Source organism: Martes martes (genome assembly GCF_963455335.1).
Source record: "Martes martes genome assembly, chromosome: 18".
Lineage (NCBI taxonomy): Eukaryota > Metazoa > Chordata > Mammalia > Carnivora > Mustelidae > Martes > Martes martes.
In genome coordinates, this window is record NC_137906.1 from 20430685 (window position 1) to 20554804 (window position 124120).

At 41.2% G+C, this 124120-nt stretch overlaps 1 protein-coding gene and 1 pseudogene across 2 annotated transcripts; one reads left to right on the plus strand and one right to left on the minus strand.

Annotated features, from left to right (window-relative positions):
- Positions 1-14000: 14000 nt before the first annotated feature.
- Positions 14001-93689, minus strand: LOC308359215 (integrin alpha-D-like; the record flags this gene model as incomplete). Its single annotated transcript, XM_080830028.1, has 30 exons — positions 14001-14397; positions 15491-15601; positions 15865-15966; positions 16110-16223; positions 16413-16490; positions 16598-16705; positions 16864-16942; positions 19895-19978; positions 20084-20163; positions 20277-20390; positions 48620-48761; positions 48997-49070; positions 49888-50019; positions 50276-50430; positions 51346-51530; positions 51622-51752; positions 52238-52447; positions 52541-52681; positions 52871-53013; positions 53119-53248; positions 54531-54604; positions 54805-54955; positions 55052-55205; positions 69095-69240; positions 69910-70040; positions 73438-73552; positions 73677-73747; positions 73881-73984; positions 76285-76390; positions 93659-93689. The coding sequence occupies 30 exons, from the start codon at positions 93687-93689 to the stop codon at positions 14299-14301; spliced, it is 3495 nt and encodes a 1164-aa protein (XP_080686154.1). The 3' UTR covers positions 14001-14298.
- Positions 64965-65379, plus strand: LOC308359216 (NADH dehydrogenase [ubiquinone] 1 alpha subcomplex subunit 12-like; annotated as a pseudogene). The gene has a single exon. The product of its transcript is annotated as an NADH dehydrogenase [ubiquinone] 1 alpha subcomplex subunit 12-like (transcript).
- Positions 93690-124120: the final 30431 nt, after the last annotated feature.

Genomic DNA, 124120 nt, shown 5'->3' on the forward strand with positions numbered 1-124120 from the left:
CAACCTCTTTGACCTCAACCGCAGCAACTTCTTCCTAGGAACATCGCCAAAGGCAACAGAAGCAAGGGCAAAAATGAACTATTGGGATTTCATCAAGATCAAAAGCTTTTGCACAGCAAAGGAAACAGTGAACAAAACCAAAAGACAACTGACAGAATGGGAGAAGATATTTGCAAACAACATATCAGATAAAGGGCTAGTATCCAAAATCTATAAAGAGCTTAGCAAACTCAACACCCAAAGAACAAATAAATCCAATCAAGAAATGTGCAGAGGACATGAACAGACATTTCTGCAAAGAAGACATCCAGATGGCCAACAGACACATGAAAAAATGCTCCACATCATTCGGCATCAGAGAAATACAAATCAAAACCACAATGAGATACCACCTCACACCAGTCAGAATGGCTAAAATTAACAAGACAGGAAATGACAGATGCTGGCGAGGATGCAGAGAGAGGGGAACCCTCCTACACTGTTGGTGGGAATGCAAGCTGGTGCAACCACTCTGGAAAACAGTGTGGAGGTTCCTCAAAAAACTGAAAATAGAGCTACCCTATGACCCAGCGATTGCACTACTGGGTATATATCCTAAAGATACAAACGTGGTGGTCTGAAGGGGCACGTGCACCCAAATGTTTATAGCAGCAATGTCCACAATAGCCAAACTATGGGAAGAACCTAGATGTCCATCAACAGATGAATGGATAAAGAAGAAGTGGTGTATATATATATACAATGGAATACTATGCAGCCATCAAAAGAAATGAAATCTTGGGGGCGCCTGGGTGGCTCAGTGGATTAAGCCACTGCCTTCGGCTCAGGTCCTGATCTCAGGGTCCTGGGATCGAGCCCCATATCGGGCTCTCTGCTCAGCGGGGAGCCTGCTTCTCCCTCTCTCTCTGCCTGCCTCTCTGCCTACTTGTGATCTCTCTCTCTGTCAAATAAATAAATAAAATCTTTAAAAAAAAAAAAAAGAAATGAAATCTTGCCATTTGCGATGACATGGATGGAACTAGAGGGTATTATGCTTAGCGAAATAAGTCAATCGGAGAAAGACAACTATCATATGATCTCCCTGATATGAGGAAGTGGAGATGCAATGTGGGGGTTGGGGGGGGTAGGAAAAGAAAAAATGAAAGAAGATTGGATCGGGAGGAAGACAAACCATAAAAGACTCAATCTCAAAAAACAGACTGAGGGTTGCTGGGGGGAGGGGGGACAGGAAAGGGTGGTGGGGATATGGACATTGGGAAGGATATGTGCTATAATGAGTGCTGTGAAATGTGTAAACCTGGCAATTCACAGACCTGTACTCCTGGGGATAAAAATACATTATATGTTTATTAAAAAATTTAAAAATTAAAAAAAAACCCTCTGTTAGTTCCTCAGAGTCCACAGTCTCTCATGGCTCATCTCCCCCTCCAATTTCCCCCAACTCCCTTCTGTCCATCTCCCCATGTCTTCCGTGTTATTACTTATGCTTGCTTTCATTTCTCTTGCCTTTGAAGATGTGTCTTGAAAGAAGCTGCTGTGGCTGATGTTGAAGAGGTTACTGCCTAGGTCCTCCTCTAAGATTTTGATGGATTCCTGCAACACATTGAGGTCTTTCATCCATTTAGAGTTCATCTTTGTGTATGGTGTCAGAATGTTCGAGTTTCATTCTTCTATACGTAGCTGTCCAATCTTCCCAGCACCATTTATTGAAGAGACTGTCTTTTTTTGACTGTATACTTTTTTCTGCTTTGTTGAAGATTATTTGACCATAGAGTTGAGGATCTGTATCCGGGCTCTCTACTCTGTTCCACTGGTCTATGTGTCTGTTTTTGTGCCAGTAACATGCTTTCTTGGTGATCACAGCTTTGTAGTAAAGCTTGAAATGAGGCAACTTGATGCCCCCAGCTTTGGCTTTCCTTTCCAACGTTTCTTTGGCGATTCGGGGTCTTTTCTGGTTCCATACAAATTTTAGGATTGTTTGTTCCAGCACTTTGTAAAATGCTATTGGTGTTTTGATTGGTATGGCATTGAAAGTATAGATTGCTCTGGGCAGTATAGACATTTTAACAATGTTTATTCTTCTGATCCATGAGCATGGAATGTTTTTCCATCTTTTTGTGTCTTCTTCAATTTCTTTCATGAGCGTTCTGTAGTTCCTCGAGTACAGATCCTTTACCTCTTTCATTAGGTTTATTCCAAGGTTTTTGATGGTTTTTGATGCTATTGTAAATGGAATCAATTCTCTAATTTTCCTTTATATATTTTTATTGTTAGTGTATAAGAAAGTAACGGATTTCTGTGCATTGATTTTTTTATCCTGCCATGTTACTGAATTGCTGTATCTGTTCTAGTAATTTGGGATGGAGACTTTTGGAATTTCCACACAAAGTATCATGTCATCTGCAAAGAGAGAGAGTTTGACTTCCTCTTTGCCAATTTGAATAGCTTTTATTTCTTTTTGTTTTCTGATTGCTGTTGCTAGGAATTCTAGTTGAATTAGTTAGACATAGTTGAACTATGTTGAACAGTAGTGTTGAGAGTGGGCATCCTTGTCGTGTTCCTGATCTCAATGGGAAGGCTTTTTCCCATTGAGAATGATAGTTACTGTATGTTTTTCATAGATGGATTTTATGAAATTGAGGAATGTTCTCTCTATCCTTATACTCTGAATAATTTTAATCAGGAAAGGACGCTGAATCTTGTCAAATGCTTTTTCTGCATCAATTGAGAGGACCATGTGGTTCTTCTCCCTTCTCTTATTGATTTGTTCTATCATTGATTGATTTGTGAATGTTGAACCACCCTTGCATCTCAGGGATAAATCCCACCTGGTCATAGTGGATAATCTTCTTTTTCATTAATTATTTTTATTAACATGTAATGTATTATTTGCACCAGGGGTACAGGTCTGTGAATTTTCAGATTTACACACTTCACAGCATTCACTATATCATATACACTTCCCAATGTCTGTAACCCAACCACCCTCTCCATAATCCCCCTCCCCCCAGCAACCCTCAGTTTGTTCTGTGAGATTAAGAGTCTTTTATGGTTTGTCTCCCTCCCAGTCCCACCTTGTTTCATTTATTCCTTCCCTACCCCCCAAGCCCCTCACATTGCCTCTCAAATTCCTCATATCAGGAAGATCATATAATAATTGTCTTTCTCTGATTGACTTATTTCCCTCAGAATAATAAACTCTAGTTCAATCCAAGTCATTGCAAATGGCAAGATTTCATTTCTTTTGATGGCTGCATAGTATTCCATTTATATATATATATATATATATATATATATATATATATATATATATACCACGACTTCCTTATCCATTCATCTGTTGATGGACATCTAGGTTCTTCCCATAGTTTGGCTATTGTGGACATTGCTGCTATAAACATTTGGGTGCACGTGCCCCTTTGGATCACTACTTTTGTATTGTTAGGGTAAATACTTAGTGCGATTGCTGGGTTGTAGGGTAGCTCTATTTTCAACTTTTTAAGGAACCTCCATGCTGCCTTTCAGAGTGGCTGCACCAGCTTGCATTCCTACCAACAGTGTAGGAGGGTTCCCCTTTCTCCACATCCTCTTCAACATCTGTCATTTCCAGACTTCTTAATTTTAACCATTCTGACTGGTGTGAGATGATATCTCATTGTGGTTTGACAGACAGGGTTTCTCTAATATCTCCTATGCCTTTTTCAATCCCAGTTAGCACCATGAGAATCATCATTCTGAACTCTAGATCTGACATATTACCAATGTCCAGGTGGATTAGGTCCCTAGCCATCAGTATTGCCTCTTGTTCTTTTTTTGTGGCGAGTTTTTCCGTCTTGTCATTTTATCCAGATAAGAATATATGAGTGAGAGAATAAAATACTAATAGGGTGACAAAGACTCCAAGAAACTGTACACTAATTAAATCAGAAGAGACCTTAAAACCGGGAGGAAAAGAAAGGGGGTTAAATATATATATATATATATATATATATATATATATATTTAGATTGGTGAATATAACAGAGCCACCCACTTGATTTGGGGTGTATTTTGGTCTCTAGAAGTAAATACCTCCTAAAATTGTAAAGAAAGAAAAACATATATATGTACAAAAATAAAAATAAGAGTAAACACGTTGAAGGGATGGAATATGAGTGTAAAGATGAAATTTTTAAAAAATTCTAAAAAAGGAATTGAGAAGATAATTTGGTAGGAAAAAGAAAGAAAAAAAAAGAGGAGAGAATGTGCTTAGGGTGGAGACTAGATCAAAGTCCTGTGCTAGGTTTAGGGTATATTTTGATCTATTAGAAGAAATTGTATCTTTAGAAAAAAAAACCCTATATGTACACAAAAATTAGGCTAAATACAATGAAGGATAAAATATGACTATAATAATGAAGGTTTAAAAGATTTTTTTCTACAAAGGTATGGTTAAGTAAACTAGTGGAAAAAAACGTTAAAAGAGGAGAAGTTTTAAAAAATTAGAATAAGAAGAAAAATAAAATTAAAAAAATTTAATTTAACTTTGCAAGACTAAAGGATCATGGGGAGAAAGCCAAGAATTCCATGCATTTCTTTCCCCTAGCTCTGGAGTTCCACTGTTCTCCTTGATTGGTGAGCTTGGTCTTGGCTGGATTTTCCTGCTGATCTTCTCGGGGAGCCGCCTGTTGTAGCAATTCTCAAATGTCTTTGCCTGAGGCAGAATTGCACTGCCCTTGCCAGGGGTCAGGCTAAGAAATCAACTTGGATTCGCTCTCAGGAGCTTTTGTTCCCTGACTGCTTCCATAGAGCTCTGAAGGATGGTAATGAAAATGGCGGCCTCCCAATCTCTGGCCTGGAGGAGCCAAGAGCTTGGGGCCCTACTCAGTGCACCCTCAGAGGAAAGCGGTCAATCACTCCCATCTCCTTGGTGTCTGGCCACCCTCCAAGCTCATCCTGCCTGTGGCTGAGTGTTTCTATCTCTGGCGCACAGCCCCCTTTGGAATCTCTAAAACCAACAGATTCCAGCCATGCTGCTCCTCCAGAGGAGGAAGGTGAGTCTCCTCAGATCTACCACTTGTGGGGTCCCTGCTCAAAGAGCCATGGTCTGACTGTGCCACGGATCATGGGTTAAGGTGATCCCCAGCTGAGAGCTCACTCCTCTCCTCTGTCTCTAGTAGGCTTCCCCACTCTGATACCTGGGAGCTCAGCCACACTCAGACACCCCCAATGTATCTGTGACCCCACAGGACCTGAGACCACACTGTCCCTGCGAGGCTCCATCCCTGCTTAGCCTCTGGAGCAATGTCCCTCAGTGGAGCAGACTTCTAAAAGTTCTGATTTTGTGCTTAGCTTCTGTCCTGCTTGCTGGGAGATGTCCCCTCCCCACCTCCCACGGTCTATCTTCCCGTCACTTCAGATTCACTTCTCCACGCATCCTACCTTTCAGAAAGAGGTTGATTTTCTGTTCCTAGAATTGCTGCCATTCTTCTTTTTGATCTCCTGTTGAAGTTGTAGGTTTTTGGAATGGTTTGATAACTATCTAGCTGAACTCCTGCGACCTGATGTCATTTCAGTCTGCTACTCCTCCGCCATCTTGCCTCTCCCCTGGTGAATGATCTTCTTAATGTACGGTTGGATCCTATTAGCTACGATCTTGTTGAGAATCTTGGCATCCATATTCATCAGAGATATTCGTCTGAAATTCTCCTTTTTGATGGGGTTTTTGCTGGTTTGGGGATCTGAGGAATACAGGCTTCATAGAAAGAGTCAGGAAGTTTTCTTTCTGCTTCTATTTTTTGAAACAGCTTCAGTTCTTCTTTGAATGTTCAGTAGAATTCTCCAGGGAATACATCAAGTCCTGGACTCTTTCTTTTGGGGGGTGGTTTGATCACTGTTTCAATCTTGTTACTAGATATTGGTCTATTCAGGTTGTCAATTTCTTTCTCTTTTAGTCTTGGTAGTTTATGGGTTTCCAGGAAGTCATCCATTTCTTCCAGGTTGTATAATTTATTAGCATATAGTTGTTGAAAATAATTTCTGATGATTGTTTCTATTTCTTTGGCATTAGTCATGATCTCTTCCCTTTCATTCATAATTTTATTAATCTTGGTCCTTTTCCTTTTCTTTTGGGTTAGTCTGGGCAGTGGTTATTGATCTTATTAATTCTTTCAAATAACCAGTTCTAGTTTTGTTGATGTGTCCTACTGTATCTCTAGTTTCTAATTCATTGATATCTCCTCTAATCTTAATTCTTTCCCTTCTCTTGCATGGGGTTGGCTTAATTTGTTGTTGATTCTCCAGTTCCTTAAGGTATAAAGAGAGTTTGTGTATTCGGGATTTTTCTATATTTTTAAGTGAGACTTGGATGGCTATGTATTTCCTCCTTAGTACTGTCTTTGCAATATCTCATAGGTTTTGGACTGATGTGTCTTCTTTCTCATGGTTTCCATGAATTTTTTAAGTTCTTTGATTTCCTGGTTGATCCAAACATTCTTGAGCAGGACAGTCTTTAGCTTCCAAGTGTTTGAATTTCTTTCAACGTTTTCTTGTGATTCAGTTCCAGTTTCAAAGCACTGTGGTCTGAGAATATGCAGGGAATAATCTCAATCTTTTGGTATCGGTTGAGCCCTGATTTGTGACCCAGTATATAATCTACTCTGGAGAAAGTTCCACATGCACTCAAGGAGAATGAGTATTCTGTTGTTTTAGGGTAGAATGTTCTGTATATATCTATGAGGTCCACCTGGTCCAATGTGTCATTCAAAGCTCTTGTTTATTGATTTTCTGCTTAGATGATCTGTCTATTGCTGAGAGTGGTGTATTAAGATCCCCTAAAATTATTGTATTCTTATCAATATGTCTCTTTACTTTGATTAACAGTTGGCTTATGTAGTTGGCTGCTCCCATGTTGGGGACATAAATATTTACAATTATTAGATCTTCTCAGGGTATAGACCCTTTAAGAATGATGTAATGTCCTTCTGTATCTCTGACTACACTCTTTAGGTTAAAATCCAATCTGTCTGATATGAGAATCACTACTCCAGCTTTCTTTTGAGACCTGTTGGAATGAAGGATGGTTCTCCATTCCTTCACTTTCAGTGTGGATGTATCTTTAGGTTCAAAATGAGTCTTCTTGAACCATGAGAGACTGTGGACTCTGAGAAACAAATGAAGGGTTTTGGAGGGTAGGGAGTGGGGGTTGAGAGTGCCTGGTGGTGGGTATTAAGGAGGGCACATATTGCATGGAGCACTGGTTGTGGTGCATAAGCAATGAATCTTGGAACACTGAAAAAGTAAAATAAAATTTTTTTTTAAAAATGAGTCTCTTGTAGACAGGATGGGTCCTGTCTTTTATCCAATCTGCAACCCTGTGATGTTTTGGAGCATTTAGGCTGTTCACATTGAGAGTAGTTATTGTAAGATGTGTTTTTATTGTCATCATGTTGCCTGTGAGGACCTTGTTTCTGTAGATTGTCTCTGTAAATTTTTGTTCTATATCACTCTTGAGGTCTTTCATCTTTCATAGAACCCCCCCCCCCTTAATATTTCTTGTAGTGCTAGTCTTGGAAGCTCTTTATCTCTCCATCCATTCTGAACGTCAACCTTACCAGATAAAGTATTCTTGGTGGCATGTTCTTCTCTTTTAGTGCCCTAAATATCTCTTGCCAGCTCTTTCAGGCTTGCCAGGTTTCTGTGGACAAGTCTGATGTTATTCTGATGTTCCTCCCTCTGTACATAAGGAATCTTCCCCCACCCCTAGCTGCTCTTAAGACTATTTCTCTGAATTTACAACTTCCAAGTTTCACAATCACATGTCTGGAGGTCTTTCTATCCTCATTGATCTTGAGGGGTGTCCTTTCTGTCTCTAGGACACGAACACTTGTTCCATTCCCCAGATTAGGGAAATTTCCATTTAGGATTTGCTCAACTATATCTTCTAGTTCTCTCCCAATAATTCTGACATTGGAACGTTTCATGGCATCATTTATTTCTCTAATTCTGTTTTCATAGCTTCTAAGGTGTTTTCCCTGGCCTCCTCCTGATCCCTCTTTTCTATCAGTTTGTCTTCTAGATCACTAATTTGAGTCTCTGCCTTATTTACCCTAGCTGTTAGAGTGTTTGGATTAGATTGGATCTTATTGATAGCATTTTTAAGTTCTGCCAGATCAGCTCTCACTTGTATCCTTAGAGATTCTTTTTCCACTGATGGTTTTCTCTAACTTACCCATAGTCTGGATAAATGTTACCCTGATTTCTACTTGCAACAACTTGCTAAGTTCATATGCAGTAGTTCTGTGGCAGAGGTCACAGTGTCTGAATTTTTCCTCTCTTGGGGGTTCCTCCTCCTAGACATTCTGCTGTTAAAAGTTAACACATTCCACCTATGGAAAACCCACAGCAAATATCATCCTCAATGGGAAAAAGCTCACAGCCTTCCCTTTGAGATTGGGAACATGACAAGGATGCCCACTTCACCACTCTTGTTCAACACAGTATTAGAAGTCCTAACAACAACAATAAGACAACAAAGAGAAATAAAAAGTATTCAAATTGGCAATGAAGAAGTCAAACTCTCTGTCTTCATAGATGACATGATACTTTATATGGAAAACCCAAAAGACTCCACCCCCAAACTACTAGAACTCATCCAGCAATTCAGTAATGTGGCAGGATACAAAATAATGTACAGAAATGAGTTGCTTTCTTATACATTAACAATGGAAATACAGAAAGGGAAATTAGAGAATCAATTCCATTTAATATAGCACCAAGAACCATAAGATACCTAGGAATAAACCTAACCAAAGAGGTAAAGGTTCTGTACTCGAGGAACTACAGAGAACTCATGAAAGAAATTGAAGAAGACACAAAAAGATGGAAGACCATTCCATGCTCTTGGATCAGAAGAATAAACATTGTTAAAATGTCTATACTGCCTAGAGCAATCTATACTTTCAGTGGCATTCCGATCAAAATTCCATTGGCATTTTTTGAAGAACTGGAACAAACAATCCTAAAATTTGTATGGAATCAGAAGAGACCCTGAATTGCTAAGGAAATGTTGAAAAAGAAAAACAAAACTGGGAGCCTCACGTTGATTAATTTCAAGCTTTACTACAAAGCTGTGATCACCAAGACAGCATGGTACTGGCATAAAAAGAGACACGTAGACCAGTGGAACAGAGTAGAGAGCCCAGATATGGACCCGCAACTCTATGGTCAAATAATTATCAACAAAGCAGGAAAAAATATCCAGTGGAAAAAAGACAGTCTCTTCAATAAAAGGTGCTGGGAAAATTGGACAGCTATGTGTAGAAGAATGAAACTCAACTATTCTCTTACACCATACACAAAGATAAATACGAAATGGATAAAAGGCCTCAACATGAGGCAGGAATCCATCAGAATCCTAGAGGAGAACATAGGCAGGAACCTCTTCAATATCAGCCACAGCAACTTCTTTCAAGATATGTTTCCAAAGGCAAAGGAAACAAAAGCAAAAGTGAACTTTTGGGACTTCATCGAGATCAAAAGCTTCTGCATAGCAAAGGAAACAGTCTACAGAACAAAGAGGTAACCCATGGAATGGGAGAAGATATTTGCAAATGACAATACAGATAAAGGGCTGATATCCAAGATCTATAAAGAACTCCTCAAACTCAACATACACAAAACAGATAATCATGTCAAAAAATGGGAAGAAGACATGAACAGACACTTCTCCAATGAAGACATACAAATGGATACCAGACACATGAAAAAATATTCATCTTCACTAGCCATCAGGGAGATTCAAATCAAAATCACATTGAGATACCACCTGACACCTGTTAGAATGGCCAAAATCAGCAAGATAGGAAACAACGTGTGTTGGAGAGGATGTGGAGAAAGGGGAACCCTCTTACACTGTTGCGGGAATGCAAGTTGGTGCAGCCACTTGGGAGAACAGTGTGGAGATTCCTTAAGAAATTAAAAATAGAGCTTCCCTATGACCCTGCAATTGCACTATTGGTATTTACTGCAAAGATGAAGATGTAGTGAAAAGAAAGGCCATCTGTACCCCCAATGATCATAGCAGCAATGGTCACTACGTCAAACTGTGGAAAGAACCAAGATGCCCTTCAACGAACGAATGGATAAAGAAGATATGGTCCATATATACTATGGAGTATTATGCCTCCATCAGAAAGGATGAATACCCAACTTTTGTATCAACTTGGACAGGACTGGAAGAGATTATGCTGAGTGAAATAAGTCAAGCAGAGAGAGTCAATTATCATATGGTTTCACTTATTTGTGGAGCATAAGGAATAACACAGAGGACATGTGGAGATGGAGAGAAAGGAGTTGCGGGAAATTGGAAGGGGAGATGAACCATGAGAGACTATGGACTCTGAAAAACATTCTGAGGGTTTTGGAGGGGTGGGTGGTGGGAGACTGGGTTAGCCTGGTGGTGGGGACTATGGAGGGCACGTATTGCATGGAGCACTGGGTGTGGTGCATAAACAACGAATTCTGGAACATTGAAAAATTGTAAAAATAAATAAAAAAATAATAAATAAAAAAATAAAACTTAATTTAAAAAGTTAGTATGGAATATGTTGTTTTAAAAATCTAGTTGAAATGGTAAGTAGGTAAAAAATAATAATAATAAATAAAAGAACAAGAAACCTGAGAATTAATTTAAAAAAGAGAAAGAGAGGAAAGTTGTATCCGAGAAATATAAAGGCTGTGAGGCAATACCGGGAGCTTAATATATTCTTTTCCTCTGAAGTTGGGGTTTTACAGTTTTATGGGGACCTTGTGGTTGTTGTCCTCTTGTACTTTGGGCTTGTTCTGGGGGAGGGTCTTGCCACATTGTTTTTCAGTCAATCCTGCTTGGGCTGAGTTGCCCTTGCCCCCTCTCAAGGGGCTGGGCTCTATGGACTATGGTTTTTCAGGCATTTGTTCTCTGAGGGTTTTTGTTCTCTGGCAGTTTTTTGTGCCTTTTCAGAGGGTCAGAACAATGTAAGCTTTCTGCAACCAGACCTCCTCTTCAGAGAGAAGCCACAGTCTGCTCCCTTCTGAATGGTCTAGAATGCATAGACTCTCCCTATCTTCAAACTCTTTTGAACACTTCAGCCATCTACAGGCGGTGTGCACTCCTAGCCACACCATTTCCGTGGTTGCCTAAAGCCCCTCCTTGTCTCTGTGCTCCCATGCCACCAAAATCATGAGCGGTACTGGTCTGGATGAGACCAGTACCATTGGCTGTCATTCCCAGGACCACTGACTCAAGTCCACGTCAGGTGTGCTCAGCCCCTGCAAAAGTGGAGGCAGCAGAGGTGGCTGTGGTGGCCACGGTAACCACCAGCCCCAGGAACCACTGACTGAAGCCTGCACTGGACCCGCTCATGTCCAGGCAGATGCCAGCTGAGGAAGGGCACCAGCTGTGGCCGGCCATCCTGGGACCATTGCCTTAGGTCCACGCCTGCAGCCACCAGGTCCCAGAAATTGTCCCTTAATTCCCTTTGTTCTGTTTGAGTGCTGTTATCCATCCTTTCCTGACTTGCAGCCACTGATCTCCAAGTTATTACTGGTCCCCAAGTGCAGGGCACTTTTGCATTGGACATTACTTTCCAATGGCTTACTTCTGGTGGCTGCCTCCCTCTTCCGTTTATCCTACAATATCTGTCCGTGCACTCCCAACTCCTCTGTACTTCTCCACTGATGATCCTCTGTACTCGTAGAGATCCAGAAGTGTGTAATCTTACATCTTGGGTTGATTTCATGGGTGCTTAGAGTGCTCTGGTAGATATCTAGCTCAACTCAGGGGACCAGTTGAAATAGGGTCTCCTACTCCTCCACCATCTTGCACCTCCCCCTGTTACAGTCATTCTAAGAAATCTTTGTTGCCTTATCTGGAAGCTCATTATGCCATGTTTCAAAATGACACAAAAGCTTTGATAGCTTCATGCCATTATTGAACAAAGTTTCGTAATGGACAACAGCCTAGGAAAAAATACATATCTGACCCAATAAAATCCAGTTTCAACGGTACAATATTTTCTGGATGTATTTTAATTTTTGGATCAGGATCACTCATCCCAGCATTCACACTTCCCTATGCTAAATGTGGACTGGAGTCTCATTCAATATTGACTTTGATGAAATTATTCTAAGTTGCAACATTTTACTTCTTCATCTTAATTTTTATCCTTCGACCAAAATTTTTGAGTCATTATCCCACTTTTGTGATTCAGGGATATAGCGCAACACAATAGCACTTCTGAAAATATGCAAAGGGAAAAATGTGAAAAGAACACCTGTTATTTTCATTTTACGCAAGAGCCCACTGCAGCCCTTGGAGTCCATGGTCAACTGTTAGGAAGATAATATGAAGGATATAGCAAGATTTCTATGAAGGTCACCATTTCAAATGTGTGAGTTGTATGGGTTAAAAATTCTTTCTTGCTGTATTTTTTTTCCTCTAAAACTCAGCACTTAGGAGACGACATGGAACACATTTTGTTCTTTTTTTTTTTTTTTTAAGATTTTATTTATCCATTTGTCAGAGAGAGAGAGAGCAAGCGAGCACAGGCAGACAGAGTGGCAGAGGGAGAAGCAGGCTCCCTGCGGGGCAAGGAGCCCGATGCGGGACTCGATCCCAGGACGCTGGGATCATGACCTGAGCCGAAGGCAGCGGCTCAACCAACTGAGCCACCCAGGTGTCCCTGGAACACATTTTGAAAAACAACAATCCAAAGCTGGATTCTCTTAAAGTCTAATCTGGAGCCCTACTTAAACCTATTGCATAATATTCCATCCTTCTGGAGACTCCAAAGGGATTTGTGGACCCTGTGATGATGAACGAAGGAGACATTTTTCTGTGGCAGTAAAGAGTTTTTTTCTAGCTTCCCCTATAATCTCATGATCAACTGTCTCCCCTTTCTGTGTTTCTAATTAGAACATCCACATGGACCAAACACCTGGGAAGTGGCAGCAACAATGGGATCGCTCCAGGGCAGGGAATGACCTGAGATGTGTTGACACCTAGCTCACTAACAGACACCACTTTGAACTTTATGCTAAGATGGGTGGCATAATAGTAACTATGACCATACTGGGGGCAGCAGATCTCTGATCTAGGAGTTCAAAGTGCCTACCAATCACTAACCATATGCAAACAATATCCCCTTCCCTACCTTCTAGGATTTGTAAGAAACACCAGTGTATTGGTTCACTCAAATGACCTTTCCACAAGAGGCTTTTTTCTTGCCCCACTCCCACCTGCCACAGCTCCACTAGCTCCCCATCAGTGATAGCTTTGAGAACTGAGTGAGTAGAGTAAGAAGCCAGGTTACGCCAATATAGGGACATAATAACCTCCCCTCTGTTTAACTTTCTTGTCCTGGCCCCAGGATTCAGGGCTGGCCACCACCCAGTATTGGTTAAGGAACACCACGGGCATCGCTGTACAAGACCCATATCCCTAAAAGGCCTTAATTTAGATCTTTTTTTTTTTAATTTTTTATTTATTTTCAGCGTAACAGTATTCATTGTTTTTTCACCACACCCAGTGCTCCATGCAATCTGTGCCCTCCCTAATACCCACCACCTGGTTCCCCCACCCTCCCACCCCGCCCCTTCAAAACCCTCAGGTTGTTTTTCAGAGTCCATAGTCTCTTGACTTACTTCCCCAAAAAGGTACATACATTGGTTTTGTGTGATGTGTTAATTTGTTAAGGCCAACATTTAAATACACACTTTTTATAATTATGTCTCAGAATTTTTTCATTCACTATATCTGAAATCTCAAAAAATTGAAGTGTCCTGGGTTTCTTGATCACTGAGAGATGCTAGAGCGAGGTGAGCCAAAGTGGCATTGGGGCAATACTCCTGCTGGCATTCTATTCCTCCCTCCCATTTAGCAATGCTGACAAAGCCTTAAAACCAAGTTTATAAATTCCAATGTGTAGACATTTTGTTCCCAGTTCAGTTTGGGAAATCTGGACTGAGATTCCTGAGACAAAGCTGATACTGACATTATTTTACTAGGAATAAGGATGAAAGGGAAGCACAGAGCAAATCATGGTTTCTGCATCAAAGCCCACCCTCCAGAAATGGAATTGCAATCCTAACACCAACCTGGTCCCTCCCAGACAAGACACTTTGTGTGGACACACTGCATCCTCCCAAGGAGAGAAAGCAGCCTGGGCCTAGCCTCACTCACGTTGAACAGTTCTCCCCTGTAGGCCTAACTTAGGTGGGAATAAGAGAGCCAGGAAACTTCTCAGAGGATATCAGGTCCAAGGGACAATAGTAGGTAGTTTCTTATTGGGAAGCTTGAGGGTCTGAAGTCCCATTTTCTGGCACAGTCTGTCCATTTGCTTCCACCATCATTTCCTTATACTGACGCTTGAAGAAGCCAACCTGTGTGGGAGGAAGGAAAAGAAAATTAAGAAACCCAGTGGAAGAGAGGAAAAGAGATGGCTGGGGGGAGAGCGACCACTATTTCTAGAATACCTACTATGTTCAAGCACTGCACTAGAATATTTAGACATATTGTGACAGATTTTTTTTAGGATTTGTACATTTCGCTTTATGTAAAGTATTTCAACAGGAAAAAAAAGAAACCATAAGTAAATGTTGAACTCTAGTTAATCATTTGGTTGCTGAATTAGCTAGGGTTGGAAAGTACCGTTGCTTACAGCTTACTTTAATAGACATCCAAAAAAATAACAAGAATAACAAGAATTGCTAGATAGTTAATGGATGGATGCAGAGATACATGTGCACTTCAGGAAGGTTGGAAAACTATTTATACTGTAGTTTCTAGGTGGTGGTTACATGGATTTTCAATGTACAACTTAGTTGACTTTTCTGGATGGATGATGGGCTTTAAAAGAAAATATTAGGAAAAACTGAATCATACTGAGCATTTGTACCCTACTTTAATCCTCTTCAGTATAACTTGAAAATGCCTTTATATCATTTATATATCTGTATCATTTTATAGATCTTTTCAATGGAGCCAAATACTTGCGTTTTATAGGTGTTCTCATATTTCTGCCTTGTGGACAAATATACAAAACTAAAGTTGCTTTTAGATTTTACCAAGATTTGTGAACTGGATGGAATCACCTTCAGAATGAGAAATCAAGGCCTAGCATGGACAAGAGCCTGCCTATAGTCAGATAGAATCAGTGGTTGTGTCAACCACTGCTTTTATGTTGTAATTTGCTGTGAAGGGAAACATGTAGTGAGGAAGATGAGAGTAGAAGAGACAGGAAGAAAAGAGTGGAAAATACAGAGAGAGCAATTAAAGGAGGCCTGAAAATCAGATAGAAAAGCACAGATATGGGAGACAGTTGGGGACCAGTGATGTCATAGATGAAAGGGGATGTCTCACATGCAATGACTTGCTAAGACTGTGCGCCTATATCCAAGCTGAGCTCTTGCTTACATTATGGAAAGAATGGGATCAAATTGCTGGTGGTGTCAAGAGCGGGATGGAAACACTCACCTTGTACAGGATGGCTGTGATGAGAGCCAACAGCAGCAGTCCTCCCACAGAGCTGCCCACAATGATGGGGATAGGATTGTAGACCTCATACTTCTCCAGCACCGTCTCCATCTGGAGTGGAGATGACCTTCTCAGAAAGTATCAGAACTCTTCCTTTCCCAGACTTTAGGTTCACCAAACTTTAACTCCCTCCCCTCCTTCCCTTTCTCCAAAGGGGGGATATAGAAACACTCATGGGCCTAGGGACAACCTCCTGCTGATGGACCTTCATCCTTCCTCCCTCCAGGCTTCTGAGCCTCCCACACAGCACCATGGATTTAGCATTAGGAGCCCTCTTACTTAGAGCCTGGCCACTCCTACCACACAGTCACTACCTGAGTTCTCAAGAATGCCTCCTGTCCTGGAAGCTGGGAATACACGGATCTGTTGAGCAAGACTTCAGCCACAGTCATTACCAATACCTTCTTCTGCAATGTCTGAAATACACAGGGACAGAGCTGGGGAAATAGCCCAAGGAAAAGCCTCAGAGTTCGAGAACACTCCTGACTTGAGGATGGGCACAGACATATCTAGTACCACCCAAATCCAGGGGAGGGACTCTGCTGTTGGACCCACGCACCTGGCTGACCCAGCCAAAGTTGAGTTTGCCCTTCAGGATGAAGTCAAGTTCCTCCTGAATGCCAAAAGTGGGGAGGTCACAGTGGAACTTCAGGCAGTCAGCAATGGAGCAGTTCTAGGGACAGGAGAAGAATGAAGCTGAGGAGGCAAGAACCACCAGAAAAAGGAAATCTGTCAGGTTTGGGTTGGAGAATAGATGAACAAATATAGGACATCTATAAAGATCTCCAACCTAGCAATTGCATTTCCCTATATCCCCCATTAGGCAGCTGGTCCTGCAATGGGAATCCAGGGTCTTTCTCACCAGTACAAGACTCCCTGGAATCTGGGTCACGAAGTCAGGATGCTGGGGAGGTACCCTCTCCGACACACAGGAGAGATTCTGGTGTGAGAGAGAAACAGCCGCAGAATGATCAACATTTCACCGGTAAGAGGATGTGAGGCACTATAGGATCAGACTCTGGAGAGTTAGGAAAGGCAAGTAGACACCTGTGAAGGGGCCACCACAGCCTCATCCCACACAGCCATTCCATTCAGGAGGATAGGAATCCAGAAATTAATGCTGATGGTCACATCTCGCTGACTCAGGTTATTCACCTGCAGAAAATTGAGACAACCTTATTGTGCTCCCAGAAGAATCCAAAATACCACTTCATTCCTGCATATAGCCCTCAGCTCCTCATTCTCTCTCCCACCAGCTCCCAACATTAGCAGCACCATGGGAGGGAAGATATGGACACTCCCTTGCTTCTCACACGATAACGATGCTCAGCTTCTTTCTTGCTCTTCTCATCAGAGGTTGAAAAGTTGAAGTACTTTGTAGACTCTTCCTGCCTGGAGAGAGAGGGCTTGTTGGTGAGAAACACTCCCAGAGCTGTCCTCAGTTGTGCCCCTGTCTGATGCCAAGGGCTCTGTTGGGCCCCAGCAGATAATCCCATGAAATAATTATGATCCCCACATGCTTCTGCAGCCTCAGTTTCAACTCTTCTCCTATGGCATTTGCCCCAGTCACCCAGAACTGCTAGCTCGTCCTTTGATACCCTGGCTCTTTCACATCCCCATAGCTTTGTTCAAGTTCTTTCTTTTGCTTGGACCACCCTTACCCTTCCCCTTCTGGAAATGTTCACTTAAAGGCCCAACTTAAACATGACCTCTCATAACATTTAAACATTTTCCCATGGGAAAAAAAGGTGTTCACATGACTTTCTCCTCTACAAGGTATATGGTTGGCATCCGGGAATACTTGCAAAGGCTGTTGCCAGAGCAAATAAGCCTAAGGGGACTCAAGGGAATCATGGTTGGATCGCTCAGGAAAAAATGCAGTGCAAGCCCCTCCATGATGGAATGACAAAAAAAGATGTGGCCATCCTGGGGCAGTCAAGTAAGTGTGCAAAAGGATGGTGCATAAACACAAGCCCCTTGAGTGGTCACACATGTTCCAGCCTCAGGTGGCTTTCTGTGCATCCATCCATCCATCCATCCATCCATCCATCATCCATCGCCTGCTTCAGTAAACATTTACCCTATACCTGGGTGTGTACTTGGCTCTGGAGAGTCAACAGTTAACAAGCCATAATCCTTTCCTTCCCAGAGTTAACATCTAAGGTCTCAGTGGAATCAAGCAAACAATCAGGAGTGCTGCACATTTCACCCGTATGTAGTGTACAGAAGCCTGGCCAGCCCTACAGAAATTCCATGGGCCTCCCACAGTTTCCCATAAATGTGACTGTCAGTGTGATGATTAAAAACACGGGCTTGGAACCAGACCATCTGACATTTCTGTCTACCACTTCCTACCCAAATAACCTAAGGTAAGTTAGTTAACCTCTGTGGTTTCTTCCTGTATAACCTGAGGTTGCTAATAATAGTGCCTGTGATAGAGTTGTGATGACATCTGCAGCAATGATATAAATGTTAGAATTTATATTTTCCCTTACTGTGCTAACCTTTATGTTTTTCACTCCAACCCTTTCCCTCTCTGCTTCAGTTTTCTCACTTTAAAATCTTCCAGTTCTTTTTTTTTTTTTTTTTTTTTTTTTGCTTTGAATAGAAAGTTATTATCTTTTTTTTTTTTTTTTTTTTTTTTTTTTTTTAATTTTTTATTTATTTTCAGCGTAACAGTATTCATTGTTTTTTCACCACACCCAGTGCTCCATGCAATCTGTGCCCTCCCTAATACCCACCACCTGGTTCCCCCACCCTCCCACCCCGCCCCTTCAAAACCCTCAGGTTGTTTTTCAGAGTCCATAGTCTCTCATGGTTCACCTCCCCTTCCAATTTCCCTCAACTCCCTTCTCCTCTCCATCTACCCTTGTCCTCTATATTATTTGATATGCTCCACCAATAAGTGAAACCATATGATACTTGACTTTCTCTGTTTGACTTATTTCACTCAGCATAATCTCTTCCAGTCCTGTCCATGTTGCTACAAAAGTTGGGTATTCGTCCTTTCTGATGGAGGCATAATACTCCATAGTTCTAACACTCTTTTCAGATTTGAGTAAATCACTCATCTTCCCCAATCCTTGCAATGGCATAGTAGCATATGGACATGAGCACAAGCTCCACAGCCAGACCATTTGACTGATTCCTGGTTCTGTCACTTACCAGATGACTGAAAAGAATAAGTTACTTAACCTCTTAATTTCTTTGTTGGTAAAAAAGGGAGGGGTTAACAATAACCATATCGGGTGCCTGGGTGGCTCAGTGGCTTAAGACACTGCCTTCGGCTCAGGTCGTGATCTCAGGGTCCTGGGATTGAATCCTGCATTGGGCTCTCTGCTCGGGAGCCTGCTTCCCTCTCTCTCTCTCTGCCTGCCTCTCTCCCTACTTGTGATCTCTCTCTGTCAAATAAATAAATAAAATCTTAAAAAAAAAAAAAACAAAAAAAAACCCAAAACAAAGCAATAAGCATATCACAGAGTTATAAGAAGGATTAAATGAATGTAAATACATGTAAAGTACTTTTTAAATGCTTGGCATATCATATGTATATATAACTGTAAGCTCTTAATGTAAGTTCCACTATTTTCCTATGAACAGTAGGGAAAATTCATACATGGTGTTTGGAAGGGCAATGACACTGTTTGATTGTCCCTCCTCAGTTGCCCTAAAAATTCATGTGTCATCATCAGCAACAACAGTGGCAAACTCTGTCCCATGGCAATATTATAAGCTTCTGGCCACCTTCCAAACCTCTGGAGTTTAGCCAGATTATGTGGGTCTCCTTGCCCTGCTTCCAGCCTGGCCTGACCCTGCTCCACCACCCACCTTCAGAACTGACAGCAACAGCCCTGCACGTGACTTTCCTGTGACCTGCCACAGCCTTGGACTCTAGCAACTTTCCCAGCAGTTTGTCACATCTCTGGTCTCCTCTTTGCTTTGTGAAACCCTGACCTTTTCTTTCCTCTGTGTGGTGACAAACCGTATCTCCCACTTCAGAGTGCTTATAAAGCCTCAGTCTTAATCTAGTTATTTTCACTTCAGCACACTCAAATTTAGCATGAAGAATAGAATTGGCTTTATGATAACGGAAGCCTGCACCTTGGAGAGTGAGAGAGAAGTGCAATAGTGGTGGCAAACTTTGTGTGTCCCACCAGGAGTAGGTCAATTCATTAGAGAAGTAGAAAGAAGTATATAGTATATGCTATTATGGCATAAATATATGACTGGTCACAAATATTCCTGTGTGAGGAATTAGAGGGCTAACTATATACCTATCCTTTAAAGATCAGTCTGGGCTGCAAGGGGTGATATTAGGCTTACAGGAGAGTCAAAATTTCATACCTGCTGATCACCATGTAGACAGCATATTTCACTGGGAGCTCCAGATGAAAGGTGGTCTTGCTGGTCATAGGCTTATTATTCTCACTGGAGAGAGAGTGTGGGGATGGGAAATGCATTGAAACAGAATCCAGGAGTGAAATTTCTGGCAAGAGCCTGTGATGAAAGATTGAGGGATACACCTGGCCTCACCTGCTTGCATTGGCCTTCAGAAGCAACTTGTTGCCCAAGGTGGCCTTGTATGAAACATCAAATGTGACTACAAAGGTGCCCTGATAGAATAAGAAAGAAGAAATGGAGATAAGGAAGGTCATGAAGGAGTAAGGGAAAGAAATGGGTCAGGACAAGGGAGGAGAGTGATGAAGATCTGTGGGGAGGCACTCACCTTAGTGCCCCCTTGGAAGATGGGATGGTTGATGCTACAGCTGCTGCTCTTCAGGCCCTCATTCCCCGTGGGCACTCCCTCACATGCCAGGCGCAGTGGGCGCTGATGGGGTTGCTTCCAGGGAAGAAAATCAAATTCAAAAAATGTTACCCATGTACATATTAGGGCTTGATATATAACAGTGGTATCATTGTGGAGCAGTGTGAGAAAGGACAGACGTTACAATAAATAATCCATACCAACCCCCCCCCCAAAATGAAACAACAACAACAACAAAAACAACAAGGGAACAGAAAAAGAAAAACAAACAAAAATGAATCCACACCTCACTCCATAGATTATAATAAATTCCAACTGGATTAGAGATTTCATGTGAAAAAGCAAAATTAGGGGAGGAGGAGCAATATGGCAGAGGAGTAGGAAACCTAAATTTCATCTGGTCCCAGGAATTCAGCTAGATGGTTACCAATCCATTCTGAACACCTCCAAACTCAACAGGAGATCGAAGAAAAGAATACCAGCAATAGAAAAGAGACCAATTTCTGGGAGGTAGTACATGTGGAGAAGTGAATCTGAGGTGATAGTTGGGAACATAAACTGCAGGGGAAGAGAGCCTCCTTCAGCCAGCTACCAGTAAGTGATAGAGCAGCAGAGCACCAAATCAGAACTTTTAGAAGTCTGCTCCACAGAGGGTTATTTCTCCAGTGACTAAGTAGGGGGTGGAATCCTCACTGGGACAGTGTAGTCTCAGGACCCCTGGAGTCACAGAAAGATCAAGGGTGCCTGAGTGTGGTAGAGCTCCCGGATATCAGAGCAGGGAAGCTGCTGCAAAGACAGAGCTGAAGAGTTGGCTCTCAGCTTGGGGTTGCCATAAACCATGATCCACAGCATATGATCCACTACTCTTTTAGCAGGGACCCCACAAATGGCAGTTCCAGGGAGATCCCCCTCTTCCTCCACCAGGAGGAGCGGCACAGGAGCATGCTGCCAGAATCGGCTGGGTTTGGAAACTCCAAACAGGGTCGTGTGCCAAAGATAGAAATGCTTAGTCATAGGCCGAGTGAGCATGGAGTTCAGCTGGAGATCAGAGAGGCAGAAGACAGGAGTGACTGACTGCTTTCCTCTGAGGGTGCACCGAGGAGGGGCGTCCCAAGCTCTCAGCTCCTCCAGGGCAAGAAATTTGGAGGCCACCAATTTCATTCTCATCCTCCAAAGGTGTGTGGAAATTGTTCAGGAAACAAAAGCTACTAAGATCAAACCTGAGCAGATTACTTAACCTTGACCCTGGCAAGAGCAGTGCCATTCTGCCTTGGGCAAAGACATTTGAAAATCACTGCAACAGGTCCCTCCCCCAGAAGATCAGCAAGAACATCCAGCCAAGACCAAGTTTACATATCAATGAGAACTACAAAACTCCAGTGCTAGGGGAATATAGCTCATAGAATTCATGGCTTTTCCCCCATGATTCTTTAGTCTTTCAAAGTTAATTTTTTAAATTTTCTTTTATTTTTTTCTATTGTTTTAAGTTTTTCTTCTTTCCTATTTTAACCAACATCTCATCAATTCCTTTTTTAAAACCCTTTCTAATTTTCATTTTTACAGTCATATTATATCCCTTCACTGTATTTAACTTTATTTTTGTATATATATAAGTTTTCCTTTAACATTTTGGGATACAGTTTCTTCTAACAGTCCAAAATATACCCTAAATCTAGTGTATGGCTTTGTTCTAGTCTCCCACCTAATCACATTCTCTCCTTTTTAAAAAAAAAATTTTTCTTCTTTATTTTTCCAACCAAGTTTTTATCTTATCAATTCTTATTTTTAAATCTTTTTAAAATTTTCATCTCTACATTAATATTCCATCTCTTCATCAGATTTACCCTTATTTTGTGTATACATATGTTTTAAATCATTATTTTACATTATACATTAAATCTTCCATTATTTTAGAGAAATTTTCATCTGTTTTGTGCTATTATTTATAATAATTAACATAACTCAGTGCATGGTTTAATGGTTTAATAAAGTCAGGCCTGGCTGATTACTCTTAGCACATCCCCTCCCCCAAAAAAGTTTTTCTTTGCTTAAAATTTTGGGATGCAATTTCTTCTAACAGACCAAAATATACCCAAAATCTAGTGTGTAGCTCTGTTCTATTCACCAGCCTGATCATATTCCTTTTTTTTCCTTTCCTTTCCCCCCAGTTTTGGGTATCTTGTGATTTGTTTGGTATATTTTTCTGGGGTCATTGTTACCCTTTTAACATTTTGTGTTCTCATTCATCTATTCTTCTCTGGACAAAATGACAAAAATGGAAAAATTCACTTCCAAAAAAAAAAAAAGAACAAGATGCAGTACAAATTTCCAGGGACCTAACCAATACAGACATTAGTAAGATGTCAGAACTAGAGTTCAGAATGATGATTATAAGGATACTAGCTGGGTTTGAAAAGAGCATAGAAGATACTACAGAATCCCTTTCTGGAGAAATAAAAGAACTAAAATCTAACCAAGTTGAAAATCAAAAGGCTATTAATGAGGTGCAATAAAAAATGGACGAATGGATAAGGAAGATGTGGTCCATATACACTATGGAGTATTATGCCTCCATCAGAAAGGACGAATACCCAACTTTTGTAGCAACATGGACGGGACTGGAAGAGATTATGCTGAGTGAAATAAGTCAAGCAGACAGAGTCAAGTATCATATGGTTTCACTTATTTGTGGAGCATAACAAATAACATGGAGGACATAGGGAGATGGAGAGGAGAAGGGAGTTGAGGGAAATTGGAAGGGGAGGTGAACCATGAGAGACTATGGACTCTGAAAAACAACCTGAGGGGTTTGAAGGGGCGGGGGGTGGGACGTTGGAGGAACCAGGTGGTGGGTATTAGGGAGAGCACGGATTGCATGGAGCACTGGGTGTGGTGAAAAAACAATGAATACTGTTACACTGAAGAGAAATAAAAAATTTTTAAAAAATTTTAAAAATGGATAAATGAGGCAGAAGAGAGAATTAGTGATATAGAAGACCAGATGATGGAGAATAAAGAAACTGAGAAAAAGAGATATAAATAACTACTGGATCATGTGGGGCGAATTCGAGAGATAAGTGGTACCATAAAATGAAACCATATTAGAATAATTGGGATCCCAGAAGAAGAAGAAAGAAGAAGGCAGAAGGCATATTGGAGCAAATTATAGCAGAGAACTTCCCTAATTTGGGAAAGGAAAAAGGCATCAAAATCCAGGAGGCACAGAGAATCCCCCTCAAAATCAATAAAAATAGGTCCACACCCCATCATCTAATAATAAAACTTACAAGTCTCGGAGACAAAGAGAAAACCTGAAAGCAGCTCAGGACAAGAGGTCTGTAACATACAATGGTAGAAATATTAGATTGGCAACAAACCTGTCCACAGAGGCCTGGCAGCTCAGAAAGGACTGGCATGATATATTCAGAGTACTAAAGGAGAAAAATATGCAGCCAAGAATACTATACCCAGCTAGGCTGTCATTGAATATAGAAGGAGCGATATAAAGCTTCCAGGACAAACAAAAATTAAAAGAATTTGCAAACATGAAACCAGCCCTACAGGAAATATTGAAAGGGGTCCTCTAAGCAAAGAGAGAGCCTAAAAGTAACATAACAGATCAAGAAAGAAACAGAGAAAATATACAGTAACAGTCAACTTACAGACAATACAACGGCACTAAATTCATATCTTTCAATAGTTACCCTGAACGTAAGTGGGCTAAATGCCCCAATCAAAAGATAAAGGGTATCAGAATGGGAAACAAACAAACAATGATAACAACAAAAACAAGACTCTGGGTACCTGGTGGTTCAGTTCTTAAGTGTCTTACTTCAGCTCAGGTCATGATCCCAGGATCCTGGGATCAAGCCTGGTGTTGGGCTCCCTGCTCACTAGGAAGGCTGCTTCATCCTCTCCCACTCCCTCTGCTTGTATTCCCTCTCTCACTGTCTCTCTCTGTCAAGTAAATAAATTCTTAAAAAAAAAAAACCAAGACCCATAGATATGCTGTCCACAAGAGACTCATTTTAGACCAAAATACACCTCCAGTTGAAAGCGAGGGGGTGGAAAACCATTTACCAAGTTAATGGACATTAAAAGAAAGCTAGGGTGACAATCCTTGTCTCATATAAATTAGATTTTAAGCCAAAGATGAGAGATGAGGAAGGACACTATATCATACTTAAAGGGTCATACTTAAAGGGTCTGTCCAACACGAAGATCTAATAATTTAAATATCTGTGCCCCTAACATGGGAGCAGTCAATTATATAAGTCAGTTAATAACAAAATCAAAGAAACACATCCAAAATAATATAATAACAGTAGGGAACTTTAAAACCTCCCTCACTGAAATGGACAAATCATCTAAGCAAAAGATCAACAAGGAAATAAGGGCTTTAAATGACACACTGGACCAGACAGACAAAACAGATACACTCAGAACATTCCATCCCAAAGCAACAGAATACATATTCTTCTCTAGTGCACATGGAACATTATCCAGAAACAAATCAGGTCTCAACTGGTACCAAAAGATTGGGATCATTCCCTGCATATTGTCAGACCACAATGTTCTGAAGCTAGGACTCAATCACAAGAGGAAAGTTGGAAGGAACTCAAATACATGAAGACTAAAGGGCATCCTAGTAAACAATTAATGGGTCAACCAGGAAATTAAAGAAGAATTGAAAAAATTCATGGAAACAAAAAAAAATGAAAACACAACAATTCAAAATCTTTGGGATGCAGCAAGGGCAGTCCTAAAAGGAAATTATATAGCAATACAAGTCTTTCTCAAGAAACAAGAAAGGTCTCAAGTATATAACCTAACCCTACACCTGAAGGAGCTGGAGAAAGAATGGCAAGGAAAGCCTAAACCCAGAAGCAGAAGAGAAATAATAAAGATCAGAGGAGAAATCAATGAAATAGAAACCAAAAGAACCATAGAACAGATCAATGAAATTAAAAGATAGTTCTTTGAAAAAAATTTAATAAGTTTGATAACCCCCTGGCCAGACTTCTCAAAAACAAAAGAGAAAAAACCTAAATTAATAAAATCATGAATGAAGGAGGAGAGATCACAACCAACACCAACTATATGCCACCAAATTTGACAATCTGGAAGAAATAAATGCATTCCCAGAGAAGTATAAACTACCAAAACTGAACCAGGAAGAAATAGAAAACCTAAACAGGCCCATAACCACTAAGGAAATTGAAGCAGTCATTAAAAATCTCCCAATAAACAAGGAGCCAAAGTCAGATGGCTTCCAGAGGAATTCTACCAAACATTTGAAGAAGAATTAATACCTATTCTCCCAAAACTGTTTCAAAAAATAGAAACGAGGGGTGCCTGGGTGGCTCAGTGGGTTAAAGCCTCTGCCTTCAGCTCAGGTCATGATCCCAGGGTCCTGGGATCAAGCCCCACATCGGGCTCTCTGCTCAGCAGGGAGCCTGCTTCCTCCTCTCTCTCTGTCTGCCTCTCTGCCTGCTTGTGATCTCTGTCTGTCAAATAAATAAATAAAATCTTTAAAAAAAAAATAGAAACGAAGGGAAATTTCCCAACTCATTTTATGAGGCAGTATTACCTTGAGCCCAAAACCAGACAAGGATCCCATCAAAAAGAATTCCAGACCAATATCCTTGATGAACACGGATGCAAAAATTCTAACCAAAATACTAGCCAATAGGATCCAACAGTACATTAAAAGGACTATTCACCACAACCAAGTGGGATTTATTGCTGGGCTGCAGGATTGGTTCAACATTCGCAAATCAATCAATGTGACACAATACATTAATAAAAGAAAGGTCAAGAAACATCATACTCTCGGGGCGCCTGGGTGGCTCAGTGGGTTAAACCACTGCCTTCGGCTCAGGTCATGATCTCAGGGTCCTGGGATAGAGCCCCGCACTGGGCTCTCTGCTCAGCAGGGAACCTGCTTCCTGCCCCCCCCCCACCACTTGCCTCTCTACCTACTTGTGATTTCTCTCCATCAAATAAATAAATAAAATCTTTAAAAAAAAAAGAAACACGATACTCTCAATAGATGCTGAAAAAGCATTTGACAAAGTATAGCATCCTTTCTTGATCAAAACTCTTCACAGTGTAGGAATAGAAGGTACATACCTCAATATCATAAAAGGCATCTATGAAAAACCCACAGCAAATATCTTTCTCAATGGGGAAAACCTGATAGCATTTCCCCTAAGGTCCGGAACACGGTAGGGATGTCCATTATCATCACTGCTGTTCAACATAGTACTAGAAGTCCTAGCCTCAGCAATCAGACAACAAAAAGAAATAAAAGGCATCCAAATCAGCAAAGAAGTCAAACTCTCACTCTTTGCAGATGATATGATACTTTATGTGGAAACCCCAAAAGACTCCACCCCAAAACCATTAGAACTCATACAAGAATTCAGCAACATGGCAGGATATAAAATCAATACACAGATATCAGTTGCATTTCTATACACCAACAAGACAGAAGAAAGATAAATTAAGGAGTCAATCCCATTTACAATTGTACCCCAAACCATAAGATACCTAGGAATAAATCTAACCAAAGAGGTAAAGAACCTGTAACCAGAAAACTACAAAATACTCATGAAAGAAATTGAGGAAGACGCAAAGAAATGGAAATATGTCCTATGCTTGTGGACTGGAAGAACAACTATTGTGAAAATATCTATGTTACCTAGAGCAATCTACACATTTAATGCAATCTCTATCAAAACACCATCAACTTTTTTCAAAGAAATGGAACAAGCTCCTAAAATTTTTGTGGAACCAGAAAAGATCCTGAATAGCCAGACAAATGTTGAAAAAGAAAAGCAAAGTTGGTGGCATCACAATTCCAGACTTCAAGCTCTATTACAAAGCTTTAATCATCAAGAGAGTATGGTACTGGCACTAAAACAGACACAGATCAATGAAACAGAATAGAGAGCCCTGAAATGGACCCTCAACTCTATGGTCAACTAATCTTCAACAAAGTAGGAAAGAATGTCCAATGGGAAAAAGACAGTCTCTTCAACAAATGGTGTTGGGAAAATGGGACAGCCACATGCAAAAGAATGAAACTTGACCATTTCCTTACACCACACACAAAAATAGACTAAAAATGGGAGAACACGGCAGCAACCTCTTTGACCTCAGCTGCAAAAACTTCTTCCTAGAAACATCACCAAAGGCAAGGGAGGCAAGGGTAAAAATGAACTATTGGGATTTCATCAAGATAAAAAGCTTTTGAACAGCAAAGGAAATAGTCAAAAAAAAAAAAACCAACAACAACAACAACAAAAGACAACCTAAAGAATGGGAGAAGATATTTGCAAATGAACTATCAGATAAAGGGCTAGTATCCAAAATGTATAAAGAACTTATCAAACTCAACACCCAAAGAACAAATAATCCAGTCAAGAAGTGGCCAGAAGACATGAACAGACATTTCTGCAAAGAAGACATCCAAATAACCAACAGACACATGAAAAAGTGCTCCACATCACTTGGCATCAGGGAAACACAAATCAAAACCACAGTGAGATACCACCTCACACCAGTCAGAATGGCTAAAATTAACAAGTCAGGAAATGACAGATGTTGGTGAGGATGCAAATAAAGGGGAACCCACCTACACTGTTGGTGGGAATGCAAGTTGGTGTAGACACTCTGGAAAACAGTATGGAGGTTCCTCAAAAAGTTGAAAATAGAGCTACCCTACAACCCAACAATAGCATCATTGGTATTTACCCTAAAGATACAAATGTAGTGATCTGAAGGGGCAAGTGCACCCCAGTGTTTATAGCAACAATGTCCATAATAGCCAAACTATGGAAAGAGCCTATATGACCATCAACAGATGAATGGATAAAGAAGCTGTGGAATATATATACAATGGAATAGTATGCAACCATCAAAAAAGTTGTCATTTGCAACATGGATGGAACTAGAGGGTACTAAGCTAAGCTAAATAAGTCAATTAGAGAAAGACTATCATCATATGACCTCACTGATATGAGGAATTTGAGAAACAAGACAGAGGTTCATAGGAGAAGGGAGGGAAAAATGAAACAAGACAAAAGCAAAGAGGGAGAAAAACCATAAGAGACTTAATTTCAGGAAACAAGCTGAGGGCTGCTGGAGAGGAGAGGGGTAAGAGGGATTTGGGTGCCTGGGTGATGGGCATTGGGGAGCATATGTGCTACGGTGAGTGCTGTGAATTGTGTAAGACTAATGAATCACAGACCTGTACCACTAAAACAAATAATACATTATATGTTAATAAAAATAAGAAAAGATAAAAATTATTAATCTTTTAATAGGTAATAAAGGAGAATATCTTCATAACCTTGTAGTAGGGAAGTATTTCTTAAATGAGATCAACACATAAAAACACTGTACTCCTGGGACTAATAATACATTATATGTTAATAAAAAAATAAGTAAAATGTAATAGTAGGGGCAAAAATACATGTAATGAACATATTTTGTAGAACCACACAAAAAAAAACACTAAACATAAAGGAAAAGTTTTGGTAAAAATCAACCACAAATTAACATATTAGGTTTATTAAAAGTCACTCTAAAGAGACTGAAGAGACAAATAGGACTGGAAAATATATCTGAACACATATAACTGGAAAAGTACTGGTAACCAGAATATTAAAGAACTCTTACAATTAAGAAAAGGGGGGTGTGATGGAATAATTAGCTGATGGGCTAATATGGAGGGAACTTGATATAATGTAGGTGTTACATGCAACTGATGAATCTCTAAATTCTACCCCTGAAACTAATAATGCAGTACATGTTAACTGAATTGAATTTAAGTAATTAAAAGAAACTAAAAGTGTGGAAAATTCAATAGAAAAATAAGAAAATAAAAAAAAACCTTGCATAGACACTTCCTAAAAGAAGAAATCAAAATGACCAGGAAATAGATGAAATGTTGCTCAACTTTATTAAAGAAGTGCAAATTAAAACTTTAAGGAAATATCACCAGATGGACAAAAATTTAGAAGTCTGACAATGCCAAGTGTTGCAATGGATGGAAAGCCACAGAAACTCTAATATACTGCTGATGGAAGTACAAATAGGTGAGAATGGTTTGCCTCTACTTATTATAAATGAAGGTATAGAAACCCAAGACCAAGCAAGTCCATATGTGGCAAATACCTTCCAAATATTAGGCATAGGTGCACCAATATACATGCTCAAGAAGAAACATGACATGACCAAATCAGGGAATAATTCAAATGATCACAAATTGTAGAATGGATACAGATGTCCACTCACACCATTGTTGTTTAACATAGTACTGGAAGTCCTAGTCTCAGCAATCAGAAAACAAAAGAAATAATAGGCATCCAAATTGCAAAAAAGAAGTAAAACTTTCACTTTTCATAGGAGACATGATGCACTATGTAAAAAACCCAAACTCCATGAAAAAATTCCTGGAACTGTTACACAAATTCAACAAAGTCACAGGATATAAAATCAATGTATGGAAATCTGTTGCATTTCTGTAGACCAATAATGAAGCAGCAAGAGTGAGAAAATAAGAACTTGATCCCAATTACAGTTGCACCAAAAAACCATAAGATACTTAGGAATAATAAACCTAACCTAGGAAGTAAAAGATCTGTACTCTGCAAACTATAGAATACTAATAAAAAAAAAAAAACTGAGGAGGAAACAAAGAAATGGAAGAACATTCCATGCTCATGGATTGGAATAACAAACATTGTTAAAAAGTCCATACTAGATAGCGGGAGACAAGATGGCGGGGAAGTAGGAGGAGGCGCCTTTTCAACCTGTACCCTAAAGTGAGCTGATTACCTACCAAAGAACTCCGATCACCCATGAAATCAGCCTGAGATCAGAATTATACACGTCTGGATCTCTACGGGGGCCAGAAGACGCCAGTGGGCAGGTAAAGTGGAGTGGGAACGTCGAACTGATATCGGAAGATAAACAAAAGGGGGAGGGAGCCACCAGAGGCGACCGACTGGAAAATAATACCCCAATACGAGAGTGCCCTGCATCTGGGGACCAGCATTAACTTGGAGTCTTGTTGAAAGTACTCAAAAGAGCAAAGGATCGCGTTGGGAAATTGTGGGAATCGGGGCGGCTAGGGACAGGGGCTTAAGTCCCCAGACCCAGGACAGACTCCCCTGGCGCTGAGCCAGAGAGAGTGTGGCGGAGAAACCTGGTCTTTGTCCCTGAGCCGCCAGTGCACCCGAGAACGGGTGGAATCCAGCTCCCGTGAGGGGCTGGGAGCCACACCAGACGGCAGAACGCGCACCTTACTGGAGATGCGCGAGTGCCTCACCCTCCCCTGAGAGAGGTGCACGAACGCCCAGCCTGGTGTTCTCGGACCCATGCGGCGATAGAGCCAATAGAGCCGATAGAGCTGGAGACGCCGCGCCCCAAACCCTCCACTGGGAGAGGTGCGCGCAAGCCCGGCGCTCTTAGCCCCAGCCATCGGGAAAATCTCAGTGTGCGATCGCTGCTTGGAACCTCTCTGGTGGTCTGGAGCTGCCCAGACAGCCATAGCTGCCTTGGTTTTGCGTACAAGCAGGAGATCCTGCGTCCCCAGGGACCGCGACTCAGAACCTGCTCTGCTAGCGGCCCAGCGGCTGCAGCACCTGCAGGGGAGCAGACTGAGGCTTCTCTCTGAGAGGGAGGTTGGGGTGCAGGTTTCTTTCCTCTAAACCTCCAAAAACCATCAAAAGCTGTCAAGGTGAGAGAAAAGAAGTGAACAAACATAAAAACCTCCAGAGAACAAAAACCTGAAAAAACTGTTTTTCTAAGAGCCCACCCCCTTGACGGGGTCGGGAGGACTTAACTCAGGGAACATCATTGACTGAAAACCCACGTGGCAGCCCCCTCCCCCAGAAAACAAATCAGGAAAGAAAAAAAAAAGACTACAAGAGAACAACCACCACTACTTCATAGATACAACTTTTATTTTTAATTCCTTCCCACGATTCTGGTTCATTTTTTTTTCTTTTTTTATATAGATAATTTTTTAACCTATTTACCATCATAGTGAGATGTCCAGTACATCAAATTCCATAATAAACTTCTAACCTGAATTTTTTGATACATACACATGTGTTTTTCTTTTGCTTTTCTATTTTCTTAATTTTTTAAAAAAATTTTTAGTTTAGTTTAGTCCAGTTTATTCCTTTTTTATTTTTATTTTCTAATATTCATATAGAGTTAAACTTCAAGGTAACCCCCTTTCTCCAAGCAATGCTACCCCTATAGGTGAACCAATTTTTAATCCCCCTTGTTCTTAGGAAAGTTGAGTCCTTTAACAAAGATATCAAGATACATCCAGGAAGAATCAAAATAACCTTCCTCGCCCACACCGAGAATCTATAACCATGCTCCCATCTTTTTCTTCTGCCAGTGTCTCTGTGTATTTATGTTTGTCCTGATAGTATATAAATCTTATACTTGGGGTTCTTCTTGACAAGGCTCCTCCTTTTGTTGTTTATATATATATATATATTTTCTCTCGTCATATACTTTTATCAGTCTTTTTGTTTGTCTGTTTTTGTTTGTATACGTCATAAATATTACCCTGGGGCCCATTTGGGCTGAACCTTCTCTTTTATCTTCCCTTTTTTTTCCTGTCTTTCTCTCTCTCTCTTTTTTCTTTTTCTTTTCTTTTTTCTCTCGTTTGGGTGGGGAATCCTGAGTGCTCAGAAGCGTTCCAGGGTCCCCCTTGACTGCACCACGGTCGATACATCCAGCTACATCTGTCCAGTCATCTCCCACCAAAATGACTAGGAGGAGGAATCCCCAACAGAAGAAAAATACAGAGGATGGGCCTTCTGCAACAGAGCTAACGGCTATCAACATAGACAATATGTCAGAAAGAGAATTCAGGCTAATAATTATCCAGGCAATAGCTAGGTTGGAGAAAGCCATGGATGACCAAATGGAACTGATTAGGGCAGAATTGAAAGCGACCAGGGAGGATGTTCATAATGTTAGGGCAGAGCTGAAGGCCACCAGGGATGAGGTTCACAATGCTCTCAATGAGTTCCAATCTAATCTAAATTCTCTAAAAGCTAGGGTAACTGAGACAGAAGATAGAATTAGTGATCTGGAGGACAAACAGATAGAGAGAAAGGATCAGGAGGAAGCCTGGAACAAACAGCTTAGAAGCCACGAAAACAGAATCAGGGAAATAAATGATGCCATGAAACGTTCCAACGTCAGAATTATTGGAATCCCTGAAGGGGAGGGGAAAGAAAGAAGTCTAGAAGATATAGTGGAACAAGTTCTTCATGAAAATTTTCCCAATCTTGCGAATGGAACAAGTGTTCATGTACTAGAAGTAGAAAGGTCCCCCCCCCCAAGATTATAAATTCAAAAAAACATCCAGGCACCTCATAGTAAAATTGAGGAATCATAATTGTAGATACAATCTCTTGAAAGCCGCTAGGACAAAGAAGCTCCTTACATACAGAGGAAAGCCCATCAGAATAATGTCAGACCTATCCACAGAGACCTGGCAAGCCAGAAAGGGCTGGCAAGATATATTCAGGGCACTAAATGAGAAGAACATGCAGCCAAGAATACTTTATCCAGCAGGACTGACATTCAAAATGGATGGAGAGATAAAGAGTTTCCAAGACCAGCAAGGCTTAAAAGACTATGCAACCACCAAGCCGACACTGCAGGAAATATTAAGGGGGGTTCTATAAAAGAGGAAAAATCCTAAGAATAGCATTGAACAGAAATATAGAGACAATCGACAGAAAGAAAGACTTCAAAGATAACACAATGTCAATAAAAACATATCTCTCAATAATCACTCTCAATGTGAATGGCCTAAATGCGCCCATAAAACGACACAGGGTTGCAGATTGGATAAAACGACAGGACCCATCCATATGTTGTCTATAAGAGACCCATTTTGAACCTAAAGATACACCCAGACTGAAAGTGAAGGGATGGAGAAGCATCTTTCACGCCAATGGGCCTCAAAAGAAGGCCAGGGTAGCGATTCTCATATCAGACAAATTAGATTTTAAACTAAAGACGGTAGTCAGAGATACAGAAGGACACTACATCATTCTTAAAGGGACTATCCACCAAGATGATCTAACAATTGTAAATATCTATGCCCCCAATATGGGACAGCCAATTACATAAGAAAACTATTAGTCAAGATAAAGAGTCATATTGATATGAATACATTAATAGTAAGAGATCTTAACACGCCTCTCTCAGAAATAGACAGATCATCGAAGCAGAAAATCAATAAAGAAATAAGAGCATTGAATGACACATTGGACCAGATGGACCTCATAGATATATACAGAACATTCCACCCTAAAACAACAGAATACTCATTCTTCTCAAGTGCACATGGAACCTTCTCCAGAATAGACCACATACTAGGTCACAAATCAGGGCTCAACCGATACCAAAAGACTGAGATTATTCCCTGCATATTCTCAGATCACAATGCTTTGAAACTGGAGCTCAATCACAAGGAAAAGTTCAGAAGGAACTCAAATACCTGGAAGCTAAAGACCACCTTGCTTAAGAATGCTTGGATCAACCAGGAGATCAAAGAAGAACTTAAATAATTTATGGAAACCAATGAGAATGAAGACACTTCACTCCAAAACCTATGGGATACAGCAAAGGCGGTCCTAAGGGGGAAATTCATAGCCATCCAAGCCTCCCTCAAAAAAATTGAAAAATCCAGAATACACCAGCTGTCTCTACACCTTAAAGAACTAGAGAATCAACAACAAATCAAACCAACTCCACATGTAAGAAGGGAAATAATCAAGATTAGAGCAGAGATCAACGAGGTAGAAACCAGAGATACAGTAGAACGTATCAACGAAACTAGAAGCTGGTTTTTTGAAGAATCAATAAGATCGATAAACCATTGGCCACACTAATCCAAAAGAAAAGAGAGAAAGCCCAAATTAATAAAATTATGAATGAAAAGGGAGAGATCACAACTAACACCAAGGAAGTAGAAACAATCATCAGAAGCTATTATCAACAGTTATATGCCAATAAGCAAAGCAACCTAGATGAAATGGATGCATTCCTGGAAAACTATAAACTCCCAAAATTGAACCAGGAAGAAATTGACAACCTGAATAGACCGATATCTAGTAACGAGATTGAAGCAGTGATCAAAAACCTCCCAAAAAACAAGAGCCCAGGACCTGACGGATTCCCTGGGGAATTCTATCAAACTTTCAAAGAAGAAATAATACCTATTCTCCTGAAGCTGTTTCAAAAAATGGAAGCAGAAGGAAAACTTCCAGACTCTTTTTATGAAGCCAGCATTACCCTGATCTCCAAACCAAGCAAAGACCCTACCAAAAAGGAGAATTTCAGACCGATATCACTGATGAATATGGATGCTAAGATTCTCAACAAGATCCTAGCAAACAGGATCCAACAGCACATTAAAAAGATTATCCACCATGACCAGGTGGGATTCATCCCTGGGTTACAAGGATGGTTCAACATTCGCAAATCAATCAATGTGATAGAACAAATCAATAAGAGAAGAGAGAAGAACCACATGATCCTCTCAATTGATGCAGAAAAAGCTTTTGACAAAATCCAGCATCGGTTCCTGATTAAAATGCTTCAAAGTATAGGGATAGAGGGAACATTCCTCAACTTCATAAAATCTATCTAGGAAAGACCCACAGCAAATATCATCCTCAATGGGAAAAAGCTCGCAGCCTTCCCATTGAGATCAGGAACACGACAAGGATGCCCACTCTCAGCACTCTTGTTCAACATAGTATTAGAAGTTCTAGCAACAGCAATCAGACAACAAAGAGAAATAGAATGTATCCAAATTGGCAAGGAAGAAGTCAAACTCTCTCTCTTCGCAGATGACATGATTCTTTATATGGGAAACCCGAAAGACTCCACCCCCAAACTACTAGAACTCATACAGCAAGTCAGTAATGTAGAAGGATACAAAGTCAATGTCCAGAAATCAGTGGCTTTCTTATACACTAACAATGAAAATACAGAAAGGCAAATTAGAGAATCGATTCCATTTACTATAGCACCAAAAACCATAAGATACCTCGGAATAAACCTAACCAAAGAGGTTAAAGATCTGTACTCGAGGAACTACAGAACACTCCTAATAGAAATTGAAGAAGACACAAAAAGATGGAAGACCATTCCATGCTCTTGGATGGGAAGAATAAACATCGTTAAAATGTCTATACTGCCCAGAGCAATCTATACTTTTAATGCCATTCCAATCAAAATTCCACCAGTATTTTTCAAAGAGCTGGAGCAAATAATACTAAAATTTGTATGGAATCAGAAGAGACCCCGAATTGCTAAGGAAATGTTGAAAAACAAAAATAAAACTGGCGGCATCACGTTACCTGATTTCAAGCTTTACTACAAAGCTGTGATCACCAAGACGGCATGGTACTGGCATAAAAACAGACACATGGACCAGTGGAACAGAGTAGAGAGCCCAGATATGGACCCTCAACTCTATGGTCAAATAATCTTTGACAAAACAGGAAAAAATATCCAGTGGAAAAAAGACAGTCTTTTCAATAAATGGTGCTGGGAAAACTGGACAGCTATATGTAGAAGAATGAAACTTGACCATTCCCTTACACTGTACACAAAGATAAACTCGAAATGGATAAAAGACCTCAACGTGAGACAGGAATCCATCAGAATCCTCGAGGAGAACATAGGGAGTAACCTCTTTGATATCTGCCACAGCAACTTCTTTCAAGATATGTCTCCAAAGGTGAAGGAAACAAAAGCGAAAATGAACTTTTGGGACTTCATCAAGATCAAAAGCTTCTGCATAGCAAAAGAAACAGTCATCAAAACAAAGAGGCAACCCACGGAATGGGAGAAGATATTTGCAAATGACAGTACAGATAAAAGGTTGATATCCAGGATCTATAAAGAACTCCTCAAACTCAACACACACAAAACAGATAATCATATTAAAAAATGGGCAGAAGATATGAACAGACACTTCTCCAATGAAGACATAGAAATGGCTACCAGACACATGAAAAAATGTTCATCATCACGAGCCATCAGGGAGATTCAAATCAAAACCACATTGAGATACCACCTTACACCAGTTAGAATGGCCAAAATCAGCAAGACAGGAAACAACGTGTGTTGGAGAGGATGTGGAGAAAGGGGAACCCTCTTACACTGTTGGTGGGAATGCAAACTGGTGCAGCCACTTTGGAGAACAGTGTGGAGATTCCTCAGGAAATTAAAAATAGAGCTTCCCTATGACCCTGCAATTGCACTGCTGGGTATTTACCCCAAAGATACAGATGTAGTGAAAAGAAGGGCCATCTGTACCCCAATGTTTATAGCAGCAATGGCCACGGTCGCCAAACTGTGGAAAGAACCAAGATGCCCTTCAACGGATGAATGGATAAGGAAGATGTGGTCCATATACACTATGGAGTATTATGCCTCCATCAGAAAGGACGAATACCCAACTTTTGTAGCAACATGGACAGGACTGGAAGAGATTATGCTGAGTGAAATAAGTCAAACAGAGAAAGTCAAGTATCATGTGGTTTCACTTATTGGTGGAGCATAACAAATAATATAGAGGACAAGGGTAGATGTAGAGGAGAAGGGAGTTGAGGGAAATTGGAAGGGGAGGTGAACCATGAGAGACTATGGACTCTGAAAAACAACCTGAGGGTTTTGAAGGGGCGGGGTAGGAGGTTGGGGAAACCAGGTGGTGGGTATTAGGGAGGGCACAGATTGCATGGAGCACTGGGTGTGGTGAAAAAACAATGAATACTGTTACGCTGAAAATAAATAAAAAATTTAATTAAAAAAAATTAAAGGAGCAGTTTAAGTATTAAAAAAAAAGCTATTCATGAGGTGCAATCAAAAATGGAAGCTCTCACTGCCAGGATAAATGAGGCAGAAGAAAGAATTAGTGACATAGAAGACCAAATGACAGAGAATAAAGAAGCTGAGCAAAAGAGAGACAAACAAATACTGGACCACGAGGAGAGAAATCGAGAGATAAGTGACACCATAAGATGACACAACATTAGAATCATTGGGATTCCAAAAGAAGAAGAAAGAGAGAGGGGAGCAGAAGGTATATTGGAGACAATTATTGGAGAGAATTTCCCTAATATGGCAAAGGGAACAAACATCAAAATCCAGGAAATGCTAAGAACGCCCCTCAAAATCAATAAAAATAGGTCCACACCTTGTCACCTGATAGTAAAATTTACAAGTCTTAGTGACAAAGAGAAAATCCTGAAAGCAGCCCGGGAAAAAAAAGTCTGTAACATACAAGGGTAAAAATATTAGATTGGCAGCGGACCTATCCACAGAGACCTGGCAGGCCTGAAAGAACTGACATGATATATTCAGAGCACTAAACGAGAAAAACATGCAGCCAAGAATACTATATCCGGCTAGGCTATCATTGAAAATAGAAGGAGAGATAAAGAGCTTCCAGGACAAACAAAAGCTGTAAGAATTTGCAAACACCAAACCAGCTCTACAGGAAATATTGAAAGTGGTCCTCTAAGCAAAGAGAGACCCTAAAAGTAGTAGATCAGAAAGAAACAGAGACAATATACAGGAACAGTCACCTTACAGGCAATACAATGGCACTAAATTCATATCTCTCAATAGTTACCCTGAATGTTAATGGGCTAAATGCCCCAATCAAAAGACACAGGGTATCAGAATGGATAAAAAAACAAAACCCGTCAATATGCTGCCTACAAGAAACTCATTTTAGACCCGAAGACACCTCCAGATTTAAAGTGAGGGGGTGGAAAACAATGTACCATGCTAGTGCACATCAGAAGAAAGCTGGGGTGGCAATCCTTATATCAGATCAATTAGATTTTAAGCCAAAGACTATAATAAGAGATGAGGAAGGACACTATATCATACTCAAAGGGTCTGTCCAACAAGAAGATCTAACAATCTTAAATATCTATGCCCCTAACATGGGAGCAGCCAACTATATAAACCAATTAATAACAAAATCAAAGAAATATATTGACAGTAATACAATAATAGCAGGGGACTTTAACACTCCCCTCACTGAAATGGACAGATCATCTAAGCAAAAGATCAATAAGGAAATAAAGGCCTTAAAAGACACACTGGACCAGATGGACATCACAGATATATTCAGAACATTCCATCCCAAAGCAACAGAATATACATTCTTCTCTAGTGCACATGGAACATTCTCCAGAATAGACCACATCCTGGGTCATAAATCAGGTCTCAATTGGTACCAAAAGATTGAGATCATTCCCTGCATATTTTCAGACCACAATGCTCTGAAGCTCGAACTCAATCACTAGAGGAAATTTGGAAAGAACGCAAATACATGGAGACTAAACAGCATCCTTCTAAAAAATGAATGGGTCAACCAGGACATTAAAGAAGAATTGAAAAAATTCATGGAAACAAATGATAATGAAAACACAACAGTTCAAAATCTGTGGGACACAACAAAGGCAGTCCTGAGAGGAAAATATATAGCGGTGCAAGCCTTTCTCAAGAAACAAGAAAGGTCTCAAATACACAACCTAACCCTACACCTAAAGGAGCTGGAGAGAGAACAACAAAGAAAGCCTAAACCCAGCAGGAGAAGAGAAATCATAAAGATCAGAGCAGAAATCAATGAAATAGAAACTAAAAAAACAATAGAACAAATCAACAAAACTAGGAGCTGGTTCTTTGAAAGAATTAATAAGATTGATAAGCCCCTGGCCAGACTTATCAAAAAGAAAAGAGAAAGGACGCAAATAAATAAAATCATGAATGAAAGAGGAGAGATCACAACCAACACCAAAGAAATACAAACAATTATAAGAACATACTATGAGCAACTCTATGGCAACAAATTTGACAATCTGGAAGAAATGGATACATTTCTAGAGATGTATAAACTACCACAACTGAACCAGGAAGAAATAGATAACCTGAACAGACCCATAACCAGTAAGGGGATTGAAACAGTCATCAAAAATCTCCAAACAAACAAAAGTCCAGGACCAGACGGCTTCCCAGGGGAATTCTACCAAACATTTAAAGAAGAATTAATTCCTATTCTCCTGAAACTGTTCCAAAAAATAGAAATGGAAGGAAAACTTCCAAACTCATTCTATGAGGCCAGCATCACCTTGATCCCAAAACCAGACAAGAATCCCACCAAAAAAGAGAATTACAGACCAATATCCTTGATGAACACAGATGCGAAAATTCTCACCAAAATACTGGCCAATAGGATCCAACAGTACATTAAAAGGATTATTCACCACGACCAAGTGGGATTTATTCCAGGGCTGCAACGTTGGTTCAACATCCGCAAATCCATCAATGTGATACAATACCTTAATAAAAGAAAGAGTAAGAACCATATGATACTCTCAATAGATGCTGAAAAAGCGTTTGACAAAGTGCAGCATCCCTTCCTGATTAAAACTCTACAAAGTGTAGGGATAGAAGGCACATACCTCAATATTATCAAAGCCATCTATGAAAAACCCACCGCAAATATCATTCTCAATGGAGAAAAACTGAAAGCTTTTCCGCTAAGGTCAGGAACACGGCAGGGATGTCCGTTATCACCACTGCTGTTCAATATAGTACTAGAAGTCCTAGCCTCAGCAATCAGACAACAAAAAGAAATTAAAGGCATCCAAATCGGCAAAGAAGAAGTCAAACTATCACTCTTTGCAGATGATATGATACTATATGTGGAAAACCCAAAAGGCTCCACTCCAAAACTGCTAGAACTTATACAGGAATTCAGTAAAGTGTCAGGATATCAAGTCAATGCACAGAAATCAGTCGCATTTCTTTACACTAACAACAAGACAGAAGAAAGAGAAATTGAGGAGTCAGTCCCATTTACAATCGTACCCAAAACCATAAGATACCTAGGAATAAATCTAACCAAAGAGGCAAAGAATCTATACTCAGAAAACTATAAAGTACTCATGAAAGAAATTGAGGAAGACACAAAGAAATGGAAAAATATTCCATGCTCATGGATTGGAAGAACAAATATTGTGAAAATGTCTATTCTACCTAAAGCAATCTACACATTTAATGCAATCCCTATCAAAATCCCATCCATTTTTTTTAAAGAAATAGAACAAATAATCCTAAAATTTATATGGAACCAGAAAAGACCTCGAATAGCCAAAGGAATATTGAAAAAGAAAGCCACAGTTGGTGGCATCACAATTCCAGACTTCAAGCTCTATTACAAAGCTGTCATCATCAAGACAGTATGGTACTGGCACAAAAACAGACATATAGACCAATGGAACAGAATAGAGAGCCCAGAAATAGACCCTCAACTCTATGGTCAACTAATCTTCGACAAAGCAGGAAAGAATACCCAATGGAAAAAAGACAGCCTCTTCAACAAATGGTGCTGGGAAAATTGGACAGCCACATGCAGAAAAATGAAATTGGACTATTTCCTTACACCACACATGAAAATAGACTCAAAATGGATGAAGGACCTCAATGTGCAAAAGGAATCTATCAAAATCCTTGAGGACAATGCAGGCAGCAACCTCTTTGACCTCAACCGCAGCAACTTCTTCCTAGGAACATCGCCAAAGGCAACAGAAGCAAGGGCAAAAATGAACTATTGGGATTTCATCAAGATCAAAAGCTTTTGCACAGCAAAGGAAACAGTGAACAAAACCAAAAGACAACTGACAGAATGGGAGAAGATATTTTCAAACGACATATCAGATAAAGGGCTAGTATCCAAAATCTATAAAGAGCTTAGCAAACTCAACACCCAAAGAACAAATAATCCAGTCAAGAAATGGGCAGAGGACATGAACAGACATTTCTGCAAAGAAGACATCCAGATGGCCAACAGACACATGAAAAAATGCTCCACATGTCTTGGCATCAGGGAAATACAAATCAAAACCACAATGAGATACCACCTCACACCAGTCAGAATGGCTAAAATTAACAAGTCAAGAAATGACAGATGCTGGCGAGGATGCGGAGAAAGGGGGACCCTCCTACACTGCTGGTGGGAATGCAAGCTGGTGCAACCACTCTGGAAAACAGTGTGGAGGTTCCTCAAAAAACTGAAAATAGAGCTACCCTACGACCCAGCAATTGCACTCCTGGGTATATATCCTAAAGATAGAAACGTGGTGCTCCGAAGGGGCACGTGCACCCGAATGTTTATAGCAGCAATGTCCACAATAGCCAAACTGTGGAAAGAGCCTAGATGTCCATCAACAGATGAATGGATAAAGAGGATGTGGTATATATACACAATGGAATACTATGCAGCCATCAAAAGACATGAAATCTTGCCATTTGCGACGACGTGGATGGAACTAGAGGGTATCATGCTTAGTGAAATAAGTCAATCGGAGAAAGACAACTATCACATGATCTCTTTGATATGAGGAAGTGGAGATGCAAGGTGGGGGGGTTGGGGGGAGGTAGGAAAAGAAAAAATGAAAAGATGGGATTGGGAGGGAGACAAACCATAAAAGACTCAATCTCAAGAAACAGACTGAGGGTTGCAGGGAGGAGGGGGGACGGGAGAGGATGGTGGGGAAATGGACATTGGGGAGGGTATGGGCTATGATGAGTGCTGTGAAATGTGTAAACCTGACGATTCACAGACCTGTACCCCTGGGGATAAAAATACATTATATGCTTATTAAAATAAAAAAATAAATAGATCAGCATCTCAACATAGAATAGTGAAGCTTGCAAATCTCAGAGACAAAGAGAAAATACTGAAAACGTGTAACAAGATGTCTGTAACTCACAAAGGTAGAAGAATTAGACTGGCAGCAGACCTATCCACAGAGACCTAGCAAGCCAGAAAGGACTGGCATGATATACTCAGTGTGCTAAATGAGAAAAATATGCAGCCAAGGATACTTTATCCAGGAAGGCTGCCATTCAGAATAGAAGGAGAGATAAAGATAAAGGACAAACAGAAACTAAAAGAATTTGTGATCCCTAAACCAGCCCTGCAAGAAATATTAAAGGGGATCCTGGAAGCAAAGAGAGAGCTCAAAAGTAACACAGACTTGAAAGGAACAGAGATAATATACAGAAACAGTGACTTTACATGTAATACAATGACACTAAATTCATATCTTTCAATAGTTACACTGAATGTAAATGGGCTATATGCTCCAATCAAAAGATACACAGTATCAGACTGGATTAAAAAACAAGACCCATCAATATACTATCTGCAAGAGACTCATTTTAGAGTCAAAGACCTCCATATTGAGCATGAAGGGGTGGAAAACAATTTATCATTATTAGAATGACATCAAAAGAAAGCAAGGGTAGCAATGCTTATATCAGACAAAATAGCTTTTAAACCAAAGACCAAGTAATAAGAGATGAAGAAGGACACTATATCATAATTTAAGGGTCTACCCAACAGGAAGATCAAACAATTGTAAATATTTATGCCCCTAACATGGGAGCAGCCAATTATACAAACCAATTAATAACCAAATTAAAGAAACACATTGATAATAATGCAATAAGAGTAGGGGGCTTTAACACCTCACTCACAAAAGTTGACAGATTCTCAGAGTCCACATTCTCTGAGGAACTAACTGAGGGTTTTGGAGGGTAGCGGGTGGGAGGTTGGGGGGAGCTTGGATGTGAGCATTGTGGAGGGCACTTATTGCGTGGAGCACTGGGTGTGGTGCATAAACAATGAATTCTGGAACACTGAAAAGAAATTTTAAAAATAAATAAATTTTTTTTAAAAATTGACAGATCATCTAAGCAGAAGATCAGTAAGAAAATAAGGGCTTTAAATGACATAATGGAGCAGTAGGAATTCACAGACACATTCAGAGCATTCCACCGTAAAGCAATAGAATACATACTCTTCTAAAGTGAACATGGAACTTACTCCAGAATAGATCACATACTGGGTCACAAATCAGTTCTCAACTGGTACCAAAAGATTGGGATCACTCCCTGAATATTTTCAGACTACAGGGCTTTGAAACTGGAACTCAGTTTGGAAAGACCTCAAATACACAAAAGCTAAAGAGCACCCTACTGAAGAATGAATGGGTCAACCAAGAAATTAAAGAAGAATTTTAAAAATTCATGAAAGGAATTGCTAAGGAAATGTTGAAAAACAAAAATAAAACTGGCGGCATCACGTTACCTGATTTCAAGCTTTACTACAAAGCTGTGATCACCAAGACGGCATGGTACTGGCATAAAAACAGACACATGGACCAGTGGAACAGAGTAGAGAGCCCAGATATGGACCTTCAACTCTATGGTCAAATAATCTTCGACAAAACAGGAAAAAATATCCAGTGGAAAAAAGACAGTCTCTTCAATAAATGGTGCTGGGAAAACTGGACAGCCATATGTAGAAGAATGAAACTCGACCATTCTCTTACACCATACACAAAGATAAACTCGAAATGGATAAAAGACCTCAACATGAGACAGGAATCCATCAGAATCCTCGAGGAGAACATAGGGAGTAACCTCTTTAATATCAGCCACAGCAACTTCTTTCAAGATATGTCTCCAAAGGTGAAGGAAACAAAAGCGAAAATGAACTTTTGGGAATTCATCAAGATCAAAAGCTTCTGCACAGCAAAAGAAACAGTCAACAAAACAAAGAGGCAACCCACGGAAGGGGAGAAGATATTTGCAAATGACAGTACAGACAAAAGGTTGATATCCAGGATCTATAAAGAATTCCTCAAACTCAACACACACAAAACAGATAATCATATTAAAAAATGGGCAGAAGATATGAACAGACACTTCTCCAATGAAGACATAGAAATGGCTACCAGACACATGAAAAAATGTTCATCATCACGAGCCATCAGGGAGATTCAAATCAAAACCACATTGAGATACCACCTTACACCAGTTAGAATGGCCAAAATCAGCAAGACAGGAAACAACGTGTGTTGGAGAGGATGTGGAGAAAGGGGAACCCTCTTATACTGTTGGTGGGAATGCAAACTGGTGCAGCCACTTTGGAGAACAGTGTGGAGATTCCTCAGGAAATTAAAAATAGAGCTTCCCTATGACCCTGCAATTGCACTACTGGGTATTTACCCCAAAGATACAGATGCAGTGAAAAGAAGGGCCATCTGTACCCCAATGTTCATAGCAGCAATGGCCACGGTCGCCAAACTGTGGAAAGAACCAAGATGCCCTTCAACGGACAAATGGATAAGGAAGATGTGGTCCATATACACTATGGAGTATTATGCCTCCATCAGAAAGGATGAATACTCAACTTTTGTATCAATGTGGATGGGACTGGAAGAGATTATGCTGAGTGAAATAAGTCAAGCAGAGAGAGTCAATTATCATATGGTTTCACTTATTTGTGGAGCGTAAGAAATAACACGGAGGGCATGGGGAGATGGAGAGAAGGGAGTTGAGGGAAATTGGAAGGGGAGATGAACCATGAGAAACAATGGACTCTGAAAAACAATCTGAGGGTTTTGAAGGGGCGGGGGTGGGAAGCTGGGGGAGCCTGGTGGTGGGTATTATGGAGGGCATGGATTGCCTGGAGCACTGGGTATGGTGCATAAACAATGAATTTTGTTACACTGAAAAGAAATTAAATTTTAAAAAATTACTGTAGGCTTGGTGCCAAGATTATACTGCCACACAAAAGTACCACCTTATCAAGCAATTGCCTAAAAATGAAAGCATGTTGTTTTGGGAAAAAAATATAAAATAAAATAAATGAAAAATTTAAAAAAGAAAAAAGAAATTAAAAATAAATAAATAAACAAATATAAATAAATATAAGTTAAAAAAGTCTGATGAATTATTGAACTCTACTTTGAAACTAATAATACACTATATGTTAACTAATTCAACTAAATGAAATAAATTTTAAAATAAATAATAATCAGTGCATAAATGATGAATTTTGGAACACTGAAAAGAAATTTTAAAAATAGCAACATGGACGGGACTGGAAGAGATCATGCTGAGTGAAATAAGTCAAACAGAGAGAGTCAAGTATCATATGGTTTCACTTATTTGTGGAGCATAACAAATAATATAGAGGACAAGGGGAGATGGAGAGGAGAAGGGAGTTGAGGGAAATTGGAAGGGGAGGTGAACCATGAGAGACTATGGACTCTGAAAAACAACCTGAGGGTTTTGAAGGGGCGGTGGGTGGGAGGTTGGGGGAACCAGGTGGTGGGTATTAAGGAGGGCACAGATTGCATGGAGCACTGGGTGTGGTGAAAAAACAATGAATACTGTTATGCTGAAAATAAATAAAAAATTTAAAAAAAATAAAAATTTAAATGTATTTTTAAAGTAGTAGTATAGTTAAAAAAATAAAAAAGAAACAAACCAAATGGATGAAAGACCTAAATGTCGGATTGGAAAACATCAAAATCCTGGAGAAGAACACAGGCAGCAACCTATTTGACCTTGCCCATACCAACTTTTACTAGACAAATCACCAGAGGCAAGGGGGAAATAAAGCAAAAATGAAATTTTGGGACTTCTTCAAAATGAAAAACTTCTGCACAGTGAAGGAAACAATCAACAAGACAAAAAAGCAACCAATGGAATGGGAGGAGATATTTGCAAATGACATGTTTGATAAAGGGTTAGTATCCAAAATATATAAAGAAATCATAAAACTCAAGAAGCAAAAAATAAATAATTCCATTAAGAAATGGGCAGAAGGCATGAACAAACATTCTTCCAAAGACACAAAGATGGCTAACAAACACATGAAAATATTTTCATCATCATTCATCATAAGGGTTACAAATCAAAACTACATTGAGGAATCTCCACACTGATAGAGCTTCCCTATGACCCTGCAATTGCACTACTGGGTATTTACCCCAAAGATACAGATGCAGTGAAAAGAAGGGCCATCTGTACCCCAATGTTCATAGCAGCAATGGCCACGGTCGCCAAACTGTGGAAAGAACCAAGAGGCCCTTCAATGCATGAATGGATAAAGAAGATGTGGTTCATATACACTATGGAGTATTATGCTCCATCAGAAAGGACGAATACCCAACTTTTGTAGCAACATGGACAGGACTGGAAGAGATTATGCTGAGTGAAATAAGTGAAGCAGAGAGAGTCAGTTATCATATGGTTTCACTTATTTGTGGAGCATAACAAATAATATGGAGGACATAGGGAGATGGAGAGGAGAAGGGAGTTGAAGGAAATTGGAAGGGGAGGTGAACCATGAGAGACTATGGACTCTGAAAAACCACCTGAGGGTTTTGAAGGGGTGGGGGGTGGGTGGGAGGTCGGAGGAACCAGGTGGTGGGTATTAGGGAGGGCACGGATTGCATGGAGGACTGGGTGTGGTGAAAAAACAATGAATACTGTTACGCTGAAAAGAAATAAAAAATTAAACAAAAAAACTACATTGAGATATCACCTCACAACTGTCAGAATGGCTAACGTTAACACAAGAAACAGGTGTTGGTGATGATACAGAGAAGGAGAACCTTCTTATGCTGTGGGTTGGGGGGAATGCAAACTGGTGCAGCCACTCTGGAGGATAGTATAGAGCTTCCTTGAACAGTTAAAAATAGACCTGCCCTCTGACTCAGAACTGCACTACTAGGCATTTACCCAAAAGATTAAAAAATTGTGATTCAAAGGAGTTCGTGCACCCCAATGTTTATATCAGCATTAAATATGAAAGCTTAACTATGGAAAGAGCCCTAATGACCATCAAGTGATGAATGGATAGAGAAGATGAGGTATACATATACAATGGAATATTACTCTGTCATCAAAAAATGAAATCTTGGGGCGCCTGGGTGGCTCAGTGGGTTAAAGCCTCTGCCTTCGGCTCAGGTCATGATCTCAGGGTCCTGGGATCGAGCCCCACATCGGGCTCTCTGCTCGGCAGGGAGCCTGCTTCCTACTCTCTCTCTCTGCCTGCCTCTCTGCCTACTTGTGATTTCTCTCTGTCGAATAAATAAATAAAATCTTTAAAAAAAAAAAAATGAAATCTTGCCATTTGTAATGACACAGATGAAACTAGAGGGTATTATGCCAAGTGAAATAATTCAGTCAATGACAAATGTCATATGATTTCACTTATATGTAGAATTAAGAAACAAAACAGATGCAAAAGTTGGGTATTCCTCCTTTCTGATGGAGGCGTAATATTCAGTCAATTATCATATGGTTTCACTTACTTGTGGAGCATAAGAAATAACACGGAAGACATTGGGAGGAGAGGAGAAGTGAGTTGGGGGAAATCGGAGACTGTGGACTCTGAGAAACAAACTGAGGGTTTTGGAAGAGAGAAGGTGGGGTATTGGGTGAGCGTGGTGGTGGGAATTAAGGAGGACACATAATGCATGGAGCACTGGGTGTGGTGCATAAACAATGAATCTTGGAACACTAAAAAATAAAATTAAATTAGATTTTTAAAAAAGAAACAAAACAGATGAACTAGAGGAAGGGGGAAAAAAGAGAGGGAGGCAAACCATAAGAGACTCAACTATAGAGAACACACTGAAGGTTCCCGGAGGGGAGGTGAACAGAGGATGGTCTAAATGAATGATGAATATTAAGAAGGGACCGGTGATGAGCACTGAGTGTTATATATAAGGGACAAATTACTTCCTGAAACCAATATTACACTATATGTTAACTACCTAGAAATTAAATAAAAACATTGTCTTAAAATATGGAATGGGTAAATAAATTGTGGTAAGGTCATACAAAGGGATTTTATATACAATAGAAATAGTCTACAGTCACAAGCAACAATATGTATGAATGCTCACAATCAAATGTTGAATAAATGAATAAATATGCAAAATAACATATGACATGTTCCCATGAATTTCAAATATTGACAAAACATAACAGTTTCCTCATAGATGGACTCATGGGTGGTAAAACCATAAAATGCACAAGGAATTGATTACCACAAAGTCAGAATAGTGGTTACCTTGGGGAGACACTGAGGTTTTCGTGAGGAAAAGAACATAGAGGGAGTACTTCTGGAGGTACTACCCGTGTATTATTTCTTGACCTGGATGCTATTTGCTCAATATTATTTATTAAACTATACATCTGCTTTATGCACCACTCTCTCTCTGTCTCTCTCTCTCTTTTTCAGAATTGTCTGTATCTATGTTTAGATTTCATTGTAGAAGGATGAAAAAGAACCTACTGTAACCCAGGGCAGGGAAGAGACATAAGAGAACAAGGGAGCTATTTACCTGTGTTCCTAACACTCGTCGATAGGACAGCCCTGCTGGGTAGTAGAAGTGGACCACAGTTCCATAGGAATCCTCACCCTCATTCCACAGAGTCACTGTCACATTAAGCTCCAGGGAGCTCCCTACCACCAGGGTCTGCAAGCTGAAAGAGGAAGGACAAAAGTGAAAAAGAGACTCCACTGAAAATCGGTTGGAATTGGATCAAGGGTAAGGCCAGGACTGCAGGAACTCATGAACTGACAACATTCCAATCAAAATTTAATTTCTTTGTTAGAAGGAGAGACAAAGGGAAACAAGCATTTCTCATCCCATGGGGATAGGAGACCCAAAAACTTAAGTGACTAGAAATGAAAAGAGATAGACATCTCTCAGCTCACCCTGAGAAGCTGAGATTGATGCTCAAGTCCCCTTCACAGAGGTGATCTTGTCCACAGTTCTTCTCAAAGGGGAGCTGCAGAAAAACAGGAGATTCTCTTCCCCTCCATGTCTTGATCGTTCTGCATTTCCCTCATGAGGACCACTCATCCTGAGTGTTCATTATTGAGTATTACTGAGCACCCATCCCACACCCAGCACCATGCTAGACACTGTCAAGAAGTGGGGCAGTAAGGAAGGGGCAGAATGGTAAGATCCTTGGTTTCAAGGAACATGAAGTTTAGCTGAGGAGTTAATTCCATCTCACATTGGAACAATTGTTCAACAAACAAAATTAAGTGTCAATAGGGGACAGGTTCTGAGTTGGGTGAGGCATTAGGAAGCATGGAAGCACAGGTGAATTAGACATGGCTCTTGTACTCACAGAACTCACAATTTACAGAGATCAACCAAAGTGGATGCCAATTGCCATGATTCCGGTCATGTAATATTTGGTATCACCGTGATATAATAGGAAGCCAGTGAAGGAGTGACAGATGCTGACTGTGATTTCCAAAAAGGGGGAAGATAAGACTGGGGCTTAGAGAACTAGAAAGGATCTTTGAGGTGGAGAGAAAAAAATGTTTTCCAAGTAGGAACTACGACATGGACAAGAAACAGAGAAAGGAATGAGAAAAATTGGGAAGGATTTGGAGAATCAGAGTTTACGTTGAGGTAAAGTGGGACCAGCTGGGATTTGTGTAAGGGTCCAAGCTAGGCAGGGCCTTGGTAACTGGGTGGAGGCATTATGGTCCTGATGTGGTTGATGAAACGTTGGGAACCACAATAAGTTCTTAAGACACAGAAACAGAATGAAAGTCAGCACATCCCTGGGACTTCATTGGAAGACTCACAGAAGCAGTGAAGAGGTCCTGTGAGTCCATAGCCAGCACAGGGCGAAGGTTCTGAGATGAGGGGATGGGCTCCCCAACCAAGGAGAAGTTGAGGCGTAGGATGATGGGATTGACCACGTCCTCCACACAGTCCTGAGGGAGAATGGGCTTTCAAGAACCCACTATCCTTCTCGTCATTTTCCACCACTGACCCTTCTCAACTGCATCCATTTCCTACTGTCGGGACAGCATTCTGTCCTAGCTGTGGAGTCAGGTTCTCTGGCCTCAATTTCCTCTCTCTGGCCCCAATATCCCCACCCTTTACACCCCACTCAACAGGGAGCAGAGGTGCCAGAGGCTCTCCTTGGACTCCTTCTCCCCCTCCCTTTCCCAGAACCAAAGTCCTTACTGGTAAAAGCAGCTTAATGGTTTCACAGTAAACTCCCATTCCCAGGGTTTTTCTTCGAGTCGAAGTCCAGTTCTTGGTTTCATCAAAAATGGCACGAGAAACCAGACGGCCTGGGTCTAATGCCAGATCATACCTGACAGAGCTTTGGACATCACCTGAAGCAGAAGGGAGCAACAGAAGATGGAAAGTCAAAGAGAATGTCGAATGTTTGGGTTTTGTTTATTCATGCAAAAAATATTGCTGAGCACTTCCTATGGGCTATGAGCTGTATCAGGTGCTGGAATACATGTGGAGAAGAAGATAAAGAAATATCATCCCTGCCTTCATGAAGCTCTCAGTCTAGGAAAGGAGACAAGCATGCAGGGCACAATCCCCCAGCATGATAAACCCAATGATGGGATCCCCAGTAGTACCAAGGAGGGCTTGCCTGGGACCGGAAATGCCTTCCTGGGTGGGCCTCGTCTGAGCCCCAACCTGGAGGATGACCAAGGGTTGGTGAAGAATGGGGAGGAGAAGGTCCCAGACCATGAGAACAATGGCTAAGACCAGAAGAGAGAGGGAGGATGGCACATTTACAGAAAGGGAGAGTGGGATGAGGTGAGGTTGGAAGGGCAGGGAGGAGCAAAATCAGCCAGGACATTGTAGAGAAGGATTTCGGTCTTTATAAATGGAAGAAAGGAGAGGCGGGAGGATATTAAGTTGGCAAGTGAGAGAACAGATTTGTGTTTTAGGACCACTACTTCTAGCTTCTCTATGGAGAAAAGGTGGGAGGCTGCAAGAACAGACGTGGAAAGAGCTCAAAGTATACGTAGGGAAGAGAAGTGGTGGCTTCAAGGTAGGCAGTGGCTGGAGCAGGTGGAGAGAAGCAAGCAGACTCCAGATCATATCCTGGACTTAGAGCCTACTGGCCTGGGTGTGGGGAGAGGGGGAGAGAAGGGACCCAAGGTTTCCAACACTGGCAGGCAGGTGGATGTGGAGGTGGTATCCGGATTCCTTAGCCCATTTTCTCCTGAGGATAGGCTTGGTGTCTCAAGGGGATAAGGGACTGGGTCCACTGGGAAGAAACTCACCTAGCTGGTCCAGTGAGCTTTTGTGGATAGTGAAACAGACTGTGGCATTCCCAGCTTCCAGGGTGGATGGCATGTCTCCCCAGCACTGGTACACAATCTTTGGCACCTCCGCTGGCATGAATCTCATGGCCACCGCCACATTCAGCACTGGCCGACTCCTGAGGGTGCATGCAGGAGCTGAGGACCTGAATCTGGCTTCAGGCAGGAGGACAAGGGAGGGGGCAGCTTGTTGAATGGACACACAGTGGGCAAGGGTGGGATGTGGAGAGTTGTCACCTGAGCAGCAGCACCTGTCCCCAGGCCCCGACAGCCAGGTCCACCAAACCATCCTGGGTGAGGTCCTGACCCCCACTCAGCGACTGCCCAAAATACTGGAGTGTGGGAGAGAGCTGGGAGCCTGCGATCCGCTGGCCAGAGGGGAAAAGGAAACGTGGAAGTCAAGGGGAGGGCATCTGAAAGATTTGAGAAGATTTGGAAAGAAAACTGCAGTGAAAGCAGAACTGAATGGAAAAATTCAGAGAGATAAGAGGGTAGGAATGGAAAGCAAGAATAGTGAGACCCCAGGGACCCCAGACATAGAGCTCCTTCGTTTAATGTTTCACAGAAGGAAACTAAGGCTCCTAGAGGCTAAATCAGTCACTTGCCTAAGGCCACACAGCTGACATGGCCGGCCAGGCATTTGAGCCACGCCCTGCAATCTCTTAACCACTAAGCTGCCCACAGGAGAACGGAGAGAGACTCTGTGCTTAGCTTGGTCTGGTGATATTCAGGGCACTAGACCCCTAAAAGGAGCATGGCTACTGTTCAGGTCAGTGACATGACAGGGCCTCGGGCAAATCTGAGACCTAGAAAAGCAGATGGAGCTGGGAGAGGCTTCAGACAGGGGCCTCACCTGACTGTGGGAGGGGCTGATGCCCAGTCTTGAGGTTCCATGAAAAAGGTAGACAGCACCCCGGTTCTCCTGCTCTCCTGGGGCCCCGATGGCCACGTCCGTCAGCTTGTCCCCATTCACATCCCCCAGCACTGTCAGGGCTGCCCCAAAGCGGCCCCAAGGGTGGCCTTGCTCTCCACAGAGAATGACCTCACACTGCCACTTAGCCCTCTGCAGAACAAAACCAGTGTCAGGTCCCAACCCAGGCAATCCCTCCACCCCACACCCAGGCCCCACCCAGCCCTGGTCTCATCAGACACTCACCCCCTGGGGCAAGGGACACACAGACACCTGCCCCCCTCGGGTTGGCTTGTAGTAATGAGGAGCCCCGATGAGGACAAGGTCAGAGCTGCCATCTCTATCCACATCCACAGTGCAGAGGGAGGCCCCAAAGTAAGAGCCGATCTGCAGGGCACAGCCAAAGGTCATCCTGCCTGCCTCTGCCAGAGGCAGCCCCTTCTGGGACAGGTCCCACTTCTCCCCCACCACTGGGACCTCCCCCCTACAGGCTCCCAAACCCCTTCATCTCCTCTCTCTCTGCCCCTGCAGACCCTGCCACCCTCATGTTCCACTCTGGTTTCCTCAACATCCAACCTGAGTCCCTGTGACTTCAGTTTTCGGCCTCCATTGCCCAGACGTCTTGGTGAAGATGACAACCTTCCCAGTATGCTGATGGCGGGGGGCCCCCAAGATCAGGCTCTGGACCCCCTTCCAAAAGGCCAGCTCAGTGGAGTAACCTGAGGAGGGCACACCTCAGCACAAAGGCTTCCTCCCCGCCCCTGAGCCCCTGCCCTTCCCAGGCTCATGTCCCACCTGTGCCCCCAACCCCAGCCTTTTCTCACCCAGGTAAGAGTCCCTCATGTCCACATTCTCTTGAGACATGTTGATGAAAGTGGGGCTTGTATTTTGGGGATACAGGAAGGCACCTCCAGACCAGCTGAAGCTCCCCACTGCCCCCAGAACTGGTCCATCCTGGGAGGAAAGGATTCCAGGGCTGAGCCAGACCAAGCCGAAAGAAGACAGCCTTTTCCAAAGCGAGGCCTGCCACTGATTCTGCTCACTATTTGGAATTCTTTTCCTCCCTCCCCAGTCTTCTTCAACAACTTCAGTGTCGCTCACTCCTAACATCTCTCAGCCATCCCCAGTGCCACTGTTCCAGTAAGTACCAACTCTTCTCACCCATGACCCTTTCTGCTCCATCCTCTAGTACACCAGAGTTAGGTTTCCTCAGGACCAAGAAACGTATAGCCACCACCCTGCTGGCAATCCAAGATGGCTCCCTGTCACCAAGCCCCTGAGGATTGCATCTAGGGTCCTCCCAGTCAAATCTGTGGAGATACCTTATGTTTAAACACATGAAGCATTTGAGCTGGACACCTCTCTCTTCTGTCTTTCTAGGACTCCACTCCTTTCTCAGGAAGACTCAACCTCAAACTCACCTCCTCTGTGAGGTCTTCTTTGGCTCCCTCGGGGAGTGATACGCCTTTCCTACTCTGCATGCTTTGTTTTTTTTGCCTTTTTAAACTTTTGACTATGGATAATTTAGAACATATACAAAAGTAGAAAGAAATGCTTAATGAACTCCTAAGTACCCATGACCCAGCTTCAATGACCAATTCATGACCAACCTTGTTTCATTTCTATGTCCCCCCAACTCTCCCCCAAAATTACTTTGAAGCAAACCCCTCTGGATGTTTTGAACACACATCTACTTACACACAAGCCATGCTATATTGTCGTTTCTTTCATCTGCATAATCAGGCCTTTCCCATCTTTCCACCCCTCTCTCTCACTCTGCTCCAGCTATGCTGGCCCTTCTATCTCTCTAGTCCAGTAACCGTGTTCATGCCTCAAGACTTTTGCGCTTGCTTTTTCCTCTTCCTGGAGCAATCTCTCCCAGATTTTTCCAGGGCTGGCCCTTTCTCATCATTTGGCCTCAGTTGTCACTCCTTGGGCCTCCTCTGATCACCTCTCTTGCTCTACCCTAATGCCTAGCACAATCTGAAGATATTTTTCGTTGTTTGTTGTCTCTCCCCACTGGATATGTGCCCTATGAGAGCAGGAACCGTGGATACCCTGTTCTCTGCTGTGCTCCTGGCACCTACATACTCTACCCATATGTCTGTCTCTAAACAGACAATGACCTTGAGGACAGAGTCTGCTTTCTTATTTACGTCTGGGTCCCAACTCCCAGCACAGGGCTGGCCCAGGATTGGTGCCTGACACCTGTTTATCAAGTATGTGTTCCACCCACCATTGCGAGCACTGAACTGAAGCCTTCTTGTGACATCTCATGTTGGAAAGAGCTACTTGTCTTCGACTGGGTTCCTGTGGGGAAACAGGTCACTTAGCCTCTGGGGACCATGAGACCACAAGGACTCAGAGCACAAGGAGAAGAACGAATCTGAAGCTCAGGTTCTGGGGCACAATTCTGGGTGAGCCATGAGTAGGGATAGCCCCTCCATACTTCAGGGGACAGCTGGGTCCAGAACTTTCAATCCCAAGACCCAGGCTCGCCCTGCATTTACCCTCGACTGCAAAGATCTTCTCCTGAAGCTGCTCCTGGATGCTGCCGAGTGCTGCAAAGTTGTCCACCCTGAACACGTGGTCCTGAGAGGGCAGTGAGCCAATGGTGTTCAACTCCTGCCTGGCAGTGGGATCCTGGAAAGCATTTCCCACCTGTGACAGAGAGACAGGTGAGGAGGAGACCACCAGCCTTTCTGCCAGAGTGAGATACAGCCTGAGTCTGAGGGAGACATGAGGAAGCGGACATACCCCAATGGCATAGCGAGTGATGCCAGCTCTCTGTGCCTGGGGGATGACGTCACTATAGTCTAGGGGGTCTTTGTATTTCTGCCCATCTGTGATGACAATGAGGATCTTCTTGGCACTTTTTCGGGCCCCATTCTTACTATGAAATAGTTCTTCCCTGTCAAGGAAGAAAGGGAGATGACTCTCTGTAGATGATACTGATTCTGGAAAGATAATTTGTAGCATTAGAAGGTCATCTGTAGAGACTGGGTATCCCTGGTAACTTCAGACTCTCAGACATGTTAGGAAATCACCTCAGTCCTCCTATTCACAATTTTGGATGAGCTGTGAATATAGCTATCAAGCAGGCTCCACACTTAGTGAAGAGTCCGACATGGGTCTCTATCTCAGGACCCTAAGGCCATGACCTAAGCCAAAATCAAGAGTTGGACACTTAACAGGCTGATCCACTCAGGCACCCCAATATAAAACTTTTAGAACAGCGAATGGCCTACAGGTAATCATCAATTCTATGGTAGCTATTACAAATAGTGAAAATGTAAGTATATGCTCATGTAGCTCTAGAAATGCAGTATAAGCACACTCAAAGACACACACACACGCACACATGCACACACACACACACACATGCACACCACATATAATACTGAAACAACCCAAGTATCCAACATCAGGAAGGGGCTCAGCAAAGCATGATCCAGCTGCTTAGGGAGAAAGTACAAGTCATCCAAAGGAAAACCATAAAGGCTATAGAGAAACATGACAGAGGTTTATGTAACAGTTGGGGAAAAAAACGCAAGATGAAACTAGTTTCTGTCGTCGTTACTATATGAAATATCTGAATAAAGACAAGGATGGGAATGACCCTGTGCTTTGTAGGCCCAACCTATTAATTCATTTATCCTTTATTTTTATTTATTTTATTTTTTATTTTTATTTATATATTTTATTTATATATTTTTTGTTGTTGTTTATTTTCAGCATAACAGTATTCATTGTTTTTTCACCACACCCAGTGCTCCATGCAATCTGTGCCCTCCCTAATACCCACCACCTGGTTCCCCCAACCTCCCACCCCCTGCCCCTTCAAAACCCTCAGGTTGTTTTTCAGAGTCCGTAGTCTCTCATGGTTCACCTCCCCTTCCAATTTCCCTCAACTCCCTTCTCCTCTCCATCTCCCCTTGTCCTCTATATTATTTGTTATGCTCCACAAATAAGTGAAACCATATGATACTTGACTCTCTCTGTTTGACTTATTTCACTCAGCATAATCTCTATTTTATTTATATTTATCCTTTTTTAAATTTTATTTATTTACTTATTTATTTTTATTTCTTTCAGCGTAACAGTATTCAACATAATTGAATATTCAACATAATTGAATCTCTCTGCTTCACTTTTTTCACTCAGCATGATCTCTTCCAGTCCTGTCCATGTTGCTACAAAAGTTGGGTATTCATCCTTTCTGATGGAGTATAATACTCCATAGTGTATATGGACCACATCTTCCTTATCCATTTGTCCGTTGAAGGGCATCTTAGTTCTCTCCATAGTTTGGTGACTGTGGCCATTGCTGCTATAAACATTGGGGTACAGATGGCCCTTCTTTTCACTGCATCTGTATCTTTGGGGTAAATACCTAGTAGTGCAATTGAAGGGTCATAGAGTAGCTCTATTTTTAATTTCTTGAGGAACCTCCACACTGTTCTCCAAAGTGGCTGCACCAACCTGCATTACCACCAACAGTGTAAGAGGGTTCCCCTTTCTCCACATCCTCTCCAACACACGTTGTTTTCTGTCTTGCTAGTTTTCGCCATTCTAACTGGTGTAAGGTGGTATCTCAATGTGTTTTTAATTTGAATCTCCCTGATGGCTAGTGATGATGAACATTTTTTCATGTGTCTGATAGCCATTTGTATGTCTTCATTGGAGAATTGTCTGTTCATATCTTCTGCCCATTTTTTAATATGATTGTCTGTTTTGTGTGTGTTGAGTTTGAGGAGTTCTTTATAGATCCTGGATATCAACCTTTTGTCTGTCATTTGCAAATATCTTCTCCCATTCTGTGGGTTGCCTTTTTGTTTTGTTGACTGTTTCCTTCACTGTGCAGAAGCTTTTGATCTTGATGAAGTCCCAAAAGTTCATTTTCGCTTTTGTTTCCATCGCCTTTGGAGACATATCTTGAAAGAAGTTGCTGTGGCTGATATCAAAGAGGTTACTGCCTATGTTCTCCTCGAGGATTCTGACGGATTCCTGTCTCACGTTGAGGTCTTTTATCCATTTCGAGTTTATCTTTGTGTATGGTGTAAGAGAATGGTCAAGTTTCATTCTTCTACATATAGCTGTCCAGTTTCCCCAGCACCATTTATTGAAAAGACTGTCTTTTTTCCACTGGATATTTTTTCCTGTTTTGTCAAAGATTATTTGACCATAGAGTTGAGGGTCCATATCTGGGCTCTCTACTCTGTTCCACTGGTCCATGTGTCTGTTTTAATGCCAGTACCATGCTGTCTTGGTGATCACAGCTTTGTAGTAAAGCTTGAAATCAGGTAACATGATGCCGCCAGTTTTATTTTTGTTTTTCAACATTTCCTTAGCGATTCGGGGTCTCTATATGAAATATCTGAATAAAGACAAGGAAGGAAATGACCCTATGCTTTGTAGGCCCAACCTACTAATTCATTTATCCTTTATTTTTATTTATTTATTTTATTTATTTATTTATATTTTAATTATTTTATCCTTTATTTTTGCTAAAATACTGTGAGGTGGGGGATGCCTGAGTGACTCAGTCATTAAGCATATGCCTTCAGCTCAGGTCATGGTCCCAAGGTCATGGGATCGAGCCATGCATCACGCTCCCTGCTCAGCAGGAAGGCTGCTTCTCCCTCTCCCACTCTCCCTGTTTATGTTCCTTCTCTCTGTGTCTCTGTGTCAAGTAAATGAATAAATTCTTTCTAATTAATCTATAGGATAACAACCTAACATCAAACAGTAATTAACAGTATATACCTTGGGGTTAATAATACATTATATGTTTATTAAAAAATTAAGTTGAGGGAAATTGGAAGGGGAGGTGAACCATGAGAAACTATGGACTCTGAAAAACAACCTGAGGGTTTTGAAGGGGCGGGGGTGGGAGGTTGGGGGAACCAAGTGGTGGGTATTAGGGAGGCCACGGATTGCATGGAGCACTGGGTGTGGTGAAGAAACAATGAATACTGTTATGCTGAAAAGAAATAAAAAATTTAAAAAAGAAGAAAAAAGAAAAAAAGGAAATAAAATAAAAAAATAAAAAATAAAAAAATATTTAAAAATTATTTTAAAAAACAGCATATACCAAAACTTAACCAGATACAACAGAAAAGTTTCCAAGCATTAATGTTATGTTAGAAAAGGATGAAGTCTGAGAATGAATGAGCTAATCAGCTAACTTAAGAAAGAAAATAAAGAGAAATAGAATAAACCTCAGGAAAGTAGAATGCAAAAATAGAGATGCAGCAAAAGGGGCAAAGATGGGGTAAGAGGGGCAAAGATGGGGACCCTATTTCAACTGGTCCCCTGAATTGAGCTGGATATCTACCAGATCATTCTGAACACCCACAAAATCAGCCTGAGATGTAAGAAGATACACCCAGATCTCTACAAACAGAATATCTCTGGCAGTTGGTTTCAAGGTATGAAACAGGGAACATGATTATGTGAGCAGCTATCAGAAAATAAAGATAAGGGGGAGGAAGCCTCCAGGATCCTGTGCCACTGGAGCACAAAATTCTCCTGCACTAAGGACTGGGTACAGACAGGGCAGACTGGTGGCATCAGAGAAAGGACTTTAAGGCAGCCTCCCCAGACTGAAACCTGGAGCTGAGGGGACACATGTGCAAACTGGGAGCAGCTGGTGGTTTTAGAAGCATAAAGGGAAGAGATGTGCCTGGACCTGAAAGGGAGGGCTGGGAGTGCTGCTGTGGGGTGCACAACCAAGGACATTGCAGTTTTTAATAGCACCGACAAAACTAAAGTCAGTGAGGCCTGGGGGTCTCTCTGGAGAACAGACTGCGGTCTCTGTTTTGAGACAGAAGTTTGGATATGGTCACATCTGCTGTGACTCTTGGAAGAGATGCAGAAAGCCACCAGGGAAAGCCCCCAGAGAACAACACCCCCCAAACTGGCTTTCACTGAGCCCATCCCCCCTCTACAGGGGACAGGGCAACACTGCCCAAACAGGGTTCCCTGAGTAATAGTGCAGCAGACTCCTCTCCCAGAAGACAGGCTGGAAGAACAAGAAGCCAACAGACCTAAGGTCCCTATAAAACAGGTGCATCTTGCTCTGGTTGTGGTCAATAATCTGGATTCTGTACATTCCCTCAACCGCCCCTCAACAGAATGTCTAAGAGGAGGAACCCCCAACACAGGAAAAATTCAGAGACTGTAACCTCTGCCACAGAAGTAATGGATATGGATATAAGCAAGATGTTGGAAATAGACTTTAGGGTAACAGTTATACAGACAGTAGCTAGGTTGGAGAAAACCATTAATACCAACATAGATTCATTAAGGGCAGAAGTGAGAGCTGATCTGGCAGAACTTTAAAAAGTGTCAATGAGATCCAAACTAATCTAGATACTGTAACACTGAGGGTAAACAGGGCAGAAGAATGAGTTAGTGATCTAGAAGACAAACTGATAGAAAAGAAGAATCTGGAGGAGGCCTGAAACAAACAGCTTAAAAACCATGAAACACAATTAGAGAAATAAATGATGCCATGAAATGTTCCAATGTCAGAATTATTGGGATCTGTGAGGGGGTGAAGAGAGATTAGGAGATATATTCGAGCAAATCATAGCTGAGAATTTCCCTAATCTGGGGAATAAAATAGCATTCGTGTCCTAGAGGCAGAAGGCCCCATCCCAAAATCAAGGAGAAAAGACCAATGCCCAGCCATGTAATAGAAAATTTGCAAATGATACAACCAAAGAAACCATCTTAAGGGCAGTTAAGAGAAGAGATTCTTTACATACAGAGGGAGGAACATCAGAATACCATCAGACTTGTCCACAGTGACCTGGCAAGCCAGAAAGGGCTGACAAGACATATTCAGGGTACTAAATGAGAAGAACATGCAGCCAAGAATACTTTATCCAACAAACTGTCCTTTAAAATGGACAGAAACATGTCAAAAATGGGCAGAAGACAGGCACAGACACTTCTCCAATGAAGACATACAAATAGCTAACAGACACATGAAAACGTGTTCATCATCATTGGCCATCAGGGAGATTCAAATCAAAACCACATTGAGATACCACCTGACACCAGTTAGAATGGCCAAAATTAGCAAGACAGGAAACAACATGTGTTGGAGAAGATGTGGAGAAAGGGGAACTCTCTTACACTGTTGTGGGAATGCAAGCTGGTGCAGCCACTTTGGAAAACAGTGTGAAGATTCCTTAAGCAATTAAAAATAGAGCTACCCTATGACCCTGCAACTGCACTATTGGATATTTACCCTGAAGATACAGATGTAGTGAAAAAAGAGACACGAGTACCCCAATGTTCATAGCAGCAATGGCCACAGTCACCAAACTGTGGAAAGAACCAAGATGCCCTTCAATGAATGAATGGATAAAGAAGATATGGTCCATATATACTATGGAGTATTATGCCTCCATCAGAAAGGATGAATACCTAACATTTTTATCAACATGGACAGGACTGGAAGAGATTATGTTGAGTGAAATAAGTCAAGCAGAGAGTCAATTTTAATATGGTTTTGATTATTTGTGGAGCATAAGGAATAATACAGAGAACATGGGGAGCTGGAAAGGAGAAGGGAGTTGGGGGAAATCGGAGATGGAAACAAACCATGAGAGGCTGTGGACTCTGAGAAACAAACTGAGGGTTTTGGAGGGGAGGTGGGTGGGAGGTTGTGTGAGCCTGATGGTGGGTATTATGGAGGGCATGTATTGCATGGAGTACTGGATGTGGTGCATAAACAATGAATTATGGAAGACTGAAAAGAAATTTAAAAAAAAATAAAAATTTTTTTAAAAAAAGAAATAAAAAATAGAGATACTCTATGACCTGGCAATTGCACTATTGGGTATTTATCCCAAAGACACAGATGTAGTGAAAAGAAGGGCCATATGTACCCCAATGTTCATAGCAGCAATGGCCACAATCATCAATCTGTGGAAAGAGCCAAGATGCCCTTCAACGGACAAATAGATAAAGAAGATATGGTCCATATATTCAATGGAATATTATGCCTCCATCAGAAGGGAAGAACACCCAACTTTTGTATCAACATGGACGGGACTGGAGGAGATTATGCTGAGTGAAATAAGTCAAGCAGAGAAAGTCAATTATCATATGGTTTTGGAGCATATGGAGCATATGGTGGAGCATAAGGTGGAGCATAAGCATAAGGAATAACATAGAGTCCTTCATGTTAGGAGAAGGAAAGGAAAAGTGAATTAGGGTAAATTGGAGGGGGAGACAAAGCAGAAGACACTATGGACTCTGAGAAACAAACTGAGGATTTTGGAGGGGAGAGGGTAGGGTGATAGGTGAGCCTGGTGGTGAGTTAAGGATGGCATGTATTGCATGGAGCAATGAGTGTGATGCATAAACAATGAATCTTGGAACTCTGAAAAAATAAGATAAAAAAATTTTTAAAAAGAATGGATGGAGAGATAAAGAGCTTCCAGGACTGGCAAAAACTGAAAGAATATGTGACCATAAAGACAATCCTGCAAGAAATATTAATGGGAGGTTCTATAAAAGGAGAAAGACATCAAGAGTGACATAAACAGAAATTTACAGAGACAATCTTTAGAAATAAGGATCTCACAGGCAACCTGATGACAATAAAATCATATCTTTCAATAATAGTTCTCAATGTGAATGGCCTAAATGCTCCCATACAATGGCACATGGTTGCAGATTGGATAAAAAAGACTCAACCATAGGCTGTCTATAAGAGACTCATTTTGAATCTAAAGATTTATTCAGACTGAAAGTGAAGGGATGAAGAACCATCTTTCATGCCAACGGACCTCAAAAGAAAGCTGGAGTAGCAATTCTCATATCAGACAAATTAGATTTTAAGCTAAAGTCTGTAGTTAAAGATACAGAAGGACACTATATCATTCTTAAAGGGTCTATCCAACAAGAATGTCTAACAGTTGTAAATATTTTTGTCCCCAGAATGGGAGCAGCCAACTACATAAGCCAACTGTTAACCAAAATAAAGGGACATATACTCTGGTTTCTCTTCAGATCGCATAAATCTTTCGCCTTTTACAAAATAAAGGGACATAACAATAATAATACATTAATTGTAGAGGACCAGAACACTCCACTCTCAAAACAGACAGATCATCTAAGCAGGAATAAATATTTATCCTTGGAATACAAGGGTGGTTCAACATTCACAAATCAATCAATGTGATAGAACAGTGTGATGGTCCTCTCAATTGACGCAGAAAAAGCATTTGACAAAATGTCTACAATACCCAAACTGTGGAAAGAGCCAAGATTCCCTTCAACAGAAGAATGGATAAAGAAGATATGGTCCAAGCTATATGTAGAAGAATGAAACTTGACCATTCTCTTACACCGTACACAAAGATAAACTCGAAATGGATAAAAGACCTCAACGTGAGACAGGAATCCATCAGAATCCTCGAGGAGAACATAGGCAGTAACCTCTTTGATATCAGCCACAGCAACTTCTTTCAAGATATGTCTCCAAAGGCGATGGAAACAAAAGCAAAAATGAACTTTTGGGACTTCATCAAGATCAAAAGCTTCTGCACAGCGAAGGAAACAGTCAACAAAACAAAAAGGCAACCCACGGAATGGGAGAAGATATTTGCAAATGACAGTACAGACAAAAGGTTGATATCCAGGATCTATAAAGAACTCCTCAAACTCAACACACACAAAACAGACAATCATATTAAAAAATGGGCAGAAGATATGAATAGACACTTCTCCAATGAAGACATACAAATGGCTATCAGACACATGAAAAAATGTTCATCATCACTAGCCATCAGGGAGATTCAAATTAAAACCACATTGAGATACCACCTTACACCAGTTAGAATGGCCAAAATCAGCAAGACAGGAAACAACGTGTGTTGGAGAGGATGTGGAGAAAGGGGAACCCTCTTACACTCTTGGTGGGAATGCAAGTTGGTGCAGCCACTTTGGAGAACAGTGTAGATGTTCCTCAAGAAATTAAAAATAGAGCTACCCTATGACCCTTCAATTGCACTACTCGGTATTTACCCCAAAGATACAGATGCAGTGAAAAGAAGGACCATCTGTACCCCAATGTTTATAGCAGCAATGGCCACGGTCGCCAAACTGTGGAAAGAACCAAGATGCCCTTCAACGGATGAATGGATAAGGAAGATGTGGTCCATATACACTATGGAGTATCATGCTCCATCAGAAAGGACGAATACCCAACTTTTGTAGCAACATGGACGGGACTGGAAGAGATTATGCTGAGTGAAATAAGTGAAGCAGAGAGAGTCTGTTATCATATGGTTTCACTTATTTGTGGAGCATAACAAATAATATGGAGGACAAGGGTAGATGGAGAGGAGAAGGGAGTTGAGGGAAATTGGAAGGGGAGGTGAACCATGAGAGACTATGGACTCTGAAAAACAACCTGAGGGTTTTGAAGGGGCGGGGGTTGGGAGGTTGGGGGAACCAAGTGGTGGGTATTAGGGAGGGCACGTATTGCATGGAGCACGGGGTGTGGTGCAAAAAAAATGAACCCTGTTATGCTGAAATTTTTTTAAAAATGTAAAAAAAAAAAGAAGAAGAAGAAGGTATGGTCCATAGATACAATGGAATATTACTCAGCCATCAGAAAGGATGCATACCCAGCTTTTGCATCAACACGGATGGGACTAGAGGAAATAATGGCAAGTGAAATAAGTCAAGCAGAGAAAGTAAATTATCATATGGTTTCACTTACTTGTGGAACATAAGGAATAACATGGAGGACATTGGGAGAAGGAAGGAAAAAGTGAAGGGGGGGAAATCAGAGGGGGAGATGAACAGTGAAAGATTGTGGACTCCAAGAAACAAACTGAGGATTTTAGAGAGGAAGAAAGTGGGGGGTAAGAGTTAGCCTGGTGATGGTTATTAAGAGGGCACATATTGCATAGAGGACTGGGTGTTATAGGCAAACAAGATTCATGGAACACTACTTCAAAAACTAATGATGTACTGTATGGTGACTAACATAATTTTTAAAAAGGAAAGAAAGAAGAAATGCATGAAATAATCTCAATAAAGCTATTCAGACATCTGCTGAAAAATAAAATAATAAAATACTCTGAGGTGGTTGGTAGAAATTTTTCTAAAAATTTCCTTAATGTTATTGCAATTTTGTCTTTTCTGTAATGAAATTTCTAAAAATAAGAAGACAACCCCAGTCCATGTCCAAGAGGCCCTGAGATGGCCTTGGATCTGGGGAGTAGGGAAGCTGCTGTTCTGAATGAGGGGATGGGTGTTGAGGAGAACTACATTATCACCCACCACTGGGAGGAGCTCCAAGGGCTAGGAAGGGATGCCACTCCTGTGTGATTTTTTTTTTTCTTCTCTTTCTTTCTTTTTTTAAAACTTATTTTCTTTAAATTCAATTAATTAACATATAGTTTATCATTAGTTGCAGATGTAGAGTTCAGTTTTTCATCATTTGCATATAGTTTGTCTCCTAGAGTTAAGAGTCTCTTATAGTTTGTTTCCCTCCCTGATTTCACCTTATTTTTTTCCCTCCTTTCCCCTATGATCCTCTGTTTTGTATAGCAGCTATGTCTACAATAGCTAAACTATGGAAAGAGCCCAGATGTACATCAATAAATGAATGGGTAGAGAAGATGTGGTATTGAAGATGGAGTTCTTGCAGGTCCTGAAATGTGGGCTGTAGGAGTTCAGCAGCCACAGTGGCCTCCGAGGCTATCTAGCAGTTTTTTTAAGGGCAAATGATGTGAGGGTTGGTACATTAGTGCGGGAAGACAAATATGGAAACAAATACTATGAAGACAACAAGCAGGTTTTTTGGCTGTCACTAATGGGTTATATGCACTACTGAAATGATGGAAGCATTGCACCCCCTAGATGGCATCACTGGCTTCACTCTATGACTGATGGTCCTCCAACAACAAAACCACCTACCTATTGCTCACAAATTCATCTTGACAAACCATAAGTTCAAAGTGGGTGGCACTCCAAAACAATATGTACCTTATTTTACCACTAGAAAGAAGATTCAAGAGTGGGTCCCACTTTCAATACCTTACAAGTAAAGACAATGAAAAACAATTTAAACTTGTGAAATACGGGGCTTTTCATGCAATTGCACTTTAATTGCTTACTATTAACTTGATTAAAACTGTTTGATTTGGGGGGTAAATACCCAGTAGTGCAATTGGTACCTCTATTTTTAAATTCTTAAAGTATCTCCACACTGCTTTCCAAAGTAGCTGCACCAATTTGCATTTACCCCAAAGATACAGATGTAGTGAAAAGAAGGGACATCTATACCCCAGTGTTCATAGCAGCAATGGCCACAGTTGCCAAACTGTGAAAAGATGCCCTTCAAAAGAGGAATGGATAAAGAAGATATGGCCCACATATACAATGGAATATTATGCCTCCATCAGAAAGGATGAATACCCAACTTTTGTATCAACATGGACGGGACTGGAGATCATGCTGAGTGAAATAAATCAAGCAGAGAGTCAATTATCGTATGGTTTCACTTGCTTGTGGAGCATGAGGAATAACATGGAGGACGTTGGGAGAAGGAGAGAAGAATGTTGGGGGAAATCAGACAGGGAGATAAAGTGTTAGAGACTGTGGACTCTAAGAACAAATTGAGGGTTTTGGAGGGGAGGAGGGTGAAGGAGAGAGGTGAGCCTGGTGGTGGGTATTAAGGAGAGCACGTATTGCACGGAGCACTGGTGTGATGTATAAACAATGAATCTTGGAACACTGAAAAAATAAAATCAAGTTAAAAAAATAAAACTGATTTTTAATTTTTTATTTTTTTAAATAATGTATTTTGGGGCTTTTTTGAAAGATTTTATTTATTTATTTCACAGAGAGATCACAAGTAGGCAGAGAGGCAGGCAGAGAGAGAGAGAGAGGGAAGCAGGCTCCCTGCTGAGCAGAGATCCCAATGCGGGGCTTGATCCCAAGACCCTGAGATCATGACCCAGGCTGAAGGCAGAGTTTTAACCCACTGATCCACCCAGGGGCCCCAAAACTGTTTGATTTTTTAAAAAGAAGATGTGGTATATATATACAATGGAATATTACTCAACCATAAAAAGTACGAAATCTTACCATTTACAATGATGTGGATGGAACTGGAGGGTATTATGCTAAGCCAAATAAGTCAATCAGAGAAAGACAATTATCATATGATCTCACTCATACCTGTGTGACTTCAATTCAAGGGAGAGAGGCATTCCTCCTGTTTGTCCAGTCCCATGGGGCCAGTGTTCAAGGCAGAAAAGCCACCCAGGAGTAAAGAGGGTACATTTGGTAGGAGCATCCCTTGTTCAGACCTTCTCCAGCACCACCCCCAGAGTGGCACCCAGGGGTGCACAGGAAGTCAAGGATCCAAGATGTTCAGCCCACTAATTTCCCATAAGAACCACGTCTTCTGTTCTTGCCCCACCATCTAAGTCATTTCCTTATGGTCATCCTAGCCAGACAGGCACATGGTAAGCACCCAGTTAATGCAAAGAGTTCACATGCATGAGGAATGTGGGGATAGAGGGAAGTGAGTGGGTAGGCAGGCACAAAGAAAACACTTGGCAACAATTCCCAAGTTTCTACCAGGGGGTAAGAAGGGGGTGCACCACTCTTTGGATAAAATATCAACCATTCTGGCAAATGAAGTTGGTTTCTAATTCCACAAAGACTTTGGAGGGTGTGAGACATTTTAGATTAAAAACTTAGCAGCATGATGTCTATGGCAGATGAAATCTGAGAAACAGAGTGGATTTTTGGGATTAGTTGGGGCAGTTTGTGTCATGGCTAGCAAATGAATTTCCAACAAAATAGATGGCTGATATCCATAAGTAGATAGCCCTCCATCCTATGCCTAAGAAACTTTCCAAACCTCCAATTATGTACCTAGATGGTTAGAAAAATTGAAGGGTCTTCTTTCGTTAGGAAAAACTTAGACCTAAGCATTGTGTCAAGTGTGTTCTTTCTTTTTTTATTCTCTAGTTTTTTCTTTTTAAATTCAATTATTCAACATATAGTACATCATTAGATTTTGATGCCGTGTTCAACTATTCATTAGTGCAAATTAAAAGATAGAGATGCAATGTATTCTTTCAAATACATGAGAAATTTCTGTTAATGGGAAGTTTATTTTTAAAAATTGTCAGAAAATGGGCAAAAGGAATTTTACTCTGATAATAGAAATGTCATAGCATTTTATTTATTTTTTTAAGATTTTATTTATTTATTTGACAGAGATCACAAGTAGGCAGAGAAGCAGGCAGAGGGGGAGAGAGGAGGAAGCAGGCTCGCCACTGAGCAGAAATCCTGATGCGGGGCTCGATCCCAGGACCCTGAGATCATGACCTGAGCTGAAGGCAGAGGCTTTAAGCCACTGAGCCACCCAGGCGCCCTGTCATAGCATTTCAGAGACCTGAGTGAGACCCATTTACTTCACACAATAAGAAACACTGTGGACACAGCTGTGGAGGCAGTCCACATAAAATGATGTCCTGACTATGTCTCCCGTTCTTTCCTTATCATCATATTTTCATCTTGCCATTTTTTCCCTCCAGTTCTTCATAGATAGACATTTGCAAAGAAGCACACTAAGCAAAGAGGCAAACATCGCATTTACCTGGGGAATAACTCAATTGATCTACAAGTTATTGGGGCCTTGTTTAAGAGGAATCATCCAGGTGCCCCAGTGGCTCAGTGAGTTAAGTGTCTGCCTTTGGCTCAGGTCATGATACTAGAGTAGAGGGATCAAGCTCCACATCAGGCTTCCTGCTCCCTGCTTCTCCCTCTCCCTCTTCCCTTCCCCCTGCTCATTCTTTCTCTCTGTCTGAAATAAATAAAGTCTTTTTTAAAAAAAGGAGTCATCCAGTTAAGCATTTGCCTTCAGCTTGGGTCATGATCCCAGGGTCCTAGGATCGAGCCCTGCTTTGGGCTTCCAGCTCAGTATGGGGACTGCTTCTCACACTGCCCCTCCACCTGCTCAGACTCTGTTTGTCTCTCTCTCAAATAAATAAATAAAATATTTTAGAAAATAAATAAATAAATAAATAAATAAATAAATAAATAAATAAAAGGAGTCATTCTTCCACCAACAAGGTAATTTTTAGTAATGGTACGCTCTAGAGGAAAATCATCATCCTCTCTCTTTCTTTCTCTCAACTTATAACTGCTTTGGTAGTTTATAAGTCAGTCTAAAACTGTTTTGTAGAAACCTCCTTCAAAGTCCAAATTCATCTTTATTATAAGTGTAGCCTAGCACTCAAGATGGAGTCAGGCTAGTGGACGGTTCAGAGCTAAATAGAGAGGGTCTGCTGCCCATAAAACAACAACAACAAAAAATATGCAACACTTCTATGGAATCACCTCATGCATGTTATCTCCTTTAATCCTCACAACCAAGTTGTAAGTTTATCCACATTTGACAGTTTCCTGAGACTTAGAAAGACTCAGTAACTCCCAGGATGGCCCAGGTCACCAGCAAGGAGCCAGAATGAAAACTGGGGTTTGTATGAACCAAAGCCCATGTCTCTGGCTACCGCAGTTGGAATCAGAGTCCAGCCAATCCAAGGCCAGGCAGAGGAAACAGTGAAGAGGAGTGCTGTCCTATATCAGGAGAATAATCTAAGGAAGTCTCCATATAGCCCCCTCACTTCCCTTTTGAGCCCCTTTCCCCAGAGTTCCCACAGCTTTGTAGAAGGGCTGTGCAGACCAGCATGAGGAAGTGGTGTGATGGCTTATCCACATGAGGCAGAAGGGGGAACTTACACCACTGTCCGGATCCCTGTGGCTGTAAATGTCTGGCCTTTCAGTTGGACAATGGGATCCACCAGGCTCTGAGGGCTCAAGCTGCTCTGGAATTGGGTGAAGGTGAAGTGGATCTTCATGTGGTTGGAGTACTGTATGAGGGAAAACTGCAAAGGAGAAAAGGAATGCCCTGGGCTCAGGAGTTATTCTTTAATAAACTTTTTATTTTGGAGTAACTTTGGATTTACAAACAACTTTCCATGTGTCTTTGAGGCTAAAACCCAGGGGGAATATGGCCCAAAAAGAAAACTAGAAAATCAAAACCAAATGATGCTTCTTTGAGTTTGCAAGGAATAACCTTTCCTACCTCAACATTTCTTAACTTGAATTTTTAAAAAATTTCATAACATGTGAAATCAACTTATAGACTACATTTCCTCACTTCTCAAGAATTTCTACATACATATACACTAATTACTGGGAAATAAGATAATAAGATAAATCATGAATTACATGGAAACATAATAAAGAAATCATTAATTATTTGGCCAAGTTACCTTCAGTCTAATTTCACAGCAAAACGATTTTTGCAATCCTTTCAATGCTTTTAAATAGGAAAAAAATATTTCCCAGGCCATGTGGGGACATATCAAATGCCATGGGGGAATTTCCTCAGGTCAGGACTCAAATCAGCCCTGTATTAGGACACTAGTCTCATCATGGCATAGGTCCCCTAAGCTAACCCCTAGCAATACCAGGCTTCCTACTAGGTTGGTCTTCCCAAGGCAGCTGCCACCCCCTCCTCACTTCCCAGATCTCGGAGACCCAGTCCTCACCAGGGTGTTGGTGCCTTCAAACTGTCCCATCACAGCTCTGACAAAGTCCTTCATCTGCTTAAAGTCACTTTGGACAATGCTGCCAGAACCATCAATCAGGAAGACAATGTCCATCTCTTGACTTGGACACTCTGTAGAGAAGAAGGAAGGAATCAGAGATGTCAGTGTGGGTCCCAGCCATCTCCCAGGGTCCAGAAACCCTTCCTGCTCCACAGAGTTAAGAGGCCATTCTTGGCCTAGGAATCAATTCCCAGCCAGTTTCCACACTTTCCATGGAGGAAGCCCAATCCATTGCCCAAAATGTAAGAAACAAATCAAAGGAGTGAAGAAAAAGAGAGAGACAGAGACAGAAAGAGATAAAAAGAAGGGAACAGACTCTTAACTGAAGAGAACAAACTGCTGTTACCAGAGGAGAGGTGGTTGGGGGATGAGTTAAATAAGTGATAGGGCTTAAGGAGTGTACATGTTGTGATGAGCACCAGGTGATGTATGGAATTGTTGAATCACTATATTGTACACCTGAAACTAGTATAACACAGTATGGTAACTATACTGGAATTAAAATTAAAACTTAATTTAAAAAAAGAGTTCTAAACTAAAAAAAATCTGTTGCCCCATCACCCCTACCCCCACCTCACAGATTCCCTTGCTTCCCTCCTTCCATAAGTCCTAAGAAGGGGAGAAAGTAGTAAAGGACAGAGGCCAGATGGGTTCCTTATTCAATTACTCAACAAATAGTTATTGACTACACACTAGGAATGTCGTAGAGCACGAGGGAAAGGCAATTTAGCAAAGTGAGTCAAGTGTGCATTCTGAGCATGCTGGGCTCAAATCCAGGCTCTGCCACCTACTAGTGGTGAATTCAGGCAACTTATGTAACTCCACTGGGCTTCAGTTTTCCCATCTGTAAAATGGGGATAATAACAGTGCCTAACACATGGGGTAGGCTAAAAAGTGTTGATATGTACCTAAAATACTTAAGACAGGGCCTGGTCCCCCATAGCTGTTATGACCATCATCACCGTGTGCCCGGCATTGTTCCAGGCACGAGAACAGACCTGCAGCAGATGCTAAGGTTTGCCACCAAGAAGACACACCCCCTATAAGGACAGAGGCCCTTATTACCAGCTACAAGGAGTAGCTATTGATTGCTCCCAGATGATAACTCAGGAGATGCCTTGCCCAAGATTACAAATCCTGCTCCTGGGGACGACCTGCATCCAGCCATGTTCCAAGCTCCTCTGGGTTGGCTGAGGCCTCTGTTCTGATCCATCACAGTCCATCTTCTTTCACTGCCCAGCCCTGCTTCCTTCACACTCTCAGAACTATTGCCCCCAAGAGTATTCCCAAATGAGCCTCGGAGTAGAAGGAAACCTGGTCTAAGACCACAGCTGGAAAAAAGATATCACCCCTGCCCTCATGGAGTCCACCATAATGGAAAATCACACCTTACACCCACAAACAAGTAAGACACTTCACATTGACCCCAAACTCACATAAGTGTTTGTGGCCTGTGTGAAGGACACGGTTGGTACCTCCACCAGTGCCCCACATCCTGTGTTGCTCCCATGGTTGCGGTCATCAGCCACCACAGATAGTAATGAGGCATGATGCTGAACTGTGGCAGCTGGCTTCCTGCCACGAAAAGAAAAATACTTTCTCCTTGTACCCCATACCTCCCCCATCCCACCTATGCAACCAGCTGGTGCTTCACCCCTGCTGAGAAGAAGTGGAAGGCCACTTCCCTCCCTGCCTTCTTGACTAGGAAATTCAGCCCCCTACATGGCAGGCCAAGAAGCCCTCACTGCTCCCTTCCTCACTCAATATCCCCCATAGCTTGGTAGAAGAAGGCCCCATCCCCACATCTTGTACATGTTCTCACTTTGTTAGCTGCACCACAAAACCACCCCTCATATCCTCTCTCAGGCCATGATGGTGGCAAGTTGCCTCACAATATCACTTCTGTTTCTTGTTCCTTTTAGTATCTCCACTGGGCTTCCAATAGCAGGTACCAAGCTATAACTGAGCACCTTCTGAAAAAAAGACCAAGTCAATCAGGCAAGTTTGGCTCCAGGTCTCAGCTCTGTCACTTCCTAACAGCAGGAACTCAGCTTTCTGAGCTTCAGTTTTCTTGCTTGTAAGATGAGATTACCCTGCCTTACCACCCAGGATCTTGTGGGGTGCAATAAAGATACACACTAGGCATCAGGCATTGTCTGGCACCCAGTCACTTCTACCTCTACTCAAACTTGATTTGCCTACACCAGGCTTACATGCTTGTGTTCCATTTTCATCAGGCATCCCACCTCATGAGTCATGGAGACATCTAGGAGAGGAGACTTACCTCCTAGTGTTTAAATGTCACATCCCCTAACCCTGGTTGCACAGATATCCCAGGCAAGTCATCGTACCCCCAAAGCTCCTGGACTCCCTCCCTAAACTCTGTCCCCTCTATAGACTCTACTTTCACAGTTTGGGTGGGCGGCCTTTCTGCTGCAACATCACCTTTGCCTAAAAGCCCACTATGCCTGACATCATGGTTTCTCTGGTCCAAAGCGCTGCTCTCAGTCAGTGCTTTGAGTGGCCCCTGTCTCTGACTTGGAGCCCATTATCTCTTCCTCCTAGTCCAAACACATGGTCCTAGCTAGAAGATCAGTCATCATGGTATTCACGTATTATGTGTCAGGCAGAGGTCTAAACACTATATGTATTAAACTTTATCTCATAACAGACTTCATAATTTTTTAAGATTTTTTTAAATGACACACAGAAAGAGAGATGGAACACAAGCAGGGGGAGTGATAGAGGGAGAAGAAGGCTTCCTGCTGAGCAGGGACCCACTGCAGGGCTAAATCCCAGGACCTGGGGATCATGACCTGAGCCAAAGGCAAACGCTTAACAACTGAGCCACCCAGGAGCCCTAACCACCTTGATTATTAAGACCCAGTTTACCAATGAAGAAATTAAACCCCAGAGGATGAAGCTCCAAATACACAGAAGACAAACTTCTTCAGACTGGCTCTCAGAGACATGCTGCTCAGTGTCTCTGGCACCATTCTATGCAGAAGACATCAGTCCGGTCAAAATTGTGCATCACATTTTCCATGGCCCTACCATTTGCTCCCCTTAGAAGCTAAGCAGTGAACGATCCAGAACAGCCTCCCTCTTGGATCCTATCCAAGGGTCTATCATCCTCACCACATTTTCGCCCTCCAGGGCCTTTTGTCTGAAAGCCCAGAAAGCATCCCTGCACCTGTTGACAACTGTGAGGACCTCGTGTCTCCTGTAGCCAGCACTCTTAGGCTCCCTTCTGCCCCATCAGAACTTTCTCCCCTTGACCAGCTTAGACTTTCTTCTGTGAGCTGCCCTCCCTGCCAGGTCAGACCATGTTCCCAGACCTTCCTGGGCTTGCTGAGGCCTCTGGGAAGGGGCCATGGGCACAGGAAGCCAAGACCACAGTCACGTGCTCTGGCCGCTCTTCAGTGCCAGCATGTACTCACATAGAATCACTTCTCTGTAGGGACCTACCTGGCAGGGAAGTAGGCATGGTCCAAATGGTCTGCAGGTGGGAACCCAACAGGAAGCAGAAGCCTTCTGCATACATATTCTCCCCACAGGCTCTGTGCATGGTGGGACCACAAACCTAAGGGCAGAGGCCTGTGTGAACAAGGGGGTCCCCAGGACTCTCCATACTCTTCTTCCAGTCCCAGCCTCCCCTAGCCCCTGCTCCTCCCCTTGTCACCCTCTTATGACCCAGGGAAACTTACCAGCATCCAGGAACGATTGGTGCAGGTTGCCAGGGACAGACCCAGGGACATATTCATGGCCTCTGGGGGTGCTGAGAGGGCAGATATACATGATCATTCATGGGCACATCCCCATTTGAGGGGAGAGTCAGGGCTAGAGGCCAAGGAGGGAGCACTGCAGTAGAGGAGGACTGAGGGCCACAATTTCTGGGTGGAGTCACTCACTGTGCAGTGGTATGGGTTGACATAGGCCAGTGGCAGCCACACAGTCGTACAACCGTCCTGTTTGGTTGACCGCCACCACCTCCAGGGGGGCTCCCACCACGAGTCTGTAGGCACAAATATGACATATAGTTGCAGGAAGGGTAAGGGCACAGGGCACTTCAGGTGAGGAAGTATCACTGTGTAACAGGGAAGTGAGACTTTGAGAGGGAAGCTCTTGGCCTTTGCCACTTATGAAGCTTCAAATAACAAGGCCTGAGCTTAACCCACAAGTGCCAAAGGACCATGCTGGGCTTTTTCTTTGTGTGGGTGTATACATAAATAAATGTGTATTTATATACAAAAATGGTTTTAGTGTTGTTGTTTTTTCAGCATTCACCAAAAATAAAACTATCCAATGCAAAACAGCATTTCCCAACCATGGACAAGAGCATTTAGTTTTTGAGGTGCCATCATTCTGAGCCACCCAAAAAATAGATCACCTCAATTTAAATGGAAAAATCTGCTAAAGCCATAAGTTATCAAAATAATAGATGATTCTGTAATTAATTGGACAGTTTTTTTCTTTTTTTTAATTAAATTTTTAATTTATTTTCAGCATAACAGTATTCACTGTTAATATCAATAATTTAAGTTGACAATTTAAAACCACAGTATCTGGGGAGGGTATGTGCTATGGTGAGTGCTGTGAAATGTATAAGATTAACAATTCACAGACCTGTACCCCTGGGGCTAATAATACATGATATGTTAATAAAAAATAAAAAGAAACAAAAAGTAAAACCACAGTATCCAAATTCATATCAAAATCTATAGTCAGGGGCACCTGGGTGGCTCTGTGGGTTAAGCCACTGCCTTCGGCTCAGGTCATGATCTCAGGGTCCTGGGATCGAGCCCCGCATCGGGCTCTCTGCTCAGCGGGGAGCCTGCTTCCCCCCCGCCCCGTCCTCTCTCTGCCTGCCTCTCTGTCTACTTGTGATCTCTCTCTGTCAAATAAATAAATAAAATCTTTAAAAAAAATCTATAGTCATATAAGTGCAACAATTTTTGCAAAACTCCTTGAAAGGAGAGAATTAATTTTGAATTAAAAAGTTATATTTACCAACAATCTCTCCTCTCAAATGAAATAACTAAATGTTTGTGTCTTTTAATTAATTGCCAAGCAAAGGAACCCAGGGTAGGGGAGCTGAAGATGTTCTACACCTTGATCTAGGCAGCAGTTACCTGGTTATATACATATGAAAAATTCATTGAGTTGGACCTTTCAAGTTTGTGCACTTCAGTTTATGAGCTCTGTATTTCAAAACAAAGGAAAAAAACAAAACTCTGGCACTTGGCACTTGCTTCCATGTCCCAGCCTGCCAGCTGGATGAGGAGGAGGGATGGATGTGCATGTAGAACTCAGTGACCTCAAAATGCTACTTCTTGCCCAGCTGAATCTTCCTGTATTCTCAGGCTCATTGCCAATGTCACCTCCCCTGTGAAGCCTTCCTGGAATTCCCTCTTGGGTTTGATCTCTCCCTTCCTGTGCCTCCCAGACTTTGGTTATGCTTGGATCACATGGTAACTTCAACATCTTGGGTCCCTATCACTGGGACCTGAGACTGTGCACTTCTGGAGGCAGGGTGAGGTACATAACTTGCCTGTCCCAGAGTGAAATAAAGATGTGGGGCCTCTTGTTCATAGGGAAAAAAAAGTTTTTTCCTTCTTTTTCTTTTTTTGTTTTCTTTTCTTCTTCTTCTTCTTCTTCTTCTCCTTCTTCTCCTTCTTCTCCTTCTTCTTCTTCTTCTTCTTCTTCTTTCTTCTTCTTTTTTTCCAATTTGCCTCTGTACCTAGCATTTCCTTTTTGCTCTTTAGTGTTGCATTCCCTCAAACATAGGAATACTCATGAGACCAGTGCAAACCCTTATAAGACTCGGCGAACTGTGCACCTGAGCCAACCCTGACCTTGCTCAGCTCATGCCAGTGGCAGAGGGTGGCAGCTGAGAAACATTTCCCAGAAGAAGGCTGGGCTGCATGTGAGCCAAGGCTCTAAGCCCACAGCACATATCCACTGTCCCATGAATTTTACTTACAATATACAAATTCTAAGGTTAAATTATTAACAATTTCAAAAGGAAGTTAAAAAACATTACTTCAAGTGCAAGGATGACTATACTGGTCACATGTACTGATCGCAGAAGAACAGATTCAAGACCTCCCTCCTGAAGCATTATCTTGTCCAGAGTTTGTGGTCCTTCTTGGGATTGTGAATAGTTAGTAGTAGGGGTGTCATGAGCCTTGGAGGAGTGATGGACAGCCTTTTTACCTATGCTGCCCTTCCTCCAGGACACCTCCTAATCATGCCATGTTCAACCATTTGCCTGCAGGTGGAAGGAATAGAGGTAAGGGAGTGGACATGGCCTACCTAGATCTGTCAAGCTGGGCCACACTCTGTCCAAAGCTAGCTCCATCCTCTTGAAATATCACGGGCTCCTCCACATCCAAGTTGAATCCATGATAAGAAGCCAGGACTGAGGAATATGGACAAGAAGGCAAGGGTAAGAGTAACAGTCAGAAAAGCTTCACATCCTCTGGACCCCTGACTTCTTGGGATCTTGATGCCCACCCCAATCCAACTCATGTACCCAAAAGAAAGGTGTTCTCTTTTCTCTTTTTCTTTGTTTCCTGATTTGCCATCTGTTTGATTCCTGTTTCTCTTCCTCCCTCAGAAATTATCAAACAGTTATCAAAAAATTATCATACAAAGAATGACAATCCAGAAAAATGCCCCCTCAAGGACATTTCAAAGGATATCCATAATCCTAGTCTGTTAGATCAAGCATGTCCCCTAAAGATAAAGTGACCACGCAATTTATTTTCTAAATTAAGACCTTCTGTGAGTGAAAGGGGCACTATCAATAATTACGTCAGAGAGGGAGGCATGATGAAAGAAGAGTAGGGGACCCCAATTCAACCAGTCCCCTGAATTTAGCTGAATATCTATCAAACCAGTTTGAACACCCATAGAATCAGCCTGAGATGTAAGGATATATATCTGGATTTCTGTAAGCAGAAAAGTGACTGTTTTTTGCAAGGTATGGTGTGCAAAGTTGTGAATCTGAGGGGAGGTATTGGAAGATAAATGCAAGGGGGAGGGAGCCTCCATAAACTGGCTCCTTGAGAGTCATATAACACCCAAAATTGGAACCCTTGAAAATCTGCTCTAGTGAGAGATACGCCTCTCCAAAAAGGGTTCTGGAATGAAAAGACAGAATTCTAGGTAGGACATTGTGGTTTTGGGATCCTAGCAGTCACAGAGCAAACAGGGGTGCCTGAACTGGTAGAGTGCCCAAGTAGTGGAGCCAAGAAACAGGTTATGTTCAGTGAGCCCAGGAGAGGACTATCAGATCAGGTCACCATAAACCATCAGTAACTGCTTTTTTCCTGAACAGCCTGAAAAGGACTGGAACCTGCACCTACAACAGGAAAAAGTTCAGTAGCACCCCAGACAGGATACTAGGGTGGCACCCAGACATGATCCAGGAGCTTTGGGTGTCCATGCATGAGCACGCCACCAGTCAGGGTTTTAGAGGGAAAGGGCAATGGCATTCCTGGGCCCCTGGGACTACCTCTGAGAAAGTTACTGTGGGCATGAACCATGGAAGGCTGCAGATTTCAGTGGTGCATGCAGAAGTGGAGACTGTTTGTCCTGAAGGGTTTATTAAAGAGGGCAGACTGCAATCCTTCTGCTCTGGCCAGTGGATTGGGCACTGCCATTTTGCTCTGATCCTGTGAAGAGCTGCAAAAAGCCTCCAGGGAACAAAAGTCACACAGAGGACTAGTTTGCACTGAGCCCATCCCCTTGACAGGGGTGGGGACAACTCCACCCAGGCAGGGATACCTGAGAAAGAGCATTGCAGGCCCCTCCCCCAGAAAACGGTCTGAAAGAATAGATGGAGGATAAGCCTATGGATCTCACAAGACTGAAATGCAAACACCAGGGGAAAATAGTACATTGCACTCCAGGTGTTGCTTCACAACTCATTTATTTTTTAGATAAAATTCTCCTTTACATTTTTTTCTTTTTCTTCTTTTTCTTTTTTTTTCTTTTTGCCTTCATCCCATTTCAACCTAGTGCTTATTATACCAATTTATATTTCATAGTCACTTTTTAACTTCTATCTTTTTCCATCTACATTTTTTATAGATATATGCTTCATTTTAGTCCCTTTTCCACTCTACTCAATTTTATCTTTATATATCTCTATATATAATTTTATCATATATAAATTTATCATATATATATAAATTGTCATATATATATACACACACACACACACACACACACACACACACACACATATAAACTTTACTTTCCTTGCAATTTTGGGATGTGCTGTCTTCTAACACATAGACCAAAATTCACCCAGGGATAGGTGGATATCACCCTGCTTTGTCACACTGTGAGAATATAGTCTCTCTTTCCCTCCTCCTTTTTTTTGGTATAAAAATATTTTTTTAATTTAAATTCCACCAGCCAATGTATAGTACATCATTAGTTTTTCTTAAAATTTAATTTTTTTTAGTGTTCCAAAATTCATTGTTTATGTACCACACCCAGTGTCCCATGCAATATGTGCCCTCCATAATACCCACCACCAGGCTCACCCATTCCCCCACCCTCCTCCACTCCAAAACCACAGTCTCTCATGATTTGTCTTCCCCTCTGATTTCCCCCAATTCCTTCTCCTCTCCATCTCCCAATGTTCTCCATGTTATTCCTTATGCTCCAGAGGTAAGTGAAACCATATGATAATTGACTTTCTCTGCTTCACTTATTTCACTCAGCATAATCTCTTCTATTCCTGTCCATGTTGATACAAAAGTTGGATATTCATCCTTTCTGATGGAGGCATAATACTGCATTGTCTATATGGACTATATCTTCTTTATCCATTCATCTGTTGAAGGACATCATGGTTCTTTCCAGAGTTTGATGACTCTGGCCATTGGTGCTATGAACTCTGGGGTACAGGTGACCCTTCTTTTCACTACATCTGTATCTTTGGGGTAAATATCAAGTAGTGCAATTGCAGGGTCGTAGGGTAGTTCTATTATTAATTTCTTAAGGAATCTCCACACTGTTTTCCAAAATGGCTGTACCAACTTTATTTCCCACCAATAGTGTTCCCCTTTCTCCACATCCTCTTCAACACTTGTTGTTTACTGTCTTGCTAATTTTGGCCATTCTAACTGGGGTAAGGTGCTATCTCAATGTGGTTTTGATTTGAATCTCCCTGATGGCAAATGATGACCATTTTTTCATGTGTCTGTTAGCTATTTGTATGTCTTCTTTGAGGAAGTGTCTGTTCATGTCTTCTGCCCATTTTTTGATGTGATTATCTGTTTTGTGTGTGTTGAGTTTGAGGAGTTCTTTATAAATCCTGGATATCAGCCCTTTGTCTGTACTGTCATTTGCAAATATCTTCTCCCATTCCGTGGGTTGCTTCTTTGTTTCATTGACTGTTTCCTTTGTTGTGCAGAAGCTTTTGATCTTGATGAAGTCCCAAAAGTTCATTTTTGCTTTTGTTTCCTTTGCCTTTGGAGACATTTCTTGAAAGAAGTTGCTGTGGCCAATGTCGAAGAGGTTACTGACAAGTTCTCCTCTAGGATTTTGATAGATTCCTGCCTCACATTGAAGTCTTTTATGCATTTTAAGTTGATCTTTGTGTAGGATGTAAGAGAATGGTCAAGTTTCATTCTTCTACACATAGCTGTCTAATTTTCCCAGCACGATTTATTGAACAGACTGTCTGTGGAAAGAACCAAGATGCCCTTCAATGGATGAATGGATAAGGAAGATGTGATCCATATACACTATGGAGTATTATGTCTCCATCAGAAAGGATGAATACCCAACTTTTGTAGCAACATGGACAGGACTGGAAGAGATTATGCTGAGTGAAATAAGTCAAGCAGAAAGAGTCAAGTATCATATGGTTTCACTTATTTGTGGAGCATAACAAATAACATGGAGGACATGGGGAGACGGAGAGAAGGGAGTTGAGGGAAATTGGAAGGGGAGGTGAACCATGAGAGACTATGGACTCTGAAAAACAACCTGAGGGTTTTGAAGGGGTGGGGGGTGGGAGGTTGGGGGAACCAAGTGGTGGGTATTAGGGAGGGCACGTATTGCATGGAGCACTGGGTGTGGTGCAAAAACAATGAATACTGTTATGCTGAAAATAAAAAAAAAGAAAAGAAAAGAAAAGCAAAACTGGGAGCATCACATTGCCTGATTTCAAGCTTTACTACAAAGCTGTGATTACCAAGACAGCATGGTACTGGCACAAAAACAGACACATAGACCAGTGGAACAGAGTAGAGAGCCCAGATATGGACTCTATGGTCAAATAATCATCGACAAAGCAGGAAAATATATCCCTCCTCTCCTTTTTAAAAAAAATTTTATTCGGTTGAGGAGTCAAGATGGCGGAGAAGTAGCAGGCTGAGACGACATCGGGTAGCAGGAGATCAGCTAGATAGCTTATCTAACCATTGTGAACACCTACAAATCCAACGGGAAATCGAAGAGAAGAAGAGCAACAATTCCAGAAACAAAAAATCGATCACTTTCTGAAAGGTAGGACCTGCAGAGAAGTGAATCCAAAGCGACGGGAAGATAGACCCCGGGGGGAGGGGCCGGCACCCGGCAAGCGGCGGAGCGTCGGAGCACAAAATCGGGACTTTTAAAAGTCGGCTCCACTGGGAGACATCGCTCCAGAGGCTAAACTGGGGGGAAACCCAGGCGGGGTCAGCATAACCCCAGGTCCCGCGGGGTCACAGAAGGACTGGGGGTGTCTGAGTGCCACAGAGCTGGCAGGTATTAGAGCGGGGAAGCCAGCTACAGCGACAAAGCTGAGGAGTGAGCTCTAAGCCCGGGGTTACCTTGTGCCGGTCGCAGGCTGGGTGGGCTCGGAGCACGGCTGGAGGCCACGGAGACGAAAGCGACCCAGCGCTTTTCTCCAGCTCCAGCAATTGACTGCTTTCCTCAAGGCGCGACCGCAAGTCAGGGAGGCGGGGTGGTTGGGTGCTTTGCTCTGAGAGCGCACTGAGGAGCGGAACCCCAAGCTCTCGGCTCCTCCGGGCCGAGAGATTGGGAGGCCGCCATCTTCATTCCCGTCCTCCAGAACTCTACGGAAAGCGCTCAGGGAACAAAAGCTCCCGAAAGCAAACCCGAGCGGATTACTTAGCCAGGCCCTTGGCAAGGGCGGTGTAATTCCGCCTGCGGCAAAGACACTTGAGAATCACTACAACAGGCCCCTCCCCCAGAAGATCAACAAGAAACCCAGCCAAAACCAACTTCAGTCACCAAGAACAGCGGAATTCCACAGCAGGAGAAAGCAAATCTTACCTGGACAAAATGACAAGGCGGAAAAACTCACCTCAAAAAAAAAGAACAAGAGGCAGTACCGAAGGCTGGAGACCTAATCAATATGGACATAGGTAACATGACAGATCTAGAGTTCAGAATGACAATTCTCAAGGTTCTAGGCAGGCTAAAGGCATAGAAGATATTAGAGAAACCCTCTCTGGAGAGATAAAAGCCCTTTCTGGAGAAATAAAAGAACTAAAATCTAACCAAGTTGAAATCAAAAAAGCTATTAATGAGGTGCAATCAAAAATGGAAGCTCTCACTGCCAGGATAAATGAGGCAGAAGAAAGAATTAGTGACATAGAAGACCAAATGACAGAGAATAAAGAAGCTGAGCAAAAGAGAGACAAACAAATACTGGACCATGAGGAGAGAATTCGAGAGATAAGTGACACCATAAGACGACACAACATTAGAATCATTGGGATTCCAGAAGAAGAAGAAAGAGAGAGGGGAGCAGAAGGTATATTGGAGACAATTATTGGAGAGAATTTCCCTAATATGGCAAAGGGAACAAACATCAAAATCCAGGAAATGCTAAGAACGCCCCTCAAAATCAATAAAAATAGGTCCACACCTCGTCACCTGATAGTAAAATTTACAAGTCTTAGCAACAAAGAGAAAATCCTGAAAGCAGCCCGGGAAAAGAAGTCGGTAACATACAAGGGTAAAAACATTAGATTGGCAGCGGACCTATCCACAGAGACCTGGCAGGCCTGAAAGAACTGGCATGATATATTCAGAGCACTAAATGAGGAAAAACATGCAGCCAAGAATACTATATCCGGCTAGGCTATCATTGAAAATAGAAGGAGAGATAAAGAGCTTCCAGGACAAACAAAAGCTGAAAGAATTTGCAAACACCAAACCAGCTCTACAGGAAATATTGAAAGGGGTCCTCTAAGCAAAGAGAGACCCTAAAAGTAGTAGATCAGATAGAAACAGAGACAATATACAGGAACAGTCACCTTACAGGCAATACAATGGCACTAAATTCATATCTCTCAATAGTTACCCTGAATGTTAATGGGCTAAATGCCCCAATCAAAAGACACAGGGTATCAGAATGGATAAAAAAACAAAACCCATCAATATGCTGCCTACAAGAAACTCATTTTAGACCCGAAGACACCTCCAGATTTAAAGTGAGGGGGTGGAAAACAATGTACCATGCTAGTGCACATCAGAAGAAAGCTGGGGTGGCAATCCTTATATCAGATCAATTAGATTTTAAGCCAAAGACTATAATAAGAGATGAGGAAGGATGCTATATCATACTCAAAGGGTCTGTCCAACAAGAAGATCTAACAATCTTAAATATCTATGCCCCTAACATGGGAGCAGCCAACTATATAAACCAATTAATAACAAAATCAAAGAAATACATTGACAGTAATACAATAATAGCAGGGGACTTTAACACTCCCCTCACTGAAATGGACAGATCATCTAAGCAAAAGATCAACAAGGAAATAAAGGCCTTAAAAGATACAGTGGACCAGATGGACATCACAGATATATTCAGAACATTCCATCCCAAAGCAACAGAATATACATTCTTCTCTAGTGCACATGGAACATTCTCCAGAATAGACCACATCCTGGATCATAAATCAGGTCTCAATTGGTACCAAAAGATTGAGATCATTCCCTGCATATTTTCAGACCACAATGCTCTGAAGCTTGAACTCAATCACAAGAGGAAATTTGGAAAGAACGCAAATACATGGAGACTAAACAGCATCCTTCTAAAAAATGAATGGGTCAACCAGGACATTAAAGAAGAATTGAAAAAATTCATGGAAACAAATGATAATGAAAACACAACAGTTCAAAATCTGTGGGACACAACAAAGGCAGTCCTGAGAGGAAAATATATAGCGGTGCAAGCCTTTCTCAAGAAACAAGAAAGGTCTCAAATACACAACCTAACCCTACACCTAAAGGAGCTGGAGAGAGAACAACAAAGAAAGCCTAAACCCAGCAGGAGAAGAGAAATCATAAAGATCAGAGCAGAAATCAATGAAATAGAAACTAAAAAAACAATAGAACAAATCAACAAAACTAGGAGCTGGTTCTTTGAAAGAATTAATAAGATTGATAAGCCCCTGGCCAGACTTATCAAAAAGAAAAGAGAAAGGACGCAAATAAATAAAATCATGAATGAAAGAGGAGAGATCACAACCAACACCAAAGAAATACAAACAATTATAAGAACATACTACGAGCAACTCTATGGCAACAAATTTGACAATCTGGAAGAAATGGGTACATTTCTAGAGATGTATAAACTACCACAACTGAACCAGGAAGAAATAGATAACCTGAACAGACCCATAACCAGTAAGGAGATTGAAACAGTCATCAAAAATCTCCAAACAAACAAAAGTCCAGGACCAGACGGCTTCCCAGGGGAATTCTACCAAACATTTAAAGAAGAATTAATTCCTATTCTCCTGAAACTGTTCCAAAAAATAGAAATGGAAGGAAAACTTCCAAACTCATTCTATGAGGCCAGCATCACCTTGATCCCAAAACCAGACAAGGATCCCACCAAAAAAGAGAATTACAGACCAATATCCTTGATGAACACAGATGCGAAAATTCTCACCAAAATACTGGCCAATAGGATCCAACAGTACATTAAAAGGATTATTCACCACGACCAAGTGGGATTTATTCCAGGGCTGCAACGTTGGTTCAACATCCGCAAATCCATCAATGTGATACAATACCTTAATAAAAGAAAGAGTAAGAACCATATGATACTCTCAATAGATGCTGAAAAAGCATTTGACAAAGTGCAGCATCCCTTCCTGATTAAAACTCTACAAAGTGTAGGGATAGAAGGCACATACCTCAATATTATCAAAGCCATCTATGAAAAACCCACCGCAAATATCATTCTCAATGGAGAAAAACTGAAAGCTTTTCCGCTAAGGTCAGGAACACGGCAGGGATGTCCGTTATCACCACTGCTGTTCAATATAGTACTAGAAGTCCTAGCCTCAGCAATCAGACAACAAAAAGAAATTAAAGGCATCCAAATCGGCAAAGAAGAAGTCAAACTATCACTCTTTGCAGATGATATGATACTATATGTGGAAAACCCAAAAGGCTCCACTCCAAAACTGCTAGAACTTATACAGGAATTCAGTAAAGTGTCAGGATATCAAGTCAATGCACAGAAATCAGTCGCATTTCTTTACACTAACAACAAGACAGAAGAAAGAGAAATTGAGGAGTCAGTCCCATTTACAATCGTACCCAAAACCATAAGATACCTAGGAATAAATCTAACCAAAGAGGCAAAGAATCTATACTCAGAAAACTATAAAGTACTCATGAAAGAAATTGAGGAAGACACAAAGAAATGGAAAAATATTCCATGCTCATGGATTGGAAGAACAAATATTGTGAAAATGTCTATTCTACCTAAAGCAATCTACACATTTAATGCAATCCCTATCAAAATCCCATCCATTTTTTTTAAAGAAATAGAACAAATAATCCTAAAATTTATATGGAACCAGAAAAGACCTCGAATAGCCAAAGGAATATTGAAAAAGAAAGCCACAGTTGGTGGCATCACAATTCCAGACTTCAAGCTCTATTACAAAGCTGTCATCATCAAGACAGTATGGTACTGGCACAAAAACAGACATATAGACCAATGGAACAGAATAGAGAGCCCAGAAATAGACCCTCAACTCTATGGTCAACTAATCTTCGACAAAGCAGGAAGGAATATCCAATGGAAAAAAGACAGCCTCTTCAACAAATGGTGCTGAGAAATTTGGACAGCCACATGCAGAAAAATGAAATTGGACTATTTCCTTACACCACACATGAAAATAGACTCAAAATGGATGAAGGACCTCAATGTGCAAAAGGAATCTATCAAAATCCTTGAGGACAATGCAGGCAGCAACCTCTTTGACCTCAACCGCAGCAACTTCTTCTTAGGAACATCGCCAAAGGCAACAGAAGCAAGGGCAAAAATGAACTATTGGGATTTCATCAAGATCAAAAGCTTTTGCACAGCAAAGGAAACAGTGAACAAAACCAAAAGACAACTGACAGAATGGGAGAAGATATTTGCAAACGACATATCGGATAAAGGGCTAGTATCCAAAATCTATGAAGAGCTTATCAAACTCAATACCCAAAGAACAAATAATCCAGTCAAGAAATGGGCAGAGGACATGAACAGACATTTCTGCAAAGAAGACACCCAGATGGCCAACAGACACATGAAAAAATGCTCCACATCACTCGGCATCAGGGAAATACAAATCAAAACCACAATGAGATACCACCTCACACCAGTCAGAATGGCTAAAATTAACAAGTCAAGAAATGACAGATGCTGGCGAGGATGCGGAGAAAGGGGAACCCTCCTACACTGCTGGTGGGAATGCAAGCTGGTGCAACCACTCTGGAAAACAGTGTGGAGGTTCCTCAAAAAACTGAAAATAGAGCTACCCTACGACCCAGCAATTGCACTCCTGGGTATATATCCTAAAGATACAAACGTGGTGCTCCAAAGGGGCACGTGCACCCGAATGTTTATAGCAGCAATGTCCACAATAGCCAAACTGTGGAAAGAGCCTAGATGTCCATCAACAGATGAATGGATAAAGAAGATGTGGTATATATACACAATGGAATACTATGCAGCCATCAAAAGACATGAAATCTTGCCATTTGCGACGACGTGAATGGAACTAGAGGGTATCATGCTTAGCGAAATAAGTCAATCGGAGAAAGACAAATATCATATGATCTCTTTGATATGAGGAAGTGGAGATGCAAGGTGGGGGGGTTGGGGGGAGGTAGGAAAAGAAAAAATGAAAAGATGGGATTGGGAGGGAGACAAACCATAAAAGACTCAATCTCAAGAAACAGACTGAGGGTTGCGGGGGGGAGGGGGGACGGGAGAGGGTGGTGGGGAAATGGACATTGGGGAGGGTATGGGCTATGATGAGTGCTGTGAAATGTGTAAACCTGATGATTCACAGACCTGTACTCCTGGGGATAAAAATACATTATATGTTTATTAAAATAAAAAATTTAAAAAAATAAATAAAAAAATAAAAAATTTTTATTCTTGTGTTTCATTTTGGCTTTGTTTGTTTTTCTGTGGTGGCTTGTGACTACTCCAGTATTTTCTAAGGTGCATCTCACTTGTGTGTGGTTGATATTTTGGACTCTGTCCATTTACCCACCCATCATTCTCTGGACGGAATAAGGAGGAACACACACACACACACACACACACACACACACACACACAGAGGCAGTGTTCTCTGCCATAGAGCTAATCTATATGGATGTAAGTAAGATTTCAGAGATAGAATTCTGGAGAGCAATCATAAAGTTAATGGCTAGGCTTGAGAAAGGTATAAGTGACAATATAGAATCTCTAAGGGCAGAAATGAGATCTAATCAGGCCAAACTTAAAAATGCTATCAATGAGATGCAGTCTAAACTGGATACACTAACAGCTAGGGTCAATGAGGCAGAAGAAAGAATAAGTGATCTAGGAGATAAACTGCTGGAAAGAAAGGAAGTTGAGGAAAACAGATAGACAACTAATAGCCTGTAAATAAAGCTTGGAGAATTTAATGATGCCCTGAAATGTTCCAATGTCAGAATTATTAGAATCCCTGAGGGGGTAGAGATAGAGGGGGCTGGAAGGTATATTTGAGCAAATCATAGCTGAGAACTTCCCTAATCTGGGGAAAGAAACAAGCATTCATGTCCAAGAGACAAAGAAGACCCCTCCCAATATCAATGAAAATAATTCAACACCCTGACATATAGTAGTGAAGCTTGCAAATCTTACAGCCAAAAAAAACAATCCTGAGGGGTGCCTGGGTGGCTCAGTGGGTTGAGCCTCTGCCTTCGGCTCAGGTCATGATCCCAGGGTCCTGGGATTGAGCCCCGCATTGGGCTCTCTGCTCAGCAAGGAGCCTGCTTCCCCTCCTTCTCTCTCTGCCTGCCTCTCTGCCTACTTGTGATCTCTGTCTGCCAAAAAAATAAATAGAAATATTTTTTAAAAAATCCTAAGAGTAGCTAGGGAGAGGAGATTCCTTACATATGGAGGGAGGAACATCAGAATAACATCAGACCTATCCACAGAAACCTGGCAAGCCAGAAAGGGCTGGTAAGACATATGCAGAGTGCTAAATGAGGAGAACATGCAACCAAGAATACTTCACCCAACAAGGCTCTCATTCAGAATGGAAGGAGAGATACAGAGCTTCCAGAACAGAAAGTGAAAGATTATGTGACCACCAAGCCAGCCCTACAAGAAATATTAAGAGGGATTCTGTAAGTGAAGAGAGACCCCAAGAGTCACATAGACCAGAAAGAAACAGAAAATCTACAGAAACAGGGACTTTCATGGCACTAAATTCACATCTTTCAATAGTTACTCTGAATGTAAATGGACTGAATTCTTCCATCAAAAGACACAGAGTTTTAGATTGGATACAAAAGCAGGACCCATCCTTTTTCTGTCTACAAGAGACTCATTTTGAAACTAAAGACACTTCCAGATTGAGAGTGAGGGGATGGAAAACTATTTATCATGCCAGTGGACCTCAAAAGAAGCTGGGGTAACAATTCTCATATCAGACAAATTAGATTTTAAACCAAAGACAATAGTAAGAGATGTAGAGGGACACTATATCATACTTAAAGGATCTATCCAACAAGAAGAGATAACAATTGTAAATATCTATACCCCCAACATGGAAAAGGCCAATTATATAAACCAATCAATAATAAAAATAAAGAAACATGTTGATTATTATTATTAATGTATTAATACATTAATACTAGGAGATGTCAACACTCTTCATGGCCAAGGACAGATTATCTAAGCAGATCAACAAAGAAACAAGACCTTTGAATGACACATAGGACCAGATGGATTTCATAGACATATACAGAACATTCCACCCTAAAACAACAGAATACTCATTCTTCTCAAATGCATATGGAACTTTCTCCAGAATAGACCACATACTGGTTCCCAAATCAGGTCTCAACCAATACCAAAAGATTGCAGTTATTCCCTGTATATTCTCAGACCACAATGATTTGAAACTGGAACTCAACCACAAGAAATTTGGAAGGAATTCAAACACTTGGAAGTTAAAGAGAATCCTGCTAAAGGATGAATGGGTCAACCAGGATATTAAAGAAGGACTTAAACAATTCATTTAAACTAATGATAATGAAAACACATTGGTAGAAAACCCATAGAATACAAATGTAGTGAAAAGAAGGGACGTATGCACCCCAGTGTTCATAGTAGCAATGTCTACAATAGCCAAACTGTTGAAAGAGCTAAGATGCCCTTCAACAGAAAAATGGATAAAGAAGATGTGGTCCATATACATGATGGGGTATTACCCAACTTTTGCATCAACATGGATGGGACAGGAGGAGATTATGCTGAGTGAAATAAGTCAAACAGAGAAAGTCAATTATCATATAGTTTCACTTATTTGTGGAACATAAGGAATAGCATGGAGGACATTTGAAGAAGGAAGGAAAAAATGAAGGGAGAGGATAATGGAGGAGGAGATGAACCATGAGAGTCTGTGGACTCCAAGAAACAAACTGAGGGTTTTAGAGTGGAAGGGATGGAGGGATGGGTTGCCCTGGTGATGGGTACTAAGGAGGGCACATATTGCATGGAACACTGGGTGTTATATGTAAATAATGAATCTTGGAATACTGCATCAAAAACTAATGACATAGTGTATGGTGACTAACATAATGTAATAAAAAATAATAAAGTGAGAAGAAGAAAGAAAGAATGACAAACCGAAAAAAGAAAGAAAACCTATGGGATACTGCAAAGGCCATCCTAAGAGGGAAGTATGTAACCATCCAAGACTCTCTCAAAAAATTGGAAAAATCCCAAATGCACAAGGTCACCTTACATCTAAAGGACCTGGAAAAAGAGCAATAAATGAAGCTTAAACAAAGCAGGAGAAGAGAAATAATAAAAATTATAGGAGAAATAAATAAAATACAAACTAGTTCATTCTTTGAAAGAATTAATAAGATCAATAAAGTTCTAGCCAGACTTATCCAAAAGAAAAGGAAAAGGACCTAAATTAATAAAATCATAAATGAAAGGGAAGAGTTCAGGCTAATGCAAGGAAATAGAAATAATTATAAAGAACTCCTCAAACTCAACACACACAAAACAGATAATCATATTAAAAAATGGGCAGAAGATATGAACAGACACTTCTCCAAGGAAGACATACAAATGGCTACCAGACACATGAAAAAATGTTCATCATCACTAGCCATCAGGGAGATTCAAATCAAAACCACATTGAGATACCACCTTACACCAGTTAGAATGGCCAAAATTAGCAAGACAGGAAACAACGTGTGTTGGAGAGGATGTGGAGAAAGGGGAACCCTCTTACACTGTTGGTGGGAATGCAAACTGGTGCAGCCACTTTGGAGAACAGTGTGGAGATTCCTCAGGAAATTAAAAATAGATCTTCCCTATGACCCTGCAATTGCACTGCTGGGTATTTACCCCAAAGATACAGATGTAGTGAAAAGAAGGGCCATCTGTACCCCAATGTTTATAGCAGCAATGGCCACGGTCGCCAAACTGTGGAAAGAACCAAGATGCCCTTCAACAGATGAATGGATAAGGAAGATGTGGTCCATATACACTATGGAGTATTATGCCTCCATCAGAAAGGATGAATACCCAACTTTTGTAGCAACATGGACAGGACTGGAAGAGATTATGCTGAGTGAAATAAGTCAAACAGAGAAAGTCAAGTATCATATGGTTTCACTTATTGGTGGAGCATAACAAATAATATAGAGGACAAGGGTAGATGGAGAGGAGAAGGGAGTTGAGGGAAATTGGAAGGGGAGGTGAACCATGAGAGACTATGGACTCTGAAAAACAACCTGAGGGTTTTGAAGGGGCGGGGTGGGAGGGTGGGGGAACCAGGTGGTGGGTATTGGGGAGGGCACAGATTGCATGGAGCACTGGGTGTGGTGAAAAAACAATGAATACTGTTACGCTGAAAATAAATAAAAAATTTAAAAAAAAAAAAGAAATTATTACCAGCAACTATATGCTAACAAATTAAGCAACCTGGAAGGAATGGATGCCTTCCTGAAAACTTATAAACTACCAAGACTGAAACAGGAAGAGATAGACAATCTGACCAGACGAATCACCAGCAAGGAAATTGAAGCAGTAATCAAAAACCTTCCAAAAAATCAGAGGCCAGGGACAGATAAATTCCCGAGAGAATTCTACCAAACACTAAAAGAAGAAATCATACCTATTCTACTGAGTCTGTTTCAAAAAATAGAAATCGAAGGAAAACTTTCAAACTCATTCTTTAAGGCTGGCATTAACCTGATCCCAAAACCAGACAAATACCCCATGAAAGAGGAGAATTACAGACCAATATCCCTCATGAAAATGAATGCCAATATACCCACCAAGATCTTAGCCAATAGGATGCAACAGTACATTAAAAGGATATTCACCACAAAAAAACTGGGATTTATTCCTGGGATACAAGTGTGGTTCAACACTCACAAATCAATCAATGTGATAAATCACAATAATAAAAGAAGAGACGAGAGCCATCCTAATCAAAATACCAATGGCATTTTTCAAAGTGCTGAACCAAACAATCCTAAAACTTGTATGGAACCAAAAAAGACCCCAAATTGCCAAGGAAATGTTAGAAAGAAAAACAAAAGCTGGAGGCATCACATTGCCTGATTTCAAGCTATATTACAAAGCTGTGGTACTGGCACAAAGCATGGTACTGGCACAAAAATGGACACATAGACCAATAGAACAGAATAGAGAGCCCAGATATGGACCCTCAACTCTATGGTCAAGTAATCTTCGACAAAGCAGGAAAAAACATCCAATGGGAAAAAGACAGTCTCTTCATTATATGGTGCTGGGAGAATTGAACAGTTATGTATAGAAGAATGAAACTAGACCATTCTCTCACACCATACACAAAGATAAACTCAAAATGGATGAAAGACCTCACTGTGAGACAGGCATCCATCAAAATCCTAGAGAACATAGGCAGTAACCTCTTTGACAATAGCCACAACAACTTCTTTCAAGACAAGTCTCCAAAGGCAAGGGAAACAAACGGGAATAGGAACTTTTAAGATTTCAGCAAAATAAAAAGGTTCTGCACACCAAAGGAAACAGTCAACAAAACTAAAAGGCAATCCCTGGAATGGGAAAAGATATTTGCAAATGACACTATGGACAAAGGCATGATATCCAAGATCCATAAACTTCTATAATCTTCACAAACTGAACACACAAAAAACAGATAATCAAGTCAAAAAACGGGTGGAAGAGATGCACAGACACTTTCCCAAAGAAGATATACAAATGGCTAATAGACAAATGAGAAAGTGTTCATCATCATTAGCCATTGGGGAATTTCAAATCAAAACCACATTGAGAAATCACCTCACACCAGTTAGAATGGCAAAACTTGACAAGGCAGGAAACAACAAATGTTGGAGAGGATGTGGAGATAGGGGAACCCTCTTATACTGTGGGTGGGAATGCAAGTTGGTGTAGCCACGTTGGAAAACAGTGTAGAGGTTTCTCAGAAAATTAAAAATAGAGTTACCCTATTACCTGGCAATTGCACGACTGGGTATTTATCCCAAAGAAACAGATGTAGTGAAAAGAAGGGCCATGTGAACCCCAATGTTCATAGCAGCAATGTCCACAATGGCCAAACTCTGGAAGGGCCCAAGATGCCCTTCAAAAGATGAATGGATAAAGAAGATGTGGTCCATAGATGTAATGGAATATTACTCAACCATCAGAAAGAATTAATACCCACCATTTTCATCGACATGGATGGAAGTGGAGGAAAATATGCTAAATGAAATAAGTTAAAAAGAAAGGCAATTATCATTTGGTTTCACTTATTTGTGGAACGTAAGGAATAGTGTGGAGGACATTAGGAGAAGGAAGGGAAACAAAGAGAGGGGAGACAAACCATGAGAGACTATGGACTCTGGGAAACAAACTGAGGGTTTTAGAGGGGAGGGAGGGATGAGTTAGCCCAGTAATGGGTACTATGGAGGGCACATATTGCATGCAACACTGGATGTTATATGCAAACAATGAATCATGGAACATTACATCTAAAACTAATGATATACCATACAGTGACTAAAATAATATAATAATAAATAAATAAATAAATAAATAAGAGACAAGAGCCATATGATCCTCTCAACAGATGCAGAGAAAGCGTTTCACAAAGTACAATATCCTTTCTTGATTAAAACTCTTCAAAGTAAAAGAATAGAGGGAACATAACTCAATATCATAAAAACCATCTCTTGATAGAGAAAAACTGAAAGCTTTTCCCTTATAGTAAGGAGAGAGATGCCCACTCTCACCACTACTGTTAAATATAGTATTAGAAAACCTGGCCTCAGAAATCAGGAAAAAAAAAAGAAATAAAAGGCATTCAATTTAGCAAAGAAGTCAAATACTCTCTCTCTCTCTCATCTCTCCATCTTCCTTTCAAAGAATGATTCTGAGTATGAAAACAGGCTCTATGGCTGGACAAGTAGGAGGGTGCCAAATGTCTCAAACTCAAATGCCCTGGAGGGCAGGCAGGTGACATCAGTGAGTGAAGTGGGTAAGTGTGAGCACCAGAGAATTACAGGTACCTACAGTTTGTGGCCCTTTTAAAGGAAGTAGCAATTACGATGCTCTAGTGTTCAGAGCTCTAGACTGTCCCATTTCTCAAGAGAAGCTGACAGTCTGGATTTTGTATGGAATCTAATTTTTAACTGACACACAAGTAATTTCAAGTGACACAGGTATGGTCTTGATACAGTTTTCAATTTCTGGGCTATTCTCTTGGCAGCAGTGGGACAGCATACCTGAAATCAAGACTTGAAGGACATGAGGGACCAAAAAGTTGATATCCAACATATCCCCTCCCTAGTGACCCCTATGGCCTTCCCTTGAGGACCTGGGACTCTGTCCCCCATACCACACACACACCAGGACCCCAACAGGAGGAATTATGGAAAGGGAGCACATCCTCCTCCCAATCATAGCCTACAAGTCCATCTTCTCTCATCTTTGTTTGGGTTATGACCCTCTCCTGATTCCAGGCCATTCCTCCTTCCACACAAGACTCTGGACACTAGGATCCTCCCCTGTTCTCAGCTCTTCCAGAGAGCTATATGAGCTAACCACCAGCCCCAGCCTGCCCTACCAGACAAAGATGCTCCCTCCAGGATTCTCCCAGGCCTGAAGGCCTCCACTCACCACCCAGGAGGAGCACAATTCCAAAAGCCATCACTGAGCAAGCATTGAAGAAGTGAAGAGTTGAGCGGTAGAACACTGAAGGGCACTCAGTGCCCTTGGGGAGTGTTAAAATACTGACTCAGGGCCTTGAAATAACAGAAGGAGGAGCACAGTCAGGAAGTACTTGGTTAATCACAGAACAGAGGCAGGGGAAGGAGGCCAAAGACACCCTTGGGGAAAATCCCCCATACTCTCCCACCACCACCACCTCTGTAAATCTGGCTTCCTTTTCTGGTGCCTGGCTTTCCCAGAAGACCATCTTCCCCCAGCCCTTGAGAGCCAGTTGGTAGCCAGGGCAACCTGGGACCCCTCTGGGACCTCAGAAACCAGGTTGCATATAAGTGAAAGTAGTGAAACAGATGCCTGCAGAAGCCCCACTGCATGAATGTGAGCCTGAAGAAAGGCAGACCTCCACCTCAGATAGCAGTGTTGGGGGAGGGGTAGCATAAGTGAGGGTGTTGTTTAAAAAAGCAGACTCCATCAAGAGATAAATGGATACCCACCAACTGCGGACCACAGGGAAAGGGAGGGAAAACTGAAGGGAAAGAGGTGGGGAGATGGGGTAATCAGGTGACGGGTATTAAGGAAGGCAAGTGTGGTGATGAGTATTGGGTGTCATAGCACAACTAATGAATCGTTGAACACTACATCAAAAACTATGGATATATTATACATTGGCGAATTGAACTTAATAAAAAATTTTAAGTACATGGATTTTCTTTTTATCTTATTTTATTTTATCTTATTTTATTTAATTTTTTCAGTGTTCCAAGATTCATTGTTTAGGTACCACACACCCAGTGATGCACGCAATACATGTCCTCCTTAATGCCCACCACCAGGCTCACCTAACCGCCTACCCCCTCACCTCCTAGAGGAGAATGTAGTACATGGATTTTCTATAGGCTATTAGAATTAAATCTACCCAATCCATTTTTTAGAAAGAGAGATAAATGGATAATCAAATGGGCAAATGGGCTTAGTAGTCATACAATAGATTGACTAGTCAGTGTTAAAAGATAACAGACTACATATATATGTAACAACATGGATGAATCTCAACTTTGTCTAAGTAAAAAAGGTAAACACCAGGCTGCATAATGTTTGATTTCTTTCATACAAATAGGCGAAACCAATCTATAAGGATAGAGATAGAACAATAATTGCCTCAGATGAGGCAGACAGGGAACTTCTAACACTTGTAAATTTAACATTCAATCCTTGATGTTTTACTATTTAATAGTTTAATATTTTAACATTTGTTAAATGGGAGAATTTTTGCATCCATGTCCATCAGGGATATTGGCCTCTTTTGGTAATTCTTTTTTGGTGAGGGCTTTGTATTGTTTTGGAATCAAGGTAATGCTGACCTCATAGAATGAGTTTGGAAGTTTCCCTTCCTTTTCTATTTTTTGTAGCAATTTGGGAAGAATAGGTATTAATTCCTCTTTAAATGTTTGATAGAATTCCCTGGGAAGGCATCTGGCCCTGGATTTTAGTTGGTTAGGATATTTTTGAATACAGATTTGATTTCTTTTCTGGTTATCGGCCTGTTCAAATTTTTTATTTCTTCCCATTTCACGGCTGGTAGTTTACATGTTTCTAGGAATTTATCCGTTTCTTCCAGATTGCCTGATTTTTGTTGCCATGTAATTTTTCACAATTTTCTCTGATAATTGTTTATATTTCTGTGGTGTTGCTTTGATCTCTCCTCTTTCATGATTTTACTCATTTGGGTCCTTTCTTTTTTCTTCTTGATATGTCTGGATAGGTGTTTATCAATTTTATGAATTTTTTTTCCGAAGAATCAGCTTCTAGTTTCTTTTTTTTAATTGTGTTATTTAGGTCACCATACAGTACATCATTAGGGTTTTTTTTTTAATTTTTTATTAACATATAATGTATTATTAGCCAGAGGGGTACAGGTCTATAAATTGCCAGGTTTACACACTTCACAGCACTCACCCTAGCACATACCCTCCCCAATGTCCACAACCCAACCACCTGCTCCCTAAACCCCTACCCCCCAGCAACCCTCAGATTGTTTTGTGAGATCAAGAGTCTCTTATGGTTTGTCTCCCTCCTGATCTCATCTTGTTTCATTTCCTCCTTCACTAACCCCCAACCCTCCCCCCACGTTTCTTCTCAAATTCTCAAATCTCAAATTCTCAAATCAGGGAGATCATATTATAATTACCTTTCTTGGACTGACTTATTTCACTCAGCAAAATACCCTCTAGTTCCATCCACGTCATCACAAATGGCAAGATTTCATTTCCTTTGATGGCTGCATAGTATTCCACTGTATATATATACCACTGTATATATATATATATATATATATATATATATATATATATATATACATATATATGTGTGTGTATATATATATACACACACAATATATATACTTCTTTATTCATTCATCTGTTGATGGACATCTAGGCTCTTTCCATAGTTTGGCTATCGTGGACATTGCTGCTATAAACATTTGGGTGCACATGCCCCTTTAGATCACTACATTTGTATCTTTAGGGTAAATACCCAATAGTGCAATTGCTGGGTCATAGGGTAGCTCTATTTTCAACTTTTTGAGGAACCTACATGCTGCTTTCCAGAGTGGCTGCACCAGTTTGTATTCCCACCAACAAACAGTGTAGGAGAGTTCCCCTTTCTCCACATCCTCGCCAGCATCTGTCGTTTCCTGACTTGTTAATTTTAGCCATTCTGACTGGCGTGAGGTGGTATCTCATTGTGGTTTCGATTTGTATTTCCCTGATGCTGAGTGATGTGGAGCACTTTTTCATGTGTCTGTTGGCCATCTGGATGTCTTATTTACAGAAATGTCTGTTCATGTCCTCTGCCCATTTCTTGATTGGATTATTTGTTCTTTGGGTGTGGAGTTTGATAGGTTCTTTATATCAGATAAAGGGCTAGTATCCAAAATCTATAAATTTTATTTATATATTTATATATATATGTGTGTGTGTGTGTGTGTGTGTGTGTGTGTGTGTATTTATTTATTTAATTTTATTAATTTGGGTCCTTTCTAATTTCTTATGGATAAGACTGGCCTGGTCTGTGGATCTCATTAACTCTTTCAAAGAATCAGCTACTAGTTTCTTTGATCTGCTTTAATGTATTTCTGGTTTCTAATTCATTGATCTCTGCTCTAATCTTAATTATTTCCTTTCTTGTGCATGTGTTATGTTTAATTTGTTGTTGATTCTCCAGATCTTTAAGGTGTAAAAATAGTTTGTGTATCTGGGATTTTTCTTATTTTTTGAGTGAATCTTGGATGGCTATGTATTTCCTTCTGAGGACTGCCTTTGCTGAATTCCATAGGTTTTGGATCGATGTATCTTCATTCTCATTGATTTCCATGAATTGATTAAGTTCTTCTTTGATTTCCTGATTGATCCAAACATTCTAGAGCAGGATGGTCTTTACCTTCTAAGTATTTGAATTTCTTCCAAACTTTTTCTTGGGATTGAGTTTCACAGTATTGTGGTCTGAGAATATGAAGGGAATAATTTCAATATTTTGGTATTGGTTGAGACCTGATTTGTGGCCCAGTATGTGGTCTATTCTGGAGAAGTTTCCATGTGTGCTTGAGAAGAATAGGTATTCTGTTGTTTTAGGATAGAATGTTCTGTACCTGTATCTATGAGGTCCCTCTGGTCCAGTGCGTCATTCAAAGAAAGCTCTTCTTTGTTGATTTTGTTTTCTTTTTAATTTTTATTTACTTTTTAAATTTCTATTCAGTGTTCCAGAATTCATTGTTTATGTACCACACCCAGTGCTCCATGCAATACGTGCCCTCCATAATACACACCACCAGGCTCACAAAACTTCCCAACCCTTGCCCCTTCAAAACCTTCATATTGTTTTTCAGAGTCCACAGTCTTTCATGGTTCATCTCTCCCTCCAATTTCCCCCATCTTCCTTCTCCTATCCATCTCCCCGTGTCCTCCATGTTATTTCTTATGCTCCACAAATAAGTGAAACCATATGATACTTGACTCTCACTGCTTGACTTATTTCACTCAACATAATCTCTTCCAGTCCCATCCATGTTGATACAAAAGTTGGGTATTCATCCTTTCTGATGGAGGCATAATACCCCATATGGACTATATCTTCTTTATCCATTTGTCCATTGGAAGGTTCTTTCCACAGTTTGGTGACTGTGGCCATTACTTCTATGAACACTGGGGTACAGATGGTCCTTCTTTCATTACATCTGTATCTTTGGGGTAAATACCCAGTAGTGCAATTGCAGGGTCATAGGGAAGCTCTATTATTAATTTCTTAAGGAATCTCCACACTGTTTTCTAAAGTGGCTGCACCAACTTGCATTCCCACCAACAGCATAAGAGGGTTCTCCTTTCTCCACATTCTCTCCAACACACATTGTTTACTGTCTTGTTAATTTTGGCCATTCTAACTGGTGTCAGGTGGTATCTCAATGTGTTTTTGATTTGAATCTCCCTGATAGCTAGTGATGATAAACATTTTCTCATGTGTCTGATAGCCATTTGTATGTCTTCATTGGAGAAGTGTCTGTTCATGTCTTCTGCCCATTTTTTAACATGATTATCTGTTTTGTGTGCGTTGAGTTTGAGAAATTCTTTATAGATCCCAGATATCAGCCCTTTGTCTGTATTGTCATTTGCAAATATCTTCTCCCAATCCGTGGGTAGCCTCTTTGTTTTGTGGACTGTTTGCTGTGCAGAAGCTTTTGATCTTGAAGTCCCAAAAATTCATTTTTGCTTTTGCTTCCTTTGCCTTTGGAGACATTTCTTGAAAGAAGTTGCTGTGGTCAATGTCGAAAAGGTTACTGCCTATGTTCTCCTCTAGGATTCTGATGGATTCCTGTCTCACGTTGAGGTCTTTTATCCATTTCGAGTTTATCTTTGTGTACGGTGTAAGAGAATGGTCGAGTTTCATTCTTCTACATATAGCTGTCCAATTTTCCCAGCACCATTTATTAAAGAGACTGTCTTTTTTCCACTGGATATTTTTTCTTGCTTTGTCGAAGATTATTTGACCCTAGAGTTGAGGGTCTATATCTGGGCTCTCTACTCTGTTCCACTGGTCTAGGTGTCTCTTTCTATGCCAGTACCATGCTGTCTTGGTGATCACAACTTTGTAGTAAAGCTTGAAATCAGGTAATGTGGTGCCGCCAGTTTTGTTTTTCTTTTTCAACATTTCCTTAGCAATTCGGGGTCTCTTCTGATTCCATACAAATTTTAGGACTGTTTGCTCCAACGCTTCAAAAAATACTGGTGGAATTTTTATCGGAATGGCATTAAAAGTATAGATCGCTCTAGGCAGTACAGACATTTTAACAATGTTTATTCTTCTGATCCATGAGCATGGGATGGTCTTCCATCTTCTTGTGTCTTCAATTTCTTTCATGAGTGCTCTGTAGTTCCTTGAGTACAGATCCTTTACCTCTTTGGTTAGGTTTATTCCCAGGTATCTTATGGTTCTTGGTGCTCTAGTAAATGGAATCAATTCTCTAATTTCCCTCTCTGTATTTTCATTATTAGTGTATAAGAAAGCCACTGATTTCTGGACATTGATTTTGTATCCTGCCACATTACTGAATGGCAGTATGAGTTCTAGTAGTTTGGGGGTGGAGTCTTTTGGGTTTTCCATATAAAGTATCATGTCATGTGCCAAGAGAGAGAGTTTGACTTCTTCCTTGCCAATTTGGATACCTTTTATTTCTCTTTGTTGTCTGATTGCTGTTGCTAGGACTTCTAATACTAGGTTGAACAAGAGTGGTGAGAGTGGGCATCCTTGTCGTTTCCTGATGCAACTGATTACCAGAAACAGTTGAAGCAAATGATTAAGGATTTAGCCAAAGAAAAAGATAAAACTGAGAAAGTTTCCCAAAATGAGTCAGAGAGAATTTATCCAGTTTTGTAAGACTCTGTACAGTATGTTCCATGAAGATTCAGAAGAAAATGCTTTATATCAAGCCATTGCCACGGTAACCACTCTGCTGCTGCAGATCGGGGAAGTGGGGCAGTGAAGTGGCAGCTCTGGAAGCTGCTCCCAGGAATGTGGGGAGGAGCTGCGGGCTTCAGCTCTTTTTCCAGAGCAGGACTCGGTTTTTGCAGATGCCAGCCCTGGGAGGACTGCCCAGGACTCCCAGACATTTCCTGAAGAGGCAGAAGGGGACTGGACTGTGTCCCTTGAACATATTTTAGCTTCACTTCTGACTGAAAAGTCACTAGTCAACTTTTTTGAAAAGCCACTGGATATTAAATCCAAACTTGAAAATGCCAAGATCAATCAGTAGTCTCAAAACTCTGGAAATGAGGGACGCCTGGGTGGCTCAGTTGGTTGGGCAGCTGCCTTCGGCTCGGGTCATGATCCCGGCGTCCTGGGATCGAGTCCCGCATCGGGCTCCTTGCTCAGCAGGGAGCCTGCTTCTCCCTCTGCCTCTGCCTGCCACTCTGCCTGCCTGTGCTCGTTCGCTCTCTCTCCCTCTCTCTCTCTGACAAATAAATAAATAAAATCTTTAAAAAAAAAAAAAAAAAAAAAAAAACTCTGGAAATGAGCCGCCAATCACAGCCTGAACTCAAGCTGGGTAACCTGTAGCAAGAGAGCAGTTTGTGGAGGGGAGTCTGCCATACCAAAGCACAGAATAGTTTTGTGGGTTGTCAGCCCTAAAATCCAGATTTTAGTCGAAATCATTCTGAGTATATTTTACACAAGCTGGGTATCTGGATAAGCAACCTGACAGTCACAGCTGTGGCCAGGGGAATTGATGCAACCCTCAAACATCTCTATTTATTCTTTGAGAATTATGAGTTGAATATTTCCAGAGCTATAGGATATCCATACATTAGCTCCCTTGATGCTGTGACTTGCAAATTTCACTTTTATCAGATTTGCTGAGATTTCAGGGCACTTCTGCTGCGATGCTAGTATGATTTCATTCTCAGGTGGAACAGAAGAGTCAGATGTATACTAAACCACAGACAAAAGCTCTCATTTTTCACTTGGAAGTGAAGGCTGTCAGCTTTTTCCCGTTGAGGATGTGGGTTTTTCACAGATACATTTTATGAAGTTGAGGAATATTCCCTCTATCCCTATACTTCAAAGCGTTTTAATCAGGAACGGACACTGGATTTCATCAGTGCTTTTTCTACATCAATTGGGAGGACCATGTGGTTCTTCTCTTTTCTCCTATTGATTTGTTCTATCATGTTGATTGATTTGCAAATGTTGAACCACCCTTGCATCCCAGGGATAAATCCCACCTGGTCGTGGTGGATAATCTTTTTAATGTAGTGTTGGATCCTATTACCTAGGATCTTGTTGAGAATCTTAGCATCCACATTCATCAGGGATATTGGTCTGAAATTCTCCTTTTCGGTGGGGTCTTTGCCTAGTTTGGGGATCAGGCTAATGCTGGCTTCATAAAAAGAGTCTGGAAATTTTCCTTTTGCTTCATCTTTTTGAAACAGCTTCAGGAGAATGGGTATTATTTCTTCTTTGAAAGTTTGGTAGATCGCTTCTCGGCCTTTTGGCTCAGATCATGTGTGAAAGTTTGGTAGAATTCCCCAGGGAATCCAACAGGTCCTGGGCTCTTGTTTTTTTTGTTTTTTTTTGTTTTTTTTTTAATTTTTTTAATTTTTTATTTATTTTCAGCGTAACAGTATTCATTGTTTTTTCACCACACCCAGTGCTCCATGCAATCTGTGCCCTCCCTAATACCCACCACCTGGTTCCCCCACCCTCCCACCCCGCCCCTTCAAAACCCTCAGGTTGTTTTTCAGAGTCCATAGTCTCTCATGGTTCACCTCCCCTTCCAATTTCCCTCAACTCCCTTCTCCTCTCCATCTACCCTTGTCCTCTATATTATTTGTTATGCTCCACCAATAAGTGAAACCATATGATACTTGACTCTCTCTGTTTGACTTATTTCACTCAGCATAATCTCTTCCAGTCCTGTCCATGTTGCTACAAAAGTTGGGTATTCGTCCTTTCTGATGGAGGCATAATACTCCATAGTGTATATGGACCACATCTTCCTTATCCATTCATCCGTTGAAGGGCATCTTGGTTCTTTCCACAGTTTGGCGACCGTGGCCATTGCTGCTATAAACATTGGGGTACAGATGGCCCTTCTTTTCACTACATCTGTATCTTTGGGGTAAATACCCAGCAGTGCAATTGCAGGGTCATAGGGAAGATCTATTTTTAATTTCCTGAGGAATCTCCACACTGTTCTCCAAAGTGGCTGCACCAGTTTGCATTCCCACCAACAGTGGAAGAGGGTTCCCCTTTCTCCACATCCTCTCCAACACACGTTGTTTCCTGTCTTGCTGATTTTGGCCATTCTAACTGGTGTAAGGTGGTATCTCAATGTGGTTTTGATTTGAATCTCCCTGATGGCTAGTGATGATGAAAATTTTTTCATGTGTCTGGTAGCCATTTGTATGTCTTCCTTGGAGAAGTGTCTGTTCATATCTTCTGCCCATTTTTTAATATGATTATCTGTTTTGTGTGTGTTGAGTTTGAGGAGTTCTTTATAGATCCTGGATATCAACCTTTTATCTGTACTGTCATTTGCAAATATCTTCTCCCATTCCGTGGGTTGCCTCTTTGTTTTGATGACTGTTTCTTTTGCTGTGCAGAAGCTTTTTATCTTGATGAAGTCCCAGAAGTTCATCTTTGCCTTTGTTTCCTTCGCCTTTGGAGACATATCTTGAAAGAAGTTGCTGTGGCTGATATCAAAGAGGTTACTCCCTATGTTCTCCTCGAGGATTCTGATGGATTCCTGTCTCACGTTGAGGTCTTTTATCCATTTCGAGTTTATCTTTGTGTACGGTGTAAGAGAATGGTCAAGTTTCATTCTTCTACATATAGCTGTCCAGTTTTCCCAGCACCATTTATTGAAGAGACTGTCTTTTTTCCACTGGATATTTTTTCCTGTTTTGTCAAAGATTATTTGACCATAGAGTTGAGGGTCCATATCTGGGCTCTCTACTCTGTTCCACTGGTCCATGTGTCTGTTTTTATGCCAGTACCATGCCGTCTTGGTGATCACAGCTTTGTAGTAAAGCTTGAAATCAGGTAACGTGATGCCACCAGTTTTATTTTTGTTTTTCAACATTTCCTTAGCAATTCGGGGTCTCTTCTGATTCCATACAAATTTTAGTATTATTTGCTTTAGCTCTTTGAAAAATACTGGTGGAATTTTGATTGGAATGGCATTAAAAGTATAGATTGCTCTGGGCAGTATAGACATTTTAACGATGTTTATTCTTCCCATCCAAGAGCATGGAATGGTCTTCCATCTTTTTGTGTCTTCTTCAATTTCTTTTAGGAGTGTTCTGTAGTTCCTCGAGTACAGATCTTTAACCTCTTTGGTTAGGTTTATTCCGAGGTATCTTATGGTTTTTGGTGCTATAGTAAATGGAATCGATTCTCTAATTTGCCTTTCTGTATTTTCATTGTTAGTGTATAAGAAAGCCACTGATTTCTGGACATTGACTTTGTATCCTGCTACATTACTGAATTGCTGTATGAGTTCTAGTAGTTTGGAGGTGGAGTCTTTCGGGTTTTCCATATAAAGAATCATGTCATCTGCGAAGAGAGAGAGTTTGACTTCTTCCTTGCCAATCTGGATACCTTTTATTTCTCTTTGTTGTCTGATTGCTGTTGCTAGGACTTCTAATACTATGTTGAACAAGAGTGGTGAGAGTGGGCATCCTTGTCGTGTTCCTGATCTCAATGGGAAGGCTATAAACTCCCAAAATTGAACCAGGAAGAAATTGACAACCTGAATAGACCGATATCTAGTAACGAGATTGAAGCAGTGATCAAAAACCTCCCAAAAAACAAGAGCCCAGGACCTGACGGATTCCCTGGGGAATTCTATCAAACTTTCAAAGAAGAAATAATACCTATTCTCCTGAAGCTGTTTCAAAAAATGGAAGCAGAAGGAAAACTTCCAGACTCTTTTCATGAAGCCAGCATTACCCTGATCCCCAAACCAGGCAAAGACCCTACCAAAAAGGAGAATTTCAGACCGATATCACTGATGAATATGGATGCTAAGATTCTCAACAAGATCCTAGCAAACAGGATCCAACAGCACATTAAAAAGATTATCCACCATGACCAGGTAGGATTCATCCCTGGGTTACAAGGATGGTTCAACATTCGCAAATCAATCAATGTGATAGAACAAATCAATAAGAGAAGAGAGAAGAACCACATGATCCTCTCCATTGATGCAGAAAAAGCTTTTGACAAAATCCAGCATCCATTCCTGATCAAAACGCTTCAAAGTATAGGGATAGAGGGAACATTCCTGAACTTCATCAAATCTATCTATGAAAAACCCACAGCAAATATCATCCTCAATGGGAAAAAGCTTGCAGCCTTCCCATTGGGCTCTTGTTTTTTGGGATGTTTTTGATCACTGCTTCAATCTCATTACTAGATATCTGTCTATTGAGGTAGTCAATTTCTTCCTGATTCAGTTTGGGAAGTTTATAGTTTTCCAGGAATGCATCCATTTCATCTAGGTTGCTTAACTTATTGGCATATAACTGTCAATAATAGTTTCTGATGATTGTTTCTATTTATTTGCTGTTAGTTGTGATCTCTCCCTTTTCATTCACAATTTTTTTAATTTAGGTCTTCTCTCTTTTCTTTTGGATTAGTTTGGCCAATGATATTGATCTCATTGATTCTTCCAAAAAACCAGCTTCTAGTTTCATTGTTGCATTCTACTGTATCTCTAGTTTCTATCTCACTGATCTTGCTCTAATCTTGATCATTTCCCTTCTTGTGTTTGGTGTTGGCCTAATTTGTTGTTGATTCTCCAGCTCTTTAATGTGTAAGGACAGCTGGTGTATTCTGGATTTTTCAATTTTTTTAAGGGAGGCTTGGATGGCTATGTATTTCCCCCCTAAGGAACACCCTTCCTGTATCCCATAGCTTTTGGACCGAAGTGTCTTTATTCTCATTGGTTTCCATGAATTGTTTAAGTTCTTTGATTTCCTGGTTGATTCAAACATTCTTTTTTATTTATTTATTTATTTTCAGCGTAACAGAATTCATTGTTTATGCACCACACCCAGTGCTCCATGCTATACATGCCCTCCATAATACCCATCACCTGGCTCCCCCAACTTCCCACCCCCCCGCCCCTTCAAAACCCTCAGATTGTTTATCAGAGTTCATAGTCTCTCATGGTTCATCTCACCTTCCAATTTCCCTCAACTCCCTTCTCTCCATCTCCCCTTGTCCTCCATGTTATTTGTTATGCTCCACAAATAAGTGAAACCATATGATACTTGACTCTTTCTGCTTGACTTATTTCACTCAGCATAATCTCTTCCAGTCCCGTCCACGTTGATACAAAAGTTGGGTATTCATCCTTTCTGATGGAGGCATAATACTCCATAGTGTATATGGACCACATCTTCCTTATCCTTCGTCCATTGAAGGGCATCTTGGTTCTTTCCACAGTTTGGAGACCGTGGCCATTGCTGCTATAAACATTGGGGTACAGATGGTCCTTCTTTTCACTACATCTGTATCTTTGGGGTAAATACCCAGCAGTGCAATTGCAGGGTCATAGGGAAGCTCCATTTTTAATTTCTTAAGGAATCTCCACACTGTTCTCCAAAGTGGCTGCACCAACTTGCATTCCCACCAACAGTGTAAGAGCGTTCCCCTTTCTCCACATCCTCTCCAACATACGTTGTTTCCTGTCTTGCTAATTTTGGCCATTCTAACTGGTGTCAGGTGGTATCTCAATGTGGTTTTGATTTGAATCCCCCTGATGGCTAGTGATGATGACCATTTTTTCATGTGTCTGATAGCCATTTGTACGTCTTCATAGAAGAAGTGTCTGTTTATGTCTTGGAGCTCAATCACAAGGAAAAGTTTGATCGAAACATTCTTAAGCACGGTGGTCTTTAGCGTCCAGGGGCTTGAGTTCCTTCCAAACTTTTCCTTGTGGTTGAGCTCCAGTTTCAAAGCATTGTGGTCTGAGAATATGCAGGGAATAATCTCAATCTTTTGGTATCAGTTGAGCCCTGATTTGTGACCCAGTATGTGGTCTATTCTGGAGAAGATTCCATGTGCACTCTAGAAGAATGAGTATTCTGTTGTTTAAGGGTGCAATGTTCTGTATATATCTATGAGGTCCATCTGGTCCAATGTGTCGTTCAATGCTCTTGTTTCTTTATTGATTTTCTGCTTGGATGATCTGTCTATTGCTGAGAGTGGAGTGTTAAGGTCTCCTCCTATTAATTTTTTGTTATCAATATATCTCTATTTTGGTTAATAGTTGGCTTATGTAGTTGGCTTCTCCCATGTTGGGGACATAGATATTTACAATTGTCAGATCCTCTTTAGGGTAGACCCTTCAAGAATGATATAGTGTTCTTCTGTATCTCTAACTACAGTCTTACCTTAAAATCTAATTTGTCTGATAAGAGAATCACTGACCCAGCTTTTCTTGCGGTTCATTGGCATGAAAGATGGTTCTCCATCCCTTCACTTTCAGTCTGGATATATCTTTAGGTTCATGAGTCTCTTGTAGACAGCATATGGATGGGTCCTGTCTTTTTATCCAATCTGAAACCCTGTGCTATTTTATGGAAACATTTAGGCCATTAATATTGAGAGTGATTATTGAAAGATGGGATTTTATTGTCATCATGTTTCCTGTGAATTCCTTGTTTCTATGGATTGTCTCTGTATTTTTCTGTTTTGTATCACTCTTGAGGTCTTTTTCCTTTTATAGAACTCCCCTTAATATTTCTTACAAGGCCTGCTTAGTGGTCGTGAATTCTTTCAGTCTCCGCCAGTCCTGGAAGCTTCATATATCTCCATCTCTTCTGAATGACAACTGTGCCAGGTAAAGTATCCTTGGCTGCATGTTCTTCTCATTTAGAACCCTGAATATGTCTTGCCAGCCCTTTCTGGTTTGCCACGTCTCTATGGACAGGTCTGACGTTATTCTGATATTCCTCCCTCTGTACACAGGAATTTCTTCCCCCTAACTGCCCTTAAAATGTTTTCCCTGGATCTAAGATTTGTGAGTTTTACTGTTACATGCCTGGGATTGATCTTCCCTCATTGATCTTGGGAGGTGCCCTCTCTGTCTCTGGGACATGATTACTTGTTTCAGTCCCCAGATTAGGGAAATTCGTGACTGCAATTTGATCAAATATATCTTCTCATCCTCTCTCTCTTTCTTCACCCCCTCAGGGATCCCAATAATTCTGACACTGGACTGTTTCATGACATTATCTAGTTCTCTAATTCTGCATTCATGGATTTTAAGCTGTTTGTTCTGGGCCTCCTCCTTCTTCTTTTTCTATCAGTTTGTCTTCAAGATCACTAGTCATTCTTCTGCCTCATTTACCCTAAATGTTAGAATATCTAGATTAGATTGGATTTCATTGGTAGCGCTACCAGATCTGCTCTCACTTCTACCCTTAATGAATCTATGTTGCCATTAATAGCTTTCTCCAGCCTGACTATTATCTTCATAACTGCTACCCTGAAATCTATTTCTGACATCTTGCTTAGATCCATATCCATTAGATATTCTGGAGAGGCCATTGTCTCTAGGTCTTTCTTTGTTGGGAGTTCCTCTGCCTTGTCATTCTGTTGAGTTGTGGTTGAGGGGATGTACAGCTGAAAATATCAACCACTATCCAGGCAAGGTGCACCCTGGGAAGTTTTGGAGCAATCAGTAATCACCGCAAAAAAAAAAAAAAAAAAAAAAAAAAAAAAAAAAAACAGCCAAAATGAGCCCAGAAGAGTAAGATTTACAAAGTACAAAAACAAACAAACAAAAATACCAAAAAAGGAGAAATAAATAAATAAATAAATAAATGGGGGGTGGTGACAGGAAGGTGGTTATAATCCCTTGATATGGATATTTCAGTTCTTTCTCGATGTATCTTTTTATCTTTGTTAGAGAACTCAACTTTCAGAGATACAGGGAAATTAGAACTGGTATATATACAAAGGTAGCATTGAATAAGGAAGAAAGGATTACATTGAAGCTTGTATCTATCTCTATATATATAAAAAGAAAAAAGTATATGTATGAAAAAGTTCAAGTTAAAAAGTTACTATGGAATATGGGTATTAAATGTCTAGTTGAAATGATAAGTAGGTTTTTAAAAAAGAACAAGGATCATGATAAAGAAAGAGAGAAGTTGTATCTAAGAAATACACAGACTGTGAGGTAATACCACAAACTTAATATACTGTTTTCCCCTGGTGTTGGGGTTTTGCGGTTTTATGGGGACCCTGTGGTTGTTGTCCTCTTGTTCTTTCAGCTTGTATTCTAGAGGAGGCACTTGCCACATTTTTCCATTCAATCCTCCTTGGGCGGAGTTGCCCTGCCCCCAACAAGGGACTGGGCTCTGTGGAAAGGAGGGGTTTGTTCTCTGGTAGCTTTTTGCACCTTTTCTGAGGGTCAGAGCAAAGTAAACTGTCTACACCCAGACCTCTGCCTCAGAGAGAAGACACAGACTGCTCTTTCTGAATCCTCCAGAACATACATTCTCCCCCTCTGCAAGACCCGTTAAATACTGCAGCCTCCCACAGGCAATGCATGTCCCCAGCAACTCTCTCAGTGGTTGACAGAGACCTCCACTCATCTATGTACCCCATGCCACCAAAACCTCAAGTGATACCAGCCCGGGCAAGCCTGGCTCCAGCAGCTGCCATTCCAGGGACCATGGGCTCCAATCCAAGCCAAGTCCTCTCAGCCACAGCAGCGGGCAGAGGCAGTAGTGGCAGTGGCAAAGGTGGCTGCAGTGGCACAGAGGTGGCTGCGGTGGCAGCGATAACTGCAAGCCCCAGGGACCACTAACTCAAGTCCACACCATGTCCTCTCAGGCATGTGTGGGTGGCAGCAGCAGCCAGTCCCAGGACTGAGGGTTTAGGTCCATGCCTGCAGCCACCAGGTCCCAGAAATTGTCCCTTAAGTCCCTTTGCTCTGTTTGAGTGCTGTTATCAGTCCTTTCCATCTCACAGTCACTGGTTTCCAAGCTATTGTTGGTCCTCAAGTGCAAGGCATTTTTGCATTGAGGGATTACTTTCTAATGGCTCACTTCTGGTGGCTCCCTCCCCCTTCTGTTTATCCTCCAATATCTGTCAGCACAATCCCAATTCCAGGTTTTGTACCTTTTGACTGATGATTCTCTGCCCCTGTAGAGATCCAAATGTGTATAACCTTACATCTCAGACTGATTTCATCAGTGTTGAGTGTTCTGGCAGATATCCAACTCAATTCAGGGGACCAGGTGAAATAAAGTCCCCTACTCCTCTGCCATTTTGCCCCCTTCCCCAGCTTCTTTTTTCATTGATCTATTCTACTGGGGTGGGGTTTTGTTTCTATGTCACTTATTTCTGCTCTAATCTTTATTATTTCCCCCCTTCTGTTGGCTTTAGGCTTCATTTGTTGTTCTTTCTCTAACTACTTTACTTGTAAGGCTAGGTTGCATATTTGAGGTTTCCTGATTCTTAAATACTTCCCTTTTAAGAATGATTTTGCTATATCACAAAGGTTTTGGACTGTCATGTTTTCATTATCACTTGTTTCCATTTTTTAATTTCTTCTTTAATTCCCAGTTGACCCATTCATTCTTTAGTAGAATGTTCTTTGATTTACATGTAATTTTGGTCTTTTCAAATTTGTTCTCATGGTTGACTTCAAGTTTCATAACATTGTGGTTAGAAAATATAGATGATATGATCTCAGTATTTTTATACCTGTTGAGTCCTGATTTGTGACCCAGTATGTGATCTATTCTGGAGAATGTTCCATGTACACTCAAGAAGAATGTGTATTCTGTTGCTTTAGGTTGAAATGTCCTGAATATATCTGTTAAGTCTGTCTGGTCCAGTGTGTCATTCAAAGCCATTGTTTCCTTATTGATTTTCTGCTTAGGTGATCTGCCTATTGCTGTGAGTGGCATGCTAAAGTCCCCTAATATTATTGTATTATAATCAATGAGTTTCTTTATGTTTGTTATTGTTTTATATATTTGGGTGCTCCCATCTTCTTGTTAGGTAGACCCCTTTATTATGATGTAGTGCCCTTCTTCATGTCTTATTACAGACTTTGGGTTAAAATCTGGTTTGATATAAGTGTAGCTACTCTGGCTTTCTTTTGATGTACATTTGCATGATAGATTGTTCTCCATCCCCTCGATTTCAACCTGCAGATGTCTTTAGGTCTAAAATGAGTTCCTCAGGGAGACGAACCATGAGTTGAAAAACAATCTGAGGGTTTTGGAGGGGAGTGGGGTGGGAGGTTGGGTGGGTATTGTGGAGGGCATGTATTGCATGGAGCACTGGGTGTGGTGCATAAACAATGAATTCTGGAACACTGAAAAGAAATTTTAAAATAAATAATTTTTTAATGCCTCCATCAGAAAGGATGAATACCCAACTTTTGTAGCAACATGGACAGGACTGGAAGAAATTATGCTGAGTGAAATAAGTCAAGCAGAGTGTGGTGAGCCCTGTGCCTGAATGGGGTTAATCTGATCGAGCAAAAGGCTCTCAGGTCACCAACCTGATTGAGCAAAGGTTCTCAGAGCCCCTTCAGCCAGGACACCACACCAGGTGCACAGTCTATAAACGGCTGCCTGCATCTTTTCCCGATTGGCAGAGGAACAAGGTCTGCAGTTTGGCATTGACAGTAACACAGTTGTGTTTATCTTATACAACCTTGAACCAGGACACTCTGGCTTTTGTTAGCACAAGCTCAGCAGCCCAGAAATGGTAGTCAAGGTCAAGTCACATTGCTGTGATTAAGTAAGCTTACAAAAGAATGAACTAATAAACACTATGTGGCATTCTGTGGATAATCATCCTGGTGTCCCTCTCATCTTCTTTAGCATTCCCTTGCCCCTCGGCCCTGACACCCTTGCCGCGCCGGCCGCGACAGCAGAGAGAGTCCATTATCATATGGTTTCACTTATTTGTGGAGCATAACAAATAACATGGAGGACAAGGGGAGATGGAGAGGAGAAGGGAGTTGAGGGAAATTGGAAGGGGAGGTGAACCATGAGAGACTATGGACTCTGAAAAACAACCTGAGGGTTTTGAAGGGGCAGGAGGTGAGAGGTTGGGGGAACCAGGTGGTGGGTATTAGGGAGGGCACGGATTGCTTGGAGCACTGGGTGTGGTGCAAAAACAATGAATACTGTTATGCTGAAAAGAAATAAAAAAGTTTAAAATAAAATAAAATAAATAAGTAAAAATAAAATGGGTCCCTCAGCATATATATGTGGGTCTTGGTTTTTTATCCATTCTGATGCCCTATGTCTTTTGATTAGAACATTTAGTTTATGGGGTGCCTGGGTGGCTCAGTGGGTTAAAGCCTCTGCCTTCGGCTCAGGTCATGATTCCAGGGTCCTGGGATCGAGCCCCACATTGGGCTCTCTGCTCAGTGGGGAGCCTGCTTCCCTCTCTCTCTGCCTGCCTCTCTGCCTGCTTGTGATCTCTGTCTGTCAAATAGATAAATAAAATCTTTAAAAAAAAAAGAACATTTAGTTTATTTACATTCAGAGTGATTGTTGATAGATATGAATTTAGTGCCATTTTATTGCTTGTTTTGCCATTGTTTTTCTCCGTTACATCCTGGATATTTTCTCTGTTACTTCCTAGTCTTTTGCCCACTCAAAGAGTCCCCTTTAATATTTCTTGCAGAGCTGGTTTATTGGTGAAAAAGCCTTTCATTTCTGTCTGTCAGGAAAACTCTGTTTCTCCTTCTATTTTGAATGATAGACTTCCTGGGTGGAGTGTTCTTGGTTGTAAATTTTTCCCATTCACTAAGTTGAACATATCATGCCACTTTCTTCCAGCCTTCCAAGATTCTGTGGAGAGGTGTGCTGCTACAATTATTTCTCTTCCTTTGTAAATTAGGGACTTCTTTTGTCTTGCTACTCTGAACTTTAAGAACCTGATATGGCAGGGACCTGCATTACTATTCTGAGGGAGAGTCTCACCACACTGGCATTGATGCAGATTTGACCCAGAAAGGCAGTTACACAGAGCTCAGGAGCGTGGAATTTGGAGCAAAGCACACTAATCAGCCAGTGTCTGGGTTAGCCAACCTCAGCAGGTGTCTCTGACCCTATCCTAAAGAGTAGGAGAAGGTGATGTCAACTGCCAGTTCCTTTATCCCTGGAAAAACAAGGCCACATTTCTCAAATGTGCTCCAAAAGGGAGAACTTTCTCTCCCAGTGCATCTCAGGACACCTCAGATTGTGCTATCTGCCCACTGAGTTTACCTGACTGCCTTTTCTACAGGAGCACTGCAGCTCTATCAGTGTTCTATACCAGACACTCCGTGGACTTCTAAAACTAGTCTTTGAGTGCCACTCATAGAAAAAAAAAAAAACTCACAAAAATCATCCCCTCTAGTTTTCTAGTCAATGGCTTTGGGGAAGTGCTTTGCTTGTGCAATCCCCTCTGATTCATTCATTCTCTCTCTCTCTCTCTCTCTCTCTCTCTCTCTCTCACCTCTCTTTGCAACCTAGGCTCATCCCCTTTGCAGGAGGACCTACATTGCATTTCTCGCTGAAACAATATTTTTGCACCTCCCATCTCGACAGTGTGACCTCCTCTCTCCCTCTTGTTGTGCAGTCTGTTCTGTCAGTTCTCAGATCGATTTTTTGGGTATTCAGAATGATTTAATATTTATCTAGCTGTGTTGGATGGGTGAAGCAAGCGTGCTACTACTCTGCCAACTTAGCTCCTCAACCCTCTAGTGTATTTTTAATTTCAGTTATTGAGTTCTTCATTTCCAGTTGGTTCTATCTTTATTGAAGGTCTTTATTTCTCTCTTTATTGAAGGTCTCACTGAGATCCTCCACTCTTTCCTCAGGTCCAGTATCTTTATGACCATTACTTTGAATTCTCTTTCAGGCATATTGATTATCTCCATTTCATTTAACTATTTTGTTGTGCCTTTGTCTTGTTCTTTCATTTGGGATATATTCCTATGTCTATTCATTTTGTCTAACCCTCTGTCCTTGTTTCTATGTATTAGGAAAGTCAGTTACATCTCCTGGTCTTAAAAGTAGTGGCCTTATGAAGAGGAGGTCCTGTGATGCCTTGTCACAAAGTGTCTCCTGTTTATTAGATCCACAAGCTTCAGGGGGTGTCTTGTGTGCTCCTGGTGTTGTGGATGAGCCTCCTTTTCTCAGTCCACTGGGCTGCAAAGTCCCACTTTTCCTGTTGTGGACCAGATTTTGCCCCTGTGCTATTAAAGGGTTAGTCTGGAGCAGCCATAGATTGCTCCTGAATGGTGTCAGCAGTCAGACCAGATGCCCACCCTAGGTCCATAGGATGGGGCTGAAGTAGGAGAGCTTCAGGGGCTCTCCCTGTCCTGCTTCCTGAGAGTTTTTGCTAATGGACAGAGCTGGTAGTCAGATCAGATGCCTGCCCCTAGTCCATGTGCTGAAACTGCAGGTACACTGATCATCAAGGCACTCTCTGCCGGTTCTCTAGTTCAGCTGCTGGGGCTGCAGTTTAAATGGTGTGTGTGGTTATCCTTCCCTCTTCCCAAGGCACAAGATACTTTGAAGTGGCACAAGTTCTTGCCTGAACTGCTTGCAGAATGGGACATAGCAGGAGCCACTTTGGAAGGCTTCCTGCCAACTGGGGTAGGTTGAATGGGACATATCTGAAGGAGAATGTAGGGGAAGGGCATGTGGTGATATCAAGGTAAATGGAGAGTGTCTGGGCCCCTACCCACAAGTGTCTGGCTATTTAGGCTGTGGAGGTAGGCAGGGAAATGGATTCAACAGCTCTGTGTGTGTGTGTGTGTGTGTGTGTGGTTTTTTTTAATTTTTTAAAAAAAATTTATTGTGTTATGTTAGTCACCATAAAGCACATCATTAGTCGTTAATCCATTTTGAGTTTATCGTTGTGTATGGTGTAAGAGAATGGTCGAGCTTCATTCTTCTACATATAGCTGTCCAATTTTCCCAGCACCATTTATTGAAGAGACTGTCTTTTTTCCACTGGATATTTTTTCCTGTTTTATGGAGGATTAGTTGACCTAAAGTTGAGGGTCCATATCTGGGCTCTCTACTCTGTCCCACTGGCTTATGTCTCTATTTTTATGCCAGTACAATGTTGTCTTGGTGATCACAGTTTTGTAGTAAAGCTTGATTTGTTGACTGTTTCCTTCGCTGTGCAGGAGCTTTTGATCTTGATGAAGTCCCAAAAGTTCATTTTCACTTTTGTTTCCATCGCCTTTGGAGACATATCTTGAAAGAAGTTCCTGTGGCTGATATCAAAGAGGTTACTATGTTCTCCTCTAGGATTCTGATGAATTCCTGTCTCATGTTGAGGTCTTTTATCCATTTCGAGTTTATCTTTGTGTACAGTGTAAGAGAATGGTCGAGTTTCATTCTTCTACATATAGCTGTCCAGTTTTCCCAGCACCATTTATTGAAGAGACTGTCTTTTTTCCACTGGATATTTTTTCCTGTTTTGTCGAAGATTATTTGACCATAGAGTTGAGGGTCCATATCTGGGCTTTCTACTCTGTTCCAATGGTCTATGTGTCTGTTTTTATGCCAGTACCATGCTGTCTTGGTGATCACAGCTTTGTAGTAAAGCTTGAAACCAGGTAACGTGATGCCGCCAGTTTTATTTTTGTTTTTCAACATTTCCTTAGCAATTCAGGGTCTCGTCTGACTCCATACAAATTTCAGGATTATTTGCTCCAGCTCTTTGAAAAATACCGGTGGAATTTTGATCGGAATGGCATTAAAAGTGTAGATTGCGCTAGGCAGTATAGACATGTTAACAATGCTTGAAATCAGGCAATGTGATGCCCCCAGTTTTGTTTTTCTTTTTCAACATTTCCTTAGCAATTCAGGGTCTCTTCTGGTTCCATACAAATTTTAGGATTGTTTGTGAGGCAGGGATCCATCAGAATCCTAAGAGGAAACATAGACAGTAACCTCTTCAACATTGGCCACAGCAACTTCTTTCAAGATATGTCTCCAAAGGCAAAGAAAACAAAAGTGAAAATGAATTTTGGGGACCTCATCAAGATCAAAAGCTTCTGCACAGCAAAGGAAACAGTCAACAAAACAAAGAGGCAACACACGGAATGGGAGAAGATATTCACAAATGACTGTACAGACAAAGGGCTGATATCCAGGATCTATAAAGAACTCCTCAAAGTCAACACTCAAAAAACAGATAATCATGTCAAAAAATGGGTAGAAGACATGCACAGACACTTCTCCAATGAAGACCTACAACTGGCTATCAGGCACATGAAAAAATGTTCATCATCACTAGCCATCAGGGAGATTCAAATCAAAACCACATTGAGATACCAGCTGACACCAGTTAGAATGGCCAAAATCAATGGGGCCAGAAACCACAAGTGTCAGAGAAGATGTGGAGAAAGGGGAACTCTCTTATGCTGTTGGTGGGAATGCAAGTTGGTGCAGCCACTTTGGAAAACAGTGTGGAGATTCATCAAAAAAATTAAAAATAGAGCTTCCCTATGACCCTGCAATTGCACTACTGGGTATTTACCCCAAAGATACAGATGTAGTGAAAGAAGGGCCATCTGTACCCCAGTGTTCATAGCAGCAATGGCCACAGTCACCAAACTGTGGAAAGAACATTCAATGGACGAATGGATAAGGAAGATGTGGTCCATATATACTATGCAGTATTATGCCTCCATCAGAAAGGATGAATACTCCCCAAATGTTTATAGCAGAAATGTCCACAATAGCCAAACTATGGAAAGAACGTAGATGTCCATCAACAGATGAATGGATAAAGAAGATGTGGTATATATACACAATGGAATACTATGCAGCCATCAAAAGAAATGAAATCTTGCCATTTGCAACGATGTGGATAGAACTAGAGGGTATTATGCTTAGTGAAATAAGTCAATCGAAGAAAGACAACTATCATATGATCTCTTTGATATGAGGAAGTGGAGATGCAATGTGGGGGGGGGGGGGGAAGTAGGAAAGGAAAAAATGAAAAGATGGGATTGGGAGGGAGACAAACCATAAAAGACTCAATCTCAAAAAACAGACTGAGGGTTGCTGGGGGGGAGGGGGGATGGGAGAGGGTGGTGGGGATATGGACATTGGGGAGGGTATGTGCTATGATGAGTGCTGTGAAATGTGTAAACCTGGCGATTCACAGACCTGTACCCCTGGGGATAAAAATACATTATATGTTTATTAAAATAAAAAATAAAAAATAAAATAATAATAATAATAATAAAATACCTAGGAATAAACCTAACCAAAAAAAAAAAAAAAGAAAGAAAGAAAGGATGAATACCCAATTTTTGTATCAACATGGACGGGACTGGAAGAGATTATGTTGAGTGAAATAAGTCAAGCAAAGAGAGTCGATTATCATATGGTTTCACTTATTTGTGGAGCATAAGGAATAACACGGAGCACATGGGGAGATGGAGAGAAGTGAGTTGGGAGAAACTGGAAGGTGAGATGACCATGAGGGACTGTGGACTCTGAGAAACAATCTGAAGGTTTTGGAGGGGAGGGGGATGGGAGGTTGGGTGAGCCTGGTGGTGGGTATTATGGAGGGCATGTGTAGCATGGAGCACTGGGTGTGGTGCATAAACAATGAACTCTGGAACACTGAAAAGAAATTTAAAAATTAAATATAAAAAATAAAATGATACAGTTTTTTGAATTATAAAAAAAATCATTAGTTTTTTTTTAATTTTTTATTTATTTTCAGTGTAACAGTATTCATTGTTTTTTTCACCACACCCAGTGCTCCATGCAATCTGTGCCCTCCCTAATACCCACCACCTGGTTCCCCCAACCTCCCACCCCCCGCCCCTTCAAAACCCTCAGGTTGTTTTTCAGAGTCCATAGTCTCTCATGGTTCACCTCCCCTTCCAATTTCCCTCAACTCCCTTCTCCTCTCCATCTCCCCTTGTCCTCTATATTATTTGTTATGCTCCACAAATAAGTGAAACCATATGATACTTGACTCTCTCTGCTTGACTTATTTCACTCAGCATAATCTCTTCCAGTCCTGTCCATGTTGCTACAAAAGTTGGGTATTCGTCCTTCTGATGGAGGCATAATACTCCATAGTGTATATGGACCACATCTTCCTTATCCATTCGTCCGTTGAAGGGCATCTTGGTTCTTTCCACAGTTTGACGACCGTGGCCATTGCTGCTATGAACATTGGGGTACAGATGGCCCTCCTTTTCACTACATCTGTATCTTTGGGGTAAATACCCAGTAGTGCAATTGCAGGGTCATAGGGAAGCTCTATTTTTAATTTCTTGAGGAATCTCCACACTGTTCTCCAAAGTGGCTGATGCAGTGTTCCAAGATTCATTGTTTATGTACAACACCCAGTGTTCTATACAATACATGTCCTCCTTAATACCCACCACCAGGGTCACCCATCTCTCCACTGCCCTCCCCTCTAAAACGCTGAGTTTATTTCTTGGAGTCCACAGTCTCTCATGATTCATCTCCCCCTCTAATTTTTTGTTATTGGAGAAGTCTTCTAAAGATCCGTGCCCCTCCAGCACACATTCTGAAATTAACAAATAATTCTCCTTCATGTATCCCCAGACACTTTTCAAATTTCTGCTTCTACACTGTATCTTAGTGGTGGTAATGTTGTCTTCTACACTGTATCTTAGTGGTTTGTAATATTGTCTCTTTAAGGACTGGCACTCAGGTTCTTATTGCCCTCTGAACCCTCCCAAAGACATACCTACTGATTTTTACAGTACCCAGAATTAAGTCTCACTGGTTGTTTAAAAAAAAAAAACAACTTACAAAGTTGAGCCCCACTGGTTTTCAAAGCCAAATGTCATAGGAACTCATCTTTGCAGTGCAAGTCCCCTGTACCTGGAGTAGCTGGTATGTGGTCTGCTCCTCTTTCTTCTCTGTACTTGTGGCACCCTTGTCTTCTCACTGGGAATTTGTCCCCTGACTGTGTCTCCACCCCTCCCATGCTTTTTGATGTGGCCTCCTCTCTATGATTAACTGTAGAAAATCTATTCTTCTAGTTTTTGGGTCATTTTCTGGGTTGGTTCCCCTGATGTGACTATTATCTAAGTGTGTCCATGGGATGAGGTAAGCATAGGCTCCTCCTCTACCACCATGTTCCCAGAAGTCATCAACAGTTATCCTTCTTTAAGGAAACAGTAAATTTACTGATTCCCAGTTGGTGTTTCCCCTCAACATTGGTTTGATGATTATAATCCTGATGGAATTCAATTTGACTTTGTAAGATATTACAAATTTTCTGTTTTCTAATACTGAAGAGATTTTAAAACCTCATGTTTTTTGTGGGAGAGAATGTCCAATCTGTAGTGTCAAAGAGTCCCTCCTGACCAAAATGATTTGTCCTCTGTATCCATCAAAGGTGCTGAGGGGGGACAGAAAACTCCTGAAGGTTACCATGTATCAAAATACATTCAACCTTAGTAGAGTCATCACTTTTTATTTTTATTTATTTATGGGGAGCTATTGTAAGCTCAGCATGAGTTCTCCAATTGCCTCCAATGGCACTTACCTGCATGCAGTCTTGACCTGCATCTCATATCTGGGGAACAGATGGCACCCACCCTGAATAGGACTGTATTCCTGAGGCCTCCACTGGAGTGGGCAGGACATCAAGGATGGTAGGGTATGTGGGGCAGGTCTGAACTGGTGTTCAGGTTTTAAGGCACAGTATGAGGTTGCCAGACACCATTTTCCCCCAGATAAGCAATCATCAAAATGTCTTGTTTTATGTCATAGGCCTCAGCATGGATATCAGTGTCCCATACCAGCTGTTTAGGGTGGCCTGAGTATTCTGGTTTTCATTATTGCAGTGAATGTCTCCCAATCAGGGTTCTAAGACAGGGGCATAGACAGCTTGTCTCATTCACAACTCCCTAAGAATTTGTTGTAACTCCTCCTTAGATCTATAGATTTTCAATGTCCCACATGCCTAGGGAGATCCCCCTTATTGAGCCATGCCACCCTGCAGGCTAGAAGTATCCAGTCTATAGGGTAGTGAGTAACTTTGTCCCCCTCAGCACCATGTAGGCCCTGCTGGAGGGCTGGATATGTGTTGATGTTACTCATTTTTCTTGTCTTCTGCCTGGTCAGAGAAGTTCCATAACTTACCACATCCCGTAGCTGCACTAACCATGCCAGATCCTTTCCCTGGCCTTTGTTTGAATTTGGAAACTATATCAATAAGCTCAGATGGAGTATATTCTGATAGTTCCCTGAACTGGGGGCTGCTCCACTGACTGACTATAGCTGTGCTTTTGTTTTCCTTTGTATTAAGGGTCAAACAGCACAAAGTGTTTCATCCATTTCACTCTCAACCACCACATCATCCTCTACAAGTTCCTCATTTTCCCAAGTATTCCACCTCTTAGTGTTGATAATCAGGCTTTGTTGCAAACACTTGTATCTTAATCCATAAAAGCTTGTCCTCTCCTAGGTTTGCAAAGCAGCATGCTAAGACCTCCAACTAATTACCCTGTTCTTCTAATTTGCTTGACAGCCCCAAAGCCAGGAGACACCTGCCCATCTTTCTCTGACCGCAGTTGTTCTTTCCAATTTATAACTCAAGTTTCAGCATGAACTGCTGAACTCAAGTTTCAGCTCGGCCTACCTGAGCACTGAAGGCCAGCCCACAGTAGAAACCAACCCCACTACATAGCCATATATTTCCCTTCTCTGCTGCAGTACGCTCTGCACAGTTCCTCAAACAAGAGCATTAGGCCAGTCACAATTTAGGGGACATTCCTGTACTCATGCAGTGATTCACAAGCATCTGACATATGGGTCACCCTTCACATAAAGTTCATGGCCAACTCCGAAGACACGTCTTCAGTCTCCTGGCTGGCTAGCAAGTTATTAGGTTGCAACCTCAGGAATTCCCAGGGTGAAATTTGAAACTGGCCCTCATACAGAAGACAGAGACTGAAGAAAGAGGAAGGCCACTCCAGATTGGTAGATACCAGGGTTAATAAGCAACAAAAATTACCTATGAGGCTTATCTTGGACAGCTGAAAGAAAAGTAGATCTTTACACCTGCCATCCAGAATCTTAAGTTTCTTAGAGGTCTTAAATAGGATTAGGCACAGTACCATCCACATACACTTAATAACGCATTGCTCTCTCAAGGCTGTGTCCTTGAAAATGGCTCCCACTGTGGGAATGGTAGGCAGAGCATATAATCCAAGGATAGGAGATAGGGTGAGGAGCCTCTAGTTGCCCGGGTCAACAATGGTCACATCCTCTTGATAGCCTCCTCCAACACACTGCTCTTCTTGCTTTTGGGCACTATTATTGGCGGACAAAATGCCAGGAGCTATAGCAGCTATCTTCAGTGATGGGAGGATGGTCAAAAGCAAAAGCATCACAAAGATGGCTGCATCTTAGTATCACTGTTGAGCAACTGAATTAGCCAATGACTATTTCTGGACCTCTGTGTCAGGGCTTTTTATATTCCCTCATGCATTTTGATTGTCCTCTGTTACCCACAGCCAAAAGCAATATTCCAATATAGACATAACTCTTACCTCTGGTTTTATAATAATATAATTACAACTCTGGATATATAATTATATATAATTAATAATATATATAATTCAAATAATAAAATTATAATACAAATATAATTCTATAATTATAATTCTGGAAATTATGTGACTTGTGCTTACTTTTGCTATAAGAGCAACTTTAATTTTTGCCACGGTAGTTTTGTTGTCTTCTCTGTATTTATGATAAAATGAATTGATTTGGAATGAGAAAGTAATATATTACAGTCATTCTAAGAAATCTTTTTTACTTATCTGAGAGGTCATTATGCCATGATTCAAAATGACACAAAAGCTTTGAGAGCTTCATGCCATTATTTGACAAAGTTTCATAATGGACAGCAACCTAGGAAAAAATAGATATCCGACCAAATAAAATCCAGTTTCCATGGTATGATATTTTCTGGATATATTTCAATTTTTGGCTCAAGATCACTAATCCCAAAATTTAAACATCTCTATACTAAACATGCACTGGAGTCTCATTCAATATTGACTTTGATGAAATTATTCTAAGTTGCAATAATTTACTTTTTATCTTAATTTTTATGATTCAACCAAAATTTTTGAGCCATTGATCCATTTTGTCATTTGGGGATATAACACAACACAATAGCAACTGTATAAATATGCAAAGGAAAAACATGTGAAAATAATAACTGTTGCTTTCATTTTACACAAGAGCTCACTGCAGCCCTTGGGAGATAATCTGAGGGATATAACAAGATTTCTATGGAAGTCACCATTTGTGATGAGCACTGGGTGTTATATGCAACTAATGAATCATTGAACACTATACCAAAAACTAATGATGTGCCCTATGTTGGCTAATTGAATTTAAATAAAATTTTAAAAAATGAAAGTCACCATTGCAAATGTGTGGGATAAAATTTTTTCTTGCTTTTTTTTTCCTCTAAAACTTAGCACTTAGGAGAATATCAGTGATTCACTGAACACATTTTGAGAAACAACAATCCAGAGCTGGATTCTTATAAAGTCTAATCTGGAGCCCTACATAAATCTATTGCATAATATTTGGTCCTTCTGGAGATCCCAAAGGGATTTTTGGACCCTATGATGATGAAAGGAGGAGACACTTTTGCGTGGCACTACAGAGCCATTTTCTAGCTTCCCTTATAATCACATGATCAACTGCCTCCCCTTTCTGTGTTTCTACTTTTTCCTTTTTTTTAATTTTCTAATTTCTTTTCAGTGTTCTAGAGTTCATTGTTTATGCACCACACCCAGTGCTCCATGCAGTATGTGCCCTCCATAATACCAACCACCAGGCTCACCCAACCTCCCACCCCCCGCCCCTCCAAAACCCTCAGATTATTTCTCAGAGTCCACAGTCTCTCATGGTTCATCTCTCCCTCCAATTTCCCCCAACTCATTTCTCCTCTCCAGTTCCCCATGTCCTCCATGTTATTTGTTATGCTCCACAAATAAGTGAAACCATATGATAATTGAACCTCTCTGCTTGACTTATTTCACTCAACATAATCTCTTCCAGTCCCGTCCATGTTGATACAAAAGTTGGGTATTCATCCTTTCTGATGGAGGCATAATACCTCATATGGACCATATCTTCATTATCCATTCATCCATTGAAGGTTCTTTCCACAGTTTGGTGACTGTGGCCATTACTTCTATGAACACTGGGGTACAGATGTTCCTTCTTTTCACTGCATCTGTATCTTTGGGGTAAATACCCAGTACTGCAATTGCAGGGTCATAGGGTAGCTCTATTTTTAATTTCTTAAGGAATCTCCACATTGTTCTCTAAAGTGGCTGCACCAACTTGCATTCCCACCAACAGCATAAGAGGGTTCCCCTTTCTCCACATCCTCTCCGACACATGTTGTTTACTGTCTTGTTAATTATGGCCATTCTAACTGGTGTCAGGTGGTATCTCAATGTGGTTTTGATTTGAATCTCCCTGATGGCTAGTGATGATGAACATTTTTTCATGTGTCTGATAGCCATTTGTATGTCTTCATTGGAGAAGTGTCTGTGCATGTCTTCTACCCATTTTTTGACATGATTATCTGTTTTGTGTGTGTTGAGTTTGAGGAGTTCTTTATAGATCCCGGATATCAGCCCTTTGTCTGTATTGTCATTTGCAAATATCTTCTCCCATTCTGTGGATTGCCTCTTTGTTTTGTTGACTGTTTCCTTTGCTGTGCATGAGCTTTTGATCTTGATGAAGTCCCAAAAGTTCATTTTCACTTTTGTTTCCTTTGCCTTTGGAGATACATCTGGAAAGATGTTGCTGTGGCCAATGTTGAAGAGGTTACTGCCTATGTTCTCCTCTAGGATTCTGATGGATTCCTCCCTCATGTTGAGGTCTTTTATCCATTTCGAATTTATCTTTGTGTATGGTGTAAGAGGATGGTCGAGTTTCATTCTTCTACATATAGCTGTGCAATTTTCCCAGCACCATTTATTGAAGAGACTGTCATTTTTCCACTGGATATTTTTTTCCTGCTTTGTCGAAGATGATTTGGCCAGAATTGAGGGTCCATATCTGGGCTCTCTACTCTGTTCCACTGGTCTAGGTGTCTCCTTTTATGCCAGTACCATGCTGTCTTGGTGATCACAGCTTTGTAGTAAAGCTTGAAATCAGGCAACATGAGGCCCCCAGTTTTGTTTTTCTTTTTCAACATTTCCTTAGCAATTCGGGATCTCTTCTGGATCCATACAAATTTTAGGATTGTATGCTTCAGCTCTTTGAAAAATGCCAGTGGAATTTTGATCAGAATGGCATTGGAAGTATAGATTGCTCTAAGCAGTATAGACATTTTAACAATGTTTGTTCTTCCAATCCATGAGCATGGAATGGTCTTCCATCTTTTTGTGTCTTCTTCAATTTCTTTCATGAGTGTGTTTCTTTTTTTTTTAATATTTTATTTATTTATTTGACAGAGATCACAAGTAGGCAGAGAGGCAGGCAGAGAGAGGAAGGGAAGCAGGCTCCCCGCTGAGCAGAGAGCCTGATGTGGGGCTGGATCCCAGGACCCTGGGATCATGACCTGAGCTGAAGGCAGAGGCTTTAACCCACTGAGCCAATCAGGTGCCCCCATGAGTGTGTTTCTAATTAGAACATCCACATGGCCCAAACACGTTGGAGGTGGCAGCAACAGTGGGATCACTTCAGGGCAAGGAATGGCCTGATATGTGTTGACACCCAGTTCAGTAACAGGCATAATAGTAACAATGACCATATTGGGGGCAGCAGATCTCTGATATAGGAGTTCAAAGTGCCTGCCAAACACTAACCTTACGCAAACAATGTCCCCTTCACTACCTTCTAGGATTTGTAAGAAACACCAGTGTACTGGTTCACTCAAATAACCTTTCCACCAGAGGCCTTTTTCTTGCCCCATCCCCATCTGCCACAGCTCCATTAGCTTCCCATCCATCAGTGACAGCTTTGAGAATTGATTGAGTAGAATAAGAAGCCAGGTTACTCCAATAAAGGGATGTAATAACCTCCCCTCTATTTAACATTCTTGTCCTGGCTGCAGGATTCAGGGCTGGCCAGCACCCACCATTGGTTAGGGGACACCATGGACATCATTGTACAGGATCTACATCCCTAAAAGGCCTTAATTTTAGATCTTTGGCTTATTTCCCAATAAAGGTACATACGTTAGTTTTAACAACACATGTTAATTTGTTAAGGCCAACATTTAAATACTGGCATTAAATACCTATGACATTTAAATTTAAATTAAATAAAAATTTTTATAATTATGTCTCAGCATTTCTTCGTTTACTGTATTTGC